This window comes from Coffea eugenioides, chromosome 2, assembly GCF_003713205.1.
Source record: "Coffea eugenioides isolate CCC68of chromosome 2, Ceug_1.0, whole genome shotgun sequence".
NCBI lineage: Eukaryota > Viridiplantae > Streptophyta > Magnoliopsida > Gentianales > Rubiaceae > Coffea > Coffea eugenioides.
In genome coordinates, this window is record NC_040036.1 from 29,825,581 (window position 1) to 29,941,462 (window position 115,882).

Genomic DNA, 115,882 nt, shown 5'->3' on the forward strand with positions numbered 1-115,882 from the left:
TATATTTTAATTGAGAGTGCATTAATTTTAGAAAAATAAGAATGATCAATAGTAGATTAAGAAAAGTCGTGAGAACTCACAAAATTTATTTATTTTAAACTCCTGTTACAAGCTTATTTAAATATTTAATTGCCAGTTTATTCCGAATATTATTTTCTAACCTTTTTAGCCCCAATTACATGGAACTATGACTTTCTTATATTTTAAAAATGACTTGTGAAAATTAATTTTTGAAAGTTCGTTTAGTGAAAATAGTGAATACGCGTTTGGAGACAGTGATCGATTTGATGATACAATAAGTTCAAAAAAATTTGGATACTTATACATTAGTCTTAAAAATAGATATTTTCATGTTTAAGTATTCAAGTATTAGTTAGTGGTACAATCGTTATAGGAATTTCTTGGAGATTTCACTCTATCGCGCACAAATTGGAAATACGCGTTTTCACACGCACGATTTAATTGAGGGACTTAAGAAATTTATTTCTAAATTATTAAGAGTGAATAATAATAGTATGAATACAAGTGCATTAGAGATTTAGTGCACTAGTGAAACAAATTCGAAAGAAATCGAGCACGAAATGCGCCCGTGCGCGCGAGGGAGAGTTGACTTTTGGAGCAATTCTTGTCCACAAATTTCAAAGCTTCTCACGGAAGCTTATCATCAGCCATCATCCCTTCTTTTCCTTCTTCATTCCAGCTGTGCAACTCCAAGGAAAAACAAGACCAAGTTCTTCATTTTTCCTTCATTGATTCTTGTTTCAAATCTCCACCAAATTACCTCAAATTTTAACTACACTTTGCTAAACACTTGGTGATCATCTTAAGCTAGAAATGGGGCTTCATTTCCATGATTTTCTTGAGCTTCAAAGTGACCAAAAATTCTGATTTAGTCATCAAGAGAGGTAATGAACGATCAACCTCTTAATTCTTGATTTATGGAAGTTATATTACACTCATGAGCTCTTGGATTCTCATGGGTAGCTTTAAATTGTTGTAAAATTGGTGAGTGGGCTCTGTGAACTCCCACTTTGATAGAAAGACTGATTTGATGATTGATGATGAAATTAATGGTGGTTTAGTGCTTATATTAGTGGATTAATGTTGAATTGTTGGTAGAAAATCAAAGGAGGTGCTTGGAGCAAAGGTGACCATTTTACCCCTGCCTTGTCCGACCACTTTTGTGCAAAATTTTGAGGTTCTAATGGCTTGATTATGTTGTTTACATGTTATATTGGTTGTGTAAAAAGTTTCATTGAAAAATAACTTGATTTGGTCACCCAAATATTGGATTTACGACAGCTTAGCAATCTGGAAATTTATCCCGTATTCACCCTGGCAGTGTATTTGTTGCGGCTATATCTTTTTACTCCGATATCGGAATCGAGTGCCGTTTGTGAAATTAGAAACTAGATATTCCCAGCTTTCTAAGATATAAAATGCACATTCTGGTTCCATTTGAGTGAGCCAAACCATTCGTTTGAAATCCACTGTCCTGTTTCGTTGCTTCTTGGAAGACAGCACACGAGTTGCAAATTGATGCTCATGAATGAGCTGTTTATGGATAGATTTTGAAAATGATTTCTTTTGAGAAAATATAGCCTTATGAGTCTATTTTTTAACTCCACCAACCACACTCAATTCCGAGTTGAATTGAGTGATTTATGATCAAAATTCAAAACTGACTTTGTGAACGAAAACAGTGTTTTGGGCAGATTTGAAACTAACTACGGTTTGAGACTTGTTATCCAAAGTTTCTTATTGTAAATCATCTATCGAATGTACCTTGAACATATTTTGGACATTTTCTACTGGAATGAATCATGTTTGAGATGTTCCTTGACCAAATGTTTGGAAACGGCAAAACGGAAGTTCAAAGGCAGCTTAGCCTTAGAATTTCCTGTGATTTCAACGGTTTTGTTAACCCACTTTCTGAGCCTATTTCTCTATGAAATTTGGTAGAGAAACAACCCTTATATGGTAGTATTACACTGCTAATTTTGGTGTTATTCTGAGGCCGTTTCATTTCTCAACTAAACTTCCAAAATTCGTGACTTGATTTTGGAAAACCTTTGTTTAACAAAGAAATTTGGGTAACTTTGAGCTACCATATCTTGGTGCTCAAAACTTCAATTCTCATTCCGCTTGTTCCATTTTAAACTTTGATTGCAACTCTAATAGAATTCCAAATTTCAAAGGCTAGTTCAAATTGAGTGAATTTTGCCGAATTTCCAAAGTTGGCCAAAAACCAACCCCGAAAGCTGTCTTCATGTTCAAAACAGCAACTTTGAGCCAATTTTTGAATACCTTCCATTTGGAATCATGAAAAAGTGTCTTCTAGAAACTTTTAGTACTTTGGAAGTAGTTTCTAACGGTCCAAGTTTTCCAATTTTGGACTCATAGAGAGTGAGATCTGATTTTTCAAAGTTTGCTTGCCGAATCTGAAATTTCCGAACTTAAAGGAAATTGAGGGTTTCAAACTCTCCATTTTACTTCGATATTGCTAGACCGTTTTACATTTGATTTCAAAGGCGAGAATCAAATTTCTCTTGTGTTTTTAAAACCCACTTCCGAGTCTCGACTATAAATAATTAAGGCTCAATTCATGAATTCTCCTTAAAATGAACACTAGTACAACCTTCACGATAAGTAAGGGATTTTAAGAGATCGTGTGTCCTAGACAACTATTGTTTGATCAGGTGCTCAAGGAGACCTTCAAGAGGATCTCGAGGGGAACACCTGAAGGATTGTATACGCACTTACTCTTTTGTTGCAATAGGTGAGTGTTCCATATAGGAGTACGTAATTTGAATAAGTCTATGACATACTTAATCCATGATCATTAAGTGTTAAGTGCTACATGTTAAGTATTTACCACACTCATGCATATTTAAGTAATGTATACTTGAATTACTCGACATGAAATACTTGAATTGCATATTTATGTGATGTGTTTAAATGATTAATTATGCTATGGCTGCATAAGTCGGTTGGAGTGAATCTCCTCGACTCTTAAGTGGTAAAAGTGGAAAACGGCCAATGGCGGCCTATTAAAATGACTAATGTCTACCAATTAACCGTGATTACTACCGTTAACCGTCAACCGTTAACCGTTAACCGTCAACCATTACCGTTTACCGTAATTTCTTACCGTTTCCTATCTACTTGATTACCTGGTACTTGATTATTTGATTACCATAAATTACATGTTCACATGAAATTATCAAATATTGCTTATGTGTTTATGTGTTAATTGTTACTAGTAATTGCTTATATGAAATTGTCCACCACTTTAAAGCGAGTGTGTACTTTATCTCACTCGACCTACCAAAAGAATAAATTTTTACCGTTAGCCAAGTTATTTGATTACTTGTGCATGTTGTAAGCTCTAAGTTGAACTTAGGTCCTGCCCTTGGTTACTGACCTACTCGAGCCAGGACTGGACTCGGTCGGGTAGGTTGGAACCCTGAACCACCGTTTCGATATACTCGAGTATTATCGCTGGAGGAATAAAGCGATGGCCAGACAGTACCGTGGGGACCGAAAGTTATAAGGTGCAGTTGACTGAAATGGTTCCAATGGAACACCGTATCCTTCAATGTGTGTTTATTTTACATAATGATAACCGTTTTATGCAAATGTGCCATACCTGTGATATGCTGAAATTACTCGTACAATGATTATTGTCTCATGTTAATATGCCAATGTGCAACCTTGAACTATACATGCAGTATACTCAATTACTTAATTTATTAGAACTGCTAGAGTGTCTTGGAACCTCACTGGGTTGTATAACTCATTCTACGATTTTATTTTCTTTAACAGGGTTCGAGATTGAGAGTACTCGTGAATAGTACTAGATTGGTCTCTTTTGAAAACTTTAAGTTGTATTACAGCAGATGGCTGTAGTAAATATTCTTTTGGGTTGTATTAAGCTCCAGAGTTGATTAATTGTAAGTATGAGATATTTTGGAGTACTTTTATTATGTATTGGAGTTATTTAAAGTATTATTGAAGTATTCCGGGCTTGTGAATTGTGGATTGTAGTGAGCTCTGGCAAGAGTTGGGTAGGTGTCCCGCGGATACCCTTTGGTTCGCCTTAGGGAGAAGTGGGGGCGTCACATGAAGGATATTAATCAAGTTGTCTACACGTTGATTCAAGCCGATGAAACTTAAAATTCTGGTCACGCATGTCCTTTATTTGTTGTGACCGATTATTAGTTGATAGTCATCATTTTGGTAGTTGATGTCATTTGTTATTTGTTTCAGTTTTACTAGTCTTGGTTTGTGAAATAAGACGGCCCACTCATGAACAAGTGTGGCCCGAATAGGCTTCATAGTTTAGGCAACATTAAGAGGTCCACCAATCCTTGGCCAAAAGGGATTAGGCTCATAGGTCTCAAGTCTATAAAAGGCTCATTGATGTACGATTTTAGGGTAGCCGTTTTATGATAATAAGCATTGTTTGTTTCTCTTACATTTAGAGTACAATTCCATTACTTGTAATGGCAAGGGTTGTTGAGCAATCTCGTGTGGTTCTTGATTGTTCAACTGACCTATCCTTTTGAGTATTCACATCGATTGGAGTCGTCGTTCTACCACCTTCAATCAGATTGTGTCGTCCGTTTGATTCTAGGTCCCGCAATCCAAGCGTTGGACAACCTCGCTAGATCCTTGAGCAAACGTGCTACATGCCTCGAAACGGGTGTTGATCGAGAACCGTATCAGTTGGTTTCAGAGTATAAGTTGAGATATCTTCCGTTATATCCGTTGTTTTTGTTTTTGTTTGTCGTCTAAAATTCCTTTGTTTCCGCTGCCTTGTTCAAAAAAAATAATAATTCTGTCCACCATATTCGTACGAGTGTTTGGACAGAAATTGGGACCGAAGTTGCTTACTTCTTGTGTCTCATAACCTGTCCAAAGTTTTTGTCTCTTCTGTCACGAATTCTGACCGTGTATGTTTTGTTGTTGTTGAGTCGTTATTGTTACAAATCTGGCCGCGCTTGTGGTTGTCGTGTGGCGTCAATTTTAACCGTAGTTGTTTCCCAAATCTGTCCGTGGGTTCATGTGCCCTTGTGGTGTCCAAAAAAAATTCTGGTTGAGTCACCAATCTGTCTTGTTAGTTGGCCATCGCTTGAGCAACGAGACACCCAACTTGGGCGGCGGCAACTAGGGTTTCTACCCCCTTTGTCACGTCGTGCGTTGCTCGAAGTTGTCAAGTCAAATCTGTCCAAGTTTATTCGTGTGCCATCCAAGTTATTTTACTTGTTTTCAAATCTAATTTTTGGTGAAACTTGTTGGAATTTATGAATCTTGAAAGAAACCTACAAGAACTTAGGATTTTTTCAAAATTTTGATCACAATCTTGAAGTTCTTGATAATTATCTTGGGCATTCTTGAAGGATCTTGAAGTTCTTGACGGTGTCTTGTGCGATTGAATTGGCCGAACACAAATTTGGAAAAATAATCTATTCGGTCAAAGCTTTGTGTTGTGTTTGTTTGTTACAAGTCAAAAAAAAAGGGGAACAAAATAGAAACGAAAAAAAAAGGAAGAATCGGTTGGCAAAACAAAACAAGAGAAAAAAAAAGGGAAGGCAACCGAATTATGAGAAGGAAATTCTGATTTGCACGATACTACTTGGAGTAGAATTTGGAACCTTTTAAAGATTGTTACAAGAAGGAAAGGGATTTTTCCAAAAGGTTTCCTAAACCAATCAGATTTGTGCAATCCTTCTTGAAATGAATTTGAAAGTTTCTAAAAGTTGTTTCAAGAAAAAAAGGTTTTTTAAAAGGTTTCCAAAAATTAACTTGTTTCCAAATTCATTTAGGAAACTAGTGGACAGCTTGGATAATTCTCCTTTTTCCACTTTACCAAGTCCATTCGAATTAGGAAACTAGGGGTTTTCTTATTTCCTTTTTCCATTCTCGCGTATTCCAAATCTGTCCGTCTTAGGAAATTGCCAAAATCTTACACCATCGTGTCCAAATTGTTTCCAAATTGGTCCTTGTTCTTGGTTACTCTTGTACGAAGTTTGGTGAACAATTTTTTGAATTTTGAGCGGCATTTCTCAACTACTCAAACCGGTAAGGTAAGGAATTTTGGTAAGCTTATTTGAGTGCTTTGAGTGATACACGAGTGATGAGCACATACACGTGAGCTTGTGTGTCGTGAAGAATCTCTTTTTTCGTTGCTAACTTTTTGCGGGTTCCCTCATACATCATGGCGAGTACAAGACACATAAAAGCTAACTCACAACATTGTCTTCCTGATCCTAAGGAAGTCAAAGAAGTGACATTATGTGGCGTAGATGAGCAATTGGACATCGTCAAATCTCAATTACTTTGTTGGTTTTATACTTGTTATGGTGTCAAAGATAAAATCTGTAGCTTGGCCATTGATGGGAGTAATGAAGTCAACCTTGCAAGTGCTATCATGGTTGAGAAGTTAAATCTTCCAACCATTGATCATCTTCAACCATACAAGTTGATGAGTACTCATGGTGATGTTTGGGTTACTAAGCACGCACTTGTACCTATTCAAATCAGTAACTATGTGGACGAGGTGTTGTGTGATGTAGTCCCAATTCAAGTGACACATGTGTTGTTGGGCGAAGCATGGATGTCGAGGCGAGAAGTTAAATATGACCGACATACTAATAAGTATTCCTTCTTATTTCATGGTCGTCGTTTTGTACTTGTATCACTTATTTATGACCAGTTTTGTATTGATCTAGCATACATGAAAAGTGAATTTGAGCATTATAGAATAGAGAAAAAGTTAGATGAGGAAATTGTGCCTGAAGAGATAAAATCTGAGGGAGTTGAAGGCAATGAGATAAAAGGATCAGCTGTTGAACTAGAAAAAGAGATGAAAAAATCTGATGAGATGGGTGGTAAAAAGGAAGAGAAGAAAGAAAGTGGGCTGATTTTGAGTAAAAAAGTGAGGGCCTATTATTTTCTATCAAACTTACCTTTGTTTTGGTCAGTATCTCTTCTTTTATGCAGATTACACAAAGTCAAGTAGAACTGGTCATGGCATGTTCTATTCTAAAGTCACTTGGACACTTTGCGAGTTTCCATGGAATTTATCTCCTAGGAGATACATCTCTCTGGTATCAATCCATGGAACAATGTCCATTCAAATCTATCCGCGCCATTGGAGGATTCATTCAAGCTCATCGTAAAAGGAAAATTCCAGATTCTACTTCTTGTCCTTTACCTATGGTTCGTTCATCATTTTTGCTTTATGTTGAGCATGTTACTAGCCCTAACTCTTGTTGTTCTTATGTAGATCTTGATGAGAAAGGACTAGCACTGGAATCTCAAGTTGAATCAATTGGTGGAAGGAATATTGAAGTGTCAAAGGGAGTTTTCACATTTAAATCTTGCTCTACACTTTCTTACCATTTAGTTAATAATGTCCCATTATTTCTTTATCCAATTTCTGAATTGTTTCAAGTTGAAGGTTATTTTGTGTTTGTAGGTTGTAAAACTGTCCAAAATTTCCCAACTATGACTAAAGACTTGCAACCTGATTTCATGCTTGTTCCAGTTGCATGTTCCGCGAATGCATGTGATTCGTATGGAGTGAATTTCACTTCATTGCTGCCACTTATGTCGGGTGATGCCCACAAATATGCCAATCAATATCCGAATATTGGTCTTACCTCACTGGTTCGTGCTTCTAGGGAAGTGCAACCCGATTGGTTCAATATTCCACGTCCAGATAGGCAATTTGTGCCACATCAGCAACAACCAGGTGACAATATGACAATCCATGACCGAAAGCTGATTAGAGAGCTTTGGATTGCTACCTGAAATTTTCACGAGCCTTACAGAAGCTCTTTCCTATCTTGGCGCATGTCTTTGTTTGAGAGCCTCATGAAGTTGACCAAACGGCATTTAACTTGGCTCGTGACCTTTCATTTGTTCCCAACGTGGCTGACCTCCAAGCGCACTGTCGATTTAAGGTGTCATACTACTAACTCTTGTTAGTATCATTCATCTCCATCCAGATTTGAGGACAAATCATTCTCAAGAGGAGGGGACTGATGTGTGCACGGATGGCGAGATGGATGACGGCATTGACTCAAAGCTTTCATGGAGACCTTGAAGGCTTGAAGGATGTAATCAAGTTGCCTATACTTTGATTCAAGTCAATGAAGCTTAATGGAGTTGGCTGAATCGTTAGTCCTTTAGTCGTTTGTTATTAGTTGTTTGTTAGTTGGGCTTATCGAGTTATTAGTTGAATTGCTAGCTTAATTAGTAGTTTCATTTGGTTGTGCAAAGTCGGCCCACTCTTGCCAAATTGTGGCCCGAATTTCCTTTTCTAGATTATGTAGATGGGCCGCCAATCCTTGACCAAGATGGATTAGGTCCCTAGGATTTTAGCCTATAAAAAGGCACCTTATGTAAAAGCAAAAGGGATGGCCGTTTTATGATAATAAACATTGTTTGTTTCTCTTACATTTAAGAGTACAATTCCTTTACTTGCTTTTAGCAAGGGTTCTTGAGCAATCTCGTGTGGTCCTTGATTGTTCATCCGACCTATCCACTTAAATATTCACCTCGATTGGAGTCGTCATTCTACCACCTTCAATCAAATCGTGTCGTCCGTTTAATTCTAGGTTTCGCAATCCAAACGTTGGACAACCTCGCTAGATTCTTGGGCAAACGTGCTACGTGCCTCGAAACGTGTTGATCGAGGACCGTATCAGGATATGTCCAAGTGAAATTTCAATAAAGATTCCTATCATTAAGACCTGGGGGACATTGTCTGACGACGAGCACGTCAAGTACATCCCGGAACTCAAACAAAAGGGTTTAGTAACACCACAATATGAGGACTGGCTTAAGGGTTTTGGTATGCAAGAATCGCAAGACGAACCATCTGAGGAGGTCAAGAGATTGATGGCCATTATTGAAGCCAAAGACAGAGAAATGTAGACACCAAAATTTCAATTCGATTTAGTTAAATTTTAGTTTTTTTTAATTGTTTATTCTTTTTTTATTTTACTTTATTTTAGTTGATTAAGTTGGTAGTAGCAAATTAGGTTCATCTTTCTTTTTTAAAAAAAAACATTATTATTATTATTATTATCAAATTTCTTAAAAAAAAAGAAGAAGAAAATTCCCAATAAAAATTCATTTTTATCTTTTTTAAACTCAATTTTTTCTAAATAATATGACATTTTGTAAGGTTATTAGAAATTAGCATTTTATTTATCATAAATTTATTTTGAAAAGAAAAATACAAAATACAAAATAATAGTGGCACACATGCAACAGGGCCAAATGGAGACCATGCAAACTAACTAGGTGGGGGGGAGACAATGGACAAGTGTTTCATTATTTCTTTGACACCACATAATCTCAAGGATAGGTGGCTAAGACACTTGGAAGCTTAGGAAAAATTTGAAGAAAAAAAAAACAGAAGAAAATGGAAAAGGAGAGAGCTAGCGGTGAAGAAAAAAGGGACACAAAAAAAGCAAAGGAAAAGAGAAGAAGAAATTACGGGCAAGGGCAAGAAAAACTAAGAGAGGGAGAGCAAGAGAAAAGGCTGGGAGGAGGAAAAGAAAGGGAAAAAAATGAGGAAGGCAGAGGAAGAAACAAGAAAGAGGTTTCGGACGGAAAAAAAAAGAAGAAAAAGGACTGAAGAACAGAGCAAGAAAAAACCGTGAGAAGAGAACGAGGGAGAGAGTGGAGAGTATATCTCTGATTTTATCTCCTTCCAGCCATAACCGAGAGAGTAGAAGAGAAAACAAGAGAGGGAGAGGAATAGAGGATCTAGGAGAGTTAGGGAGAAAGAGAAAGGCTATGGAAAGCAAGGAAACAAGATAGAAATTGGGAAAAAGAGAAAGAAAGAGACTGCAAAGAGGGAGGAGAAGTCAGAGAGGGTTTCAGGGGATAAGCAAGGAAGAAAGAAAGAGAGGGAGAAGAGAAAAGAGGGGGAGAAAGAGGAAATCTGGGGGATGATCGGGGGGAAAAACTGAAAAAAACGAGAGGAAAAAAAAGAAAGACAAACGGGAAAAATCAAAGGAAAAGAAAAGTTTGGCTGCTGGAAAATTTGGTTTCAGGTTGTGTGACGCCCCCACTTCTCCCAAAGGCGAACCAAAGGGTATCCGCGAGACGCCTGCCCAACTCTCCCCAGGATTCGGTACAATTTCCGTTCAAATTTAATACAATAATAGCTATCACGACAAGACAAAGTAAGAAAGTGCGGATGCTTCCATAAGTAATACCCGATCTTACACCACAAGTTCAAAATACATCAATTCTCCAAAATATACAACTGCCAAAAGGTGTCTAGTCGATTACATTTGAAACCCTAACACAAAAGTACATTCCAAGGATTTTTTCGAGTTCCACTCCAAGTCCGTTTCTGTTAAGGAAAACAAATCTACGGGGTGAGCGATTGCTCGTGAGGTCAAGAACACACATGCAAGCACGTTGTTCAAGTAGCAATCCCATTCAACAAGTAAAACAATAATATTCGAGTAATTAACAATTCAAGTGAAATTTAAACAGAAACAATTCAAGGATATGGTAACTCTTAGGAGCTAATTTCCACTTGCTTTGCCAACCTCGATTGAATACCTTCCCACGATGACACTTCGTCACCTGGGTCGGTATTTTTAAATCCGTAGAACTCCACTTTACTTCACAATTCCTTCCACCCTACAACCCCTCACCGGGCCCGAACTGTGATAAAGGCGTTACTGCACGAGTAGGCCAAACAAGATCTATCCAATAGATCAAACTTATCATTACATTCCCATGACTCACCAAAGTTTCCGACCAAGATCATGCCGGCTCGAGTCCCAAGGTCGGTCTATGAGTTTGGGCGTCCCCCATTTAACATTTATGAGTCGAGCAGATTCACTCCAGCGACGTATGCAGCCATAGCATATCATTTCATTTCATTCAATCCATTCAATACATTTCAATCCATTCATTTCATTTCAATCAATTCAATCATTATTCATTCATTTCATTTCAATCAATTCAATCATTTTCAATCAGTTCAATCATTATTCATTCGAATGAGAACGAGTGCGGTAAAGTACACACTCGACTCAATATTTTTAAAATCTCCAATCATTTATAACAATTAAGCACGTAACAAGTTTACATACACTTGATACTCACCAAATAATTCAAGAAAGTAAAGCACAAGCGGTTGTTTAGGCATCTCCTGTGAAATTCTCTTGAAGGTCTCCTTGAGTGTCAGAACAAACGATAATTAACCGTCACTCACTATCACTTATAAATTCTTTCTTGATAAGAGAGGGATTGTACACTTGTACAATCTAAGAAAATACCATAAAATGGAGCTTTACTTGCTCAAAATTCAAGGTTCAATAGTGGTGTTTAATAACGCAAGGAAAAACTGATTTCCTTCATGAAGACAAATCCAAAATGGTCAATTAGTAGTGAAGGATAGGGGAAAGTCTCCAAAACTCAATTTCCGTCAAGTTTAAAAATTTCAGATTTGAAGTACGATTTTTGAAAAATCATATCTCACTCTTCGTTGGCCCAAAATTGGAAAACATGGTTCCGTTGGAAACTACTTCCAAAGTAATAAAAGTTTATAGAAGACACTTTTCCATGATTCAAAATGGAAGACACTCAAATTTTGGCTTCAAGTTGCTGATTTGAACTCCCCGGACAGATTTCGGGGTTGATTTTTGACAAACTTTGAAAATTTGGCAAAATTCACAAAATGTGAACTAGCCTCTGAAATTTGACACTCAATTAGAGTTATAATCAAAGTTTAAAACACAACAAACGGAACACAAACCGGAGTTTTGAGCGCCAAGATATAGCAGCTCAAAGTTGCTGAAAATTTCTCACTAAACAAGAATTTCCAGGTTTGAAACGTAAACTTTAGGACTTCAGTTGAGCATCGAAATAGACTTGGAATGACACCAAATTTGGTATGAATACACTACCATATAAGGGTTATTTCTCTGCCAAATTTCATATAAAAATTCGTATGGAAAGACAATTAACAAGACCACTAAAGTTTCAAGAATTTTCAAGGCAAATCTGCCTTATGCCTCCATTTTCCTTTTTCTAACATTTGGCCCATGAAATCGACTCAAATCTTGTTCATTTATGGAACATTGGTCTAAGAAACATCCAACATATATTGGGTAGGTGATTAACACCAAAAGTTTCAAGATAACAAGTTCCAATTCAAGCTAAGCCATCGGTGAGCCAAAACTAGGGTTTTCAATCACTGACGCAGTTTTGAAATTCGACCACAACTCACTCAATTTCACTTGGAATTGAGCATGATTGGTGGCGTTGGAAATTACATTCATAGGAATACAATTTCTCAGAAAAAAATGTTTTAAGATTCAATCCATAGCTAGCTCAAATTCAAGCAACAAGTTCCAGCACCTCACTGTCTCTCTAGCACACGAGTGAAACAGGACAGGTAAATTTGAAAAGCTGGTACGACTCACTCAATTCGAATCAGGGGATTCATTTTATACCTTTAGAAAATTGGAAGTGTCTAGTTTCAAATGCCACAAATGGCACTTGATTTCGACGTCGGACCAAAGAGTTATGATTGTTAAAGTTCGCTGCCAGAGTATCTCTGTACACGTTTTCCAGTTTTGAAGAATTTTTGAAAATACAACTTTTACCCAACCAAATCAAGTGATTTTTGGTGAAAACTTTCCATACAACCTATACAACATATCCACATCAAAATCAAGACAATTTAACCACAAAAAAATTGAACCAAGGCCTCTGTACAAACAGGGCAGAATCCGGCCCTTCTTCCCTTTGGTTTCCTTTGAGTTTCTTTCCACTTTTTCAACATATCTCTACTAGATTAACACTTAATCAATACAAATAACATTTAAAATCATCAAATTAGTCCAACAAGTCCATTTCGGGATTTCATAGAACCCACTCACATGATTTTCAACAATCCAAAACTACCCACATGAAGCTACAAGTTTCTAAGTGTAATCTAACTTACAAAAGCTAAGATTCAAAGGTTGGATGATTAACTACTTAGATGATGAACTCAGAAATTTTTAGTCCTTTGAACTCCAAGAAAACTGTGAGAATGAAGCTCTCTTCCTAGTCCAAGATGATCTCCAAGTGGTTTTGAGTTTGTGGTAGAAATTTGAAGTGATTTGGTGCAAGAAAGTGAGATGAAATGATGAAGCTTTTGCTCCTTCTTCTCCTTGGTGTTCTTCGGCCACAATGAGAGAAAAGAGAGAGAGTGTTGCAGCTACAAAAGCTTCTTGAGTAAGTTGGGTAGATGTAGGCTTTAAGTGTACAAAAGTCAACTCTCCAGTAGTGCACGTACGCGCGCGTTTCGTGCCCGTTTCCTCTTCGATTTGTTTCACTTATGCACTAAACCTCTTATGCACTTCCTTAAACATTATCATTATTTACTCTTAGTAGTCTAGATTAAGTTTCTTAAATTTCCACTTGGCCGCTCCGACTCGATTTATGCGAATTTCCGATTCGCGCTCGATAAAATGAAACTTAAAAGAAATTCTTGTAACGATAATAGAAGTAACCAATATTAGGGTAATTAATTATGAAAAAAAATAGTTATCTTAGAAATAAAACCATGAGTACTCACACATCGATTCCTCAAGTCTCCAATTTGCCGTGCGGTGTGATTTTCAAAAACCTTCGACGCGAACACAGGGTAATTTAATTAGAACTCATTCACCTCTACTCTCTCAATTAACTTTTCTCAATCGACTATTGATCATTCTTAATTCTCCGAGGTAATTGTACCCTCGGTTAAAATATCGCCTCGAAACACGTATACTCGTTATTCTTCACTTAAACGAACTTTCGAAAAATTAAATTGGCTAACGGGACATTTTAAAAATATAAGAGAGACATTGTTCCATACGAATGGATTTAAAATGGTTGAAATAAATTATTCAGAGAAAATGGGTGAATAAATATTTAAATAATCCAACAATATTCGATAAAAATAAGAAAATTTTTCGGGTCCTCACATCCTCCCCTCCTTAAATGAATTTCGTCCTCGAAATTCACATTTAGGATAATATCATTCCCTTAATAGTTATGCTATTCAAATCAATCACTAACTTACACTCTCCGATCCGTATTTCACAATTTCTATTCACCCAATTAGCAATCGAACTTTGATTCCCCAGTAAGCGTCCTAACCTCCAAATCATATGGTAACTTAATTGGTTTCAAGTATATTCCACCCATTAAATTAGAGTTTACAAAAGAATGTGTTGTATCCTAATCAATTAAGACCTTAGCTAAGCGGTGGAAAATAGGGACCGTATCTTCAACTACCTCAGTCGCATCGAGTATCCGTTGATGGTCCAGTACGTAAACCCTAGCAGGTACCTTAAGTCGACTTCCCCCAGCACTGGTCTGCTTAGAGGTTGACTTTTCTGACCTTTGGGTGTTACCTCCTACCTTCTGCTTATTTGGACAAGTCGCGAGCTGGTGCTTGACACTACCACAGAATAAACACCTCCCAGACTTTCTCCAACAGTCATTCTTCGAGTGATTTGATTTACCACAGTAACTGCAGTTAACTTGAGGTGTCACTGCCGAACCACTAGAAGGTGTTCCTCTCAGTTGACTCCGTCCATTGGGACCTTCTCTATTTTGAGTCCCCCTTTTTGTACTAGGTATCTCCACTCCTCCCATTCCTTTTTCCCTTTTAGAAGGTGGGGTACTCTTATTAGCCTGTCCAGAAGTAGGACTAGAAAAGTTCCTTTTCTTATTGTGGAAGTCCCTAACTTGCATTCTTGCACTCTCGACTCTCTGCGCTTTCTCTAGTGCCTCAGAAAATGTAGAGATTTGGGTTGCGGCCAAGCCCTCCTGAATTTCTACATTAAACCTTTGTATAAACCGTCTTATTCTTTTCCGTTCATTGATCACCAATTCAAGAGCGTACTTAGAAAACTTAGTAAACTTCCCTTCATACTCCGCTACACTAAGAGTTCCATGTTTCAACTTGATGAACTCATCCTCCCTCTTTTCTTGGATTAAAGGCGGAAGAAACTTTTTATTAAACTCCCTCATGAAATTCTCCCAAGTCCAAGGGGTTTGGGCTCCCTCCCACTTTCCCCTTATCACGTCCTACCAAGTACGTGCCACTCCCTCAAATTGAAAAGTAGCAAAATTTACTTGCCTATCCTCGGTATAGTCTAGGGGGCGAATATATTGGTCATCCTCTCTAACCAATTCTCCGCTACCTCAGGATCAGGTTCACTAGTGAACTTAGGCAGGTTAAATTTCAGGAACCTCTCTTAAGCTCTGTCTTTCCCTCTATCCTGTCCCCCAAATTGGTTAAGTGGTCCTGGACCCTGTCTCTCAGCTAAGCGTTCAAGGATATCAGTCATCCTATTAATGGCAGTAGCCACTTGATTACCCTCTATATTTCCTTATCCTTGGGTCGGTCCAGTTGTCGATCCCTGGTCATCCCCGTGAGGTTGGGCTAGGGCTGCAAACGAGTCGAGCCGAGTCGAACTTTGAGCTAATCGAGCCGAGCCTCGACTAAATTTTACCAAGCTCGAGCTCGAGCTCGAGCTCGACGAGCCGGCAAATTTCGAGCTCGAGCTCGACTCGAATCAAGTCGAGCCGAGCTCGAGCTCGAAAAAAAATAAAAAATAATTATTTTATTTTTAAAAAAATAAATAAAATAATATTTTTTTCTTAATAAATAATAAAATATTAAGGATATATACGTAATTTTACTATAAAAATAAAAATAAAAAAATATATATATAATATACGTAATTTTATTATTAAATAAAAATAAAAATAAAAAATATATATATATACCCAAGCTCGCGAGCCGGCTCGCGAGCTAACGAGCTTAATATTCTGAGCTCGAGCTCGAGCTCGAGTTTGACTCGAGCCGGCTCGAGCTCGACTCGAGCTCGATTAATAACGAGCTCGACTCGAGCTTGACTCGAGCCGCTCGCAAGCGGCTCGCGAGCAGCTCGATTCGTTTGCAGCCCTAGGTTGGGCTTGTCTAGTCCCTCGCTCATGACCTCGACCACTTTTTCGTCCTTCCTTTATCCTAGTTGTGTTTAGTGTAAGAAATAAATCAATTACGTGAAAAAATACTCAAAACAAGAGCCGATCAAGAAACATTAGAATCAATAATAATTTTACATTCATTAACACTTCAAAATTCATACAATTAGCAAGTCATGGGGGAGTACAAAAATATAGCACACAGGTACCACAAAAGTACTTTTAGTTACATACGACTAAAGTAAAGTTAAGTACCTCAAAAGTAGGCCACACAGTCATACAAAAATACAATGGCTTCAGCACTAGCATTACCCCCGCTAATTCTAACTATATCAGTCAAAAGAGTCTATCATTCTGGATCTAGTCCACAGTAGGGTTACCAGGTGGAATCTCCTCCTCAGGGTCCTCCTCCGGATCCTCCTCCTGAACCGGGCTCTGGACAACGTCCATGATATCATCAATCAACATAGAAACGTCTGCCAAAATTCCGAAAGCTCCATCCCGGACCTCCTCGCCTATCCTAATAAGTCAAGCTCTAACCCTCTGAAGCTCATCACGAGCGACCTCAGCCTTAGTCATCTCGTTCACTACCATCCCCTCTAACTCTGCAATCCTATCCTTCTGAGCATCCACCATAAAGCTCAGGTTCTCAACCTCTTGATGTAACGCTCGATTGGTACTCACCAACTGACGACGCTCGTCGTCCAGTGATAGTACTAGGTCATTAGGGTACGCATACATCACCTTACAGGGGCATCGAGGAATCCCAAAAGAAGGCGAGTAGCACACACGAGCTTCTCCGTCACGAGCTCGGTAGTAAATAGATCTAGGAGGCTGTACATGGCCATTTGCATGACCATTTTCATTAGCAGCAGGGTTCCCATTTCCATTTTCCATCCCTGCAAAACAACCACAATTTCCGGATTAGAAATTTAAAGATGCTAACTCGCTCAATATCACTTAAGGAATAACTAAGTTATCCAGTCACTATTCTCGAGAGTAAAGTCTCTCAAATATCTCCCAAAATAAATCTCTAAACCTAGGCTCCGATTTTCATCCTTACAAGCTGTCACTAAATTTTCAAACTAGTTCCAAGGTCCGACATCCTAAACTTTTAACCCTAGGATATGCTACAAAGATCTGAAATCTAAACTCTGATACCTGACACTTGAATTTAGATCACAAACATGTGTTTCTTGTCTCCTAATCTACTTACTTAATGGATGCGAAAGGTTGCAATCACTAACATGTATGGAACAATTTGTTGCATTTGCCGGATTGTAGAGCTTGCATATGCACTTACTCAACACCAATAATGCACAACTCCACAATTTGAAATAATTATGGATTTGCATCTTAGCAACGTAAAGATCAAGAGAGCATTGTATTCCTTGGTGATGGTATTCATGATAAGCTTATGCGATGCCCCCAAATTGCCTATTGCTAGCCACAATGTCGAGGTTAAGAGACAATTGAATCAATTAAGCGTTAAGACTCCTATCAAATCTACTTAAGGTAATACAATCCTGTTCGTATTCTCTCGTCTCGTGCATGTTGTTAGCAGATTGAAGCATTCGAAATCCCTATCACGTACTGAATATTAATGGTGACTTTATTGGCAGAGCAACAATAATGGTCATGTGATAGTTTGTGTGGATATCTCGCATCATTGAGCATTAGTTTTCTTTACTCAAAAACCGTAAAATACAAGTTTGCTCCTCGTTTGAACTTGAAAATCAGCTTGAACTAAACAATAAAAGAAAAGCAAATCTTCATGTACATTTTTTTCTCTTTAAAAAAAAAAAACTATGAGGTGTGAGTTATGATGTCCCGATTTTTCTGCATGTTGAAAGTGAAACCAAACGTAGACTTCAGAAATCATACCTATCTTGAGAGTAAGGACCTAATAATTGTTTGAAGCGACGACTTTTTAATTTAGGGAAATCTAAAATTGGAAAGCGTTTCAATCAAATCTTGGCTCGATCTGGGGAACAAGAAGTGGCATGAGTAATCATTGCTTTGCTTGTCCAAGGAAATATAACAAATTGAGATTCATTATTGCAATTACAACTGCTTATGATATACGTACTTTGAAAAAAGAAAAGTAAACCTTGCCATTTCCCATGTTACATTACAGAGTCTTTGTAGTAATTAGTTCCGCTTCCACTCCTTTCTCCATCAACAATTTTTTTTTTTTTGGGCAAGTGGAAGGATTGGAACTCAAAATCTATTATTTACAATCTTTCTTGTCATCCAACCAAATCCTTTCTTCGAGTTTCTCCATTACTTAATTTGCTATGCAACTGTAAATTGCAAATTTCTAAAAAAAAAAGATTACTCCTCACCCCCCACCCGCCCCCCGGCCAAACAACCTCGGCATTTCTCTATTACTTAATTTACCATGCCACAGCAAATTGCAAATTTCTAGCAAAATGATTACTTCCCTCTATTTCATGTTTTCATCACGTAGGGAAGTATGTATCATCATCTCGATGTAGTGCCTTAAATCTCATCATTCGCGAATGATTATTTCCCTAAAAAAAATGGCTAAATTGTTAAATGCTGTTTAAGTGATCCAAAGATTCTTTTAAGCACAATGTTATTTTTTCATATGGTTTTTACTGTTCACCTCTTTGCCAACTGTACTTTAAACTAAAAGGAAATATTAGTGTCCGACTTCAAAATTCATAATTTGTAAGCAAGCAAGGCCTAAATTGGAGAATACATTATTATTGTGATAGTACTCAACATGTAAAATTGTGTTTGGATAGTAAATTATTTCAAATAATTTTTTGAAAAATAAAAACTCCAGCACTTTCTTCATGTGATATATGTAAAATAAAGGTAATTAAAAATTGTGTTGATTAATCGAGCAAATAAATTTTTATAAATAATCAACAATCCAAACAAACCCAATTGGGAGAAACAAGACTTAGGCTCTGTTTGATAACATAAAAAAGTGCTGAATCTGAACTTTTTAGACATTCAGATGTTTTGAGTGTTTGATAAATGAAAATCCATTTGCTGAATTTGTTAAGTAGTGCTGAATTTGTGTGTATTTTTCAACACAAGAATCCTAACTGAATGCTTAATTCTGATAAGAATCAATAGAATTACTTTAACTACCTTATCTTATCTACCAAATCTACCCTTGTTTATTGATTATATTCAAAATTCTTATCTAATTAAACAACTTAACATTTTCTATCTAATGATTTTCTATTTCTCTTTTCTGCCTTTTTAATGACTTTCACATATTCTCCATACTCATCATATAATATATTTCATCTTTTATATTAATTTGATTTAAAAATAAATATTGTCATTTTCATACCTAAAAATTTTAAACTAATTAAATCATAGGTTCTATTTCTTTTTTGGATGAAAAGATATAAGGGCAAAATTGTTAAATTTAACTTATTAAGCATTAAGTTATAAATGTTTATCAAATAGTATAAATAGGTTCAGCATTAAAATTCAGACATTCATATATTTCTTTTAAGTGCTTAAAATTCAGTAAATTAATTATTTCAGTATTCAGATTTCAGACTTCAGAATTCAAATTCAGCTTTATTAAACGGAACCTTACTTTCCCTTGCGATTTCTCTATTTTTACTCAAGTTTAATAGGTTTTTTTTTCAATGGAAACTTAAAAGATAAATTTGAAAGTCGAACCAAAAATGTTAAAGTTACTCTTCGAATGTCTCTTCAAACTTAGTTGAATCTTATTAAAAGACATTTAGCCAGGGGCAAAGTCCGCATCCCTGAGCCAAGTCCCTTCAGGCCAATGTATATTCTAAGTGAATTGTTACTAAACAAAGATAGCACTACAAGGGCTCAAAGGAAAGGAAAGAAAATTACTACTATTAAGAAAACGACCAACTTATTCTAAGTGAATTGTGTTAATAGAGAACTTAAGAATTAACTTTGTTCTTTTGAAGAATTATTGAACAATATACATCATTTTAAATAAAAATATATACATATATACTTGATTACTTGGGCCAAACTTTAATCTGGCTGAGCCTTATTTAGTCCAAACTTAGCTTACAATTAATCGGGCCTCATTTGAAGGCCTCAGCTTAGCTTGATATACAAGAGTCAGGCATAACTTTTTAAAGATGATAGGCTTGAACTTTTTTATTGAACCATGATAGGCTTGAACTTGGACTAGCCTGAACTTATTAATACTCCTTAGATAAATGTCAACTCAAGAGTAAAAAGAATTAGCTTCCACAACTTTTGCTTAGTAATGTTAAGGATTGGACCCAAATGTTACAAATCAAAGAAGTTAGTGGTGCAAAGTGGAATTAGTCCTTCTAGTGTGCATTTCTTACAATTGTTGGTTGTTTGCACCCTTCTTACTTTTATTTGTTTTGCTTATGATATTAACAGTTGAATCCAAATGGGATGAATCCTAGACCTTAGATTACATTTACCTAAAATTAAGTTTACATAGGAAAGTAAGAGCAAGTACATGTCAATGGGTGCAAAGTGAAATTAATCCTTATTTGGCACTACTATTTGGAGTCGAAACAATTACTCTAGATCATTATCCCTAATAGCCAAAAGGCCAAACAGTGCCAACTTAATTATTCTTCACAATGGGAACTAAATACAAAGTCATATTTGATCGACACCAATTAAATTTTGACCATCTGTTTTTTGGTTTTCCATCAAGTATATTGAATTAGCAAAAAAATCCAAAAAATTGGAATGACGTCTATAAAGGCCAAAACTTTAGGACACATGCCTCTAAAGTTAAAATGGTCAGTTAATTTCAATAAAACAGTTAGTTACAAATAGTTATGAGTTTGGTAAAAAAAAGAAAAGAAAAACATTATAAGTTTGGTAAGTATTAATTTTAGTTACAAGCTAGTTTCTTTCCCATGCATTTGCATGGGCATTTTTTTATGTTCTATAATTTTATTTTTTTGAACAAAAATTGTTATAAAAGTACACAAAAATCTATTTTATAAAATTTAATGTACTAATTGTAAGACAAACATTAAAATTAAACATAATAAAAATGGTTAATTTGTAACAACTCAATAATTAGTTTCAATCAAATCTTATCCCGTAATTCAATTATGTTTAATCTAAATAATGGTGGTAACTCATCATATAAGTGAAGGAAATATATTAGAAAATAAATGCAATAAAATATTTGATTCTTTCACAATTAAAAAGAAATTTAAGAGCAAACTAATAGATGAAGAACTTATTATTTGCTCAAATTATTAAAAACTAATACAAATAATTTGGGAGAACTTTTACAATCCTATATTTATGTGAATGCTACTTTGACCTGTATCGAATTTGAATGGAGAGAATATAAAAATTAATAGAATACTTTAGGAAAGATTGACTATTTATAAAATTTAGATGGGCAATTTTTTAAATTTAAATATATTTGTAAGACTAATATGCTAAAATTGTGTAAAATAGATTCATTAAAAATGAAAATTATAAAAACTTTAGAATTATAAATAAATAATCAATTATAATAATAGAGATAGAGTAAACGTAACTGAAGAAAATTAACAAAAAAAATTGTGTTGATTGATAAAAAAATCAAGAAAGATCAATATAAATGTATATAAAGTAAGGAATTAATAGATTGAAATTCACTACAAATAAAGAAGTATAAAATGATTAAAAAAAATAAAAGTCTGTCCATATTTTAGCAATGGTAATAAATAAAAAATGTAACCCTATATAAACTAGGGAATTAATAAATTGAAATTTACTACAAATAAGGAAGTATAGAATAATGGGAAAAAGTTTTTCCAAATTATGAGAAGGGTAATAAATTATCTATCCAATAGTAGGAATAGAAAATATGATTGTAGATAATTAGAATAGGAAACCTATTGACAAAAAATAAACTAAGGCATAAATTACAAAAATGTATATAAAATAGGTTATTAATAGATTTTTAAAATTTACTATAAATAAGGAGTAAAAAAGGACTGTAATTTATTGTTAACGAAAATAGATAAAGAATAAATCCACCAAAAAACATAAGCAAACAACTTTTTTCACATGGCAGAAAAATAAAATTTTCATTTGACAAAACACAGCTGACTCAACAACTTACTAAAACAAAGAAAATGACTGAAGATGATTAGAACATGAAAGATATGAGTTGATTGACAAAAAATAAAGAATGTACAATTAATGCAAATTTATATAAAGTATATCATTAATAGATTTATTGAAATTGACTATAAATAAGAAACCATACAATAAATAAGGAAGTAAAAAAGGCAAAGGAATTAATTGTTATAAAAAAAGGAATAAAAAATAGAAAAACATAAACATTAAAGAAGTCCACATGGCAAAAAAATAGATAGTCTACTTGGTAAAATGTTAGTGTAACGAACTCAGCAATCTATTAAATGAACATTATTTTATTATATATACTAATTATTCACCCATGTATTTGCATAGCACTTTTTGTGCCCTAAATTTTTTAGTTTTTTTAACAAATTTTGATATAAAATAACTAAAAATACTATTTTATAAAATTTAATATGCTAATTGTAATATAAGCATTTAAATTAAATAGATTAAAAATAGTTAATTCATAGTAACTTAATAATTAGTTTGAATCGAATCTTATCCCATGATTAAATTATATTTACTCTAATTAGTAGTGGTTTGTCAACATAAGAGTAAAGAAGATATATTAGGAAATAAATGCACTTAATATTTGATTTTTTTATGACTTTAAAAATTTTTAAAAAAAAACTAATATATAATGAACTTATTATTTGATCAAATTATTAAAAACTAACAAAAGAAAAGTAATTTAGAAGAACTTTTTACAGTCCCATGTTTATATGGATACCATTTTAGCCTACATTGAATTCTAATGGAAAGAGAACATAAAAACTAATAGAAAAAATTTTGGGGATAGACTGACTATTTATACAGTTTAAGTGGGCTTGTGTGAGTAATATTCTAAAATTGTGGAATATAAATTCATTGAAAAATGAAAATTGTCAAAACTTTAGAATTACAAATAAATAATCAAATCACATAATAGAAATATAGTTGACGTAAGTGAAGAAAATTTTAAAAAAAAATGTTGATTGATTAAAAAAAAGAAAAGCATGAATATCAATGTAAACGTATATAAAGTAGGTAATTAGTCAATTGTTTAAAATTTACTATAAATAATAAAGTAATAAATGACTATAATTAACTGTTGCAAAAAAAAAAAAGAGAATAAAATCCACCAAGAAACATAAGCAAACACAATTTTTTCCTACATAGAGAAAAGATAGAACTTCTAACTGAAAAAACTAGAATAGACAATTTTATTTTTTTTGAAATAGCCAACTTAGTAACCTATCAAAGAAAAGAAATGTCTATATAAGCATTACCGTGGCATATTTTGTCCAAATTTTAGTAATAATAATAGTAATACACTATTACCATTAGATATATGATACATGTGCAAAATTTGAATTTGAAATTCAAAATTTGCACATGTGTCATCCATCCAATCATGATAATGTATATACTATCAATAACGGAAATAAAAAACATGATTGAAGAGGATTAATAGGAAAGATATGAGTTGATTGACAAAAAAAAAAATAAAGAAGGTACAATTAATATAAACTTATACAAGATAGATCATTGATATTTTTTTTTTCCCAAACAAAGATAGGTCATTAATAGATTGGATTCAATTGACCATAAATAACGAATTGCAAGTAAGACTACAATTAATTGTTACCAAAAACAAGCAAAGAACAAAATCTGCAAAGATATAAACAGACACTTTTTTTTACAATTTAATTTACCCTGTGGCTTAAAGATAAAATGTCCACTTGGTACGGTATGGAATAACTAACTCAGTAATCTACCAATTAATATTTTTTCTCTTTGGTAAGTATCAATTAATTTCAATAAAACAGTTGCTTGCAAATAATTAAAAGTTCGGCAAGTGTTAATCACTACTAGATAAACACAAAGAAAGTCTGAATGGAACAACAGTACAACAAATGGATTATATACTTGAACTGCTTATATATACATCTGGTCACACCACCATAAAGGACATTTTTAAACGAAATCAGTGGTAAAACGATGACAGAGATGGGCATCACAAAAAGAACTGAAATGGGCAGTGGCCAATTCGCTGAAACAATGTATCGTCGAGCAAGTTAATTACTTCAGACACATCCTAGTAATTGATGGGTCAGACGTTATAAGATCTCCGGGTAAACTTGTGGTCTATGATCCGCAGCCTAGGTGTTAAAATATACAAGTTGGACACCATCCAGAAGCGGGACAATACTTTTACTACGGAGGGCCAGGGAAAAGTGATCAATGTCCTTGAAAATGTATAATTCAACATTGATGACATGAAGTTGGATAGAGGAAGAAGGGGTGGTAAAAGATATGTAGGTGCAGTTAAACAAAACCGAAACACATTTAAATGATTTATATTTTGTTGCTTTTCGACTCAAATTCTTTACTCCTTTTGACAAAATTAAGGGTAAAACACACTTTACCCCTGTAGTTTAGCACTTTTTTGTATATTATCCCCTTATGATTTCAAAAACTATACATGACTCCCTTATAATTTGGATTAAAGTGTCAAAATAATGGAATCTGCATTTCATAACGAAGTTAACTAAAATATTAAAAGTACACATATATAAAGTTGAAAATTATCTATTAACCACGGAGGATTATGTATATATTTTGAAAATCATAAAGGGATTATGTGGTAAAATACTAAACCATAAAGGGAGTTTATATGGTAAAATATAAAACCATATGGGGTTAAAATATTGTGTATACTATGTTTATATATTTTGGTCACTTCAACCATTTTAATTTTTAAATAAAAATAATTTTGATATTTTCATGACTTCGTTATAGAAGATCATTTTCATCACTTTGACACTTTAATCCAAACTATGAAGGAGTTATATATAATATTTGAAACTATAGGGGATTATGTGAAAAATCGCTAAACCATATGGGGAGCAAAGTGTATTTTACCTTAAAATTAATTGCCAGTCTGTAGTTATGCATCCACAAAACCTACACTCCGATGTGTATTATTGTCTTTACAAAAAAAAAAAAAAGACTTACAGCGAGATCTTTGCCTTTGAAAGCTTGCATGGTGTCTCAGATTCATTTTTTATTTGGCCCGTTACACATATTTTGGATATTTGATAAGTACACATGTTGCGGCACGTTATCATTAGCATCAACAGATCGGCTAAAATGTGTTGATAATTGCTTAATCAAATTTTGCAAGCACAAAATGTTAGGGCAGAAAAGAAAAGAAAGCTTAAATTCATAGAGGAGAGGCAAAAGCTCCTTTTTCATTTCTGAAGTAACTCCCAAATTTGAAACTTGTCTCCTATTTGGCGTCTGGAATATTTGCTCATTTGCACTTTGCCGTGTCAAGATGGTTGGTTGTAGGATTAAAAACAAAAAAGCCCAATGTGGTATATCTAATACACAGAAAACCCCTCCATGATTCCAAAATATACAAAACGACACCTCATGTTTTGAACTAAATTGTAAACTAACAGAATTCGTTAAACTTAATGAAAATTACGGTTTCGACCGTTAAACTTACCGGATTCCGTTAAGTTTACCGGATTTCGTTAAATTTAACGAATTTTGTTAGTTTACAACTTAGTTCAAAACATGAGATATCATTTTATATGTTTTGAAATCATGAGGGGGTTTTTCTGTATATTAGATTTACCACAGGAGTTTTTTTTACTTTTAACCCTGGGTTGTATTGGTAAAGGATTTTTTCTTACCAAAATCTATGTTATATTTTTGTTATGCCTTTTTTTTTTTCTTTACAAATGGGAGGTCTTTTTCCTCACTTATAAGTATGTTACTATTCTGCATAATAGATGTGATTATGTAGTAATCATTTTCAGCTCACTAAAATTTGGGATAATTTCAGAAACCTCCCCTGAGGTTTATAATAATTTCACTAGCCTCCCCGAAAGTTTGTATAATTTTACTTACCTCCCCTAAGGTTAAGGTTTTGATAACAAATTGGTCCAATAAGAAAAAGTAACATTATAAAAGTACTTTAAGAAGAGAGATGAATTTTTAATTCCATAAATATCCCTTATGCATGTATATAAGTTGTATTAGTAAAAGAATGAAAATAATTAAAAGTTAAAAACAATCAATAAACACATTTCACTACTCAAAAAGTTCACATTTAATAAATTAGACAACAGAAATAAACAAAAAAAACTATATTAATGATCACAAAATTCAACAAAACAAACTATATTAATAATCCTTTCTTTTCCCTCCTCTCTCCTTTATTTTCATGAAATTACTTTACAATTGTCATAGCTTTAAGAGCTTCAAAGAAAATTGAAATGACGGAAAAGAAATGCAAATTTCAAAATTTTTTCTGTTCAAAATCATAAAAATCATAGCAAACATCATATTAAAAGGGGAGAACTGCACAAATAATCCCTCACATATTGCAAATGTGAAAATTTAGTCCCTCAGATCGAAAATGATCAATTTTAGTCCTTATCAAATAAAAAAGGATCAATTTGAGTCCCTTTTCACTTTTCCGACTGATTTTTGCTCGGAATATCTCACGCGCACACCACGTGGCCAACTTTTCAAGGGTAAAAATGCCAAACCACTTATATGTTGACCAAAACCAAAATGTAAAGGGCGAATACTTCCTAAAATTCTTGATGCTCGAAGACTTGACTGAGTCCAAGAATCCTCTATTCCGTAGTCCTTCATTACCCAAATCCCCGCGCTAAAAGAAGCAAGAGAAGAAGGAAGAGGAAATTCTTTAGGAAACAAGCAAAGGCAACCATCCAAGGACCCTAGATAAGTGGTTTGGCATTTTGGTAAGGACTAAAATTGAGATAAGGAAGAAGAAGAAAAGCTCTGCGTAGCTATGGCGTCCATGGCTAGTGCAAGCGTAGCTCCTGCTGGATTCTCATACGGCAGGCCTCCATTTTCTGCTTCAGAGAAGCTGAGGAGAACGGTGGTGGTGAGGGCTGAAGCCATAAACCCAGGTATCAGGAAGACCGAAGACAAAGTGGTGGACTCTGTTGTTATCACCGAACTGAACAAGCCTCTCACTGCTTACTGCAGGTTTTTCATTTACCATCTCTTGCGTACTTGATCACTTCCAACTTTTCTGATTACCTTGTTGGATCATGGAAGGGAAACATGTTTTCTTTTTCCTTTGTTTTGGGAATTAATCTGTCTGGAAGCCTTGTAGATTCATTCTTTGCTCAAAGTAAAATATGAACTTAACAGGCCTTTGTATTCAGACACTACCCTCTAGGAATTAAGCCTAAAACACTGATAGAAGTCAATTTTAGCATGAATGCCTAACATTTAATTATGTTAAGTGTGAATTCAGGCCATAGCCAGGGGTTTTTGATGACACAGTAAAAGTAAACATTCTTTTGAGCGGTGACGGATTGGTTGACTTGTTGGAGCAGGTGTTGGCGGTCTGGGACTTTCCCTTTATGCGATGGAAGCCATGTGAAGCACAATAAGGCTACTGGAGACAATGTTGGGCCTCTGCTAGTGAAGAAGCAGTGACTAGTAAATGATATAGCACTATTATACATTCTTGAATATTCCAAACTTGGTGCAGCATAGTATATCGTGTTCTGATGGGGAAATCCTTGTATGTTCTTAATGCAATATGATGATCTCTATCTGGAGTTGTAATAAAGTGATAGTTTTCTACTCCTGTAGTGGAAATTCCTTCTAATTTCAACTAGTTCAATCAGAACCAGAAAAGTGGTTTTGGTCCTTTACATTTTGGTTTTGGTCAACAGATAAGTGGTTTGGCATTTTTACCCTTGAAAAGTTGGCCACGTGGTGTGCGCGTGAGATATTCCGGGTAAAAATCAGTCGGAAAAGTGAAAAGGGACTCAAATTGATCCTTTTTTATTTGATAAGGACTAAAATTGATCATTTTCGATCTAAGGGACTAAATTTTCACATTTGCAATATATGAGGGACTATTTGTGCAGTTCTCCCTATTAAAAGAGATAACTAGTAGGGCTGTGCATCGAAATCGAATTCGGTAAATCGGAAGCTTGAAATCGGAATTTTTCGAAATTTGGACATGAATTTTCCCGACCGATTTCGAATTCGAATTGGCCAATTCCGATTTCGAATTCGATTCCGAATTGAATTCGGAATTCGGTGAATTCCGAATTCACCGAATTCAAACCTGTTCCCTTTTTTTTTCCCCTGTTCAAAAATGGAAAAACCTGTTCGTATTTAATAACTTCCCCAGTACTGGAATGGTGGAACACAGTACTGGAATGGTTAATCCAACAAAGGGGAAAAAGGACAAATTGGATCCTTTCCTCTTTTTTTTTTTTGTCTAGACTAAGAATCCAACATGGCAACAGTTTCCGTTACCCCAATTTGGGTCACAGGTTCAGGTTCTCCTGTCCATGATTTTGACTTCCCTTCATCTAAAATTACCAAAAGAAAACATTGAAAAAAGATACATTTCCCTTATTTTTAAAATTGCGGACGTTATTGTTTCCTACCCGATGGTTCAAAATTGAAATAAAATCCACGAGAGGATGAGTCTAAGATAGGGAGGGACAGAGCAATCCAAAGCAAAAAGGCAGAGGCTTTGATATCAGAAGCTATTGGAAAGAGAAGAAGAAGGGTTACCGAATACTGTGGGTGTTTCTGAGGAATGGCAGAGCTTTGCTTGGTGGCTTCACATGGCTCCCATCCTGGAAGTAGTGATACCATTCAAGAACCAATCATAATTATAGATGTGTATTCTGCCACCCTTAGATCAGATAAAGAGTATGAGTATAAAGACTAAAGAGTATGAGGAAGGAAGGTGGAGGCGGTGGATGCGGAGGAAGGCGGTGAGATAGTGAGACTTGAGAGACGATGAGGAAGAGGCGGAAGAGCTAACAGATTAGGTTTTGCAATTTCAATTTGCGCTTTTGCTTTTTTGTCATTTTGGAGGTTGATAGGTTGTTTTGTAATTTTTGTTAATTGTTAGATGTATTAGTATTATTGTTATTAACTTATTATATTATATAATATAAATTATATATTACATAAATAATATATTGTTAAAAAATATTATATTATATATATATTATTAAACGAAATCGAAATCATAGTTCCGATTTCGAATTCCGATTTCAAAAAATATATTTTCGAATTCGACCCGATTTCGACCAATTCGAAATCGGAATTACCGAATTCAACTCCAAATTACCGAAATTCCGAATTCGAAATTCCGAATTCAATTCGAAATCGATCTCGAAATCGGAATTTTTCGACTTTGCACACCCCTAATAACTAGTCTATTTTGTTGAACCTTGTAATCATTAGTATAGTTTTGTTGCTTATTTGTATTGTTTAACTTATTAAATGTGAACTTTTTGAGTGATTAAAGGTGTATTAATGGTTTCTAACTTTTAATTCTTTTTATTTTTCTACTAATGCTACTTGTACATATTTATAAGGGGTATTTATGAAATAAAAGTTTCATCTGTCGCCTTAAAATACTTTTTTAATATTACTTTTTCTAATTAGACAGATTTTGCTATTAAAACCTTATCCTTAAGAGAGGTTTGTGCAATTTTACAAACTTCAAGAAAGGCTAGTGAAATTGTCAAAAACTTCAGGGGAGGTTTATGAAATTATCCCCTAAAACTTTAAAAGCAAAATGGTCATATATTAAGTAAACATTTAGAACTAATACCTCTTTCAATGCTTGGATGCAAGATTATGTCAAGAAACTTTGTGAGATAATATTAAATCACTTTTTGTGATTTAATATATGTTGGAAAAAAAAAAGTGGTAGCAAAATGTATGCCGAACTTATCCTGTTGGGATGCACTTATAACTGACACTTCAGCAACTAATAAAAGAAGGATGTTTCTCACTAATTAATGTTTTGCACAAATGTACAAACAGTTAGTTCAAGATAAGGCAGTACATAAATACAAATACAATGTATACAAGTTTCGAATAAGTGGAGAGCTTATAAATACATCTTGTCCCGGGCACTTACAATGACACGCTACAACCTCTGGATCAATTAGGCATTCGCCCTTTAGTACCAAGAAGATCATGAAGGGAAAGTCTTTATTGATTTTGTCGTTCATTTTCAGTCTATATGATGCCTCAGGATTGAACTTGGCAAGCAAGGTCCCCCTCAAATCCATCAAGGTAATCAATGTGCTTGTATATGCAGTGCTTGATCCTGCCTCGCTCCTTGTTCATCATGATGTTTTCTCTGCATGCACGTCTTTTCTTTTTTTTTTTTTTGGGGGGGGGGTTGTTGTAAACATGTATAGTTTCTCGGTAATGCAACCTACTAATATTTTTTGCTCTTTTTCTTGTCCGTATAAATTAAAAAGTAAGTTCTGTATCAACCTCTAGCTTGAGGCAAGGCACTTATTCAACCCATTGATGCATGGTTATTGTAAATGGCAGAGCCCAGATGGTGATACAATTGATTGTGTCGATATCTATCATCAACCGGCATTTGATCATCCTTTGCTCAAGAATCATACCATATTCGTGAGTCTTTCTTATTCCAACTGATAGCAAAAGAATGTGAAGTTTTTCTCAGAGTAGCACTTAGATATTCAGTTATGTGTATAATTATATTATGGATGAAAATAGGTTCCTATATTTTGGATGTTGCAGATGAGGCCTTCTTATATCCCAATACTAGATGGTGAGAGCAAGATGTTCAATTTCACTACCGATAGTCAGGAGGATTCAGAACAAGTTACTCAGCCATGGCAGTTGAATGGGGAGTGCCCTGATGGAACTATTCCTATCATAAGAACCAAGAAACAAAATTTCCTGAGAGCAAGCTCTATCAAAAGTATTCCTCATCAATTCTCAGCTCATACACAAATTACCAACGGAGTAAATCATGAGGTATCAATGCACAGTTACAGAATTCTTGCTAGACCTTGCATCAAATGTTCGAAAATTCCAGCAAGAATGCGAAAATTTTGTTGCACAGGGCCTGATCACTTCTAAAAGAATGGTGTATGACACTCATGTCTATATGTAAAAAATTTCCCACACAATTGGACAGAATTATTTGTTATGACAAGTTCACAATTTCAAATAGACCTAGATAACATTAAGTGTGTGAACAATTTACGATCGAGAGTCCTCAAAATGTGTTAACATGACGACAGTAATTGCTGACAATTGACTTCATTTGACATCTACTACTTTTCTTTCAGCCCATTTTATTGTTTTCCTTTGTTTCCGTTTGCAATGATTTAGCATGCGGTTGCATATGTTCGAAATGATATTTTTTATGGAGCAACGGCAACTATAAACGCATGGAAACCCCAAGTTCAGAGCCGTGATGAACATAGCTTGGCTGGGATTTGGATTACAGGAGGCTTCTATGGTTTACCAGCCAACGGCATTCAAGCTGGTTGGATGGTATTTCTTTTAACTAATACAGCTGTCACTTTGATGTAAATAACAAAAACAAACGAAGGTATTTGTATCATATTTTTTGTTTATCTATATTAATGTTAACATCTGTAACAGGTCTCCCCAGGTATATTTGGAGATAGCAACGCAAGACTTTTTACTTACTGGACTGTAAGTCACTAGATGCCATTGCCATCCAATTGATATCTTAATTTGCCGGATCAACCTTTCAGTGTACAAAACATATAGTTAAACTTGCATATGTTTCAACATAAATTGGTAATGGAGGTGTTTATTGAAGTTAGAAATTATTGCAGAGAGACAGTTATAATTCTTCAGGATGCTACAACTTGCATTGCTCTGGCTTTGTCCAAGTTTCCAAAAGATTAGCTTTGGGAGCAGCAATCCATCCCACCTCAACCTACCATGGTTCTCAGTATATTATCACCATATCGATGTGGAAGGTAATCATTAGGAAATCGATCAAGAATATTATAGCATAGATTAATGGTCAATACTCAAGAGTTAATAGTTTGTGATCTTAGCATGAACGAGTATGTTTCCTGCAGGCCTCCTCTTCATTCCAAAAAGAACAACTAGTTTTTTTTTTGCACATGCTATAAAATATCAGTTAAACTTGTATCTTTTATTATTGGATTTCCAAAACTTAATAGAGTTGGTGTAATTTCATTAGGACCAAAAAACAGATGCATGGTGGCTTGCATTCGGGAAATATACTCATATTGGTTACTGGCCTGCTTCTTTATTCACGACCCTTGCTGCAACAGCCACGGGGATCCAATGGGGTGGAGAAGTGATAAGCAGGAGCAAAATGGGGCAACACACAACAACTCAAATGGGCAGTGGCCATTTTGCTGAAGAAGGGTTTCGAGGGGCAAGTTACTTCAGGGATCTTCGTGTGCTCGATAACAACAACGTTGTAAACCCTCCTGATGAGCTTGGGAACGCTGCTGATAGCCAGAATTGCTATAATATTAAAGTTGGACATTCGAAGACTTGGGGAGATTTCTTCTACTATGGAGGACCAGGGAAAAATCCTAAATGTCCATGACCAGGTGTATTTCAAGATTCTCCACACAAGGCTGGAGACGAAATTAAGAAGTTGGAAAAAAGATGTGATTATGTACTTTTATGCTCAATACAATAAATATATATATATATATATAAATGTTTTAATGTGGCATAGGACAAAGCCAAGAACTTGCAATAAGTGTGGTCAAATTTGAAATTTAATGCAGTACAGTCTCTATAAGTAAGTACTATAATATCACCTACACATTATTATTATTATTATTGTCCTATACAATTACTCATCTTTTGGAAACATTGTAAAAAAAGATTCATTCCTAACACTTAATTTCGTTGAAGAGATTTGATACAAAGGAAAAAAGAAGCAAAATGGAAAAAAAAAATATCACAAATGTGAACCTTATATCATTAAACCAACTAAGTCTCAAAAAATATATTATTAACTTAATTATTAATTAGTTACATGTAAAAATCCTAAACTCTAACCATTAACTACATAATTAAGTGACGATCCATACAAATACAATTAAATATAAAAATATGATGTCAGACTATGCAATAAAGCATCAAGGATTTCAAAATTAATACTCAATTAATGAATAAGACTGGATCACATCTGGATCCTCTTGAGAGTTAAGAGTGGTTTTCCTTCTTTCTCCTATAAGACGTTCTATAATCTATCATGGAGTTTTACAATACCTTTTGAATACCATATATATGAGCTGATACCAAAATTGCCGACCAAGCTAGTCATGAGGTATCAAATTTTGGAAAATTCGTGCCTAGAATGTAACATAAATTTCCCACACAATTACCAAATTGTTTGGTTGTCATATATTTTCAATTCCAAAACGACCAAAATCGTTGTTAGATGTGAGCAACCTACAAGAGTCCAAATCTGATAACAAGACAGTAATTACGTACTTACTGAGAATTTTGAGTTTGTTCTTTCTTGCTATTTACCTTCCTAATTAATGTCTACTTTTTAACTTCCAAAAAGTATTAGTAGTATCTTATACCTATGATCAAATATCGTTAGTAAAACCTTAATATTGAGAACCCTTTTTCTATAATTGGATTTGATAACTTCTAGAGTGGGTATTATTTTGTTAGGACCGAAAAAACAAATGCATGGTGGCTGCGATATGGAGAAGACAATGATATTGGTCACTGGCCAGCTCCTTTGTCTACGAACCTTTTGTTAAAAGTGCTTCAGTACTCGAATGGGGTGCAGAAGCGATAAACTTCAACAAAAACGGAAAACACACACAACAACTCAGATGGGCAGTGGCCATTTTGCCGAAGAAGGGTGGTAGACAAGGGCAGGTTTCTTCAAGGGTCTTCGTGTAGTCTAGAAAATAAACAGTATGATCACCTGCAGAGTTTGGGAAGGTTGTTGAAAAGCGAAATTGCTATAATATGAAACTTGGAAATTCGAAATCTTGGGGAGATTACTTCTTCTATGGAGGACCTGGCAAAAATCCCAAACGTCCATAACCAGTTAGTATAATTCAAGATTCTCCATATAAGGGTGGAGAAAAAAAGAAGTGGGAAAAGATGTAATTGTGCATTTGGATTTCTAGTAAAAATTAAATTAAATTAATGGTTTTTTTTTTTTGTGGCATTGGGCTTAGATTGATTTTTCCTTTGATGAGATTTTGGTTCTCTTGGCCATGCATTTGACAGCATGGTATTATGAGAGTAAAAAAGGAGAGCATATCCCAAAAAGAAAAAAAGGAAAACCATAGCACATAATAATTATACTAATTTGTAAGTAATAATTGCAATGAGATAGTAGAAAATAAACACATTAAACAATACCAATATTTAAATCCATAATTACAGTGTATGGTAGTTAAATACATTCGATACAAATTGTACTACTAGATCATTGAATTGCAATGTGTGCACTAAGAGAAAACAAAATCTTTTAGAGCATTGCTATATTAAGCGAAACATCAACACGAAATAGATTAACTTTATCCACAAAAGAGAGGAAAAATAGAGAGTAATAATAAATTAGAACATCTTCCTTTTTATCTTTGTCACTTAATTCGCTAATCCTATTTTATATCTTTTTTCAATCTTTTAAATATCTATTTTTAATGATGTCTCCGTTTAATAAATAATGAGACTAAGGCTAGTGCAAAAGTGCCTCGCTTAGCAAGCCGCAGACCCAAGCTCGACCCTGCAGCAGCCCAATCAACTACCATGTTGGACTGTTCCGATTGACTAGGCTGGGCTACGATGGCAATGGGAACAACGACGTTGTATTTGGGTACAAAAATACTATACTGTTAATTAAATAATTTGAAATTTTGATTTGATGGTTTTTATTTTCGATACGATAGCTTTCAACATCACGGGGATGGGGAGGACCCGAAGAGGTCTTGGGATAATTCGGAGAGAACTGAACCATCACCGGACCAGACGGGTGGTATAAAATATAGTATTATAATATAATATTATAATATAATATTATAAAATATAGTATTATAATACAGACGGGTGGTATAGAATTTAGTATTATAATATAATATTATAATATAGTATAACTACAATATTATAAAATATGAATTTAGCTTTTAAAGAGTTTCTTATACAGTATTATAATATGTTAAATTTAAATAATTCCTCTATTGTTGATTTGAGTTCCAAGTAAATTATCCAACTCATTGTTCTAATTTTTCAAAAATTAGTTGATGACTTCCCTACAAAAATATCCCATCTTTTTTACCTTGTACCAATTGTTAAACAGAATGAATTCAATTAAAATCCTACTAATAGTGGTGCTGATTTTTTCCTCCTTTCTTGCTAAAAAAAATAATAACCAGATTATTACACAGGATAATGGAAATTTTTAAATGTAAATATGCAAGAAGAGGAAAACTATTTATGGACTGAATTGCTGATGGACAGAAATGTGGGGTACTATTCTTTTTCTTTTTTTTTTGGGTAGGGTGGGTCAGACGTCAATGCAAACTGAAAAACTAGGCTGAATCGTTGATATCATCCTCTTAAAAGATATATCATTTCTTTAAAAAGGAAAAAAGAGAAAAAAAGATATATCATTTGGAATTGGATAATTTGTTGAACCCATCTTTTTCTTAGTCATTAATGTTCGGTGAGGCACAGTTTTCAACAAAGAAACGTCTAGTTCTAGGATTAAATAATCTGCAATTTCTTTTTGTTTGCGTGACTACTAGGTAGGTGGTGCCAACAAATGCAGAAAAAGCTGGGACTAGGCATGCTGATGATGACAGCCATTTGATTGAAAGAAACTTTAATTTCTATTTTCTAAATATTTAAGAAAAATAGGGAGTTTAACTAACGAGCATTCATAGGTAGGGCACTTATTAACACACATAATATTCACATAATTTATCATATATATATATATATATACATATTAATAATTAGTACCCTCTCTTACATTTATATATATATTTTATTTAATCTTATATACTCTTTTTTTGTATTTATTTACTTTTTCTAATTAATCTTATATTTTAAAAAATATGACACCTGAAACGTATCACCCCTAACCCTTTATACTACTCTTAAATTTGTGGATAATGAGGGATAATCCTCAACACCTATAAGTAAGAGTTTCAAAACTTTTAGGTGGATTTCTTTTTCAAGAAAAATATATGATGTGATGGAAGTGAGATGGAGAAATGATTTAACTATAAGTTTTGAAAAAAAAAAAAAACTTTCAAATAATAAGAATCCAAATGGACTTTGCATTGTGGGCGGCTATGGTCCGCCACTTCTATATTCCAAGTTTAGGAGATTGGTTATTTCAGTATGAATTTCTGTACGTAATATTCACTAAGTCATAATTTACCAACTTTTAGTGCATGCATTTGGAACATATTTTGACGTAATTAATTGGACCTAGATTAGATAAAATGCATGGAACAAGATAAAATCTTTGTAGTGGATAAGCTTTGTTGCGTAACCTTTTGAATCTTCATGTCTCCAACTTTAGCAATTCCTTTTAAATTTGAAATCCCTAATAGAGGACCACAACTTTATCTTGGAAATCCTAGCATTTCAACATGGTGGCCAAAATCCTGCTAAGAGAGGAAGTCCCAAAGAATCTTCAATAATTGGACTATGTCCAATTCAACAGCACCCCTAGATCTGTACAACTCCTTTAAGATGCAAAAGAAGAAGAAGATTACAGTTGAAATATATACTGTACTTTAGGGGAAAAAGTTTTTCCTTCCTCAAAACATCTAACTGGCAACTGTAATAATCCTCATAAATCATACCCTAGCTTCTTTGTTCCCCGTTGCAGATAGTTGGATAGCAGCATTTGTCTTCTCAGAATAAAAAGTTGATTGCGACGCATCTACCATCCAAGAACTTGTTGTTCCCTAGTACTGCAATTTACTTTTGCATCCGAAAATTCGCCATGGCCGCAGGTAGCGGAGCAATTCTTTTGTTTCTTTCTTTTTTTCTTTTCAGCTCCATCGACAGAGTTGCAACATGGCATAATTCATGTTGATGGATTAGCATTCTCATCCCCGACTTACCTAGAACAACCCTACAAGCTTTCCTTCACATTTCAAGTTCGAAACTAGATTAATCGTCAAAATAATCAAATATTTTGACGTTTTACAAAATTGTTATGATAAGACGTGCTCTGATATCTATCGATTTCAGATATATATTATGTTATTGAATTTTTCACCTCAAAAACAGGCTCATAAGGTGAGATTGTTTTCTTCACACTTATAAACCAACATTTTCCACAAACTATATAGTAGATTGGATATATATAAGCCAACAATCTAGGCTATAAATTTGGCCATCCAAAGCCAAATGTTACATAGGTTTGTTGGGGTTTTGTGTTGTGGGTGGCGTTTACTCGTTTTCATTTATGCCCAACTCATTTATGAGTGGAAGGATCACTAACTGTTATTTTATTAACAAAACAATCCTGTTTTGGGACACAATAACTTGGTGAAAATAAAGTAGAGAAAAAAAAATTTATCAGTGCAAGATGGACGACAAGCAATCGAAAGTTTATGAAGCTGCAGCCGAAGACTTCCAACAATATTCTCCATCTGCAGAAGGCGTTTGGTTTGGAGGCTAGAAGTAGAAAATGAGAGCCGTAATTACACCATATCATTGCATCAAATTGGCGTCAAAACCACCCAATCATTCTAAGTGGAAAACAAGGCTGTTGAATCTTGGCATTGAAATTATCATAGCATCATAATAGTCTTATAGATTATTCAAGATTGTGAAGGGAAATCATTTTCCCTTTTTAGACAGCCTTGCACCCACTACAAGTCAACTATTACAGTGAGATGGCAATAGAAGGCACATTGCTTAATTTAATATGACTGTGGACTTGCACCAAAATGTGGGTCAAACCCACTTTCATCAATGATCCAATCACAAGATGGGAATTTTTTTTTTTATATTTTGCATTTGAATGTGGGATCAAATTGTAATAACTGGAATTTGTAAGGATGTGCCATGTGTGGTGCTGGTGAAAGTTGCGTCTGTCTAAGAGTGACTAAGCCTTTGTTGTCCACATTCTATAACTGAAGACAAGCTGCACTAAATGTATATGTCCTCAGATTAAAAAGAATTGAGGCCCCAACCTTAATTCTCTGAGAGGTACATTTATATCAATTGCTTCACAATTGAATCTTTTCTTTCCTCTCCTCTCTGATTAATTGAGTAAGAAGATGAGGAGGTCACAAGGGTGTAAAGGGACATTTAATCTTTCCAATTTTGTAACAGAAAAAATGTCAAAATAAAACAACAACAAAAAAAATGGACCTAGATAGCACCAAAAAGTTTTGACAAATGTTTGTAGTTTCCAGCAGTAAGTTCTGTTTTGTCACGAGATTCAAATATTATTGGTAAGGTCTGAACCAAAAGAAGATTGAACTAGGGAACAGTGGCGCACTGAAACGACAAACAAGTGCAGCTGTTAAATGCTCAAAGAGATGATGAACTCAGAAACATAGACGATCCAAAGCACCCTTTACTTCTCTGCCTCTTTCTCACTCACTCTTTCACATTCCATTTCCTTCATTTTCTTTACGTAATATTCCCATTGTGCCCTTCCACCATCCTCCTCCCTTGTCAAATACAAACCGTCGGCAGATTTTCTTGGCTCCATTCTAAAAGGAAGCCACAGTTCTGAAATGTAGTGGTATTAATAGCACTTGCATCAGTTGAAGAACATCCCAGATTGTGTTTGTTGCAGGAGTTCAAGTTTTGATTAAGGCATGCTATACATGGATGCCAAAATGAAGCAAAAGGGATTGTACTATTGTTTCATATTGCTATTGATGATGAGTTTTTGCGATGCTTCAAGAAGACTGAACGCTGAATTTCAGAATCTTCAAGTTACGAAACAGTTGAGCAAATTGAACAAGACTCCCCTCAAGTCCATCAAGGTAAAGGTTCCTCTGCTTTTGTGTGATCTTTTAGCGCGTGTTTGCATGTGTGGTTTTACATAATTGATGCGCGATGGGTGGTTTTGGACAGAGCCCAGATGGCGATATAATTGATTGCGTCCATAGGTCTCGTCAACCAGCATTTGATCATCCTTTGCTGCAAAACCACACCATTCAGGTCAGTTCTGTTTGCACAATTCTGCAAAGGAGATGTCTGCTTTGATTGCCCTTGAAAGCTGAGGTTGTGTAATTGGCTTTTATAGGTGAGGCCTAATTATCATCCAGAAGGGCTAAATTTTGGGGTGAGTAAAGTGTCTAATTTGAACGAGGAGACGAAACCAGTCCATCAATTGTGGCACTTGAATGGAAGGTGTCCTGAGGGAACCATTCCAATTAGAAGAACAAAACAGGAGGATCTCTTGAGAGCAAGCTCAATTGGGAGTTTTGGAAAGAAGAAGCACAAAAGTTCTCCTCAGCCAAGGTCAGCTGCACCTGACTTAATCACCCAAACTGGTCACCAGGTACAAGCAATTCTTCCAATTCTGGTCTCATAAGTCAATACTCTTACCATCCATTCACAGATTTTCTCCTTTCTTGCCTTTTTTGAGCATATTTAGCATGCAATTGCATATGTTGAAGGAGGCAAGTATTATGGAGCAAAGGCAACCATAAACGTTTGGGAACCTCAAATTCAGCAGCCTAATGAATTTAGCCTGTCCCAGATTTGGCTTTTGGGGGGTACTTTTAATTCTGATCTCAACAGCATTGAAGCTGGTTGGCAGGTAATTTTGACCATAACACCTAGTACCATTATTGTCATGCTGATAATGTCAAGAACCATGTGCAGTGTGGCCTGTGATCAATTATTTTCCCCAATAATTTTTAGTTGAACAAAAATTTCAGGTCAGCCCTGATTTATATGGAGATAGCAACACTAGACTCTTCACCTACTGGACTGTAAGCCATCAAATCTTGTCTAGCATATTGTTTTGTTTTGTGCCAATCAAGTTTCTATTAATACAGCTAGCATATGCTTTAATCTGAACCGTGTCATGGGCTTTCTGTTGAAAATGTGGAAAAAATAATGACAGAGTGATGCTTATCAAGCCACGGGTTGCTACAACTTGCTTTGCTCAGGCTTTATTCAAATCAACAGTGAAATAGCCCTAGGGGCCAGCATCTCCCCACTCTCATCCTATAAGGGTTCACAATACGACATCAGCATACTTGTATGGAAGGTAACTTTAATTACCAAAAACTGACTCGACCGTCCCACGCCTTTCTTGATTAGGAACTTTTTTTTTCTTCAAAATAAATAAACCACACACAAAAAAAAAAAAATGAAATGAAGGAAAAGTCATGTACTATCATCACAAGCCAAATAGTTTTGTTTCAATTAGAAAAGAAAATTCATGCTTGCAACAAAAATTTCTTATACTAGGGTACTTCTATTTTTGGTTTTTATTTGTTCAGCATCAGTTCACATGAGAATCTATTACACTGCAAAAGTTCAGCTTAATTTTCTCTTGTAAGTACAAGTATTCCAGAATGAAAATAAAACTTTCCTAATGGTGGCACACTATCATAGTATTTGTTATGTCATAGAGGTGGAAGGGAATTCCTTATAGCTGTTCTTCATGGCCAAAAATAGCTTCAATAAGAATAGAAGTCTCCAACTGAGGGGTTAAAAGTGATATTTTGTGACAAAAATTTCAATAGTATAAAAAATGTTAATAATTTGAACATGCAAGACTGCAGAATCATGGATTATAATATAGAGGTGGAAAGCGAATCTCTTACAGTTGTTCTTTTGGAATCATGCTTCTCTTTTTCAGTGTCGTTTTGTTTGTTGTCTTGCCTCTATCTAATGTTATCTTCTTGACTTTTGTAATTGTTGGTAGGATCCAAAAGAGGGTAATTGGTGGATGCAATTTGGAAATGATTATGTGCTGGGGTACTGGCCAGCCTCTCTCTTTTCCTACCTAGTTGACAGTGCTTCTATGGTAGAATGGGGTGGAGAGGTGGTGAACTTGGAATCAGATGGATTGCATACCACTACTCAAATGGGCAGTGGCCATTTTCCTGGAGAAGGGTTTTCAGGGGCAAGTTACTTCAAGAATATCCAGGTTGTAGATGGCTCAAACAACTTGAGAGCCCCCACTGGCCTTAGCATTTTCACTGAGGAGTCAAATTGCTATGATGTAAAGCTTGGTAAAGATGGAGACTGGGGTAATTTCTTCTACTATGGTGGACCTGGTAGAAACACTAATTGTCCATGACCAAGTTCAGTGTACCCCTACCTTTTCATGTGTACAAGTTAGCCAAAATTTTAGACTTCATGTTTGTCTTCTTATCCCTAGAAGCAAGCACTTTATAGGTTAGTTTAGCATATAGCAACATGTGAATCTTTGTCTTCCTCTTTCTGTCGATGGAAAGTTTTGACTCCTCAATTGAGATCTCCACTCAAAGTTTGGAGACCAAAAGGAGGTGGTGAAGTTTCTTGATTAAAGAAACAGGAGCCCTTTTCACATGTATCTCTTTTAAGTGTAAAATTCTCATAATTGCAATTGCTCCTGTCTTTGGAGTGAGTGATTTTCAATGGCAAGATTCTTGCAATTCGAGATTTGCATGATGTGAAAATCAGAGCTTGGTAAAACTATAGCAGTACTGTCTAGAATATTAAGCAGATAGTAGCAGTACTGTCTAGAATATTAAGCAGATAGTAGATTACTTGGGATAATTTTTTGAATGAAAAAAAAAATACTGTAACATCTTTTTGATGTGTCGTACGTGAGATAAAAAGATGATTAAAAAATATATCGATTATGTGAGTAAATAAATTTTTGCAAATATTTCACTATCCAAACAAACCATTAGATCTTACTCTATTGCCAATAGTGACTAGCAAATGCTCTACTACTAGCTATGGATCCTTCAAAAAAGATACTCCCTCCGTCCCATTTTGATAATTCTGTTTCTTTTTTCACACAGTTTAAGAAAAAATAGTTAATTTTGTTGGAAAAATAAATTTAGATTGCTATTTTTCTAAAATACCCTCACATTAAATATGGTACAACTTTATGGGAACTTGAATTGATGGTAAAAAAAGAATCAACTCTCATTAAATGGGGTAGGTTTATAGTAACAACTACTTACATTGAATAAGGATATTTTAGAAAAATTAAAATACAACTATATTCTTCAATTGGAAAGTAGACTACAATTTGGGACAGATGAAAAAGGAATACAGGACTATCAAAGTGGGCGGAGGGAGTGGTAAAAAGAAAATTGCAAATGCTCTAGCATATGCTTTGATTTTTGTTCACGGGTGGACAGTAGCCTGTATGCCACTTCTCTTTAATATGGTGGTCCTGAAGGATTTGACACCTCTACTTGTACACAGAAAATATTCCGATGACCATTACTTAAAAAAGGACAAGGTACATATGAAATGAAAACTCCTCATTTTATCAGTCAAAAAAGAAAAGAAAGAAATACAAGGAAACTTACTTCTACAAGTAAAATAGTTTTTTCTCATTTCATCATGGTTGATTTAGCTGCCACAAATTTTAATTGTAATTACATTGCTCGCAAATGTAAATTCACTTCATTCATCGTAAACATCATGTTTTTTTTTTTCGGAAAAATCGTAAACATCATAGTTTAATAGCTTTTAAAAAAAAAATCACATTGTGCTTATGTGTATGGAAATCTGTATCATTTGAGTCCATTAATTATCACGTATGGAGCAAATCTGCCCAAGGATTTTACCATTATAATCAAATTTGCCTCGAAAAGAGAAATCTGTAAAATTAGCTGGGGTTGAACCAAGATTAGTTAGATATTGCGCACATTTGGGGTTTTTTTTTTTTTTTTTGGGGAACAAATGTGTTTTTGGGTCGTAATACTTAAAATGGTAAATTGAAGCTTAGCATGGCCCAAACGAATAGTGTACTCAACAAAATCTTGAATCTCTTCAGAGTTACGATTCTTGTTATGGGCCGAACTGGACAGGCTTGACTGCTTGTCGTGGATTACTCTGAAACAAATTCAGCCTGGATGTGGTCCGAGTCCAAAGCCCCCCCCTTTTTTTTTTTTTTTTTTTTTCTACGAATAGGAAATTTCGAGCACAAGACCTCTCACTCCTTTCTCAAACCATCCAATATAAAACAAAGGTGCCACCAAGTTTGCGTCACATCCTTTCCAGTGTTCTGCAGTGTCATTGTAAAGAATTATTGTCATCGTTATTTCCTCCATTGATATACACAATTTTCTGTCCATTTCATCTTTTTGGTCTCATTTAACATATATTATTATATAAAATAAAACGCGTAGTTTTTTTCAGGAAATCTCGGTAAGACGGGTTTTAGAAAGAAGACTGTGGTGGGTCTGTTTGGATGGACTTTTTTTCGCACAAATTTATTTGTTTGCATACCCATTTTTTAGCGCGCTTTCTATTTTACATACGTCACATCAAAAAAATGTTATAGTATTTTTTTTAAAAATTATCCCAAAGAATCTCCTATCCCAACACATTTTAATTTCTTTTATAACATGCCCCTAATAGATTAAGATGCCAAAAGGTTTAGGTACTCTAATGGTCAAAGTCATGAGTATAATTTTTTTTTTCACCGTACATGAGTTTATTCTTACTATAGGTTAATTAAAATTCAAATTCATCCTACTATTTACAGGTTAATTTGTGGTAGTATCAAGCAGTAAGTTCTTCCATTATTACGGATTCTTCTTGTAATCTTATTATATCTATATATATATATATATATATCAGAAGTTAGGATCTGGAGAGAAGACTATTCCTCTCCAACAAGCAACTCATCCATTTTTATTGCTATTGGTAACAAACCGTGTACAAGAACCCTCAAAGGATAGACTCATGCAACCATCAAAACATCCATGCTTATTGATCACTAGTATGTAACAACGTTGACTGAAGCTGCTTGACTGAGTGTTCTGATGCTCCAAATTAAACTAAACCAGTCACATTTTGTCCTGCAAAAGTGACAAAGAGTGCCAAAAGAGTATGTAAGAACTGATTCAGATATGAGAAATGTTCATGTCACATTCTTTATCTGTTAATGACACTTCTTTTGACTCTTTCTGTTTTTATAACTTGCGTGAAAAGATAAACATAATTTCATAAAAATAGTTGAGTTTAAACTTGATGAAAGATACGTCTAGTTTTGTATAATTCACGTACTCAAATTGCCAATAAGAGTGCCATTCACATTTTCTTGAAGATGTGTGTACTTACATACTTATACCAAACAGATTGGCAAAGTGAAATGGTACTAAGTGGATTATAGATACTCTTTTTGTCCAAATATTAAATGTTTTCTTGTTTCACAATTTTTTTTTTTTTAGAATTTTCAGCTCAAAGTTTTGAATCAACAAACCTTTCAAGGCTATCATGGAAATATCACGTAACAAGTAAAACACTCAGAAACATGTACTATTTGGTAGACACTTTATAGCTTTAAGAAATTTAAGAAATGTCTAGTATTACTAGTTGAGAAGATAAACAGGAGTTGTTCACTAGTTTCTCCTTGTTTGACTCCCACAAGATTCTAAGCAACATGCTCAGGAGCATTTGATGTTGGAGGACATTGTGAAAGGAAGGGTGATTCCACAGCGGCCGGGAACAGCCTTTGCGGTTGCATCGGTGACTTTTGTTTGCCGGAAAGCTGCCCGACGCAGCCACAAATTGCCATTTTGTCGGCAGCAGATTTTGCTGAAGATGCGACACTCTTGAATCCAGCACAACATGCTGCTGGCGGCACCCCGGTACCGCTGCTCCTCAGATGAGTCATACAAGGGCTCATGCTCTTCAATATATTGCTGCATCCGAAGGTGCAACCAGCAAAATCAGCACAAAGAGAGTGATCACGACAAAAGGGGCCTTGGATTTCATGCTGATACAGAGAAAGCACTATTACGAAACTTTCAATATTTGAAATCCGGATAAGTTTTAAGTCTTGCTTGAATTCAAGGTGGCAAATCGATATTTATAGAAAGAAATGCAAGGATCTGTATAGGGGGAGCAATTGTTTAATTAGTTGCATAATTCAGAAAAGGAGATTAAAACTCATCTCATTCTGTCTCATGTGATGTGGTGGAAGTCAAAAAGTAGCAAACTTGGTTAACATCTAGTAAGTGAGCTAGAGTTGGGGCAGGCAGCAATTGAGAAAAGTTGGAAGCATGTTTGTGATCTTTGCATAAGGCTCTGCATTCTGCAAGCAGGTGATCTATGGCAATGCGGTGCTGTGGGATTAGCTATCAGGAAGCCTGTCATGTGCCTGATGCTTATCTCGTTGCAAAATTCGGCCTAAGCACGAGAGGACGTTACTCCAGGACAATTCTTATAGCCTTCTATCTGTCTTAAAATTATGATTAATGCTACAGGACAATTTTTTCTTGAATATATAAGAAAAAATTAAGCAAGATTGTCCACTTGTACATTGATTCTTAGATTCCAAAAGTGCTCATGTTTTGTAATAAACATCAAATTGAAAGTGGATGTATTACTATATTCACACTAGATTTCAATCAATGATAGCAGTTGAAGCACTTTGCCCATCAGAGTTTTTAAGTCAGAAGAGTTTGGTTGTCTTTTCTTGTATCAATTTGACACTGTAAGCAAAAGATCAGACACAGCTTCTAGTTATTACTGCCATTTTAAATAGCGAAGCTGACAAAATTTTGTCATTTTTATTGATCTCATTGTAAAATTCTGCCCTGCACAATACATCATCACATGCATGGTTTGCCATATCGGCCAACCGATACCAATACATATCGGCCGAGTTGTAACTGGAACGGAGGGGATCGATACGATACAGATCCCTGAATCGCGAATATTACCATATCCGCAACGACTTACTCTGACTCGGCCGATATTAGCCAATTCGAATCCGTGATGCATGATATCGGCCGATATATCAGAGTCAACTCAAAGTCTAGTCAGATTTTTTTTTAAAATTGTGTCTTTTTTGGTATTTTCTAATTTTAGTAATTTTTTTAAAATTTTTAGAAACTTTCATGTGTTATAAGGTGCGTATCACCCGATATTCAATCGATATACCGGGACGCGACCTGCGATGGCGAACCATGATCACATGATGAATAAGCATATCATTGTGGGATTTGGAGCAGATGTGATGGTAACAGAGCCACAAAAAGCCGGTTTGCATTCTGCTCGTAGCGAGAACAGGTTCGCCATTTCTTCTATGGTTTTTGAGGATTCGTTTTTGTTTTAGTGTGATCTACTTGGTAGAAAATTTACCATGAATTGACAAACGAAAAACTGAAATTAGAAGAGATACAGGAATTAGGTAATGCACTTGAGATTTGAGAAACCAAATTCTCACAATATAATACATTGCGATGCTTTATTTCACAGTACAAGACAGCAAGGATATAAGTCCAGCAAAATTCATAATATGACTAGATAAAGAGAACCAACATCATCGTAATGTAAATAAGACCGGCATCATCGTACTTTGCTTCTTCATACAAAAGAGAAGCATTTATCCTCTGCGGAGCTGCCTCAGAATCAGCGGATCCTGCAAATTAAGGACAACAACAAACATTTAGAAACAAGAGTACAAGCTGATATAATACGCCCATAAGCAAGAGGCAAGAGTTATTACGTGGTACAATCAAAATTCGGGGAGATAGGATAAGGCAAGCTGACTCCGCAATTTCCTGGAAGAGCCTTAGCTAGCTCAGGTTTGATGTTCAGATTCTTGGATTGAGTCTTAAGGCAAGCACAAGCAGCCTGTTTATCTGGTGTAGTTGTTGCAGAAGCTGCTAGAGCTTTAACTCCTCCACAGCAAGAAGCAGGTGGCGCCCCACTGCCTGACCTCAGGTAGTTAACGCAAGGGCCAATCTCCTTGGCTACATCGCCGCATGTAACTGCAGCATCTGAAGCTGGTGCAATGAGAAACAGCACCAAAAAGGCAGCCATGAGGAAGATTATAGCTTGGCTAGAGGACCTCATTATGCTTCTCAATACAAGAATACACAAAACTCAGACTAACTTGAGTTGTTTACAACTAGTTCTGGTTTTTATACTGCATTTATGGAAGGCTGACTAGCACAAGTAAAAGTTTTATATCGTAGACAATGCATGATTAAGTGATTGAGTATAAGAAACCGGCAACAATGATGGGCTGAAAAGTCAAAATTCGCTGGATTTGATGAAGCAGAGCAGGTATGCATAAGCTTAGTGAGTTTGTGCAGCTGTATGCCATGTTAATATTAGTGCAAGAGTCAAAAACTAGGATATCACTCCAACTTTGAGGTTACCCTCTTGCTTACTTCACCTTAATTTATCCAGCAAAAGATAGGGGTTTGTGCCACATCCAAGAAGCACCAGAATGTGCCAAAGACTCTTTTCTGTTACTCGGATTCAAGTCCCTTAAGAAAGGTTTTCACCATTAAACATCTAACAGTCCTGCTCAGATTTAAACAAAACCTAAACACGTGGGCAAAGACTAGTTGGCAGAAGTAATTAGGAAGGTAAGGTTCTATGCAATGATGCCATTTGGATCCAGTTCAGATATCGACTATTGGCCAGCCCCCAGACACTGATGTCTCAACTACATATCATAATCTGGTATAGTTTAATCATTCAGTAATGGCATGGGAACTGTATGCCAGAAATAGCTACTTACAGGCTTTATACTATCAGGAAATTTGCAAGAAAACTTTATTCCTAGCAAATTATGCTTTGCAAAGCGGTTCTTCGACTTCAAGACCTAAATGTTTCGGGGAAAATTTCAGCCTTGCTTCCGCAATTCTAATTACATTCTGTCAAGAGATCGCTTACACTGATTAAAGCTAAATTAAATTCGTATTATGAAATGCTTTTGGGTTGTAAGTGGTTTCCCCAGTTTACTTTATGCTTCAGTGGTTCATTATGTCTACATATTTTCTTTTAATCTCTGTGACTGGGAATCTTGGCATTAGTTTTCTCACTAGTCTTATAAGCAGGTTATGCATAAAAAGAAAGTATTTCAATCGTTTAATGAAAATTGGGTCTAATGCTGAAGTTTGATCAACGAGTCTAAGCAAACAGATTTCCAAGTCAGAAATGCTTGCACCAATCAGTCCTTTTGCCTGTATGTCTGGGCTTATTTTATGAATCAGTTCATTACAACGAGACCCAGCCTTAAATGGACATCATCAAAAGGGACGTAAACATCATCTGTCTCGGCATGGTTCAAAGTCGCGGTCGCGGCCCGAACTATTCCACATCGATTTCGGCATATCAGTCACAGTCTTGGCGAGACGCAAATTTTGAAGGATTTAATATTTCTAAAAATTGTGAATAATATTCAAAAATGCTAAAAAAAATTAGCAAAAGAAAATCTGTAAAATGTAAATTTGCGAGTTGACTCGGGTCGACTCGGCCAAGACTATCCGTATTGGAGATTTCTCAACCGAGTTCTCGATGACTCAGCCGAGATTTCCGCAAGTCAAGTATCTTAGAATTATCTCGTCCCGGTATCGTATCTGAGGGATCCATTCCAGTGACGGTCTCGAGACGACTCAGCCGAGACTTTAAACCATGCATCTCGGTATGGGCCGTATAAAGTTCACTAATTTTCCAAGATAGACATGCAAGGAAATATCTGATTTACAATGCATAAAACACTTGAGGAGCAATTATTAGCACCTGAAATTCATACCAAACAATAGTTATCCTGTATAATACATCTCTCCATGATCAATAAGTTTGAGTGATTGTTTTGAAACCATTAACCAAAAAAAATCCAACCTATTTATCAAAAGTTCAAATGTTTTTAATATGAAATAACAAGAAACCTGCATATATATAAGCAATACAAAAGTAACAGATAGCAAAGCTGCCTCAGAGTAATACGAAACAGAGGAAACAGGGGATAACCAAAATGAATATTGGACACAGAATATTCAATTAGGTACATATGGCTGAACTGTGTTGCACATGCCCGGATTTCTAATGCACCAAAGAGGCTGAATGGGTTCAGCACCAATCCCTCTGGTCACCATTCTGTTCCTCCATTCATTCAATCTATCTGTGGCTTCTGCATACCTCTTCATTCCTGTTTCATCCCGGTTCCCAGACCACAATGTTTCCGCCATTGCTGAAGCTCTAGGCCAAATTCTAGGGTCCATAACTGTTGGGTCTGCTTGTTCTGACCATAATGCTACTTCTCCTCCTATGACCAACTTAGCCTCATCCTCATTTAGTCCATACGTGATATCATAGTTATAGATGGTTTGCCATGTTTTAAATGGCCCACACCAGGAACCTCCCTTACCAAGATCAGTACCCGGTGGCTGGTTATACCGGCTGTCATTTCCAACCCACCCTCCGTGCCCACAATCCAAGTAGTAAAACTCGGCTGATGACACGATAACTCGATAACCAGCTTGAGCAAGCTTTTTCGTGTTGTTCGGCCCATTGTTCCATGTCTGTAAAATGACATTCTCCTGGGGAAGTAGTGAAGCAGCCACACTGACATTGGCATCCAATAGAACATCCTCCCAGTAGACGACTGTGCGATTTTGGGAGATGACGTAAGGCAAGGTAGAAGTAATAAACATTTCTAGAAGCTGGCTCAGAGTTCCATTCTTGGCAAGGAAAGCTTGGATGGATTTGTCAGATTTCCAGCAATTTGTGGTGACCTCATCAGCTCCTCCATGAAAAAATGAATCTGGAAACATAGTGGCTACATCTTTGATGATATTTTGGACTACTTTGTAGGTATTGGAGGCCAAGGGATTCAGTTGACCGGTTGCGGGCTCATGGGCTATTCGGCTCGACAAATCTGCTCCAGCAGGCCACCAAAACATGTTTGTACAAGCTACAATGTCAGGGTGAGCTTCTGCCCATGAGGCAGTGTGTCCTGCAAATTACATAATTTGCAGTCATGTATGGAAGACAAGTGTCTTTGCTGCATAATGAATCTCGAAATGACCATATTGAGATTGGCTTCAAGAAACTTAATTCAGGAACCTAACGAAATGTAAGTCTAGCATACCCTGGTTTCATTGCATGGTACTCTCGCCAAAGGAGTTGATCAAGTTAACAACCTAAAAACTAAGTTGCATTCAATGTCCCTTAAAAATATATCAGTAACCATATGCATCTGCAAAAAACTTTTAACACGGGAGTAGAGAGTTGCTATAAAGCTTTTCTTCAAATTCATGCCCGATTTCATGGCCCGATTTATAGCCGGAAAATATAGAATGCAATTTGAACGTTGTTTTGACTTTGGCTCTAGTAAATTTATTAAATATTTTACAATTGGTGACAAATGGTATTTCTATCCTAAGGGAGACAATAGCAGAGGGAGGACAGGAGGAGAGTAACTGAAAGATGTCTAATATATAAGTCAAAAGCCAATTTTAACCTAAAAACTTAACCTAATAGATTCTAGGTTATTACATACATATCAAGCACTCTTTCTTATTCATTCTTTCAAACCAGACCAATGTAAAACAAACAACCTCACTATACCCATGAACCTAACTAGAAGAAACTTAGTACCACCGTTGGATCAAAAGAGTTAAAGAATTATGGAAGTAATCAATATAGCAAACCAAATTTATAATTAAGTGCAACAGTGCTTCACAAGTAATTCACACAATTGAAAAAAGAAAAAAGATCTTGAGCTTAACCTTGTTAACCTTTCTATTTTTCATATTCTTCAAATATTCGGGAGTCCTTTCCTGTTAAGCTCGAGTTACATATTAATTCTAAAATATTAAGTGTGCTTGAAAAGCTGGATTATGCTGTTGTGATCAGCACTGTTAACTTTTAGTCAAGTTCGAGCTCAGTAATTATAAGACAAATAGTATTTCTTACACTGATGATATATATATTAGCGGGTGTAGAAGTATGCAAATCTAAAATCCAACCTCTAATTGATATCAAGTGACATGTATCTAGATTTGTTAATATATATGCTATCGTGTAGTAAAGATTAATCTGCAATTATAGTCAACTTTACTCAACTCCATCCGACTTGTTTACACTTCATTAACGATATAAATGCTTTTTTACACTAGCAAATATAGTTACATGTTATATACAGTGATTCTTTTTTTTTTATCAGACTTTTGAAGTTAGTTAATTAAACATAATCCCAAATTTAACCCCAAAAGCCGGAACCCTTGAGGCAAACTTGAGGACTTAACTACCCAACCCCCAAACCCCTTAGAATCGATGTGGGACTACGGGAAAGTTAGTAGGGAAGCTTCTACTAGGCCTTAACAAAGAACCCACTTACCCCAGATACCTCCACCACGTCTTTGTCTTTTTTCATCAGACTTTTGAAGTTTGTTAATTAAACCTAATCCCAAATTTAACCCCAAAAGCCGGAACTCTTGAGGCAAATTTGGGGACTTAACTACCCAACCCCCAAACCCCATAGAATCGATGTGGGACTACGAGAAAGTTAGTAGGAAAGCCTCTACTAGGCCTTGTTACATATAGTGATAGAGATAGCATCTATTCAATTTTGAAAGGGCAAAAAGTCCCTTTGGCCCTCAAACTATTGATCTTGTACATTCAGCCCTTTAACTATTATTTGTATATTTTTAGCCCTCTTCCGTCTAAAAACGTTTATTTCTAGCCCTTCAATCAATTTCAATCATTATTCCCAATAAAATCTTCCTCAAAGTGACATAATTTTCAACATCTTCAATCCTTCAAATACAACCATCAGCCTTAGGCTGATGGCCACCACCAAGCCTTTAAGGCTTTGGTGAGGTGGGAGGCAAGGTTTCAAACCTTGCCTCCCACCAATTTGTCACAATTGTGATTTGTGCCCCTCCTGGACAGCTCGTTTGATCACGACAGCTCCTTGGAAGTCGTTGTCCAGTTCTCCACCAGGGATCGAGTCCCAGTGATTACCGTGTTCTGGGGAAAGGGGTCTCTTCTCTCGGACCGGAGTGGGATTAGTCGGGCCCCGTAAAAATTGACCAGAATACCCACTCCGTCAGCAAAAAAACAAAGAAAAATCCTCTAAATACATTAACGGCCATTGATATATTGTTGTTGACCAATAATTGATCATTATTTTAGTGCTATCAAATTTAAATTAAATTACATTTTTAGACTTTGCTTTTCATGTAGATTCCAAATCTGGACTTAGATTTCTATGAAACTTGCTAGTTATGAGTAGATTTTTGCTTGTATATTGTGCACGGTGTAGTTTCCGTTGGTTTTAAAAGCTTGAATGGACATAGGGTCAGAATTTGCTTCGTTTGAATTAGTTGTTTTTAGGAGTATTTTTGAAAAATTTTACTATAGTAATATATATAAAAAAATTTTACTATAAAAATTTTTTAAATATTTCATATATTGTATAGATAAAATATTTTTAAAATTATTATATATTACTATAATATTATATTTGAAAAACTTATTTTTAAAAAAATAACCAATCCAAACGGATGCTTTTAGGAGTTTGGAGAGCTAAAAATATACAAATAATAGTTGGAGCGTTAAAAGCGTAGTGACTAAATAGTTTGAGGACCAACCAAATAATTTGGACAATGAAATCAATAATTCGGAAAGAAACGTATGTAAGTAGACAACTCACCGGGCATGTCAATCTCAGGAACAATTCTGACCCCATATTCCATACCAAATTCCACCACCTTTTTGACATCTTCCGGCGAGTACTTCATCACCTCCCCATAGGCTCCTTTCTCGGCCAGCTCCGGCTCGGACGGCAACACCAAGGGAAACGACTGCGAGTCCGTTATATGCCAATGCAAAACATTCAGCTTATTCATACTCATGGCCTTGATCAACCTCAACAAATCAGCCACCCCATAAAAGTTTCTTGAGGTATCCAACATCACTCCTCTATGAGGAAACAAGGGTTCATCATAGATATACAAATCACAAGCCACTCTTGATGGCTTCCCATACACCAGCTGAGAAAATGTTTCCAGCCCGCGCATAGCTCCCCATATTGTTTGGGCCGATATGGCGGCCGCAGTACTTTGAGATGGTGAGGGAATAACGAGGGTGTAGGACTCGTCAACGCCGTGAGTTAGCTGCGCGGATTTGTCAGTCACGGTGATGATCAGCGATTGGAGTGCGGGTGACTCCGGCAGATTGAGAGGCGGGGCTACCAGTGGGTGGTATTGTTCTTGAATGAGTAGTTGACGGTAGCGTTTGGCAGCGCGATGGAGGTATGGGTTTGAAGGGAAATGGATTTCGAACTTCGGAGAAAGTAAGGCTATTTGAGGTTTGGGCCATGAGAAGGTTGTCGGTTTAGGCCAGACGTTGATCGGGTAATTAACGGCTGAGATTTGAAGGGTCAAGGGGAATAGTAAAGCAAGAAGGATGAGAAATGAGATGGGACTTCTAATTCCATTCCCCATTTTTTGGGGGGTATAGGAGGGAATGGAATAGTGTTGGCTCTGTAACCAGACAATGTTGATAGATGACAGTAGAGAAGAGCTCTCTATGTATTTGGTCTGGTTCCATGTAAAGGTGATATACAAGTTTTGTATTACGTGGTAATTAGCCTTTCAAAAAATCTCTATGATTTATTTTACTGCAAAAAGGTGTTAGATCATTTCATGTTTTCACGTGGCAACCTTTGGCCTTGTTTAGATTGTAAATTTTTAAAGTTTTTATAGAAAAATATATTATAACGCTGTGACACGTGTGACGTAAAAAAGTGAGTAAAAAATGCATCCAAAGTATTTTTCTATGAAAACACACAATTCAATCAAGAACTTAATTTGTGGGGTACATGAAACTATTGAGAGGAATCCCATTTAATTCATTAATTATTAACGTATTTGCTTAACTGGGTGTTCAATGAATATTCATTAAGTTAGGTTTTAAATATTAAAATTTGGAAAATATGAAATTAAATCTAGTAATTATCTAAATGTAAGGAAAACCAAACATAAATAAATAGTATATTAAAATGATAAGTTAGCCATATATTAGTTATACCAAGTATTACTCGTTGCACACCTTTTAATCAAGTCTCGAATATTTAGATCTTTAAATTTGAGACATTGTGATCTGATGTTTCATTTCTTTTTATTTTCGTTTGCCTGCAAGCTCGTCTTTTGTTTTCATGATTTTTCCTTGCATGTCAAATCTCTTTTCACGCACAAATTTTTTGACTTTTAATTGTGTAAGGTTGTAAAGTATAGGCTAAAATCAAATAAAGTTAATTTTGTACCTTGTATTGAATTTAAAAGTTCTATCTTTATCATACTTAATGAAAACCCTGAGGTATCCTTAAATAAATCTGCAAACTTCATTTCATCATTCTTTTTTTTTTTTTGTTATCACTACTCCCACCATCCCACTATGTCATAAAATCATGATCATATTACTTATATAACTTCTGAAATTCTGCATTTGTTTGGACAACCATAAGCAATCAGCACTTCAATCGTCATTTCTGATAGTCATCTGATTTTATCTATTGTCACGTGACCCCCAAACGTTTCAAAATATTCACTTCACTTCCCTATGATTTTATATAAAGTGAAAATTTGACGAAAAATAGCCTATGAAATGTTGTTAGTTGAAATATCAATAGTGCCCCCTTTCGTAAATGCTAAATCAATCGACGGTTTAACCACCTTGTATAAAAGTATAAGGAGATTAAGTGGATAAATGCAAAAATTACAGGGGAGTAAAGTTGATATTTATACAAAACATAAGGGGGTTACGTGGATCGAAAACTGGTTGTGTATTCTATCCATTTTTCACTTTATGTAAAATCACAAAGAAATTATGTGACTATTTCAAAATCTTAGAGGGGTCATCTATTGTTATGTAAAATCACAGAAGATAAAAAGAAATTTACCCTTTTATAATCTAACACTCAGAAATCTAATCTAGTGCTGTTCTTTTAGCAGTCCGAACACGAACTAGTCTCTTTCAAAGTAGGTATGAAAAATTCAGACTAATAATCTCATTAAGTTGTTAATTAAATTGGATTAAAATAAACTGCCTCCAATGTTTAACTTTATCACTGCCCACTACCAATGTTCCAAGAAGAAAGAGGCTATGTCTGATATATTAATATTTGTTTACTTGGCATATTTTAGGACCAAAAGTTTTAGGAAGCATTCGAAACTATTACGGCAGTTTTACAACAAGAGAGTAGAGACATGGAACCAATACGAATTTCTTATAAATTACATATGTGATGTAATTTCTATGTGTATAGCCATGATAGAGATGTTTGACAATAGGACATGCAATGGTCCCAATAGACAATACTGAATAAGATATTTAAATTAAAAAGCAATGGCAGTAAGTCGGAAAAATCTGTCCATACTCGTTTGTGGTGTTACGAAACAAGTATGATATGAAGTCAAATGAAGGATACTAATAATCAACACCTAACATCCAATTCAAGTGTAAGATAAAAATAATCATTGTGTGGTCGAAAAATAAGATCTCATTTGTTTGCTAGTTTCTGAAGTTTTTGTTAAAAAAAAATTTACTGTAGTGATTTGATGTATGTGAAATAAAAAGGTGATTGAAAAATATGTTCATGAAAATATAAACAAAAATTAGCTTTTCAAACAAAGAATTGCCTTGTCAAAAAAAAATTTACAAGCAGTTTTTGAAGTCTAAATTATGTGCCCAAGTGGTAGTACCGCTGTACCGTAGTAGTAACAATAATAATGATAATTCTAACTAGCTATTCTTGAAAAGTAAATTATTCAAATAATTGCGCCTGCCATGCATAAATAAAGAGACAGGTAGAAAACTATCTAAAAACTGCTGTGAGTTTAACAAATATTAGTAGAAAAGATGGGTGTTTCAAAAAGTTAAAAAGATCAGAATTATACCTAAAACATGGACCCTAAGCAATGCTTTTTATAAGTTTACGAGTTAATATCAAATTCACATCACCTCAGTTTAACATTTTTTTAATCTCTTTTTCTTTGTGTTACATAATGTTGCACGCCATGATGGTAACCGAGGGATGTATTGATTGTATGACTCGGTGGGAGACAGCGTAAGTGAAAAATCCGGATTCGATCCTCTCATTTACACTAAAAAAAAAAACAATTACCATCACGGAACCGCAGGCAACGGGTTCCCCCGCCCCGGGTCTCGCTGTCCATTAATTTCTCCCGTCCCCGCCTTGCCCCCTGTCCTGCCCCATCGAACTAATAAAAAATTGTTATATAATTTTATTATAATTAAATTTTAACAAATAATCAAATACTAAAATATTAATCCATCATAAAGTTATTATTCATTGTAATTTCATAATTGAAACTCATAAAAACAATCAAACAAAAACTATTTGAATGCAATCTAATATCACGAAACAAATACAACTAAAATAGTTAAGTTTTCACTTTTGATACAAATACAATCACTAAATCATTATTTTTTTTTTGAAAAAAAAAAGTGTTATTGTGTCAAGTATAATTAAGAATTTAGTAAAAATATATTAGTAAATTATTATAACTAATTAATAATTTATATTAGTAGACATGTATAATTATTAGTACAATTGATAAAATCAATTATATTACATATACAATATATAACATATAATACATATAACTAATTATATAATTATTATAAGTTTGTAACTAATTAAGTTAAATATTATATACATATATATTTATATATTTATTAATTTTTTAAATGGGTGGCGGGTCCCACCCCCTGCCCCGTTTCTAAATGGGGGAAAAAATTCCCCCCGCCGCCCCATTTGTCCCTCATAGGTACCCAACCCAATTGTCATCCTACACAGCATAGTCACTTGGCGAAATTGAGGTGACTTTGAATTGGGTCACCCATTTGAAGAATGCTTTTTATTAGTACATACCAATATTTGAATAATTGGATCCGAAGTTCCGAACTTGATCCAAGACCCAGAAGAGAGGCTGCAAATGGAAATCACGTGTGGTGTGTATAATGATATTCCGTACTTGAGCACATGACTTGAGTCTAATTATCTAATTGTGGCTGGAGTAGGATGAATAATTTTATTTCTTAGAAGAATAAATGGGTAAATGATTGGATCATTGGTAACCATGAACATGTTACAATAGACCAACCATGTTTTTTTTTTGGATAAATTACAATTTACCTCCTTGTAATTTAGTATCTTTCTACAAAACCCTTCTATAGTTTTAAAAATTATACTTAACCTCATCTTAGTTTAGACTTAAGTGTCAAATGATAAAATTTGTATTTTATAATGGAGTCGATTAAAATGTTAAAATTACCCCTATATTAAGATAGAATTTATTTATTAATCACATGGAGATTATGCATAGATTTTGAAAACCACAAGGAGGTTATATGATAAAGCACGAAAATCACAAGGGACTAAGATGCCACACAAATTAACTTTATGTATCTTAGCAATTTCAGTCATTTTAGTTTCTAAATGTGGATAATCTTGACATTTCAATTGTGTTGTAGAGGACCGTTTCTATTACCTTTTTATGTATAAATTTTGAAACCATAAAGAGAATTATGTGAAAAATCACTTTTCTTTCTTTCTTTCTTTCTTTTTGTCCAAATTGAAGCTCACTTGAGATATAAACCTTTTTCAAGAACTACTAAAGGGGATAATAGATATCATGGAACAACAGCAGTAAGCTAAAATCACTGTCATTCAAAGCATTCTCCGGCCTTGTTTCACCACTCTTATTCACCTGTAGTTCAAATGTGCTTGCTGTCTTCGAAAACTTGCAAATCACAGAGATTGAAAATTTTATCCAACTTCCCATGGAGAAGAAATTAGACAACGCTTATTCACAATATGACATTGAAAACAACTGAAATCTATAGTATACCCCTAAATCAAGCATCGAATATATAATTAGACATCAACTAATGATTATTACCAGCTGAATTTGCAGCCTCCATACCTGAAGTTTTACCTCCTTGCTCTTTGATCTAATACCCTCACGAAATAACGTTCCAGATACTTTTTGCATAGACCATTGAAAGCCTCAGACAGAATGTAATCATTTTAATTTCTTTTAATCTAAACGAGAACAAAGATTCAGCATCAATAGAGAACAGGGATGAGCGATTTGAAAACAAGCAAAAGGTAACGCACAACAAACAAAAGCTATTATAAAAGCCAAGATCAAAGAGCAGTCTACCTTAGGAGAAAAAGAATAGAGCTAAGAGAATGTCTACTGAAAATATAAACCAAGGTTAGATTAGTGCAATTTAGTAGACTAGTAGGTGAAGTCTTAATACTAGATATTGTTTTGATTACTAATTTGCTGGCTGGCTGGCACTAGAACTGGGGAGACTGCCCATCCAAGCTGGAGGAGACATGCCAGTTTGTTCATGCACGGTCTTAAGCAAGGGTGGCAAGGCCCGGTAAAATGATGCTATCTCTTTCATGGCTGCATTTCCTGTTCCTGCTCCATCTATGGGTTCTCCACCATTTGACCAGACGCTGATCTTTGGTTGCAGTCCACGGATAGCTTCGGCATTGATTTTGGCAATGTCCTTGAACATACCACCATCAATCATCAAAAAATCTCTCAACGCATTGTAGTTTCCACCAAGTGATGTTCGGATATAAACTCCTTGAGCTTCTGCCTGTGCCACCATCGCTTCAGCTTCTTTTCTTTTTGCATAAAGTTCGGCTTCTGCGGCTTGTTGCCTTGCGTAAAGTTGAGCTTCTGCTGCTACTCTTTGAGCCTCAGCAGCTCTTTCTTTCTCGTAAGAGGACTGCTTCAGCTGCCTTTTGTTTCATGTAGAGATCTGAATTCGCCTCTTGAACCTATATTTTTTATAGGTAATGGCAATCAATGATCCGCATAGAGACATCAACACGACATATGCAAAAAAAATTAAGAGTGTTAAATCTGGAAAGCTTCAGATGATCTGAAAGCATCACATGGTTCAAAAAGTGGACTCAACTCCATTTACTTTGAAATATGATCATCTGGTTGTAAGGACATGTACAAAACGATAATTGTTGCAGTAATGCTTGCAAAATGTGTACCTTAATTACCTAAATTCCATGGGATCAATCATTATGAGATAGAGACAAAGAACAAAGATTGCAATCATGATTGACGTTATCAAGGGAGTAAGGAAATAAATGAGGTTCAAGGGATGGAGAGTTTTTTTCATTCATATGAGCAAAAAGAGATTCATTTTGAATCTGTTTGAGTTAAAAGCAAGACAGAAAACCGACTGATGGGCTGCAGTTATTTCTCTTTAGAATAGAAGGAGATTTGGAAACTCAAAGAATTGTCCTGTTTTCTGATTTCCAAATTTTAACAGCACGGAAGGAGTAGAAGTTCAGACTTAATGATTGAATGAATGTCATTGCAGGGAATGAAACTATAGTAATTAAAGTACCTTAATATCATAGTCCACGCTCGCTTTGCTGAGATATTGGGCCTTAAGCTGCTCAGTCTTGGCCAATGCATTCTTCCTCTCAACTTCCTTCTGCAACTTTGCCTCCCGTATGGCTACACTCTTTTCAGCCTCTACCTCAGCCAACTTTGCCTGACGAGCCCACGCAGGCCGCAGCCTTCTTGGTTGCTAGCTGAGCATTTGCCTCAGCAACATCAGCCTCCTTCTGATTCTCATAGATCTTCAATTGGAACTTCACCATGATCTCCTGCTTTCTCCTCTCACCTTCCCTTTGCGTAGATATTATCTTTGTCTCGGCATCAATTTTGGCAGCATTTTGAAGCGTCAGTCCTTGCCTTTCCTTGGCTCCTATTTCACCTTTCATCTTCGCTTCAGCAATATCAATCTTTGCCTGATTTGCAGCCTCCATTTGAGTTTTCTGCCCCAAGTAGGAGAAATACTCATGTCCTGGAACATCAACTAGTTGCTGGATGTTAGCATTGTAAATCAGAAGTCCAAACTGGTTCAGTTCCAACTGAACCTTCTCAAACACCTCCCGCTTGAAATCTTTGGTGCCTCGAAAGATTTCTCCCATAATCATCGAAGCAGCAAGAACTCGAGTTTCTCCCTCAATGACACCTTTAACAAGTTCCTTGACATCATGGGAATCGCGCTGCTGATGAGAAAGAAGCTTGGCATACTTAACGAGGCTCTCATGATCCTCAACTTTTGGACCTATGGTGAAAACAGCAGGGAGAAAGAAGGCTAGCTTCTCGGCACTCATTGCATTGACTTTGAAGGTGTAGTTTACAGGGGCAACATCAATGACGCTACATTTCTGGAATGGCCAGATAATCGCTTTCTTTGTAATCTTTATGTCATTGACAAAAATTCCGGTGATCACTAGAAACTCCGATGCTTGTGCAACTCGATACATTTTGATTTCAGCGATGTTCTATCCTAAGACCGACAAGGAGAGAACCATATATATATCTTCAAGATATCAATGAACTGACTAAAAGATACAACGCAATGAAGTACACTTATCAGAAATCAACAGATTAGGCAATCAAAATTTCACATCATGGGAAGATACGAAAGATCATCAGACAACCAAATGATCATAGAGAAAATACGAATATGCAATGTTGTTTCTCAGCCAAATGATATTTCTTGCATCTTCTTTTCCTGTCATCTTCTGACTGACTAAAATCAAAGTAGGTCCTTTATATATCCTGAAAACTTTCAAACTGGACAGAAGTTTTAGCTCTGCATACTTCTTCTGATTGAATGCTTATGCAAAATCAATAAGGTATAGAACATTGACAGCCGACAGCAAAACCTGGCCACCTTAGATAAATCCTTTTCTCATCACGATTAGGGATTTAAAAGCCACAATTAATTACAGAAAAGAAAAAAGAAATCTGGAAACTACTACCATCACAATAATGTTTCTTCTGTTCCCTGGTATTTTCAAGAACCAAGTACCAGGTCTAGAATGCACGAGCAAAATCAAAATTAGCAGCCAAAAAGACAATAAAAAAGGAAACAAGAAGCCCATGGATTTTCAATCATGGGTGCGACCACACTTCTTTAGAAAATCTAACAAACGAAATATAGAAAAAATTACGTAGAAAAATTAACCTACAATGATGAAGAACTTGGACACCAAGAAAATAGAAAAAAAGTTACAAGCACAAACAAACACGATATTACAATATTTACCTCTCCTTACTTTTACTGAAAAGCTCAACAAAACAAGGGTATCGATTTTTCACAGAAAATTGAAGAACAGCGTGGGGCTATAAGTAGTAGAATAAACGAGGGAAGATCCTGGCTTATTTCTAAAACCCTGCTCTAAAGAAACTTCTACATGGGTTTGATTTAGATAAGGCAATCAAAAAAGGATTATCTTTGTTATATCCTTACAATAGAATTGTAATTATGATCATAGTGCATTTCGATCGGGAAACAAAGAATGTAGTTTCTTGCAAATCAAACTACTTTTTCTCATCAACACTGCCCTGGAGGAACTGGATCCAAAAAAAAAAAAAAATTTATTGATATCTGCACCTATTGTTCAATTTTAATGATACTTACACCCTCATAAGTCCATTTTTATTTTAGGGCACCATCAAAATATGAAATTTAAAAGCGTTTAAAATATTTATACGGCTATTAACATATTTTCATGATGAATATATGAACATAAAGGTTTATCATTTACTTTAGTTTATTTATTCTGTACAAAGCACAAGTTCTTTTTCTACTAAGTCTAAAAGTGAATAAAAGATTAAAAAGGCTGCAGACTTAAAGCTTAATTGTAGTACACTTCTTCTTTTTTTTTTTTGTTGAATTGTAGCCAACTTTTACAATTCATTTTGGGCTTAGCAGCTAACACTGTGTTGATGCTCGTTACATCATTGCATTTTCCTTGGATTTTCTTTTTTGAATTAATCAGTAGAAGTGTTTACAGCTTTACAGATTAGCAATTGAACCAATGAAGCTGAAGAGGCAAATCAATTAACCAGCTAAAAATGGATGAACTGTATTGCACATCCCCGGGTTTCTGATGCACCAAAGAGGCTGAATTGGTTCAGCAGCTATTCCTCTAGTCACCATTCTGTTCCTCCATTCGTTCAACCTATCTGTAGCTTCTGCATACCTCTTCCTTCCTGTTGCATCCCGGTTACCGGACCATAATGCTTCAGCCATTGCTGATGCTCTAGGCCAGATCCGAGAGTCCAAAACAGTGGAATCTGCTTGTTCGGACCATAATGCTACCTCTCCTCCTAATACCAAATTAGCTGCTAACTCATTTAGTCCATAGGTGATATCGTAGTTGTAGATAGTTTGCCATGTTTTAAATGGTGCACACCAGGAACCTCCATTCCCCGTGTCAGTACCAGGTGGCTGGTCATATCGAGTATCATTTCCGACCCACCCTCCGTGCCCACAATCCAAGTAGTAGTAGTCTGCGGATGACACAATAACCCGGTAACCAGCTTCAGTGAGCTTCTTAGTGTTGCTTGGTCCGTTGTTCCACGTTTGGAAAATGACATTCTCTGGGGGAAGCAATGAAGGAGAAACATTGACACTGGCATCCAACAGAACGTCCTCCCAGTAGATCACCGTTCGATTTAGGGAGATGATATAACGCAAGGTTGAATCAACAAACATTTCCAGAAGCTGGCTGAGAGTCCCATTCTTAGCAACAAAAGCTTGAATTTCTGGGTCAGTTATCCAACAATTTGGTGCGATCTCATCAGCTCCTCCATGATAATATGAATCTGGAAACATGCAGACCACATCATGGATGACATTTTTGGCCACTTTGTAGGCGTTGGGACTTAGGGGATTTAGCTGGCCAGTTCCTGGTTCAACTGCCAGGTGATCAGTCCAATCTACTCCAGCAGGCCACCACATCATGTTTGCACAAGTTACAATATCAGGGTATGCTAAAGCCCATGATCCAGTGTGTGCTGCAAGATACGAAAAATCAAAGTCATGTTGGGCAAATTCAGTTTTACTACCTAGTCTTTAAGTGCCAAACTTGATATTCAGCTTGACGCAGCTTTTTATCAACAAGCTTTCAATGTTCACACAGTTTCATCCTCTAAGCTACTAAGTTCATTTTGTCCATACATACTAAAAGTTTCATTCATCTTATAGTCCCCAAACTTCTGTGTACTATCCCTGTCATGGACTAGTAACAATATCAATTTCAAAAGCCACTTTCTGCTGGAATTGAACCTAAAAGATTTGACTATCATTGCAGTTTTAACTTTGGGATGAAAAAAGTCAAAATTAATTAGTGAAGGATGGAAAAACTATGAATCCTATACTAATCTAGCATACAGAGGAATAGGTACATCTTTAAATTGGTAGCTAGCTGATTATAAGTATCTATGTATTGGTATCCTCTCTAAACTTATATTACTCAGGAATCCCTCTTTCCGTGATTGCTTGTCCAAATTCTTATATCAAAGAACAGAAAGGAGATCAATGTTATCGAAGTTCATGTGTTTTACACGTGAAGCTTTGCAGATATCAACTTCATTTACATCACTAGTTGTCATCTTGCTAGACTTCATTCCAGTCATTGCAGAAACAGCCGTGCTATTGCTCTATAATACCCCATAAAGGACAACTTTATGATACCCCGTGTGCACTGTTTGCAGAATATGCACAATTTTGCTAATATCATTGGCAAATTTCCATGGCAAGTGAAGTTAGGTTGGGGTAGAACAGGAAAGTGATCGCCTACAAGCCCATTCCAATATTAGCCCCTTGATCTAAAAGGGAAGTTCTTGCAACAAGAAGAAGTACAATATAAAGCGACCTACCTCTCAAATGTTATAAAGCGAGAATTCGTAGGCCGTTTTTAGTACTGAGCGAAAAAGCTAGTAAAACATTTGCACTATGCCACTGCCATATGACCGGTATCAGGACTTTATACTGCTTTAACAATTAAAGAAAACTGATTAAGCGTACAAAACCAAAGAGGATTATGCAACTAAAGTGGTTCAATTTCACTTTGCACCCTCCAATTATATTCAGATTCTCATTTTGGTTTTTAAACTTCAAAAACAGGACTTTTATTCCCTAAAATATAAAATATGTCACACCTAAATAAAATCGTTGATAGGGATGAGACAGATATTATATTTAATTGAGACAAATTTTATGCCTTTAGAGACTAAAATGAGACCAAAAAAATATTTATATTTTAGAAACTAAAAAAGTAAGAAGAATATTATACTTTCAATACTAAAGTATTCTATTTTTGAACCTAGAAATCAAATTAAAAATTTTTAATCATTTTTCATATAAAAATACCCTGTCGAAGGAAGACTTCAAGAAAGACCACTAGCTAGTTGACTGACTCACCGGGCATATCAATCTCGGGCACAACTCTGACTCCATATCTCATTCCAAATTCCACCACCCTCTTCACATCCTCCGGCGAGTACTTCATCTCCTCTCCGTAGGCTCCCTTTCCGGCCAGCTCCGGCTCCGACGGCAGCACCAGAGGAAACGACTGCGAGTCCGTTATGTGCCAGTGAAAAACATTCAACTTATTCATACTCAAAGCCCTGATCAATCTCTGCAAATCCGACACACCATAGAAGTTTCTTGAAGTATCCAACATCACCCCTCGATGAGGAAACAAGGGTTCATCGTGGATATACAAATCGCAAGCCAATCTTGACGGGTTGCCGAAAATCAGCTGAGAAAACGTCTCCAGCCCGCGCATCGCGCCCCATACTGTTTCTGCCGTCAAGGTGGCCGTCGTCGATTGGTAGGGCGATGGAATAGTGAGGGTGTAGGATTCATTGACGCCGTGAGTTAACGGTGCAGAGTCGTCAGTGACTGTGATGGTGAGGGATTTTAACGGGGGTGATGAAGTCAGATTGAGATGTGGAACCACTAATGGGTTGTAGTGTTCTTTGATGAATTGGTTACGGTATCGGTTGGCAGCTTGATGAAGATATGGGTTTAAAGGAAAATGGATTTTGAAGTTCGGAGAAAGTAAGGTTATTTGAGGTTGGGGCCATGAGAAGGCTGTTGGCTTAGGCCAAACGTTAATGGGGTAACTGACGGCTGAGATTTGAGGGGATAAGGTGATGAAGAATGCAAGAATGAGGAGAAATGTGAGGGGAATACCAATTGCAGCACCCATTTATTGGGCGATTCAGCAGCCCCTTTTGGTTGGAATTTAAGAAGGAAAATGGAACTGCTGATAAGGGATGATAAGTAATAGTAGTAATAGTGATTCTCCTATTTATAGGTTCTCTTTAATGGAGTGGAATTGGGAACTCTTACAGTAAGCGAGTAAGAGTAACATATGATTGCCAATTGCAACCATTTTATTTGTCGCTTTGCTTGTGTCGTTCTTTCCACAGTGATGACTTTTTGGTTTTTCCTTTTTTTTCAAGGAAAAGCTTTGGTGGATTCCACGTCAATCAACCACAAGATATGCCTCCAAATCATAGATTATAGGGCAAATTATCCAATTGGCCCTTGAACTCTTTGTCTAAATAAAAATAAGTCTTTCATCTATTTTTTGTTGACTTTAAGCCCTCAAACTTGTAAAATTGGACACCCATGACCCTTTTAGCCAGTTTCTCCTGTTTTGCAACCGGAAGGCCAATTCACACGAATGCCAGTGTGCTTCTTCAAAGGGCATTTTTGTCCGCATTTTCTAAGCAAAAAGGAACAACTTCTCCTTCTTCCCTCCATCTAACCTAAACCAACCGCTAACTTATTCAACAAACGAATTGCAGATGGAAGAGAGAGAAGTCGGCAAAGAAACTAAAAAAGGGAAGAGGGAGAGGGGAGTAGAGGAGGAGAGAGCGTGCGTGGTGGTGGAGTCGTTAAGGGAGGGGCGGAGAGGGGTTCTGCGGCGGGCGGAGAACCAGCCGAGGAGGGAGGAGGAAGGTGGGTTAGGATTCGGGAAGGGTTGGAGTGGGCGAGGGAGGTGCGAAGGGAGGGAGAGGAAGGAGGTGACGGTGGCTGTAAGAAGCGGAATGGCGGTGCCAGCGTCGACATCAGCGGAAGAAGGGTCTAGATTGGAGGTGGGATCGTCGGAGAGAGAGGAGGTGGCGGAGACAGTGACGTGGCCGAAGAGAAGGCCGTGAATAGCCCCGGGGGAAGAGGAGAAACGGAGGAGTAGGGAGGCCAGTGCAGGACCAGAAATTTGGATCTTGTGAATAGGAACGTCGTCCATGCTAATTCAGCTCTAGGATTCTCTCTAGCTCAAGTCAGATTTCGCAGACAATCCTCTCTGTTTTTGTGTCTCTATAGAAGTAGATCAGGCGGTAGCATGGGACCTAAATTGCTCGTCGGGTTGGACTGGTGGGCTGCTTTAATTCAACCCTGGACGCCTCACAGCTAGCCGGATTTGAGATTTTGACAGACACAGGCACTTCTACTACATAACCATTTGGATGAGTTTATAACCGTTGTTTTGCTAAATATTACATGTTTTCGTTAACTTTTGATTTAAGTTCATTTAAGTAGATCTTGGGCACTCTTGTGCACAGCGCGAGGGCCAAAAAAACTAGTTTTTCTATAAAAGCCTCATGAGCTCGGAAGAGATGGTCGAGGCAACGCATTGTCTCACCACCACTGGCTGCTAGTTTTCAGAGGCAAAAATTGATCAATTATAGACTCCTGGACTCGATTTTGAATGCAATTCCCGTCAAGTGGCCGGAGAGCCACCATTTAGTAATCTCACTATTCTCTATCCAAATGATTTGTCCTGGAATTTCTTTTGGTTTAGCGAATGTTGAGCTCCCTTTAGCTCTTCTGCTCTACCATTTTGACTGGAAACTCCCTATTGGCCTCAACTACAACGACTTAGACATGACAGAGACTATTGTGGTAACCGCATCAAGGGAAAACAACCTTCTCTTGTTAGCCACCATGTGTGATCCTGATCTCGCCCTCCAACATTCATACCATTTTATGCATTTTACCGGGATAATTTGCATTTTGATATATGATAGATATTTGCAGATATTCTGCTCTACTTCCCTCTCCTTCTTCCTTTTTTTTGTTTCTTTGCAGACTTCTCTCTCTTCCCTCTGCAATTCGTTTGTTGAATAAGTTAGCGGTTGGGTTAGGTTAGATGGAGGGAAGAAGGAGAAGTTGTTCCTTTTTGCTTTGAAAATGCGGACAAAAATGCCCTTTGAAGAAGCACACTGGCATTCGTGTGAATTGGCCTTCCGGTTGCAAAACCGGAGAAACTGGCTAAAAGGGTCATGGGTGCCCAATTTTACAAGTTTGAGGGCTTAAAGTCAGCAAAAAATAGATGATGGGCTTATTTTTACTTAGACAAAGAGTTCAAGGGCCAATTGGATAATTTGCCCTAGATTATATACAGAGGTTAGGTTATGCCTCAGAATCAGAGATTATTTATGGAAATTTTTATAAATCGTCTATCGATACAATTCTTACATCGATAGTGAGAGATACATGATTTTTTGTGATGAACTAATGCGTTCTTATCAACTGAATTAATTGATGTTGAAAAAAATTTTTGCTCGCTACGGATTGTTTTGGCTTCCTTCCTTTTAAAGGCAAGTTTTTAAACTCGGACCGGTCAGTGAACCGGAGAGGGGGCCGGTTCGCGGTCCGACCGGCCGGTTCACCAATTTTCTGCTTTTTTTTTTTTGCAACTTTAGTGTTAAGTACTTCACAGGTCTTCATTCTACACTTGAACTTGACGGCTAATGTACAATTTAACATGATTATTGATAACTTAAGTTTCTAAAATGCATTCACCAATATAACTAAATTTAAGTTGAGATAATAACAAATTTCCTAAAAGTTATACATAAAATCTGGAATGATAAACATAATTAAAATATCATAATTCACCACAAGTTTTCATAAATTCATTACAAACATAAATAGATACAATCCAAATGTTCACCAATTATCACAAATAAAAACACAAAAATAAATAAAAATAAATATTGAAATTCTTTTACAATCCTTAAAAAAGTCCATAAAAGAGTCCAACTCATATTCAAGACAAACCATTTGAATAACAAACTTCCATCGGTGGCATGATAAGCAACAACACCACCTTCACAATTTCATCAACTTAATCTGAAAAAGTTAAAATTTTATTATAAATATATAAATCTAATTGCTCAAACTCAAAAAAAAAAAAAAACCAAACAATTTTGAAAAAAAAAGATACAACTAAACACATAAAAAATAAATTGCTACTACACATCAATTGAGATACAGTCGATTTTGTGCCAATAAATTTAATGGTTCTAAAGACCCTAGCGGCAAGTGTAAATAAATGGTCAATTGATGGGATCCTGAGGTTACCATTTACGAATTTACCAAGACATACAAACATGTGGTCCGATTTGGCACTTTTTTTTTAAAGCTTTTGTTTGAACAACTTTCACAAATCAACTTTAACATGTCTTTAATTTGTTGCTTCAATGAAACCTATAAAATTCAAGATGAATGAGCATTTGGTAGACTAATTACTTCAGCATAGAAAAAGCAATAAAAACACAATAAACAGCATAGAAAAAACAGAACAATCATTGATACAAAATTTATTAATTTGATACTTCATCCATGTCTAATTTTATTAATTTGATACTTCATCCAAAAAATAGCTTCTCCAAATATGATTGCAAAATAATTAATGATTCATAATTTCATCCTTAATTAATCAAATAAAAATTAGGGGAAATGGATGAAAATTGGGGAAAAAAAAGAAGAAAATGCAAAAAAATCGGCTAAAGATAATAATATAGAAAATAAAAACCTTGAAAAGAGAAAAATTAAACTTACCAAGATGATGGAAAACAGGAAAAGCTCGAGTCTCAAATATCTTATGAAAGTTGAAATTTCCAACTTGTCTACAATCTGCTAAAGATGATAGCTTGATAATAATGGTGAAGGCTTGAGAAAATCTTGTTGTGGATATTTGGGTTTGAAAGGGTTAAGAAGAAAAAATTGAAAAAAAAAATTCAAGAGGAGAACTAGAGGAGTCGTTGGCCTAGAAGTCTGAAGCCGAGAAAGTGATGGATTGAAAGAAAAGTGCGTATGCTGTTTCTTTTCTTAATGTTAGGGTTTCATTTTTTTAATCTATTTTTTAGTCAAGTTAAGTAGAATTCTCAGGACAAATTGAACTTGTCCTATGACTGTGGTCTAGTGGTAAGATTGTCTTATGTGAACATGGAGACCCAGGTTTGAATTTGAGCTTGACATTTTGTTTGAAAATTTAAAAACCGTCGGGTTACGGTTCGTACGATTTTTAGCGGTTCATACGGTTCGACTGGTTTCTAGCGATTTTTCATTAACTTTCGAATTTGATACTAAACCGGACCGGTGGTATGTCCGGTTCACGGTCCAACCGGTCGAACTGGCCGGTCCGGTCCGGCTCTGAAAAACATTGTTTAAAGGACACATACTATACAAAATTCGGACATGGGAATGGGAAGAGAGGGGAGGGATAATGTTTGAATAATGGTCTAGTAATACGCAAAGTTGACTGCTAGTTTATTTGGATATTTTGTGAAGATATGTACTATTAGTTTGAACGATTGTAAACAATTAAGAAACTTTTCAACAAAATTCAAGATGTGGGAATGGGAGAGAGGAGAGGGATAATGTCCAAAAAATGGTCTAGTTATAAGCAAAGTTGACCACTAGTTTATTTGGATATTTTCTGAAGATTTATACTATTATCTTGAACGATTGTAAACAATTAAGAAACTTTCACATATAGTATGAGAAACTTTTGTGTTCATTCTGCATTACTCAACGTTTTAATACTCAGAACCATTTGATAAATCTTGAACACATTCTAGAAATTAACTTTTAAAAAAATAAAAATAAAAATAAAAAGCAGAATGAGATGTGTTGCCTCTTTCCCCAGATGTACTCTTACTGATTACTGCGGCTTTTTTAGTTTTTGTTTTCTTATACAAAATAAATTAGAGAATTCAAACCTGGGAGCTTAAGACCTCTTATTTTAGTGTTCTTCCTCAACTAGATTGCTTAGATGGTACTAATGAAACTAATTCCTAATTTTGACATTGTCAAATACTTTCTAAATCTAATACATGAAAATTAAGTTAATGCCGGATTTTTTTTCCTTTCAAGCTATAAACTAATACAATTGTAGACGTTGCATCTAATTCTGCAACAACTCCTGCCGTCTTCTAAGTGGACTCTTCTATAATCCTCGTAAAAATTAGGGATAATATAAAAAAAAAAAAAAAAAAAAAAAAGCGTTGAAAAATTCGTCAATTTGGTCCCTGAACTTTTACACTTCAACAATTTTGTCCTTAAAGGTTTTTTTTTCTTGTTTAACCAATTTAGTTCTCAAACTAATTTTTCACTTTAAAAAAAAAAAAAGAATTACCATACTCGATTTGAGAGCAGAGAGGTATACATGTTCAGCCTCTTTCTTTGCAGAATGTATCTTGGCCGCCTTGGTTTGCCTGAGGCTACAATTAGGTATCTAATGGAGGTATCTATTTCTCTACGTACAAGCTGTGAAAAGAGAGGGATATGGGGGCTTATCGCTTATGTGGGGTTTGATCCCCAGAATGCTGTTCCATGCACCTGCCGCCAGAATCTGCTGGTCTAACTATGAAGCTGTCAAAAGCTTTTTATTCATGCTAAAAATGGTTCAAAGGATGGCTGTATTTAAATTATTCTAATTCCTAAGTTACAAAATTTGACCTTGAGTGAGAAGTATACCCCGCTTGATCATGAGAAAGATACAAAAAGTGGCGATTCCGCTGCAAAGTCCTACATTGGAACTGAAAAATTAGTTCAAGGACTAAATTGGTTTAAAAAAACCATTAAGGACGAAATTAATTTAAGTGTAAGAGTTTAAGGACCAAATTGGCAAATTTCCCAAAAAGCTTCTTAAGATTCTGTCAATATTGCTTAATACCTCTGAATTTTTTCAAAGTCTTACTAACCTCTATGTTCACGCCTAGGAGAAAAAAGTAAGCTTAAAAAAAATCATTTCAGTAGAGCCCACAAATATCATTTGCTCCAAAACTGCCGCTTTAGTTGTCTCACTAGTGAATTCATTATCAAAATCCATAATAGGAGTTGTTAAACGCTAGAAAACCAAGGGAAAAATGTGTTGAGGTCGTTATTGTGATCCAACAAAAAATTGCAGCAATAATGATCAATGACATTACCACTGCTGTAGCAACGGTTGCTTATGCAGATAAAGAAAATTGGTGGCGAAAAAATTGAGTTGATGGATTTAACAAAGTCTTGAAACTAGAAAAAGAAAGTGACTACCAAAACCTGACTCATATGAGAAGCTTGAACAACATAGCCAAACTCATATATATCCATCTAGAAAATTACATACATTGGTTGAAGAGGAGAAGTGGCAGCAGGAGTAAGAGAGAATAATTTTTATTTGTCGGAGTGTTGCCATGGAGTTTGTGGGCTGGAGATGAAACTTAGAAGACCGGCAGCGGGGGATCAGAGCAGGTTAAGGATGATCAGATGAGCACGAGACTATTTGGAGGGAGAGGTTGAGAACCGTGGAAAACTAGTGGGATGAACTATTCGTCTTGGGAAGCTAATTTTGTCATGTAAAACAAATTTGCTCTGGCATTAATAGGAACCTAATTTTAAGGGTCAATTTTATATACAATGACAGCGTATATATTAGTACTCTAGTTTTAACCAAGAAAATATCAGTTCATATTGAATCTTTACCATCTTGTGACATTGGATTTGGGAGCAAGTTCATTTCAAAATTGATTTTGGACAAACTTAAAGCTAGGATATTTCCACAAGAATACTCCTGAAGCTTCTACATTGGCATTATATTTTCACTATTTTCATTCAAAACAATTATGTTGGCAGTTGCATTGGCGTCAATATGGTGAGACAGCATAAGTAACAATCTTTTCATTAGATAATACTCCAATTGATTAGTGATTGTGGCGAAAACAGAATTCATTGTGTAGAAAATGCAAGCACTGCTCAAGTATCTCAGCTTGAGTTAACGAGTGTTCCAGAATTTCAAGTAAACAATATGGGTGGAAAAAGTTGCAGATGTGCACGACAGAAATGACTAATTGCAAACACTCTTAAAATGAAACATGAAGCTGGACACACAAAACAAAAATCAACTAATTATAAATCACTGAACTGTGTTGCACATCCCCGGGTTTCTGATGCACCAAAGAGGCTGAATTGGTTCAGCAGCTATTCCTCTGGCCACCATTCTGTTCCTCCATTCATTCAACCTATCGGTAGCTTCTGCATACCTCTTCATTCCTGTTTCATCGCGGTTTCCAGACCACAATGTTTCAGCCATTGCTGAAGTTCTAGGCCAGAACCGAGGGTCCATAACTGTCGAATCTGCTTGTTCAGTCCACAGTGCTACCTCTCCTCCTAATACCAACTTGGCCTCCTCTTCGTTCAGGCCATATGTTATATCATAGTTGTAGATAGACTGCCATGTTTTGAATGGCCCGCACCATGAACCTCCATTACCAAGAACAGTACCTGGTGGTTGGTTATATAGACTGTTGTTTCCCGTAAAATCGCCATGCCCACAATCCAAGTAGTAATAGTCTGCAGATGAAACAATTACCCGATAACCAGCTTCAACAAGCCTTTTAGTGTTGTTTGGTCCGTTGTTCCATGTCTGTAAAATGATATTCTCTTTTGGAAGCAATGAAGCAGAAACATTGATGTCGGAGCTCAACAAAACATCCTCCCAATAAACCACAGTACGGTTCTTGGATAAGATGTAAGGCAAGGTAGAATTAACAAACAATTCAAGAAGCAGGCTGAGTGTCCCATTCTTAGCAAGGAAAGCTTGAATGTCTTTGTCTGTTTTCCAACAGTTAGCATTGACCTCATCAGCTCCTCCATGATAGAATGAATCTGGAAATATATTTATCGCATCATCTATGACATTTTTTGCTATTTCATAGGTGTTGGGGTTTAAGGGATTCAGTTGACCGGTTCCTGGTTCAGCAGCTAACGGATTAGATCCAGCTGGCGACCAAAACATGTTTGCGCATGTTACAATCTCAGGGTATGCTTCTGCCCATGATCCAGTATGTGCTGCAAAATATACATTGATAATTGTCATGTTGGACAAAATGTGGCTTTATTGCATAAGCTTTAATCGTGAAAACTGAAACTCGGCTCGAGGATCTTTTGTTAATCAATTAAATTTTTAACGTTATTCTAGCATATTTACAGTGATTTGAGTGATTCACATAATATAGATAAGAAGTAATCATGCTCAAAGCTTAGAAAATGAAAAGCTCACTAGAAACTGGGCAACTCTAGTCATATTACTTCTTGCCTGCAATGTCACCGGAGACCATTAGATTCAAGCCAAACTCAATACGGATAATGAGCTACTTAAGTAGCTAAATCCATAATATTAATCGTATGCGGCTATGTAAGCCACAAATTCTGATCATCTGATACCAGTAACCACGATAGGCTTGCTATTTCTAACATGGTCAAAAACTCCATGGGAAAAAATGTGTTCTTCTATCTAGAGGAACTTGTTTGGAAACAATGTTCAAGTACAGGTGGCACTACATGCAAAAATATGGGGTGCGGTGGCGATGATTGGTTGAATGAGCTTCTCTAAACTGGTCGGGATATAACTAGGACAAAATTGTGATGAAAATTGGCTCTATCAAGCTCCGTGTATTACATTTGGAGAAAGAACACTCGGTAAAAGATGCAGAAAAGAGTATAATGCAGAATGCCAGCAACATTTTCTATGTTCTTTTCATGCCAGTAATATGACATAGTCCAAAGGCAAAATCCCAAGTTACACAAACCTCAAGCATGCAACCTCATCCTTCTCTTTCTTTTGTTATTTTACGCACAAACAAAAACCTCGATGATCCCTAATGGTCAATTCACTTACTACTATGTTATTTACGTAATCTGTAATCTAATACTCAATAACTATTCAGAGCAAGGATCGGGCTCGGCAGAGTTTGGAGTCGAATCTCACCCTCTGTCTCTAGTTCTGCCTTTTATTAAAAAAAAAAAAAAAAATTAGCTATCGTAGTACCTTTGAATCTATAGCATTAGCAGAGGAGTAATAGATACCTCCCCTAATCCCAAAGTTGTAACGAATCGTTAAATAACCATTGCTGAATATTCATTACAATCTGTGTTACATCATGTAAGGATGATAAATATTAGGGTAAAAAACAAAAAAAAAACCCTTATGGTAAGCCTAATACATAGAAAAGCCCCCTATGATTTTAAAATATACAACACAACACCTTATGCTTTGAACTAAATTGTAAAAGTGATGGAATCTGTTAAACTTAACGGAAATGACTTATTGGAACCTAAAAAAAAATTTGTATGCCTAATTTTTATCAAATATATCTATTCTACCCCTTAACCCTCAATTCTCTCTCTTTAGAGAATAAAACAAATGATTTTTTTAAGCTGTCTTTTGCTTAATTATATCCGGGCATTTTGGTCATTTCATCCATTTCCGTTAAGTTTAACGGATTCCATCACCTTTACAATTTAGTTCAAAGTATGAAATGTCGTGTTGTATATTTTAAAATCATGGGAGATTTTTTTGTGTATTAGATTTACCACGGAGTTTTTTTGTTTTTTACCCTAAATATTAGATACTTCAACGTTCAAGGACACATGTTAGCTGGTGTGGCAGCCTGGCAGGGCATTTAAAGCAATATAGTGCAATAGTATTCAAATTCATCACATTGGAATATGGACTCTCACGTACATAATCAACTTTCCTAAACCCAAAAAGATAAGGAAAACAATTTACGTATACCCTGATGTACTCGAGGTAGTACTCCAATAAACAATTAACGTTGGATCAAACAACTTGTTTGCAAAGGTATACTCAAAGGAAGACTTCAAATAAAGACAAGTTGACTAACCAGGCATGTCAATCTCAGGCACAACTCGAACTCCATATTGCATTCCGAACTCCACCAGGGCCTTCACGTCCTCTGGTGTGTACTTCATTTTCTCTCCATAGGCTCCTTTCTCAGCCAGCACCGACTCGGACGGCAAAACCAAGGGAAACGAATGCGAATCCGTTATATGCCAATGAAAGACGTTCAGCTTATTCATGCTCATTGTCTTGATCAACCTCTTCAAATCCCCAACAGTAAAGTAATTCCTCGAAGTATCCAACATCACCCCTCTATAAGTATACAATGGTTGGTCGGAGATGTACAGCCCAGAAGCCACTCTGGGTGGGTTCCCAAAAACCAGCTGAGAAAATGTTTCCAGCCCGCGCATCGCTCCCCATACGGTTTCGGCAGTTAAGGTGGCTGTTGTGGATTCAGAAGGAGAGGGAACTGTAAGTGCGTAGGACTCGTTGACGCCGTGAGCTAACTGCGCGGAGAGGTCAGTGACTCCGATGCTGAGGCATGCAAGAGGGGCTGATGTCGTCACATTGAGATGTGGAACCACCAATGGAGTGTAGTGTTCACTGAAGATTTGGTTAAAATAACGACTGACAGCTGGCTTGAGATAGGGATTTGCGGGGAATAGGATGCTGAAGTTCGGAGAAAGTAAGGTTAGTTGAGGTTGTCGCCAGGAGAAAGTTGTGGGTTTAGGCCAGACGTTAATTGGGTAACTAGCTGCAGTGATCTGTGGTGCTGAGGGGAAAAATAGAGCAAGAATCAAGAGAAATGAGAGTGGAATTTTAGTTCCATTCCCCATTTTTTTGGGCGTTGTATCGACTCTTGTGAATTTGGATTTGGGAGGGAATGGAACTTTGGATAAGCGATTAATTATGGCAATAGTGACTAAGAGGAGTCATCTATTTATATGTTTTCTTTGATAGGTTGGGGTTGGTTTTTAATGATGTATGGTGTCCTCTTCTCTTCAGTTTCAGCCTCATGTATTGTTTTTTACGTTTTTATTCCTCTTCCCAGTTCCCACTGGGGTAATGACTTTTTCTTGCTACTATATTTTTGAGATCTTTTCTAGGAAGAAGCCCGTAAAGATTACACAAGAGAGAAAGGCAGAAGGGAAAAGTTAAAAAGTTAAAACGACATGCTCTAGTTCTATGACGTCTTCTAAACTTTGATATTGATATGAACAATCGAATGAGATTAAGAATTGTCATATTATATAGTATTCTTGTGTTCAATCTGTCCTGAATCAGCACTTTTAATGCTTTGACAAGTTCACCAAATCTATCACAAGAATCTTGCACTTGATTTGAATACAAGAATGAATGAGAAAAGAAAGTACTGCTACAAGATTTGGCTTTTATGCCTTTTCCTAGTTAATGATAGGACTTTCTTGATTGCTTCCATTTGGACAGCACATGAGCTTTCGTGCTTCACTTTCGATTTGCTTATTGTATTTATGTCATTGATCACATTGTTGCCTCGGCGGCAGCTTATGTATTAACTGTTTAGAGGCACTTTTCTTTTCTTCGACACAACTGTGGTAGGCAGTCAACTATGGAAGCTCTAGATCATCGTTAGCAGATTGGAAAATTAAGAATAAGCTGCAGGCGAAGCTTAACTGCCGATATATATATATATATATATATGTATGATAATCCCGGAAAGGATCTGTCCCATTTGATTATTTTGCAGGCTAAGGTTGTAAAAAAGCTCCAAGGGGCATTTTAACCTCTTGCGGTCTCATGACCAAAGGCCGCAAGCATAATGTTTTGCTGCCAATTGTGTGCATGGAAATTAGCTATGATGCTATATGCTACTTGGGAGTTGGGATGGGATTGTTTGACATTACGAAATTAATTCGATCACCTGCTCGAAGAAATCATGGCTTTAGCTGGCCTGCGTAATTGACTTAAATATCAAAAGCAGTCAGTCGGATCAGAACACATGGGATCTTCAGTGCTATTTTTTCGATGACAACTCAATGCTACTTTTATATTAATGTCAAGTGTCCTATTTATTTAACTTATTATATGTTATTTATTTAAGTTCCTTTTATTCTTACGTGATAAGTGGGATTGACGCTGAATTTTGCATTGGACGGTGATACAAAAGATCCAACTGCAGTCGGAAAGCTTGTCCGTAGTTCATGTTTGTTCATTTATAATCATGCCTTGCAGTAGAAAAATGTGAGAAGGTTAAACAAGATTATGTTAGGGGGTAAAAAGGTCGAAATATGTTAAACTTAAAACAATAGAGGAAAAAAAGACAGAAAAGAAAACCTGCGCCTGTCCAAGAGATCCAATGCCTTGTCAATAAGGAACTAAAATTCTCCTTGATAAGGTTTTGTTGAAGTTCACTAGTAAGAAGGAGAACAATTCAATAAAAACCACACTTATATTCTCTAAAGTAACTCATATTGTCTGATTAAATAGTAATAGTAAAATGTTAAGAGTAGCATTCTAAATCCATTTAACCAGGTTAGTATCCTTCCATTGAATTTCTCTTCATTGGTCTCTCCATTTATTTATATCTAAATTAGTATAATTCTATAATATTATCCGATTATGTCATTATTTTTTTTAATCTCTAGATCAATATACCAAAAAAATGATATTTCTTTTGAGAATATCTTGGCATTCAATTACGAAACATTTGAATGGTAAAAAAATAGACTAAAATTGTGATAAAATATATAATGATTAATCAGATGGCAATTCTTAGTCAATTCATAAAAATTATAACTAACACAAATGATGAAATATATTATAAATGGTATTGATTTTCAAAAACAATCATCAAACTAAATTTATTAGGGTATAATGGAAAGAAATTCTACCCAAACCATGGAAAGGAACCCAGTTTGTGATTTAATCTAAGCAAAATCAACGCTAAGAGTTAAAATTCTGCAAGAAAATTGACTGAATTCGATTAAACATAAAACAAAGAGCATCATACAATTTTTACTTACATTGTAAACTACCTTTTAAAAATTAAAAAAAAAAGTTAAACAAACAATACCACTAATATTGCCCTACTCTAACAGGAAGAGAAAGCCCATCTAATCTTGATCATCATTAATTAACTGGGATTAATTACTGTTAGACAAGTTCTCATATATAGCTAGCTTTATCATGATGTGCGATCCTGCTTGTCCCAAGCCTTCGAACAAATAGTAACTGTTAATTAGTGCCAGAATTAACATGCTTCTTTTTTAATATTCCTAGCTGCAAGCTTCCAAGTTCCAACCACAACTTAGACGAGCCCTGCATTAAAAGCAGTTCTAATCCCGTTATTCCAAACGATTTTATTTGTCTAAGGGCCATGGGCAGGTCTAATAAAACAAAAACAATTATTGAAAACAAAATTTTAAATTTCAACCTAACAACATTGCTTGTTTGTTGAATTGTTGTTGCAGGGGGCAAAGATGAGGCTCTAGCACCTAAGCTAGTAAGCATTCTTGAAAATTTCAGTTCTTGAGGTAACTTTCACCTTCCTTTCTTTTTTTTTTTAATTTTTTTGTGGGTTGAGGAAATTCCGCTTCTTTTTTGGTCAATCGTCACCGTCTACTCTACTCCATGTCAAGAAAATTCCATGTTAGACATGTAGAAAGTTTTTGGCCATCATCAAACACTTTAAGTCTTGGTAGGGTGAAAGGTCAATAGTTCAAATCTTACCTCCTATCACTGTTCCACTATATGTGGCTTCTCTTAAATCCATACAGGTGCATAATATATCTGTCTGATCCGACAGTGATTCAGTCTTCGTCGTCCTCCCCCCCTAAAATAAGTTAAAATAGGAGTAGGGGTAAAAGTAGAGTATATATATATATATAAAAAAAAAAAGACATGTAGACAGCTTACCTGAAGGGAGAGAGTAGTCTTCTGACTGCAACAAACTGGGCCAAGTGAGAGGGCACATTCCTTGACCGAGTATTCAGCTGGGTCCAATTTGTGATTAATTCAGTCCGAGTTAGTAGGGTTATTGAACCTTATTGGAGAACATCCAGCACGAATTCCCGAAACATTCCGAAGTTTTTCCTGCCAATTTAACTTGCTTTAATTTTAGAATTTATTGCTCAAACATTTAAATTAACTTAAAAATTGTATTCAAACTGATCTAATTTCAGAATTGGAACTGAATTCAGAATTTACTTCTCTAACATTTAAATTAACTTTAAGTTTGTATTCAAACTGGGAACGTATTAGCCTGGAATTCTGCGAAATTCTAACCTAATTCCCATTCTCAATTAAAACAGCAAAACTTATTATGTCACTTGAATTGAATTAACCAATACACATAAAATTTCTGGTTATGAACTTAACCTTCCATATAAAAACCAAACACGGCCTGTTTTGGGTACAAATTGGTGTTCCCCACTGTAGAATAAAATAATTTAGCACTCCCATAATGGGGCAATTAATATCCCACTAATGTCATTAGTGCGGTAGCACCAATATTCCCTAGATGGATGAATGCAGAAGCAATAACGTAATGAAGCATGGGCCGATCAGTGATTAATTACTGAGCAAATGGGCATTCTGAAATGTGCTGCAACCACTTTTAGAGTAAATTTACATTGACACGTGTGCAAAAGTTGGAGTTTAAATTTAAATTTTGGATAATTATCATTTATCTAACACTTACTGTGCATAGGAAAAATTAATTCTTTCTTTTATATATATATATATATTGTGTCACCTGAGAGCTGGAGTTGCACTTAATCTTGCACCATTATATTTTAATTTGCAATTTAACATTGTACAGTATCTCCATTATTGCATTTCTCAAGATCGATGAGGTATTGATCTAATGGTTGAAATTGAGATTCTAGATATTAGAGATTTTAAGTTCAAATCTCCCTACTTCCTCCCTGTTTCTTAAGTTCCACCCTTCCTTGCTAGATTTGAAAAAAAAAAAAAAAAAAGGATCAAGAATGTTTTCTTTTTCTTTTTTTTTTTTTCAAATAATCTTCAGTGTGTTGTAGTCATTTTGGCCCGATTAATCCGGAGTCGAGCTAGGTTGGACCCGTTAAAAGATGTTTTGCCATGCACATTCTCATCTCGTATCCATTTCTTTAGGCCGACAAGGCTGGTGGCAATTTAACACAGAATCCAGGGATTTATAACTTTGGTGGGTTTAAAATTTTGCATGATTATTTCAAATAATATTGTTGCTACCATGTTAGAATTTTATCCGAAGACGAATTTCAATTCAAATTTCCAAAGCATAAAGCAGAAATATGCTTCGGAATTTCGTACGGGATATGCTGCCATCCATCTCCGAGGACTCGGAAGAGTTTGTTACAGCAAGTCATCTGCTTAATTTGCCAAGAATATACAGAGCGAAGTTTTTTCAAGCAATTGAAAAGCTAAAATTGCACAGAATTTCACCCCCTCACCTTCCACTATCAATAACAATCTTTTCTTGTATATTTTAAGGCAATTTTTTGTTGTTGTTATCGATATGGGAAGGAAGATGGATGCTGTCACTCATTTTCCAATTCAAGTAAGCTCTCCTTCATTCATTTCTCCATTCATCATTTAGCTCTAGTTTTATTTTTCCATTCTTTTCTTTCATCTTTCCCCTCACTGGTTCCATACTTCATTCATGAGAAGATTCTTGGATATAAAGCCTCCTCCTAGCATGTCTTACAAAAATGTGCAAAAGCTTCTTGTTCTTATCCTCGAAGAGATTACAACCTGTATATAGTGATTTCATAGCAGATGAAATGAAACTCGTTGTCAATTAACTTTATCAAATGGTCCCTGAAATGATGTTTAGGGTCCATTATGGAAAAACTCTAAATGCAAAAGCAACACATCCCACTTAATAGAGAGTTTGGCTAAACTAAAAGGCAGTCCTACAAGACAAACCTGTCCAAATCCTAATTTGCATAATTGTAAGATCTAATTAATTCTACCCAATTCCTTGACATTCCCGTTAGCTTGATATTCATAAAACGTTTGATATTTTGCACCTTTTAGTTGTTAGCTTTCTGTTCTATTACATGATGCTTTGCACAATATTGTGGCTGTATTTTTGCAGTGTAGCTAGTTTTTTTTTTTTTTTTTTTTTGTCATCACAGGGAGTATCCCTTTCGGACTAATCTCCCTGATCCTGTGCACCCGCCTCCCAAAATATACAAGACGGTAAAAGGAGTCGAACCGTGATCACACAGTACCGAAACCTAATAAGGCTACCCCACCACCAGCCGAGCCAATCCGAAGGGCCAGTGTAACTAGTTGACAAGTAATAACCACAGGGGAAGTTTGGGGTTTGTGTTTTTGAAGACGCAGTACAAAACATTATAGCACACAGGTCATCCTTGACTATCTTGCTTCAAGAACGCGTTAGCGTCTCAAACTCACATGCATTAGCCTTATTGCTGTCTTATCATCTTATGCTTTCTTTGTTAATAGCCTATATAAAGTTCTGCAGTCACATCCACAGTCTTATCGTTAATTAACTAATCCAAGCCTGAATTCTTGCATATCTCTTAATGATAGTAATACAAGCTTTTAATGCATGGATGCATGTGAACTTGAAATGCACAACCGAAACCTTAAAGCTCCATATGGATTACCTGTTTTTTTTAAAAAAATTTATTTTTGTTTGTGGAGTTTGCAGTAACATCTCACGCATAATTTAAAATAGGGTAAAAAATAAAAAAGCCCCTTGTGGTAAACCTAATACACAGAAAAGCCCTCCATGGTTTCAAAATATACAACACGACCCCTCATGCTTTGAACTAAATTGTAAAGGTGACGGAATCCGTTAAAATTAACGGAAATGGACAAAATGACCAAAATACCCTGATATAATTAAGCAAAAGACAGCTCAAAAAAATCATTTATTTTATTCTCTAAATAGAGAGAATTGAGGGTTAAGGGGTAGAATAGATATATTTGATAAAAATTAAGTATAAAATTTTTTTTTAGGTTCCAATAAGTCATTTCCGTTAAATTTAACGGATTCCGTCACCTTTACAATTTAGTTTACAATTTAGTTCAAAGCATGAGGTATCGTGTTGTATATTTTGAAACCATAGGGGGCTTTTCTGTGTATTAGACTTACCACAGGGGGCTTTTTTGTTTTTTACCCTTTAAAATATATCTAAAAATAAGTAAAAAAATAGATAAAAAAATTATTTTCGCTCAAAAAAAAAAGCAATCCAAACAAAAAGTGAATTGGCTGAGCCTTTGCTTTACACTTTGAGAAAGATTCTACTCCGTAAATCACCAAAGAAGATAACAATAATGCTTGTGTCTTGTCATATGTAAAAGGAAAAAAGGTTTTTCCTTTTAAACTAGTGATGACAGTTGTGCCAATAATTAAAAAGTTTCCATGCAAATATCCTGTCTGCCATATCGCAAAATCGGTTGTACTCAATGCCACAAGCTCTATCTACTGAGTAAAGTGATGTCATATTTGCACAAGAACTAATCAGAAAATCTTGAATCATTATTGTGTACTCTTACTATACATAAGTATAAAACACACTTGGTCATTACAACTGCCTTTTTGCTAGTATCGAATAGAATATTACTTTGCTCATAAAGAATAGGGAAAATATCAGAAACCTCCCTTGAGGTTTCTCTTAATATCACATGGCCTCCTAAGATTTTTGAAATATCACTTACCTCCTCTAATAATTGTAAAAAGACTATATTAACTCTTACTTGAAACATAATTTATATATCAAATAAATGAAACTCAAATTTTTTTTTTAAAAAAAAAGAAACAAAAGTGACTTTTTTCTCTCTCCTTTTTATCCGTCATTCTCTCTTACTTATTTTTTGGATGACTATGCAATATTTTATCAGTAAATTATAATAAATTGAATTTTATTTATCTTTTATTTTTTGTAATTGTGATAAAGTGAAATGTGATTTATTTGCGTATTTTGAGTTGATTTTTATAATGATTAATACAATTTAACGGTTTGGACAAGAGTTGAGAAGATGTTAAAAAAAATTATAAAGTTCATAAGAAATCAGTTTTAAGTATATAGAGTTAAATTGGTGCAAATGTACTTTTTTCAAATATTTTTTTATTTTTCAAATTTATATTTTTATGAGGTACAGTATTATGATGTGGTAGTACTACAAGAAATCGTTTTGTAGGTGATAGTTTTTTGAAGTGAATAAAATGGTTTAGGAATATTGTTATTTAACAAATGAAAAAGTAGTTTAAGATTTTTAAAAGTTTTGATACACAAATAATAAAAGTAAGGAGAGTAAGTGATGTTTTTAAAACTTTAGGGTGCCAAATGATATTATAAGAAACCTCAGGAGAGGTTTATGATATTATCCCTAAAGAATAAAAAGATTCCTTTGTATAGTTCCTTGAATCAACAATCTGCAGACTCATGATGTCGTTGTCAGCATTCAGATCAGGTATCTAAGACAATTGCATACACTGGATTATGTTTTTTTTTCCCTTATTTTTCATTTTAACTATGACATTAAAAATATTATGATAACAGCTAGAGCTGGCGCATACACTGATACACAGAATCAGTCCCGTGAAAATAGGAGAGGTATAATAAGGACTGGTGTAACAAAGCCAAAGCAGAAAGCTTTAGTGTAGAAGACAAGAACATCCAATCCTCAAATCTCAAACATTATGCTTCATTCTTCAAGTACAGAAAACCAATAGATGAATAGCTTTCACGCCACAGTCGCTTGACTAGATTTCTTGCTTTGTCTTTACACTTTCTAAAGCAATTTCTCTTGCAGAAAATGGGGTTTATCTACTTCATGTTCCTTGCACTCCATGTTCAATTCTGTTGCTCAAGACCTCAGAATCAGTTGGACCATGCAAGCATGGGAAATAGCATAAATGCAATTTCTCCTTCTGTGGCATATCTGTCCAAGAAAGACAACCAGCCACCTCCTATTGAAACCATGTTCAAGCTTCCTTCCCCATTACCCGCCTGGCCTCAAGGTAAAAATGCTAACCCATCGGAATTTTCCTCTGTTTTCTTGGTTAGAGTTGTGGAAATTTGCTAACTTTCTGTTCATCTGTGGATTATAGGTGCGGGATTTGCTAATGGAACAATTGATTTGGGAGGATTACAGGTATGTCAAGTATCAACTTTTAATAAAGTTTGGGCTACTCATGAAGGTGGACCAGATAATCTTGGTGCAACCTTTTTTGAACCATCTTCAATCCCAGATGGATTCTTTACACTTGGTTACTATAGCCAACCAAACAATAGTCCCCTGTTTGGATGGGTTCTTGCTGCAAAAGATGCCTCGTCAGGTCAAGGAATTCTGAGCAAGCCCACTGATTATACACTTCTTTGGAGTAGTGAATCTTTGAATATCAAGCAAGATGGCGTGGGCTATATATGGCTGCCAACACCTCCTGATGGCTACAAGGCCATTGGTCATGTAGTCACAAGCTCCCCTGATAAGCCTTCAGTGGAAAAAGTTCGATGCGTCCGCTCTGATTACACTGATGCTACTGATCTAGATTCTTGGATTTGGGGTAGTTCTAATGGCATTAACATATATGGTTCAAGGCCAAAAGTTAGAGGGATTCAAGTTTTAGGGGTTTCCACAGGTACATTTATATTAGCACAAAACAGTGGGGCTGCAACATCACTGGCTTGTTTGAAGAATCTGCAAGGCAACTTTCATGCTATGCCTACTCTGAATCAGATTCGAGCATTACTTGCTGAATATTCTCCAGTGATTTACTTTCACCCTGATGAAGAGTTCTTTCCTTCTTCAGTAAATTGGTTTTTCCAAAATGGTGCATTACTGTACACAAGAGGGCAGGAATCCAATCCTGTTGCTATTACCCCAACAGGGTCAAATTTGCCCCAAGGTGGTACAAATGATGGTGCATATTGGATAGATTTACCTCGTGATAATGCTGCTAAAGATAGGGTCAAGCAAGGAAAGCTACAAGATGCAAGTGTATATATACATGTTAAACCTATGTTAGGTGCAACTTTTACTGACTTGGCTGTATGGGTTTTTTACCCTTTTAACGGTGCAGCTAGAGCAAAAGTTGAGTTTGTTACAATTAAGCTAGGAAAAATTGGGGAACATGTTGGAGACTGGGAGCATGTGACACTGAGGATTAGTAACTTCAATGGAGAATTAAAAAGTGTTTATTTTTCAGAACATAGTGGAGGGACATGGGTCAGTGCTTCAGGGCTTGAGTTCCAAAATGGTAACAAACCAGTGGTATATTCCTCATTGCATGGCCATGCTGCTTATCCAAAGACAGGAGATTTTTTGCAAGGGTCTAACTCAAATGTTGGAATAAGAAATGATACTGGCAAAGGGCAGTTTTTTATGGATGCTGGGGCAAATTTCTCAGTGGTTTCTGCTGATTATTTAGGGTCAACAATTGTTGAACCACCATGGTTGAATTATACCAGAGAATGGGGTCCAAAAATCAGCTATAATATCAATGATGAGATCAAGAAGGTTGAGAAATTTTTGCCTGGGAAATTAAAAAGAGCTTTAGACAAAGCAGTAAGTGACCTTCCTAGTGAAGTGTTGGGTGAGGAAGGCCCCACTGGTCCCATATCCAAGGATAATTGGAGTGGAGATGAAAGGACTTAGATTATTGAGTTTGTACAAACGCTTTGATCTTTGTGTTAGGACATGAAAGTAAATGGGAACGCATTCATTCTTATCTTCTTGGTTCCTGTTCTTTTACTACAATCTTTTTGCCTTGATATTTCTTTTGACTGCTCAGTTGTCTTATTCATTCATGTTCATGGTATTTCAATTTTTGATGAATTTGCGTTCACACAATATAGTTTGGGTGAAAAAAAAAATCAAGAATGTAGATGCCATAACATGTTGTGGTTGGTAGTTGGCCAGTTGCCATCTGATGGCAATATAACGATGAAGAAAATGACATTATTAAAGGCAAACTGCAGAGGCATAACATCTTCACACAAAAGAAAGAAGCTAGTGCCCATAAAGCATACGGCCAAAGGTGGCCTCACAATAATTTTGTCCAGAACTTCTAATTATGGTCATGTTCTAAACGTATCTGTAACTATTTCTCTTGAACTATGCACTTTATTTCTCTATTTTCGTGACTCAATTAAATCCTTTCTTTTGCTGTGATATAAAGCTGGAAGGAATAGTTGAACAACTCTCTCTCTCTCTCTCTCTCTCTCTCTCTCTCTCTCTCTCTCCACACTTTTTGGAGTTGTATTAGGAATTTTAAGGTTCTTAAGTTCAATTATTGGATGTGCTTTTGGTGCATCTGCTATTTCATTGAACTTTATTTGTGGTCATCTGAAATAAATGCTTTTCTTGATGCTTGCTCTTTTGCTTGTCATCTGCTTACCATCATATGCTTCAAAAGTGGCTAATGTTAGTCCAAGACTCCTGTGTTGTCTGGTAGCTAAAGTTGAGGTTTCAAGATTTAGACGTTCTGGATTGAAATTCTCCATTCTCTTTTCCTACTTCTTAATTTCGACCATTTTCCTGCTAAATTTTTTTTTTTTTTTTAAAAGTTACTATGTTAGTAAAAAGCTCATAGAGTTGAATGTTGACTAAGATGGGATTACACTTCCTTTTGCCATTTGTGCTTCTACAAATTTTCTGCATGTAAACTTTTAATCCCTAGTCTTATGCTTACATTGCTTTTTTTTTAATCTTTCCCTTCTTAACTGAAAGGAAACAGGGCCTCACAAGTTCCATTTCGCTCAAGTTAGTGTAAATTAACAATTTACTTTCAACTTACACTAATTTGTTCTCAGCTTATACTAAGTGATAATAATTAACTTATACCAAACTATACTTGATTTATACCAAATAATAAAAAATCAACATACACTGAACTGCACCTAATTTACAGCAAATCAGACCTAATTTATACTGAAATTCAATTGATTTACACCAGAGATCAACTTGTGCAAAATTGTACGAAACGCAAATTGTGACGGCCCGAATCCTGACTAAAGCTGCTGGGTTATGCACTGAAATTTGTCGGGCTAAACGAACCGGTTACAAAGATGACATGATAAAATAGGAATTGATCCATGGTCAGATGGTCCACTAGGAGGCCTGGAAAATCAACTTGGGCTATAAGGGGAAATAGCTTCCTACATTGCACTTGTCCGCTCTGTTCAATACACAGACAATCTAAAGTAAATGACCAACTACCTAAGTTTTAGGACTCCCAAACAAGGATCCATCAGTTCAACTTTGGGCCTAAATGTCCAAACAATTCTTTGAAATGAATTTTCTATTTGTCTCGTGTGAAAAATTCATTAAATGACCGGATATATTTCATTAATTCTATTTTATTTGTCATCATTTTATGCAGAGTTTAAGAAAAATTAAATTGGAGGATGATACATAAATTACCAAAGTCTTGTTTCCATGCTTGGTCTTCGTTTTCGCAGCTGTTAAGTAATCCAAGGTCCTCCTTTGTGAAACCATGGTGAGTAAAAACGACTCCAAATTCCCTTTTAATTCGATTTTTAGTTGATTGGAAATATTTTGTAAAGAATAAAATTTAGATTCATGTTAAATTAAATGATCTGGATTATAGGAGCAATATAAATATAACATTCCAAAAACTAGAATTGTAAAACAATTTTAATGTAGCTTAAAATATAATATTGTGTCTAGGTAAATTTCAATTTCTGACTATAAATTAGCGAGTTTCCACCACAAATTATGTTTGTGGATTTAGTAATTGTTAAGACAAGAATTTCCAAATTTGCATCAGTAGCAAGAATGAACAGACTAATGTTTTTCTCATAGTATGTTGGATAAAATATGGATAAAAATAAGAAATGATTGCTATAATCTAAATGTCAGAAAGACTAATCAAGTCTTATGAAGAAAAGGCAAGAGTTGGGAAGGATTATAAATAGGAGATTCTGAATTCAAAACCTCCTACTTACAATATATACATGTGTGTATGTGTGAAAATACGATTTCCAATCTTAAGCAGTATTGTAGCATAATACACAAAAATGATCGAAGTTTCCTTAACATTTTCCTTTGGTCTTCTTTTTTTTTTTTTTTGGTCGACACGATAGTTTTTCTATTCTACTCCTATTCCTACTCTATATTAAAGGGAGGGGGTGGACTCAAATGAGCCAAGGGAGATTCCGGTGGCCCAAGGGAGAACCTGGAAGAAACTGAACCACTACCGAATCAAACGGAAGCATTTGCACCCACTGATGAAACTTTCAGAAAATTCTAGAGATGAATACAAATTAAAGGATTCGAACCCTTGACCTGCGCTCAATGAGAGCTCCCTGGTGTCCAACTACTCTAAAGGTAGTTGGTTCCTCTGGGCCCGTTTAACTTCACAAGATCGCAGACAACCCTTGGGCTCCATCTTTTTTATTAGTAAGACACTGATAACATAATTAACATGTACCACATGCATCAATTTAGTAAACACAACAAGTGAAAAACTTCCACGCAATTTCACTAGAAAATGACCAGAAGAGAACTGGACTTCTTAATTGTGTCGAAATCCCATTGAGGTCAGCATTCACAACACCCAACACCCACACCCCCCTCCCCATCCCCCGCGGCCACACCAAAAAAGGAAGGAAAAAAAAAAAAGAAGAATGCAACCAAATTTTGTAGTACAGGGAATTCAATGATGCTCACAAATTTGATGTTGCAACAACCGTTGATTGAACTTCATTAATAATTTCACCGTGTGATCTCCAACAGAATTTAGGTACAAGTTTATTAGACACATTAGTACACCAGGCATCCTAACCTCTGAATTGGTTTTTGCTCTATAGAGTGAATGCCCACTTCATTGGTAAACTTGCTGTGCATATAAAAATTCATGGTCACCTGCTAGAGCTCGACAGCTGGTAGTGGTAGATGAAGAAAAATGAGATGTTTGTTAGATAATAATAAATAAATGCGTAGAAAAGAAAAACATATGTTTTTATTACTCTTTCTGGTCGTAGTTTCTGTTATAAAAGCAGGAAAAATGGTAGTACATAAAAGAGCCTTGCTTTATCTAGTTAAGGATGGATCATAAAACCATGCTCATATTCAATTATGAGCCAACCAGCAAAGACATCTACCAATGAAGTTAAGGACACTTTGTAACCAGGAGATGGAAAGAAATTGTCATATACAGCTTTTGTATGCCATAAAGCAACGCAAAATAAGTAAACATGATTGGGACAAAAACTTTTTCATTAGTACTAGTCAATCAGCTAATATGCACTTCTCAAGTCTCCCCCATCATAAGTTGGAAAAAAGGGATAAGAGTGGAGGAGTTTGGAAAATTTTGTAAACACCATAAAAGGGTTAAAGTATGGGTCTTAGGCATATTCACATCCAACTTTTGATTAACCAATTCATGGCTTGATTAGGGTAAGCAACTATACATGTCCAACCAAACAAAGGACAAATGAAAATTTATGTAATAATTTGCATTTTCAATTTTGAAATAGTTCCTCAGTCATCACGAGAAACAATAAAATAATGATCTTATTGATAGTGCAATCAGAAACTAAAGGAATGCTTGTTTCACATATTGGAATCGGAAATAGAAATGGAATCATAAACTCTCTGGTTTTGGAATTAAACTTTTCATTCCAATATCTAGCTTGGTTCACATATTGGAATTAGCATCATTCCAATTCCTGATACTTGGTTTGATAACTGTTTCGGAATTAAATGCAATTAAATTCCAAATTTACCCCTGATATAACAATTCTTATAAAACAAAGGGATAATTGCAGGAACCTCCCTTATAAGAACAGAGTACCCATTTTCCCATAAACAAATTTATTTATCGGATAAAATAAAAATAAACCCGTTTTCTAATAAAACACCAGCTCTTTATGGCTTTCCTCTATTATAAGAACAGAGTACCCATTTTTCCATAAATAAATTTATTTATCGAATAAAATAAAAATAAACCCGTTCTCCAATAAAACACCAGCTCTTTATGGCTTTCTTCCATAAATTATCCATTTTCCCATTTTTTCATAAGCTAATTTATTAGTTTGATAAAATCAAAATAATGTTAAATCACAAAGCCTACAAAGTCTTGGATTTGGGTTTCCAATCTGTAATTGCAGATTTGGGTTTCCCATTCTTATCTAATGACATAACCCACAGCTCAAACGACTGCTTCATGTTATTCCAACTATGTGACGTCATCCAATCAGCGAAAAGATCCATCAATGCTTGAACATCTAGGGTCTGCGATAGCGCTTGCAATCGAGAACCCGCCCGTTGGTTGAAAATCCCCAGCTGCATTAGGGAGGAGGAATTCTCACTGAGGGATGGCGGGTAAGGGTTCTGCTAGTTCTAATTGTAAAGCGGACTGCCGGAGGCCAGGTTAGGAGGCAACGACATCGCAGTGGAGGTAGTGGTGGTGGTGGTTTGCGACGGAGATATTGGCGGAGGTGGTTCGGCGAGTTAAGCTTCCTGGGAAAGAAACGGAAAAGTGGAATTGGATTTGAATATGGTGAAGTCATGGTGATGGAGAGAAAGAGAGGGTAGAGAAGTCATAAAATGTTGTCCGAGGGAATAAGTTGAGGGTTTTGTCCAAAACCTCCCAATTTGCTCGGGAATGATTTTTCAGAAATATTCCAAAAATTGCATTCCACTAGACTTAACCCAAGCAACAAATAAGGGGTTTATTTCATTCTTTGATTCCCAAACTCTTTAATCAAGCAGCCCCTAAGTATTTGTTTGCGATACATAGTTGAATAGTAACTTACTTTCTCTTAAATTGAGCAAACTTTTACAGCAATAGTCTTAATTAATTTCTCTATTACAACCCTACAACCAACTTTCTTTTGTAATGGATTCACACCAAACATTTCAAGGTTTCAAGAAAGAGTACGCATTGTATAGCATAATCTTCATTAATTTCAAATTGAAGAATGTATATACATTCTTGTTAGCATTATTTTGAACTAATAAATTGCATAAATGAACATAACACCAAGAAGATCCTATAAACTCCTCAGCCAAATACTAAAATATTAGCCAAATGATAAGCTAAAATGATTTGCAAATCTGCTTAATAATGGCTGATCATCTTCCTTAATTGCAAACCTCCCTATAACCTGCTTGTTCCTGTCATCTGTTATCCTGTTATTATCCTGTATTATTAAACTATACCTGAACAACTTACAAACCTAAAATAAACCAAATGGTGTTGAAGGTACAAGAAATAGTCATCAACCATAATATTCTCCCCCCCCCCCCTCCCCAACATCAACATCAGTCGGCCTTGATGGCATTTTCACGGATTCGTGCCATAAACTCTCAAGTAATTAAATGACTATTACTTGCATGATAGATAAAGATGGATGGATTGGTTGGCCATCTCCATTTGTATATTGTTATAGTGTTTAGCTTCTACTTTCTAATGCTCAAGTCTCAGCTGAAACGGCACGCACGCTTCGCTGTTTGATGTAATATACTCTCAATTCAGCATCAACATCAAGTACAGGACAAAACAAACTTCTGCAGTATTTCTTTGCTCTTATATCAATCTCCTTATATGAAGGCTACTGCATAACATCTTCTGTCCGCATCAATTTGAATTTCTGGGCTCCGATCGATCAACATGATTGAAAACATGTAAGAATCTTACTGATGCTATGTATTTGTATCTTTTCTTTTATTCAACCATGGCATAATTAAGAGAATATTGAGTTTTCTTTTCTTCCCGTTCCCTAGTTTGAGGGGTCATTTTGCTTCATTAAGGATAAGTTACTAGACAAAGTTTGCTTTTCTCCCTTCTTTTCTGTTGCTTTTTGCTACAGTAGGTGGTTGGAATACTACACAGAAAGTTGTAATTATCATCTCTTTTTTGCTTTGATTACAATTTAACATCAACACTAAGATGCTGATTGTGTTGGATTGGGATGAATTGGCCATCGCTACGAGGTTCTATAATGAGTATACTGCTTCTTTAGAGGAGTATAAATAAGTAGTTACATTTTGTGGCTATGACAATCTTGCTTTACCTTACTCAAGTCTATAGCCTGAACTACACATCTCTAGTCTTGCAAGAAAGTTCTCCAGGGCAACAATATATAAGAAAGCACAACTCTTTTTGGTGAACCCATAATCCATTTTTACGATCTTTCTTTCCTTTTGGATTTGCAGACAATGAAGAATAGGAGAATATTCAAGAAGCAGTCTGCCCACTAACCATAGGATAGGCTGCCGATTTCTGCAGAGGAATATATGATCAACAATGGAAGCAATATATCTAGAACAAAAACGCAACATGAAAAGGTCAATCTTCTTTTCCTTTTCCCCTTGTCTTTTCATTACTATTATTTTGTCTTCATGATTTAATTTCTGTTTTAATGTTAGTCGACTGAGTATTCAATATCCAACCTCTTAGCATTTGTTCTTGGCTCTTTTTCCTTTAGTTGGATGCCGAATTAATGACAATAAGGAGGGACAAAATGCATCATTATTATGTTTTCAACCATAAAACTATACATAGCTGGCAAGTGTAAATGTTTATTTGGAACAGCGAACAACTAAGATATTTATATTGTCACACATGAATCTAAGGGAAGTGGGAAAAGTCAATTAGGTGATCCAATACCAAGCCTCGGCTTGCCAAAATCCGATTCAGAAGACCCAATTGACATCTCTACTTTTTCATATTAGCATTGACGTATGTGACTTGTTTATGTGTTTTGTGGTTTTACTGTATTTTTAAACTCCACTTACTTCGTTGTTTAAATATCATCATCAAATAATATGTTAATTAAACTAAGGATTATGCCTAGAGAGTTTTAAGCTTTCACAATTACATTGACCTTTCTCATGGATGGTGATAGGGAGTAACTTTCTTGTGAAATTTCCCCGCCATCTCCGTTTTAATCTTAATTAGAATCCTCTTCACTTTCTATTGTTCTTGTTGCTAGGTAATTTTAAAACTCATCAAAAATTACCTACAACAAATAGCCTAATACAAAAAAAGATTTTTTTCTTTGAGAAATAATACAAAAAAAAAAAGATTATTAGATAATTTGTCAGATACTCGATCTTGATACGTCTCATAAATGGAACTTACAAAATTTTACCTTCAAATTTTATCATATATAAAAGCCTAATTTCACGGATTAAGCAAGCAAACAACTCTAATTGAAAGAAAGGTTTCTTATCAAAAGAAGAAGAAGAAGAAGAAAAATGTTGTTGAACTGGTTATGGCTAAAGAAAATTAATCATGTCAAACATATCTGGCTTGTAACACATTGAATACAACCAAATTGTTGGTCTAACTCAGGCATTATACAGTCAATTAGTCATCACTTGATGGTACGTGACTCATTCTACCTCCCCAAAAAAATAATTCCCAAGTGCTTTTCCCTTTTTTTTTCCCGGAAGAATCACAAATCTAGTTAGAATCTTAATGTATATGAAAAGCACAATTGGACATTCTTGCGAACCTTATTCTCAATGATGTCCCTTTGTGGCAGGGATATACCTTGATTTTCACAATGGCCTCACCTTAAAAAATAAAAGTACAAACAAAAACTGCAGGCCAACAGAAAAAAGACTGCATCCCAGAAGTTTCAGTACTGTCATGCATATGAGAGTTTAGAAAAGCATTGGCAGTAAATCATTGTAAAATCATGCAAAAGAAAGTTTCTTTCGGGAGATTAAAAAGATGGTCAAAAGCTGCATAGCTTCCTTTAACCATATGCGCCAAGAATATCGCGGGAAATCAGAAATAAATTCTTAAAAGGGGGCCAAGTCCTCTCTATAATGGTAGCTAAAGAATTGTTCAATGCTGTCCTACTATTAAGCATCAAGCAACACTTTTCTCACACTCTTACTGTGTGTTTATGACAGATAAAACAAAACAATAAGGTAATCTCCAAATCCAATGATCATTTTCTTTAGATTACTAAGGGAATTTTATCAGTTTCTATGCCTTTCTAGTAAGAAATATAGTACCATACTTTAGGCCTGCACACACATATATATAGAGATTGTTATACCTTGGATTATTTTATTAAGACTTTGGTTAGGCACGATGAATTAGCTAGCTACATATGTTTATTCTTCATGTCTTTTTCTGGAGCATGCAGGCCGGCAAAGACAAAGATCATGTCTTGGGGTTCCATTTGTTGATTCATATTCATATAAGTGCTTTTTTTAACTTTATTTTTGAATAAAAGTTTCCTTAAATTCGCCTAAAAAGAAGAACCCATTTATTTTTCTCTGTTTCTTGCTTATGCTCCTGGCACGTTCACAGAAGATTAATGGAGAGTAATCAAGTTGGTGCAGAAGTTAGAAGAATTCATGTCATTTACTTCCTTAGTCGAAAAGGTAGGATTGAGCAGCCTCATCTCATTCGAGTTCATCACCTCTCAAGAAATGGTGTACATTTGCGAGGTAAGTTCATTTTCTTCAAGGCATCATCATCAAATATTCCCCACACTTTTTCTTTCTTCAACCAACAAACAGAAACATCAACAGGCATACAAAGCACGATACATAGATTTGTGTATATGGTTTTTGTGGCTATATGTATGTATCCTCTATTTGTGACTTTTTGTGCAGTTGCTTCCATTGGTTTTCCTTTTCGGTTTTGGGTTCAAATAAAACCTTTTTCCTTTTCGGTTTTGCTCATGCTATAATAGATGTCAAGAGATGGTTGGGAGAATTGCGAGGAAAGGACATGCCTGAATCATTTTCTTGGTCATACAAGAGGTTTGTGAAAGTATACTTGTTCATCAATTTGATAATTTCTTCACTGCTGCCAATAATATGGGAGCCATAGTTTAGTTAAAGATCAAATGGGATTGAAAAATGCTGCAATTGTTGATTGATATAGTAGTTTTATATGGCAAAAAAAAAAAAGTGGTAGCCTTTCTACATATTTAAAATTTGGATATATATATATATATATATATATTTATATGGTTGGTATATTCAAAGTTTTAAAAGATTCTTGCGTGCAGGAGATACAAAAGTGGATATGTATGGCAAGACCTGCTGGATGAGGATCTCATTACCCCTATCTCAGATAACGAATATGTCCTCAAAGGATCGGAAATTTCTTCCACAGCCACAATAGGTAAATCTCTTGAATTAGACCTATTCTAGGTTGAATTAGTAAAAATAACATATGAATGTGGTCAGATTTTCAATCAATTTAAGTTCCGTCCAAAATGTTGTTTTTCTTTGTTTAACGCCAAAAACAACCATTATTTATACAACTTTGAGCTGTGCATCTTTAAAGTCAACATAATTTGTCTATCAATTCAATATAGGTGGTTATGTAGTAATAACATGTATAGTTGATAATTTATACATATTAAAAAAAAGTTGGGAAGGAAATCCAATTATGTTTATTGTACTCTCCAATAATTTTCACTGCTGTATGGTCAACCACTATTTCAGATTCATTTTTCTTAGAAAGGTGAATCAACATAAAGAGAATCCACCTTAGGAGAGAATCATGACATTACTTGAGTGGTGGACTTTTTCCAACTATGGTATGCCAAGGATATTGTACCTTTTATGATCAACTACTTTCCTTGCTGAATTTTTTCACAGAGGATTCACCTAGCGAAAAGAGATATTCAATGCACAAAGAGGAAGAAGACAGTAGTGATCGTATTCCCTCCTCCACTGAAGAAAATCCAGATGATGATCATCATCATCAAGAAACAAAAATGGACCAACCTACAAAAATCTTTTCTCCAGAAATTGAGGAAGAATCACCAACTTTTGGCTCTGAACAGTCATCGACATTGACTGATGATTCGATGAAGACCAAAGATCAGGATCAGGATCAAGAAAAGAATTCTAGTTTCCAGACTCCCAAAGAAGAAATGCATGAAGAAAGTGACAAAAGTGAGGGTTCTTCATACTATTCACCTCTTTCCAGTAAAAGGAACAAGAAGGCCAACAACGTTATGTCTGAAGAAAAAATAAGTGCAGCACCATCTTCATCAGCATCAACCTCATCAACAGCACAACCTTCATTTTCTAAGAGCAGGAGTTATTCAAATGCATCTCATCTGTTCCGAAATTTGATCACTTGTGGAGCTGTGGAGACAAATGATTCAGTCATGCTTACAATCAGTCGTCGCAATAAACCACCCGCGAATGCAAATTTGTCATCTTTGGATAAGCAGAATCATGTTTCTAACGGTACCAAGGAGCTACTACAGAAAGGGGACAAGTTGGGAGGGTCTCAAAGGATCTTTGGGACTAATTGGAATCAACAAGGACAAAGCAGTGGAAGGTAATCTGATTGACTTCAATCCTTTCTTCTTTTTTTTTTTGTCCTGCTGCCTGGTGAGAAATGATAAATTAACTTAACATATGCAAAGCATAAGAATTAAGTTGTCTACGAAGATATAAGCAATTGGTATAAGTTCTGAAATAAAATTAATGCTGAAGATTAGATGGTTTTGGTTCATGAAACCTTGAGTACATTTTGGTACAGGAAAAGCTTTGATGGGGTGAGGGCTTCACAGAAGAATAATAGCGAATTCAATAACCAGAAGACAAATGCTGCGCACAAGCCTATTTATGGACCGCCCTGCTCGTAAGTTTATGTAACTAAAGCATTTTATTTCCTCAAGTTTTTGTCAATGAATGTTAGATCATTTTATCTCTGCACTTTTGCGTAGGAATCTGAAGAGATTACTATGTGATTAATGCAGGGGAACATTCTACTAAACCTACTTAATCTTACTCTCTGTAACTTGGTCTAATCAACTTAAAATGACTTATTTTCTAATGCAGAATTTGGAATTAGTCAGTAGTTTGGCCTGCTTAAAGGGCACTTCCTTATTCTTTAATGACTGAGAAAGAGCCAAATTAAGCATTATTCTACACATTATGAGGAATATAAACTAAATGACTAGGTGCAGAAAAATTAATTGGACAAACTGCAGATCCTTCACAAATGGTTTGCTAATACTGTATAGTTGACTTGTACAGTTAAACTACTATTATCCTTGACTGCATAAATTACTCTTTTACATTTCTAAATATGACAGTATTAAGAAGAAGTTATATGATCAGCATATATTACTGCATCATGCATGCCGAACACCTGATACAGAGTTGACATTGCATAATTTAAAATGGACATCCTAAAGCTTATTCAACTCAGGTCGACATCATTTAGTTACCATTGGTAATTGCCTCGAAGATCAATTGCAAGGCCCCTGAAATTTGACCTTTTAACTTGTCGACTTTAGAAGTAGTATATAACATGCTTAAGTCAGTTAATCAAAATACATTAATCATTTTGTGTAGTTTATTTACTTGTTCAATCCTTCAATTTAAGAACCCACGAACCAGAATTTGCAGCCAAAAGATCAATGGTTGAAACTGACAAATTCTCCTTGGACAGTTCGTTTCACATGGTCTAATTTCCACAATTTGGATAGCCTGGACCATGAGCAAGCCTTGTATTGATCGATTTGATTTTGCAGGCAATGCGGGAAGCCATTTAAGCCAGAGAAACTGCATGCACATATGAAATCCTGCAGGGGGATGAAGGCCTGGGCGAAATATAGTGGCCCTGCAATTTCTGCTGCTGCTGCTGATAAGCCAGCAGAATCCCCGCAGGAGAATTTGGTCTCTGGCTATTATTTGACTCACTGATACAAGACTTTTTAAGAGTAGATAATCTTCAATTCTTCAAGAATCTGGTTCATTTTGATCGGAAATTTTAGCACTCATCTCTTGAAAGCTTTGCATGTAAATGCAAATGAGCAGAGCGCAGGCAGATGTTTATGAAACACAAACTACATGAGCATTTACATTCCAGTTCGTCACATAAATGGAGGCTGACTGCCAATCAAAGTACATATAAGTTATGACTGAACCTGTATGAGGTGTTCTTCTTCACATCAATTAGTACAATATGCAGGTCCAACGGTCTATATACGAATAGGGTACCCAATCAACTACCCTTTATACAAAATGATAAGAGTATTTGTTTACAAACAAACCACAGATTAGGAACAAAATTTTCAATTGCAGATTTATGAATTTAACTACTGCCAAGGACACTCGGGAGTGTGCCCGTATCACAAGTCACAAAGAACTGGCAATATATTGTTAGAATTCCATGAACTCTGTTGCAAAACATCATATTAGTTCAAAGGAGAGGTTTTCTGAGCAATAGGGTACTAATGTTTTAGCTTTGGATGGAATGAAGCAATTTGGCGCCGTGCTAATTGGTTGGCAAATTATGGAAGGAATTCAGCCAAAAGCATTAAAACTCTTTAACCTATAACGATGGTGAGAATGACTTTTTTATGAGCTTTTGGTGCTATAAACAAATTGTTGCAATTCCAGACTGACATGAATAAAATACAGCTGTGAACTGTCAATGTCATGACAAGTTCAGATTACTCCTGTCAAAAATTCTACATCTCCATCCATATGAGAGGTTCATATCAGTACTGTTTCTAGCATTTAGCAACTATACAAGATTTTGCAGATTTCAAATATAGTTCATAAATTCACATCGTGAGTTCGGTAAACTCACTTCTGGACATTATCACTTTAGATTTATCAAGAGGAGAAAATCATGATTACTAAACCCCACCACCTCCTCCCCTAGGCCCCTTTCCCTCCCCAAAATTCCTGTGCGAGACCTAATAATCAACCAATAATCATAACATAGCAGAAGAATTCACATACATTTCCAATCTTAATGAAAAAAAAAAAGCTGTCAAGTTCATCTGTACATCTCAATAATGAAGTATACCCTTCCATATTCAATCAATGGACTTTGACGCTTTTAGAAGCTTTTGAATGCATTGCATTTGCATCCATGACAAATTTTTTGCAAGCAAAACAAGAACACCCTTTTATAGCAGATTGTTAGTGAAAGCAAGTTGAATCAGTTAAGTTAGCAAAAAGTCAATTGTTTCCACTGTAACCTACCTCTTTGAGAGGATTGCTGAATCAACATGATCTAACATAAACCCGTACAGCTTCTTTTTTAAGCCATCTATCCTCTCATCAACTCCATGACCTTGCGGAAATGAATCATCCAACCACTGATTAACCCTCTTAAGCTGTCCAAGGAGACTTGCTGTTTTAGAATCTGCCTCGCCATTCATGAGTCCACAGTCCTTGTCTAAGAAATTTTCCAAATAATTTAGGAACCATCCACGAGATACTAAGAGCAACTTTTCTGCTAAACTTGCAGCATCCTTCAACCCATTTCCCTTGCACCACTCTTCAGTTTCAACAGCTGCCCGTTTTGTCACTGATGGAAGCCGCCTTGAACTTGGAGGCGGATTTTTTGCATTTGAATCTGATACAACTTTATCATGGTTTCTAGGGCTTCTCTTATTTTTTGATGGGGAGTTCTCGGCTTCAATTTTCTTTGGAGCATTTTCTAACATAACATAGAAGCAATTCTGACCACTCTGAATGCCTTTCTTTTCGTCCTTTCTGAGCAAAGAGAATTTTGCAAGATCAGTCTCAACTGCAGCTTGTACCCATGATAAGGCATTCTTGCTTGCAAATTTAGAGCACATTTCTGGTGATGGGGGCTGACTGCTGCAAGAATTGCTGCTTTTGCCCTCAAGAGTCCTGGTTTCAACCAACGCCTCAATCATGGCTGCTGCATTCTGCATATTCCCCTGAAGGTGCAAAAATTGCTCCACCAATTGTCCAGCAGAATCTTTTTCAGATGACTCGCACAGTTGTGCAAACGTGCTGCCAAAAAAAGGAAACATGGAAAATGATCTTCACTAGACAAAATTAAACTTAACAAAAATCGAGAGAAAAGATATCTTGCATCAATCACGTTAAAAGGTATCAAAAAGCTCTTAAGAGTCCTAAGAAAACTGTTATGCAGCTAAAATTTGAGAAGAACATATATGCTGAGCTCAACTTGAGAACATTTCAATTAGCTGAATGGATGAACAGGATAACCCAGGAATTCCAGCTACTTGAAGCCAAGGTTTCTTGTTTTGCACGAAACACTTCACCAAATCATAGGATAAGAAAATCAAAGCCACCTTTTATATCCTACTCATTCCACACAGCAACATATGGTTTTTATGAAAGACTGATGATCTATTTGGATTTGTTGACACATCCCAATATTAAGCCAGTTCTTCACACTTTGGTGCAGCGTACAATGGAATTTCAATTCAATCTAAATATCCGGTGATTTGAAAAATTAGTTACAATTTATATATTGCTTTCAACTGAATGGATGCCCACATTGGACCAACTAATATTCATACAAGAAGAAATTTGCAGAGCAGCTTGAGGACATGAATGCTTAGTTAGGATTGAAGCAAGAAACTCCAATCCTTAGTTAAAAATTGTGCCAAGTTTAACATGGACTTTCAATCTAACATGGAGGAAGTAATACAAAACAACGAAGGAATCATAAGCATAGAAGAAGACCAAATACTCTTGCATCTGCAAGACAAAGTTCCTTTTCAGTTGTAAGTGAGAACTTATGTGCCTTTTCTCTTTTTCTTCAGTGAACGAGAGAGATAATTTTGTGCCGACATATGAAGATGATATAAAATAGACACTCCTGCATTAATCAGGCATTTGCAAATTAGAAGGTCAAATTTCTAGTAATAGCAAATAATAACACTAACAGATGCATTGCAGCAGACAGCTATAACAAATATTAGTACCTCATGCAGTGAATGAGACCATCCGCAGCTACAGTTAGAGAAACAGCTATAACAAATACTAGTACCTCATGCAGCGAATGACACCATCCGCAGCGGCTGCATCTTCCATGGCATGTGCAGCAGACAGGAAGGAAATGTTCCTATAAATTCTTACCTCCTGAACACATCATGAATGCATTGAGTACAACAAGCTTCCATGGTATACAGTTCAAAGCCTATATGTTCATCAATATGCATACCTTTCCAAGATTATGGATGGTCAGAGGAACTGACTTGCTTGAGATCTTTGAGTCAGACCAATTTCCAAAACGGAGATCCACCTTCTTAAGTTGAGCTGGTAGAGTTTCATTGTTTGAAGACTTCAGATCTTTCCTAGTAGGTTTGGTTATAAGTTTTGGTGACACTGTCCCATTTTTGGATTTAAGAGGTGAAATGCTTGAATTTTTTGATGTGGAATCCTCAGAAGAACTTTTCTTGCCAGGAAGAACCTACCATGGGACAATAAAGATTTAGGAAAATTCAAAAATTATCTCAGGCACAGTGGTTAAACATGTAGCATTTGTTCGCCATTACTTTATTTAGAGATTGGTTCCAGATAGTAACTAAAACTTTGCTTTGCCTCTGTCTTGCAGAACTACAAATTAAAACCAGTAACAGAAAAAACAGATACATCCGAGGTCTGCATATTTGATACATCTGAGGTCTGCATATTTTCGCAGGGAAACTGAATCTATCACTTGTCCTTTAAGGATAGATAACCAATAGGTGTACAATAGTGAGTCACCCAGGATATTCGTGAGTGGGTGTAACCCAAAATCAAAGAGGACATGCATATATACTTTTCCTCCTGACCGGAATAAATTTTATGTTGCTCACCGCTCCTTAGGAATATTGGAATTCAACCGTTAACTTTGCCATATCTCATCTGAAGCAACAGTACCACTAATACTCTGCTCCTACTAAAGTACAAGAGTCATCCAAAAGGATTTGGCCCGAGTGTATAAGATCAATAGCATTACCATCCAGAGAAAAAGACGTTTCACTGTTTTATCTATTAATGGCAGAATATGGATGAAAAAAGATGGATCATCTTAGACTTTGCATAGATATTTCTCCTCTAGGCAGTAGTCTCCATAGCCTCCAGCCTATCAATTGCAGTTTATAGCATAATACTGTTTCTAATGGACATAATAAGTTCGACTGCAACAGAGGTGGAAATTTAATACAAGTATTTTGGGAAGATTAACTGCCAATTTTAGATACTACGGGAAATAGCTATACTCTGCCATGCATTTCCTATTCTATACAGGCCCACATTGTTTACACAGTCAAACTCCATCCAAGGAACCAACAACAATTAGAATGGAGAAGGGATAGAGCAACCTACATTAGCCTCAAAGCAGGGAATTATCCAACCAATGACCTCCCAACTCAATTAGCAGAGTATCAAAAAATGGCAAATCGATAGGGTCCTCAATATTTGACAATAATTTTGTAGAACAAAGACCTTCTGGATTCATAAACGCCAATTACACATGTTAAGGGACGAGGCAGTAGGAGGGGAGACAAAACAGAAGCAGCAAAGTAGAACAGACACAAGACAACAGTAATAGCATTTAACCACTAATACAAGTAATTCTCATTTAGAGGTATAACTCACAGATTCCGAGCCATCTTTGGATTTTGACTTTGAAACTGATGTAACGCCCCTATTACATGCAGTGCTATTTACAGAATCTGAAACCAAAGAAACGTTTTTGGGTTTCAGCTTTGACACCGATGCAACACCATTATTGCCTGCAGGGCTCCTTGAAGAATCCAAACCCAAAGAACCCTCTTTGAACTTTGACTTTGATACTGATACAACACTACCATTACCACCAGGGCTCCGATCCCATCCTTTCCTGATCGAATCCAAGCTCAACCTTCTAACCTCCAGCCCACCAACATTCCCATAGCTCAATGAAAGCCTTCTTGATTTCACACCTTCATTATCCAAAACTCCATTCAGTTTCCCCTTTAGATTCTCCTTTGCCAAGGATTTCTTATCAAGCCCCACCTTCTTTTTCACCCTTTTTGAGTCCACATTTTTCCTAACTGTCAAAACATCGCTCGAAATCAAATCCTTTGGCTCCCCTATGCAAGGACGCCTTTTTGGCACCGGTTTTAAGCCGCAAAGCACTGGAACAGGGGAGCCAGAGTCAAGTCTGGTCACATGGATGAATTGACCCAGTTGAATCTTGTCACTCAATATCAACTCTACATCTTCATCTAAGACAGATAAATAGGCTGAGTGCACTGAATCCGATACTCTTAAATAAAACCCCCTACTCTTCCATGGATCATCATCCAATGAAGGTACTATTCCAATCACCTAAAAAGATATCGGCACCCAAATCATCAAACAAAATATGATAAAAATCAAAAACCACCCAAAAATTTACCCACAAAGTAAATAAACATACATAAACAAAATGTCATCACCCAAATCGTCAAAATATTAAGAAAAAAGAAGAAAAAAGTACACACATTTATAAAATTATCACAAAGAAATAACAAAAGCCCATCAGCGTAGCATGTGATGTGAAGGTACAAACTTACAACGACCTATACTTGATATAATCATCCCCATTTTATCCAAAAAAAAAAGGTCCCCAGATTATCCAAAAAAAAGGAAAGAAAAATACAACATATCTGAAATTACAGAAAAGAAAAAGCTTTCCTAATAAATAACGAAATCCCATTAAAAAGTATTCCTGAAAGTCCTGAAATGCAAACAAAAGTATCACAAGAAAATGAATGTATGTTTCCTATCACTGACACGATAAAACTATCACTCAAAATCATTAACAAAAAGTTAATTTATCCCTCATTTTTAAAACTACCCATAAATAAATTTGTAAAATCCCATTAAAGATCAGTCCTCAAAATCTTCAAATGCAAATTATTATGCAATAAAACAAGCATATGATGGTTTTCAGTAGGCACACCTGAAGAAGAGCAGAGCGGTGTTCACCAACAACTTTGGCCTCTTTGTTATCCACATTCTGCAAAAGCTTTAGTAATATACCAGGCTTTAAAGAAGCCATTTTTATTCTTCTTTCCCCCACTCAATACCCAACCAAATTCACACCACTACAGTGAAAACAGACACCGTTAATTTACTCAAGACTCGAGATCATGACCCCAAAGAGGACCCTTTTGGGCCTTCTGCCCTTCTTGGGTGAAACACAAGCACTAAAAAGAAAGTGTTCTTTAAACAATGTGGTACCAGCAAAAGTACAAGATTTAACATAAAGGGTTGCCCATGTCATAATTCACCAACAAATTCATGCTTAGTCTCGGATAGCTGCAGCTACCTGTATATAATTACACAATTAATGATTAATCTCGTATGTACAATTAATTTTACATGGTGACTCGCGAGTTTAAAAGTTTTAAAAAAAAAAAAACTCTTAGCAAAATACTCCCTATTTAGTCAATTTATGATAGTGACAAAGATAAAAGACAAAAGTACAAGACTTTTTGATTCAAGACTGAACATTTTGGCCCGGTGAATTGATAATGGCTCTGGAGGAGTCATATTTGTTTTCTTTTTTGAGTTTTGGGACAAGTGTCGAATTGGGAAGTGGTTTTTGCTGGCAGAGGAAACAGAAGAAAGGCCGTATATTATATGACGAGTGCTACAGGGTACCAGGACACATCAAAATTGCAGAGAGACTGTAACCGACTGAGGAGAAAGAGAAAGATGGGCTCAGGTTACGAGGTTTATACTATAACCAAAAGTATGGGGAAGCCAACAAAGCTGATGACGAAAACAGGGCTATAGATATATAGGGGAGGCTACAGGGTGGTAGTAGTACTTTGGAGTGTTCATTTTTTTAGCTTTGTCGTTTTATTTGATGAATCTGCAGACAAGATTCAGAGGATATGATAGAATTTAAAAGAGAACGTGAGTCCCTGTCCATTTATATACCCGAAATGCCCTCTTCCCAATTATTTTCTTTTTTCCTTTTTTTTTTTTCCAAACTTCTCTGGTAATAAAAGAATTTTTTAGAATGATTATTATATTGTTTTTTTGTGGGGTAACGTATGTGAAATAAAAAAATAATTTATAATTATAAAAATAAAAAATATTTTTTAATATAAAACAAATAATTTTTTGCAAGTAATAAATAGTCCATCCAAACACACTCGTGTAATTCTAATCTACTACTATACAGATATAAAAGGATGTTTTTTATACGTTACTTTATAAAAAATGAAGGTTATTTGAAAAAAAATTTTGATTAATTATTATGGTACTTTTTTTTGTAATCTTCATTTCAATTACTTTGTAAAAACGTGAATATACGATGAAATAATTGTTGAACTCCAATTTAAACTTGTTTTCAAAACTCTTTTTTTTTTTTTTAGGAAAAGAGCCGTGCAAGTAAAGGTGAACCATTTTTGGGAAACTTGTGTTCCGTTGTTTGGTGTCCTTGGTCATTTAATTTGTCATTTCCAAAAAGATTAAAATATTAGTTGTTTCGGAAGTAAAATCATTTGAATTTAATGCATCTCATTGACCAATTACATAAGAAGTCATTAGCTAAGGACAAAAATCACCTTGGCAAGCTAATGTTAGCACTCAACTTAGGGGTTGTGAGGACTCGAACATCGCAGATTGTCAACATTTACATGAGTACTTGAACGGGTCATAAGTACTTGAACGGGTCAACCCTTAGACAGGAAAATTTTTTAATTCAAAATTTTCTATGCCACTAACCCAATGTTTAATGTGCAATTTGCAGGTCAATAATCGGATATCAGTTGATGTTGAAGCTAGTTATTACATTACCATTGTACAAAACATAAATTTTATATATTACTAGTTCTTAACCCGTTGCTTAATGGGACTACACATAATTTTTTGAAAGACTTTAGAAAAAGAAAACTATAAATGATTGATAAGAATATTTAGTAAGACCCAATTGATACGAATATATATATATATATAAGGCGAAAATTAATAAATTGATTGAAAGTTAGTAGAAATAAGGAAGTGAAAAAGAAAAGGAATTAATTGTTACCAAAAAAAAAGCAAAAAGAAATAAAATTAAAAAAAAAATTAAAGAAGACTATGTAGCAAAAAGATAAATAGTACACTTGAAATTTATGTATGCCAAGTATTGATTCAACTAAGTGTTAATCCACATTAGCAAGCCAAGTATTGATTCAAAATTTATGTATGCAAAAAAATAGTGCTGATTCAAAAGATGAAGGGCCCAAGAGAATAAATGAGTGATAATTGAGTATTATTAATTAAGCTCACACATCTCCTTTTTGTTGCCACGTTACATAACCCATGAATGTCTTGAAATAGTACTTGACGGTGGAGCATGCAAAAGTATAATGATTCTAAATAGTAAGGGAAAATGATCCTTTACACCTACAGTATCTCGGACGTGGAAGAAATTTGGACAAAAAATCTCAGCGGCCATTAAATTATTGGTCGGATCATATTTTGATCATCAAACTATCTTTCATCAGTAATTGACTACTAAATAATTTAATTAGTAAACACGTGACCATTTAGTCGATAATTGCTCTTAATCTGTGAAATTAGCAGTACACATGACAAAGTGCAGAGGCAATTTTATTCAACAATTATGTGACCATATTTCATAGATTAACTGCTAATTTCACAGATTAAAAGGAATTATCGATTAAATAGTTACGTGTTTACTGATAATGTTGTTTAGTGGCTACTTATTGATGAAAAATAGTTTGATGGTCAAAATATAATCCGATCAATAGTTTAATGGCCGCTGAGATTTTTTACTCAAGAAATTTTGAAACCACATGTGCTAAAAATCATGATTAATTAGTTCACGGATTTAATGTTTGCTATGTATTCTCTCCCTTTTTTTTTAGGTCCATCTACTTAAAGTTGCAAGGGAGATTAATGAGAAAGGGATGCAAGATCTCTTTCTTTTGCAATTCTTAGAAGTGAACATGAACCTCTACCTGTTTGAACTTGTGATGTTTAGTGACTAGACAACCACTATTCCTACCAATCTTAATACTATTAATAAGTTTTGAATCATTCTTCATCTCAATTTTTTTTTTTAAAAAAAACTTCATATAAGTATATAATTTTAAGACGTGTAACTATTTACCATCTCTCTCTTGGGATGAGTTCAAAATTATTAGCAAAATAGAAATGATTGGAAAAGGGAACAATCAATTTGGTTGAAACACATGAAAATTTTGATGCAATATATGAAGGATAAATTTTATATATACTGACAGTGTATACACTATCACCGTTAGTTAGATTTATGACACATACACAAAAATTGAATTTTAAATTCAAATTTTGCATTGTTGTCAGTAATCTAATCCTGACAGTGTATACACTATCAGTATAAAAAAGATTAATCCATATATGAATGAGTTTATTGGGTATAAAAATTATCTAGAAAAAGTTGATTTTTTATCACTCATTGTAATATTTTTGTAATACAATGTATATAAAATAAAATGATTGAAAAAATGTATTTCACAAATTATAAAAAAAAAATTCTTAAGTAGTATATATATCAAAACTCAAAACCAACACAGAGGCCAGTAGGAAATTCCATTCCGGGGATAAAATGGTAAGTTGGCTAAATACCTGCCACTTTCACCAGCTTCATGCTGCGAGTCCTGTAGTACTATGTTGATGAAAACGCAAGTCACGACCAAGTCAAGAAAATGAGTGATGGGTTGATACTTGGTCCGATGTATATTTTGCTTGGAGCTGAAAATGTCAGGAGGGGGGGGTTCAGACTTCGGACAGCGACGCCATGTTTAGATAAAAATCGGCTTTTCGGTGCCCCGCTTCCAACTCTTCATGAATTCTGTATCTTACCCCTGCAATTTGAGGTGTTTTCTCTTGAGAAAGGGTTAATTTTAGAAACATCTCCCATGCTCCTAAAGTTTTAAAAATTGTATTTACCTCCCCTGTCATATGATGTGATTAGATATTTCAACTAGAAGCATTGAAATGACAAAAGTTACTCTCTACCATTTTAAAGTAGCAAAAGGTTGGGAAAAGATTAAAAAATCCGACAAGCTAAAATATATAAAAAAATAATAACTTAAATATTTTTCTCCCTATTTGTTGCAAAAATCTTTTTTTTTTTTAGTGTTCGTTTTTGCCACAATCAATCTCCAAGAATTTTCCTTTTAATTTTCCTGTTTGCGGCGAAATTTTTGTGTCCCTTTGCTGTTAAATCTTGCTCTTAACTTCCTTCTTCTTGTAATCAATCTCTTGAACCTTTTTTCTTTTTATAATGTTGAAGTAGTTTCAAAAGTTTCCCTTACACGTAACAAATTCTCTAGTCATGAAGCAAATAATTTTGTTATTTATTGCACTTACATTTTCTTATATTCTAAATTTAATATTCCACCTTATTTGTGATTTTTTTTCATATTTCATCGTTCATAAATCAAATTGCATGAGGGTAAAAGTGAAAAGATAATATAATCTCTCTCATCCAATGCATTTCTGAATATTACTTTTACACATAAGGAATGATTATATAACACAAATTGTCATTTAAGGGGAGCTATATGAGATTTTTGAAACTTCAGGGGAGTTGAGTGATATTAGAATAAACCCCAAGGGAGATTTCTAAAATTGACCCTTTGAAAAATTGAGAGGAATTTCTATTTCCTCCTTAATCAATAATCATAATAGCAATTTCTTAATAAAAAATAAAATTAGATAATAAAACATTTTTAAAAGTTCTTTTCGACAATTTGTTAAGAAGACCTAAACAAATGACACCGGTAAGCATGTTTGGTTATCCTTATTCTCACAAGTGTATTTGTATAGGAATTTTCTGCCAGAAAATTGTTTGCTTGCATTAGAAACACATTTTTATTTTTCTAATCACTTTTTTATTTTACATACATAATATCACAAAAAATGTTTCAATAATTATTCTAAATAATCACCTATCCAAACACACCCATTTATATGCTATGTGCGTTTTGGAGTCTCGCTAACTCTTATATACTTTAGCTAAAATGTCATAATAATAATAATAATCAAGACTTTGTTGCAGGCTTGTTGCCATTTCTACCTCAATATATTTGCTCTACTTTTCACAATATGTCTAATTTTCTATTTAACAAGTACAATAAATTATACAAATAATTATCTGGCCTGTGGAATTTAATACCCAAGAAAAGAATAGTTGCCATGGTCTGCGGTTGATCTTGGGTGATAGAAGGAAACAATCTTTTGTTCATTTTCACTAACCGAGTCATTGAATATGCGATTATTTTTAAAAAAATTTATATTTGTATCACAAACATTTTGTTCTTATTATCATATTTTTTAATTATCTTTTCATTTTACGTAAATCATATTACGTTATATTATAAAAAGCGTTATAATAATTATTTCAAATAATAATTTATTCAAACCGAACCACTTAATATAAAATCTATTAAAATATAATAGCTAGCTGTCAACAAGTTTGTGGTGAGATTTCGAATTCCCAAAATTGGTCCAAGTACATCACAACATTCTTGGCCTTAACTTTTTTTTCTCGTTTCACCAACTAAAAAGGTTATCGGATTATCAATCTTCATAGAATCTGCCACAGTAATGGACATGGAAATCAAACATATGATAGTTTGTAAATTTCTTTCAACTTGAATTTCCAAGTTTTGTTGAAAAGGAAATTACAACACTTGAAACAGACTAGTATTTCCTCTTTTTCAATTGTTGAAAAAAAAAACAGAAAGAGAAAAGGGTTGTAGCCAAGGAGAAGACAATTTTGTACATATGTACCATTTTTCCATTCAATCTTCAATGTGAAATGTTCCTGAATGATACTATCATATCATTTTTAAACACAAGAAGGGATATTGGTACCCCAATTTTTATTGTTGGACTCTACTTGCTCTATATAAGGAGGATGAAGTGTTAAATGAATAAAAAAAAAAGGAATCAAATATCAATATATTTATTTGTTCAGAAATCTTAATAAATAATAACTTCTGGTTGTAAGTTGTAACACTATATGTTAGTGGTTGGCCGGTAAGATTATATTGACTTTGCCTATTCACCTTTTTTTTTAAAAAAAAAGTTCCAATAGATTATTAAATTCATCAAAGATTATTTATTAGATTATGACATTTGCATTAAAAAGAAGAGATTGCAAAAAGGAAAGCCCACCACATCGCAAGCAACCGACACAACTAATTAATTAAATCTACTAAATATATAGCTGTATTTTGAGAAATCCAACAGGTAGCTCTTTTTTTTTTTTTTTTTCCAATTCTTGTGTTGCTTATCTTTTTAGGACAAATTCAACAATTTGGAAAGTTGAATCACTTAAGTAAACACATTGGAATCAAAAATTTTTTTAAAAAAAAGAAGAAAAAGAAACCAAGCTAAAGGAGCATATCCTAATAAATTACAACCACTTTCATCATAATTTTCATATACAATACAGAACAACTCATTTCGACAGTGGCATGGAAAATTTGTTCAAAACGTCTCCTTTATTTATTAAGTAAAATTTTTCATCATTCACTTTTAAAATATTAATTTTATGTCATTTACAAATTCAAGTAAGCAAAAAATGGTCCAAATCTAAGTTCTCGATCACTTTTTACCTTGAATCCATTGCATAATTCAGACGTGGTCATTTTTCAGGGACAAAGAGATTAGATATCATTTGTAGTTAAACAAATGACTTGATACATATTCATTTTTGTCTCTTAAAAAGTAAAATTTGACCCAAAAATTATTTTTTCTCTGAAAAACAAAATCTGACCCGATCCATGTTCATTTTTTTTTTTTTTGTCTCTAAACAAATGGGATTCGATCTTTTTGTGCCTAAAAAATGATAGCATATGAGTCACATGGTGATTTTACATTAAAAAGTAGTTGAAAACCTAAGTTAAGACCAAAATTTACTTACTTGAATTTATAAAGGACATAAAATTAATATTTTAAAGTGAATGACAAAAAATTTCATTTAGCGATTAAACTATTTTCCCTATTGATATCTATGAAAATGAGTTTTTTTCAGCTAAGAACCACTTCATATCAAGCAAATAATGGCTTGGTTGTTCTGTACAGAAAGCCCGTTGACACTCCATGGCCCATGTTGCTCCTGGTTTTTTTTTACTTGATGATTTCAGTGGCCTTGCTGTTCTAGCCCTGGTGACCCAGCTTTGTTTGCATTTTGGTCATCAATGTCGCATATCTTTCATTACCAGACCAGATATTATTGATTTTATTATGGAAATAAATAATTTATGTACAGGTAGAACTACAGTTAAATATCTTTTTCGTTTTTGTTTATCATAAGGGTAGATGAAGGTGGACAAATGCTTTTTTTTTTAATATATAATTATGAAAACCTATATCTATTTCAATCTCATCTACCCGATGGATTGAGTCAAGTTTGAAGTTACCACATTTCTTTCAGACAGCAATCACTATGTTTAATTGTCGCTTTTGTCATTGATAGGGGCTCTTCCATTTCTACTAAAAATTAGGGGTAGAACCCACCAAATTTATATCACTTAAAAGTCTCTCACTACTAATATTTTTAGAGTAAATTTTATTTACACTAATAGTGTATATATTGTATTTTTATAATTCATGATATATGTGTAAAAGTTGAATTTTAAATTCATATTTTACATAATTATAATTTATCCAACGCTAATAGTGTACATACTGTCAGTGTAGAAAAGATTAATACATATTATTATTCAGCTTCTTGATTCCTTGGGCTTAAAGGCGAGAAAACTAACAAATCATCCTAAGCGTGAACCATGAAGAGATTTAATAGATAGAAATGATATGGTGGGTCGTGAATTGTAATTGACGTGGTTCAATTTGAGTCATTAATTTTAATTTATTCTAAAAAGGATACTTGCTGCATCTTAAATTACTTTTTGCATTTTGGGATTCCAATTTTTTAAGAAATAGTGGATTGATGATGATGATGTTAATAGATTTGTTTCCAAAATTATCATCGAAAATTCAAATTTTAAATTTGAATTTAGTGTGAAATATAGATAAAAGTGGGGATAACATTAAAAAAAAATCAAAACTAACCTTTTTGACTTTGTAAGATAAGAGTGGAGACAACATTAGAAAAAAAATCAAAAGTAATATTTTTGACTTTGGTAAGATAACAAACATTTCGAGATATCTCAAAATGAAAAATATAACACTTTTAATAGAACGGATGGGAATAGATTTGAGCACCTTAGTTTAGACCATTCTATGGGGCATTTTGAAGACTCACCATCCATTTGAAGATACGGTGGTTGTAGATATTGCAAAGAAAAGGGTAAAGAGCCCATTGGATTATTCATATTAACATAGACAGAAGTAGAAAATTTAAGTTGAAGGAGCGAATATTAACATATTTAAACCAATATGTATAATATAAAATATTTTAAAGTTTTTTGTGGAGGCAAAAGTTTAAATTATTAATTTTTTTAAAAAATATTTTCAATTTAAAAAATAGAGTTCTTCTCTGGGCAATTAAGTTCGTTCTTCAACTCAGCCTTCTCTTGATACAGCTCTTTATCCAAAGCCCAACAAGGATAGAAGGTTATTTGAAATAATTACTATTATAACACTTTTTTGTGATATAATGTATGTGAGATAAAAAGATAATTGAAAATTGTGTTTATAATGTAAACAGACAAAATTTGAAATTTTTTTTTTTTGACAAATCTTGATAACCAAACATACTCAATAGCTTTCCCAGTTACAGCAATGAATAACCCAAGCCCTGCATCCTTGTATAATCTTTGCATTCTTTTGAAATTGTATAATTACCTTGAGCTTTGGACTTGAGACTAAAAAACGACCAACTTTTGTCTCCTATTCTTCATGCTAATTACATGAAATTTAGGTCTTGTGCTCAGAAATCAGAGCATTTCCCAAGTTAAAGGAAAAATATGGTAAGTCACATATATCTATGCATTCCCAAGTTAATCAGTGATCTTGTAATATTTTTTTCACCCATATTTCTTTTCTGCGTACTATTATAATGATAAAATTTCTTTGTCGAGAAGGTTTTGATCCAGTGATAACGGTTGAAACTTCACGGATTAAAAGTAGTTTTTACATTCTCTTTGGTTCTTTAACATTGCAAAAGTATTCCTCTATCTATTATTACTACAACCACTCCATCTTTTCTCATGTTGTACTTTAGGATGAAATGCATGGCTGCATTTTTTCCTGTTGTATGATTAAAAAAGTTAAGAGTACTAATAACATCTTCTTATACCCAATTCCTTTTCTGAAATTGCAGTTAAAGGGCATGCTTGAGATGTGCAATAAGTGATTAACAATGCACAAAGACAAACTATTGGATAAAAACATCAAAATTTGATGCTCTCTCAAGCAAGACGAAGAAACTTTATGATGATTTAGATTTCGACTTTCATATCTGTAACACAAAAAAGAACGGCCTTTTGGACCTGTTCCTGGGCTTAAGTACAGTGCAATCCAAGTTTAACAACACCACTTTGTAACCCATACATTCTAAACTCAATTAATCACTAAAGCGTCAATTTTATCTTCAATAAGCAACTGATATTTGTCCTCCAAGATTAGCTTCTGACATAATTGTTATGGAGTGTAAGTATCATCTACACAAAATAGATTCAACCTCTGTTTTAAAACTCGGACCGGACCGGCCGGTTGAACCGGGAACCGGCCAGGTAGCCGGTCCGAGTCACATTAAAAAACCGGAAATTTAAAACCCGGTCAAAAACCGGGTTTGATCGGGAAAAAACCGGTTTTCCGGTTCAACAGTAATTTTTTTAAAAAAAATTCAAACTTTTTAATATTATGTTTTGACCCCCTAAATTATTAAAACTTATTGATATACCTCAAATATTTGATACTTTATAAATATTGTCCTAAAATTTGATGTTATTTTTTAATTAAATTCATAATTTTAATTCTAAACTTGTTAATATTTATTAAATAATATAAATTGCTACTTGATTGTTCTAATTTTTTTATATTTTCTTGTTAAATATATTTGAAACATCAAATATCTATAAATATACCTTTATTAATATCAATATATTATTAGATATTATATATATAATATTTTAATTTTTAAATAATTTTTATTTATGACGTCATCCGGTTCGACCCCTATCGACCCCCGGTCGAACCCATTGACCCCTGACCTCGGCCGAGTCACTATCCGGTCCGGTTCTGAAAACATAGGATTCAACAAGCACAAGTGCACTAGCTTCCGTTAATTAAAAAAGGGTTATAAACAAAAAAGCTCCTTGTGGTATACTTAATACATAGAAAAGTCTCCCCGTGGTTTCAAAACATATAAAATGACACCTCATGTTTTGAACTAAATTGTAAACTTACAGAATTCGTTAAACTTAACGGAATCCGGTAAACTTAATGATAAATTTAACGGAATCCAGTAAGTTTAACAACCGAAATTGTCATTTTCATTAAGTTTCTATTAGTTTATAATATAGTTCAAAACATGAGGTGTCATTTTATATGTTTTGAAACCACGGGGGACTTATTTGTGTATTAGGTATACCACATGAGACTTTTTTGTTTTTAACCCATTAAAAAACCAGGTCTATTAATTCTCTTTTCAAGTAGCTTCGGTTAGTTTAAAAACCAGGTTAATTTATTGTCTTTTGAAGTCTTTCCCATTCCCTTCGCCAATCACCCTTTAAATGGTAAAAAATTGCAACAGAAAAAGAATATTTGCTTCAACTTTACTAATCGCACGGTGCACTGGTCCTATTAGTTGCGGTTACCTACCTCATAGGGAGGTGGCAGAAGGGCTACATCAATGATAATTGCATCAGTAAGTAGGACAACGAAGGGTGGCCAGCTTAATACCAATCTTGTTTTTGGGGTTAACTTCATCAATGGTAGAGATGAATTTCAACCAAAACTAAACCAAATGAGGAACATATATCATACATTTGCCACCAAAATTTTCTCACTTCCAAACGGTACAAAATGTCAACTCCAGTCCAGAGTTTAGTCTAATGAGTCTGATGACACCAAAGGAGTAGGAATGGCCCGGATCAATAGACCTTCCAAGAAAACTGACATGCCACCTTTTGAACAGTGATGAATGAATGGCCTGCACATTTTGGCAGATAAAAGACCCTTGCTGATCAAACCACCATTCATCATTATATACTAGGCACTAGCCATGAGTTTTATTTATTAGGCAAACCCTTGTGGATTCGAAATCCTATATTACTTTGTTCAAGAAACAGCTCCATTACATTAATTTGCTCTAGGAAATGGGAAGTGAGTCCAAGCCAAATAAATTCCACTATGATTTATCCATGTCAAAGAGGACTCGAAGATCATTGAATCTCGTTGAAGATGATCATGATCAAGGCTCATTTCAAGCATGGCATGGAGAAGAAGAATGTGCCCTGGAATTTGCCATTGGGGATGAAGAAAAGGGCAGCATTAGTTTGAGTGAAGCATCGGAAAACGACCAAAAGAAGAGCTTGAAGCAGCTGATCGGTGGAAGGAGCCTTAGCCAACATTTCTCACAGGAAGAGCCACAGCTTCAATTGGTTGTTAAACAGCATGATCAAGAAGGACTGAATGGATTGAAGTTCACAAGGATGGTGAGTCGTTATGCAAAAGCTTTAAGCCATTTGATCAAGCTTAAGCGAAAACAACAAATGGGGCTTTACAAGAAACCAGTTCTTCCATTGACCAATTAAGTTGAAATCTGTAGAAACTAAGCAGAAATTATATGCTTAATAGTCTTGGCTGCAGCTGAATCTGCGTCCTGCTTTGATTTGCAGCCCACAAATTAATTCTGCTGCCATCTTGTTTTATTTATTGTTTGGCTTGTAATATTACTTTTTTGCAACTATAAATTTATGATATACTATTAATACTTTATAATTTTCTCATCCCAGCTATTGAGTTTTACCTTCTTATCTTCACCATGTGCATGTTTTAAATCTTTGAATTTGCTTCAATTCTACTTTTTTTTTTTCCCAGAATCGATAAAAAGTTCTATTGATAATAAGATTAAAATTACACTGTGAGTACCGGCTCATATTGAGCTATATAAAAGTCTACTAAAACACTGAGCTTATATTAATTGATTAGCAGCATTTGTATGTCCAGTCAGTACCAAATTACATTTGGACGAAGCGTTGCTAGCTGGTGTACCATAACCCGAATCGCAAACTGGTGTGTTGATAAAACAGCCAATTAGGAATGAATAGAAAGACTGTTAGTCCTCTCTTACATTAGCTCATATTCATGAAATCAAAATTTGGGCAAGCTAAAAGTTTAATTTGTGGAGATGCTTTCGATCAATAAATCTACTGATTAACTGTTTCAAATCCAAGATTGTCAACATAGCTTCAAATACAATTTGCTGCTAATTAACGTGTAAACTCCTTTTTCTTAATCCTTTGTGTCATCAATTTA

The 115,882-nt window shown here is 35.2% G+C and overlaps 11 protein-coding genes and 1 pseudogene across 11 annotated transcripts; 6 read left to right on the forward strand and 6 right to left on the reverse strand.

Annotated features, from left to right (window-relative positions):
• Positions 1-26,926: 26,926 nt before the first annotated feature.
• LOC113763362 (CDGSH iron-sulfur domain-containing protein NEET-like) lies at positions 26,927-27,685 on the forward strand. Its single transcript, XM_027307135.1, has 2 exons — positions 26,927-27,153; positions 27,510-27,685. Exons 1-2 carry the CDS (start codon positions 26,954-26,956, stop codon positions 27,610-27,612), a joined length of 303 nt encoding a protein of 100 aa, XP_027162936.1. The 5' UTR covers positions 26,927-26,953; the 3' UTR covers positions 27,613-27,685.
• A 1,053-nt stretch (positions 27,686-28,738) lies between these two features.
• LOC113759429 lies at positions 28,739-32,554 on the forward strand. The gene is made up of 8 exons (XM_027302004.1): positions 28,739-28,854; positions 30,183-30,240; positions 30,508-30,594; positions 30,724-30,963; positions 31,324-31,488; positions 31,600-31,653; positions 31,800-31,946; positions 32,177-32,554. Exons 1-8 carry the CDS (start codon positions 28,739-28,741, stop codon positions 32,552-32,554), a joined length of 1,245 nt encoding a protein of 414 aa, XP_027157805.1.
• Positions 32,555-38,379: 5,825 nt separating this feature from the next.
• LOC113760867 lies at positions 38,380-41,585 on the forward strand. Its single transcript, XM_027303603.1, has 7 exons — positions 38,380-38,960; positions 39,052-39,138; positions 39,224-39,481; positions 39,578-39,742; positions 39,864-39,917; positions 40,052-40,198; positions 40,862-41,585. Exons 1-7 carry the CDS (start codon positions 38,790-38,792, stop codon positions 41,237-41,239), a joined length of 1,260 nt encoding a protein of 419 aa, XP_027159404.1. The 5' UTR covers positions 38,380-38,789; the 3' UTR covers positions 41,240-41,585.
• Positions 41,586-46,356: 4,771 nt separating this feature from the next.
• LOC113764026 (non-specific lipid-transfer protein 1-like) lies at positions 46,357-47,005 on the reverse strand. Its single transcript, XM_027308059.1, has 2 exons — positions 46,628-47,005; positions 46,357-46,540 (listed from the first exon to the last, which is right to left on the reverse strand). Exons 1-2 carry the CDS (start codon positions 46,975-46,977, stop codon positions 46,531-46,533), a joined length of 360 nt encoding a protein of 119 aa, XP_027163860.1. The 5' UTR covers positions 46,978-47,005; the 3' UTR covers positions 46,357-46,530.
• Positions 47,006-48,663: 1,658 nt separating this feature from the next.
• On the reverse strand, positions 48,664-53,506 carry LOC113764166 (beta-hexosaminidase 2-like). Its single transcript, XM_027308248.1, has 2 exons — positions 52,577-53,506; positions 48,664-49,873 (listed from the first exon to the last, which is right to left on the reverse strand). The coding sequence occupies exons 1-2, from the start codon at positions 53,367-53,369 to the stop codon at positions 48,915-48,917; spliced, it is 1,752 nt and encodes a 583-aa protein (XP_027164049.1). The 5' UTR covers positions 53,370-53,506; the 3' UTR covers positions 48,664-48,914.
• A 4,727-nt stretch (positions 53,507-58,233) lies between these two features.
• Positions 58,234-60,271, reverse strand: LOC113759430 (annotated as a pseudogene).
• A 1,400-nt stretch (positions 60,272-61,671) lies between these two features.
• Positions 61,672-65,125, reverse strand: LOC113760851 (beta-hexosaminidase 2-like). Its single transcript, XM_027303585.1, has 2 exons — positions 64,225-65,125; positions 61,672-62,816 (listed from the first exon to the last, which is right to left on the reverse strand). The coding sequence occupies exons 1-2, from the start codon at positions 65,015-65,017 to the stop codon at positions 61,858-61,860; spliced, it is 1,752 nt and encodes a 583-aa protein (XP_027159386.1). The 5' UTR covers positions 65,018-65,125; the 3' UTR covers positions 61,672-61,857.
• Positions 65,126-71,809: 6,684 nt separating this feature from the next.
• Positions 71,810-75,627, reverse strand: LOC113760853 (beta-hexosaminidase 2-like). Its single transcript, XM_027303587.1, has 2 exons — positions 74,775-75,627; positions 71,810-72,939 (listed from the first exon to the last, which is right to left on the reverse strand). Exons 1-2 carry the CDS (start codon positions 75,565-75,567, stop codon positions 72,005-72,007), a joined length of 1,728 nt encoding a protein of 575 aa, XP_027159388.1. The 5' UTR covers positions 75,568-75,627; the 3' UTR covers positions 71,810-72,004.
• A 7,657-nt stretch (positions 75,628-83,284) lies between these two features.
• Positions 83,285-85,447, forward strand: LOC113760852. Its single transcript, XM_027303586.1, has 2 exons — positions 83,285-83,711; positions 83,802-85,447. Exons 1-2 carry the CDS (start codon positions 83,507-83,509, stop codon positions 85,346-85,348), a joined length of 1,752 nt encoding a protein of 583 aa, XP_027159387.1. The 5' UTR covers positions 83,285-83,506; the 3' UTR covers positions 85,349-85,447.
• Positions 85,448-93,999: 8,552 nt separating this feature from the next.
• On the forward strand, positions 94,000-97,369 carry LOC113759431. Its single transcript, XM_027302007.1, has 6 exons — positions 94,000-94,132; positions 94,381-94,450; positions 94,702-94,817; positions 95,300-95,993; positions 96,198-96,299; positions 97,198-97,369. Exons 1-6 carry the CDS (start codon positions 94,000-94,002, stop codon positions 97,367-97,369), a joined length of 1,287 nt encoding a protein of 428 aa, XP_027157808.1.
• A 1,044-nt stretch (positions 97,370-98,413) lies between these two features.
• Positions 98,414-103,560, reverse strand: LOC113763218. The gene is made up of 5 exons (XM_027306965.1): positions 103,380-103,560; positions 102,050-102,763; positions 100,629-100,877; positions 100,455-100,546; positions 98,414-99,445 (listed from the first exon to the last, which is right to left on the reverse strand). Exons 1-5 carry the CDS (start codon positions 103,476-103,478, stop codon positions 98,659-98,661), a joined length of 1,941 nt encoding a protein of 646 aa, XP_027162766.1. The 5' UTR covers positions 103,479-103,560; the 3' UTR covers positions 98,414-98,658.
• An 11,047-nt stretch (positions 103,561-114,607) lies between these two features.
• LOC113763687 lies at positions 114,608-115,310 on the forward strand. Its single transcript, XM_027307584.1, has one exon. It carries the CDS (start codon positions 114,721-114,723, stop codon positions 115,156-115,158), a length of 438 nt encoding a protein of 145 aa, XP_027163385.1. The 5' UTR covers positions 114,608-114,720; the 3' UTR covers positions 115,159-115,310.
• Positions 115,311-115,882: the final 572 nt, after the last annotated feature.

Bases quoted from the DNA above. Each gene is read 5' to 3' on its own strand.
- LOC113763362 (XM_027307135.1), top strand. From the start codon at position 26,954: ATGGCGTCCATGGCTAGTGCAAGCGTAGCTCCTGCTGGATTCTCATAC. The intron at 27,154-27,509 runs GTTTTTCATTTA...TTGTTGGAGCAG, and splicing joins CCTCTCACTGCTTACTGCAG to GTGTTGGCGGTCTGGGACTT.
- LOC113759429 (XM_027302004.1), top strand. From the start codon at position 28,739: ATGGCAGAGCTTTGCTTGGTGGCTTCACATGGCTCCCATCCTGGAAGT. The intron at 28,855-30,182 runs GTATGAGTATAA...GTTCATTTTCAG, and splicing joins ACCCTTAGATCAGATAAAGA to TCTATATGATGCCTCAGGAT. The intron at 30,241-30,507 runs GTAATCAATGTG...TGTAAATGGCAG, and splicing joins TCCCCCTCAAATCCATCAAG to AGCCCAGATGGTGATACAAT.
- LOC113760867 (XM_027303603.1), top strand. From the start codon at position 38,790: ATGCTATACATGGATGCCAAAATGAAGCAAAAGGGATTGTACTATTGT. The intron at 39,482-39,577 runs GTACAAGCAATT...GAGCATATTTAG, and splicing joins TCACCCAAACTGGTCACCAG to CATGCAATTGCATATGTTGA. The intron at 40,199-40,861 runs GTAACTTTAATT...AATTGTTGGTAG, and splicing joins TCAGCATACTTGTATGGAAG to GATCCAAAAGAGGGTAATTG.
- LOC113764026 (XM_027308059.1), bottom strand. From the start codon at position 46,977: ATGAGGTCCTCTAGCCAAGCTATAATCTTCCTCATGGCTGCCTTTTTG.
- LOC113764166 (XM_027308248.1), bottom strand. From the start codon at position 53,369: ATGGGGAATGGAATTAGAAGTCCCATCTCATTTCTCATCCTTCTTGCT. The intron at 49,874-52,576 runs GTGAGTTGTCTA...TGTAATTTGCAG, and splicing joins TCCTGAGATTGACATGCCCG to GACACACTGCCTCATGGGCA.
- LOC113760851 (XM_027303585.1), bottom strand. From the start codon at position 65,017: ATGGGTGCTGCAATTGGTATTCCCCTCACATTTCTCCTCATTCTTGCA. The intron at 62,817-64,224 runs GTGAGTCAGTCA...CGTATCTTGCAG, and splicing joins GCCCGAGATTGATATGCCCG to CACACACTGGATCATGGGCT.
- LOC113760853 (XM_027303587.1), bottom strand. From the start codon at position 75,567: ATGGGGAATGGAACTAAAATTCCACTCTCATTTCTCTTGATTCTTGCT. The intron at 72,940-74,774 runs GTTAGTCAACTT...TATATTTTGCAG, and splicing joins GCCTGAGATTGACATGCCTG to CACATACTGGATCATGGGCA.
- LOC113760852 (XM_027303586.1), top strand. From the start codon at position 83,507: ATGGGGTTTATCTACTTCATGTTCCTTGCACTCCATGTTCAATTCTGT. The intron at 83,712-83,801 runs GTAAAAATGCTA...TGTGGATTATAG, and splicing joins ATTACCCGCCTGGCCTCAAG to GTGCGGGATTTGCTAATGGA.
- LOC113759431 (XM_027302007.1), top strand. From the start codon at position 94,000: ATGGAGAGTAATCAAGTTGGTGCAGAAGTTAGAAGAATTCATGTCATT. The intron at 95,994-96,197 runs GTAATCTGATTG...ATTTTGGTACAG, and splicing joins CAAGGACAAAGCAGTGGAAG to GAAAAGCTTTGATGGGGTGA. The intron at 96,300-97,197 runs GTAAGTTTATGT...TTGATTTTGCAG, and splicing joins ATTTATGGACCGCCCTGCTC to GCAATGCGGGAAGCCATTTA.
- LOC113763218 (XM_027306965.1), bottom strand. From the start codon at position 103,478: ATGGCTTCTTTAAAGCCTGGTATATTACTAAAGCTTTTGCAGAATGTG. The intron at 102,764-103,379 runs GTGTGCCTACTG...ATATCTTTTTAG, and splicing joins ACCGCTCTGCTCTTCTTCAG to GTGATTGGAATAGTACCTTC. The intron at 100,878-102,049 runs GTGAGTTATACC...GTCCCATGGTAG, and splicing joins CCAAAGATGGCTCGGAATCT to GTTCTTCCTGGCAAGAAAAG.
- LOC113763687 (XM_027307584.1), top strand. From the start codon at position 114,721: ATGGGAAGTGAGTCCAAGCCAAATAAATTCCACTATGATTTATCCATG.